The sequence below is a fragment of the Strix aluco genome, chromosome 10 (genome assembly GCF_031877795.1).
Source record: "Strix aluco isolate bStrAlu1 chromosome 10, bStrAlu1.hap1, whole genome shotgun sequence".
NCBI lineage: Eukaryota > Metazoa > Chordata > Aves > Strigiformes > Strigidae > Strix > Strix aluco.
The window spans coordinates 7541726-7663621 of NC_133940.1; the positions used below are offsets into that span (position 1 = coordinate 7541726).

Here is a 121896-nt window from a genome sequence, read left to right on the forward strand (position 1 = left end):
GAACAGAGAGCATCAGTATCATAACTAAACATCTATATGTGTAAGATAAAACTTGTAGTTAAATTTTTGCATTTTAATCAGTTGTATTTATTCATGAATACAGCTCGTATATACATATATCTATTTATAACATAGCAAACAAATGCTGTTTTCTTCCTTTCTTTTTAGTGAGATACCTATAAACAAGTTACTTTTGACATGCACGTGTTATAGCAGATGGCAAGTATTATTAGCCCTACACTTCTAACAGTAATAGAAAGGATAAAAAGTCATATGTACATCAAACTGTGTTTTATTTTGAATGTAAAGTTAATGAAAAACTTAGTAAAATTAATCTGTTATGCTTTTTGAGCAGTGGAAAATATTATCTTCCTTCCAGTTGTGAAGAACACAGAGCTATTGGGTTCTGCATTGTTAAAATGAATGTAGAAGAAGTGCAGTGAATTAAACAAAATAACACTATATCTGAAATCAGGACAACAGCCCAAAAAGTGCAGGTAGCTGCCTTGAACTCACTGTTAAAGAAAACTCATTGTTAAAAACAGAAATGCGTAAGATTGCCCATAAGTTCTGGAAAGATCATGGTTTTTTAAAAAATAGTCTGCTAATACAGCTTTTTAATATCTAGGGCTACTGGAGGCATTAGAATAATCTTTCTACTTGGCATTTTATTAATGTAAAAGCTCCTGGAGGGATAAAAATGTTTTGAAGTGGGGTTCTATTTTCTTAAAATGTAAGTCTGGCTGATAGGTCTAGAGGAATCTCTTCTCATATTCTATATAAAACATACCCCAGAATTTCACTAAAAGATTCTTGAATTAATGTGAGGTTAATATTGTTCACTGCAATACAGTACTTCTTTTTAAAAGAGATGAAATAGGCTGAAATTTAAGCAATTAAGGCCTTTTCTTTTTTTTTTTTTTTTAAGAGGAATGACCACTTTCTCATCCTTAGGTTTTTAATATGTCATAGACATTATGGATAATATTCTTAGATACTTAATTCTCATTCTGTTTACCACAAGATGAACCATAGATAACTTCACTTAAATATTTGGATTTCTACCAGGGATATCAAATTCATTTGCAGTTATCACTTGTAGGTCCCTAGTATCTTGAAACATGTGAGACAGGGTCCAAAACAATAACCGTGTTCACCCAGTGCTGGGACCAGAGCTGATATGTCAGTACAAAACTGCTCTATTCTAGGTAAATTTGCCAGTTTGGACTGCCACAAACTTCTTCACACGTACGTTTATGTGGGAAACATGGTCTGTATGAACCTTTCCCAAGGACTAGAGTTAATGCATAAACCAGACATTTGCCAGTGACTGACTGTACTCTCTGCTGGTTACCAAAATTAGATCTGGCGAGACGTCTGCAGTGCCTAAAGTTTGGATTTCACTTCACGAGCTTCTCTACTCTCAGCCACCTTGAGGATTTTACACAGAAAGCCAGTCGGGACATACTGACACTTGCATCTGGCTATGAAGGTGATGAGGAGGCATTGGTGATGGAAGTGGAAGATAGCCCAGAGCAGGCTCCTGATGCCCAGAGACATGGGGATACTGCTCCAGGTACCAAAATGAATCTACCGTAAGATTTCATTGACACTTGTAAATCTCCAGCAGTGCAGTGTAATCTGGTTCAGTGTGTTCCTTTCCCAAACAGCAAAAGGAAAGTTTGGTAAAAACAATCTATGACATAATAACATTTCTGAAGACTGGTAACATTAAAGGTCTTTGTATTTTTATTGGCTCAACAAACAAAAGACTGAGTTTCATGGGAGCTCTGGGTTATCAGTCCAAAGCTGAGTTAAAATAGAAGTGATTTGGAGCTGTTACCATCTGTTGAGTGTGTGGTGGCTTGTGCTACATGAGTTAATACATTTTAGCAGACAGATGGGCAGAAATGTGCCGGCCTTAGTCATTCAGCACCCTTGTTAGCAATCTGAATAGAGAGATCAGGAACATGGGAGACATAGGAGTGAATTTCTTTCTAATTCCATGACAAAGTCCCCTGCTTTGAGCTCTTGGCCTTTCTCAAGGATGTTTCTACAACTGCTTCCTCTGTTACATATATTGTGTGGTTAGGAAAAGCATTGTTCTTTCCAGGTGCTGTCAATCTTGGTGCTTTCTCTTTCTCTAAAATAATTTTTTTTTAAAAATCCAAACCATATTTCTGTTCATGCCTTCAGGTGTTAAAACCCACACAAATTTTTTTCATGGACTGAATGTCACAGCAGTTAAATAATGATGATATGAAAGAACACTGCCATATCAACTATGATTTAACTCTCTCTCTTTTCCCTCTTTCCTCCTACCCAACACAGCTTTCTGTGTCTAAAGTCACTGATTCTCCTACAGTGTAAAAAAAGCAAACTGTACTGACAAGGAATTTAATGGAGAACTGCACTGAAAATTAATATATTTCTTGTAAAGACTGCTTCATTGTAAGGAACATTATCTATCTTACTTCGAGGTCAGAAAAAATCCCTTTCCTATACTAGATAGTTTAATGAAAAGGAACTGTTTTAAGCAAGAAAAGAGGAAAAGGGAATAGAGCCCTGCACAGGGATTAAGGAGGCACCAGCGCAGTTTTGTAGTTAACCTCAGCTTTTGTGTGCTCCTTCCTTCCCTGTGCATCAGTTTCCCCACCTACAATTGGCGATCGTTAATCCACACAAGCCATCATCACGTTCCCAGAGCCAATCCCATATCTTTTGGGTTTCCAAACGCCTCTTTCTTATCGATTACTTGTATTTCATCATGCCTCAAATTAGACAGTAAGATTTTGGAGCAAGGAGATTACCTTTTAATCTTCAAAACATTTACTACATTTTCAGAAATATATATATAGTTTCATAAAAAGTTCTACATCAGAGAAATGTCAAGGTTGTGAAATCAGTCACTCGAGATTACAAAATGCCAACATAAAAGATTCACATGCCCTTTGCATACCCATATTTTTTTAATCAAGTCCAGCTTTTCTGGATCCTGTATCTGTACTTTAATAAAGACCAGAAAATGTGATCTCTTCCTGAAATCCTCCTTCATTGCTCGTCTTGAAAGTGTGTATAGTAGGTGTACCAAAAAGCAAACACGATAAGAGTAATTGAAGGCTTCAGCACTATGCATAAAACAAGGACACAGCTTCGATAGTTCCTTACAAAATTTTCACACAGAAATTGGCTCTGTATTTCTTACCAATGCAACTCTGAGTGCAGTGCAATCAGAAGAAAATATGCCACATAACCAATGTACCAGACCTTACAACGGGAGCTACAGAATCTTTTAATGTATCTAAAATAAAAGATTTTTCATTTTAATTTTGAGATTAATATATTTTACTGAATGACCAGCATAAATAATGCATAAAACATCTCTTGTCTACAAGTTCCACAAGGTGGTACAAAATAATCTGTAAATTTTAAAACTGACATAAGACCCTGGGCTAATGGTGTTAAAGTCTCTCTGGGAGGTGGGCAACAGAAAGCAGAAGATGAGGATGAACCTTAGTAGAACAGCATGCAGGGTTGGTTTAATAGCTCTAAAAGGTGCATAGCTTTATAGTGAATACTGGTTTAGACTCTGGTGAGACTCTAACTCTGCATGTGTTCAAGACAGTACAACATGATATAGCACTCACGCAGGTGACAGATGAACTTACGCCCCATCATGGTCCTCAGAGCTCATGAACTAATCACCTTTCATCTGAAATCTAAAGCAAAAGCAGAAACTTATTATGCTCTTTAATCTCAATAGTACTTGTCTCTAAGGAAAAGCTTTAGCCCGTAAAGCTCAAGCCAGATTCCACTCTGAGTAATTATATTCTGCCTACAGTAATTATGTTCCCTTTTCAGTTTCACATGGAACTAATGTCCACCCACTTGCTACAATGAACTATTTATTGCTGTGCAATTGCTGTGAGTATCTGAAGAGTTGCTGGAGTGGGAGAGGTAACCTGGGACCAGAGACAGCTGCCATGCACGGTGTCTGCATGGTGGCAAACCATTCCCTGCCAGCTGACCCAGTCTGTGTGGTGGCAGGACACGCTGCTGACGGACGGGTTATAGTACCTGAGCCTGCAGTAAGCCTTCCTTGGAGATAATTCAACATATCTATATCTCACTAAGTGCTGTGGGATCCTACAGAAAGAAAGGGAGTATGTACAAATTGTAATGAGGTCAGCAGTAACTCATTAAATGTAGCAGCAGACTCCTTTGTTGTACAGAGCAGTAAGACACACAGCACTAAATACACAGAAAGCTTGCAAATACCCCAAAATGGCAGTGCCTTCTCCGTTCTTCCTGTGGGTTTCCATTGTCATTAGAGGCTTAGACCAGCAGCAATTCAAGTTAATGAATGTTTTCCATGGAATTCAGCAGTTATCAGGGCAACCTTAAGCACTGTCATTCTGCCTCATGAATTTAGTATAGTCCAGAAAAGGCTCAGCTGAAGCATTGCATCAACATGAAATTCAGAAAGTGCATTAAACAAAAGCCCTAAAAGGATGCTACCATTCTGCTTCAGCTGTGGAAGCTGAATGACTGGACAGTCCAAGTATGGGTTAATAGAACTGCATGTGCAACAAGCAACACTTCTGTCTTCCACAAAGAAAAAATACCACTTGTTCTGCAGACATTTTCTGAGTAAGGAGGTTTTAAAATTTCATAAAGGAAGAAAAGAAATCTTTCACTCAGAAAATGATCAGGTACCTGTAATAAGGACTCCCTAAATATCACTTTGTAAAATGCAGCAGCGACTGGCCTGTTGCAAAGTAATCTATGAGCTCCTTCCAGTGCTTTCCTGAACAGCATTTGGACACAAATCATGTAGAGGATCTGCGTTTTAAGGACACACCGAATGCATTGGCTCACTCACTATTACTTCTAACTCAGTAACTCTGTCCTCCTCCTTTTCATGTTCCTCAACAGATGATGTCAATTCTCTCATAGATTTCTATCTTGCTTTTAAAACTCTTATTGTTGCTTAGAGTCCTGTCTACCTAACTACTAGTTACTCATAAAAAAATGCTGTGTGCTATCTTTCACTAAGCAGTGGAATTTTTTTGTTTATTCTTGAAAAATACTATAGGACTTTGCCTAAAATTATGTAAATAAATATATGTGGCAACCTTGAATTTAATCATCATCTGTCTGTAGCTGATTTTCTACAATTAAAATAGTTTCCTTTCTCTCTTCATTACGTCCAGTTAACTGTATCTGGCCAACTGTAATATTCTGTTTTCTTCCTCTTTTTTCAGTGCTTGCTGCAAGCTGAGGCCATTTTGAGTATTCAGCGTGTAAACAGCCTGATCAAATTCAGTGGGGCCCAAGTATTGAGACATAACCCTAGGGCTTAGCACCTCCTTGATTTGAGTGTTCTTCCTGTATGTATTTAATACATCAACAAAGGTTTTCATTAGCTTTTGTCCCAAGATATTTTTGCTGCTAATGAACGCAGTCTACATCTGTCTATTGTGCTGATGGGATCTAAGAATAAAATCTAATTTTAGTAGTACAAGATAACAAGAGACAGAAATCAGCCAAAGCTGAATAAGAAGCTGAGTAGTAGATATGAGTTAAAAAAAATGGATTAAAAAAAGAGAATTACATGAATCAGATCTATTTGTTATTTCAGCAGCTGTGTCCAATTTACCACCATGAATAATAAATCAATTGCAAAAACTAAACAGTCAAGGATTTTTATTACATAGAACCTATCACAAGTTACTGAATATTATTCTGTTACAATTAATAGCCCTTATAAGACATTCTGAAGTCCCTCTATAGACATTGCCCATTTTGGCTTCATAGGAGCAGAGGAATTGAAAATAATGCTTATATAATGGTAATGCATTATATCAATACATAGATGAATACATTTATATAAACCATGGCCAATCTTCTAAAGGAAGGAAATATCTTTTTTATTTTCGGTGCACAGTAGGGTCCATCCTAGCAAACTTCATATACGAAGCAGTTCCATGTTACCCGGAGTCCCCCAAGCCAGGGTAACAATCTTTGCTGCCTCTTCCCCCACAGCCACCCCTCAGCAGCTGGGACTGCCCTCTCGCTGGTGCCCACGCATCTCTGTGCGTGGCTGAATGTGCGCTGAACATTCCACAGGTGAAATGATCTGACTGAAAACAAACAAGCTACTTGGGGAAAGTGTCGAAAAACCATTCCCCAGATCCTCTTTAGCACACAGCCTCACAGCCAGGTGAGTCAGTCGGGTTGAGGAGGTGGTAGGAAATAAGCAACAATTTCTTTAACCAGCTCTGCCCTAAATGATTCACAACATGGAGGTGCAGGCAGGGCCTTTCCTAAACCTTCACACATCCCCCCCTGCCCACTGTGTGCTCTGCTGCCTGTCCTGCATTTGTCATGGGGCCACATCCTGATGAAAATCCACCATCTGATCAAACTGGGAAATGAGAGCAGACCATGATAAAGGAGAGTGTGTCTGATTTGACAAATTGTTTTCTTTCTGCTGGGAAAGAATGGTATTCTTTGAGAAATATGAATCATAACAAATTAACACAAACCCTTGTTTGGTCTGCTTTTCAAACTGAGGGCTTCAACACATAAACAAGTCGTTGCAGAGGAACAACACAGCACAAGTGAGCTGCAAAGCAGCAACTCTCCATTTATTGTGAGGCATGAACGCTGGTTTATTCTTCTTCCCTCATTTTTATCCTTTCGAACTTCTTCATCTAAATCACCAGCTGACTTCTTCCCCTTCTCCTGTTTCTGGTCCCACTTCCTTTTCAAGGCTGTTAACACTCAGAGTAGCTGATCTGCTCTTCTGTCTTGCAGCAGGACTCTAATCTTGGCTGCTGGGCCACGTTACTGCTGGCCTTTTAAATGACATGCTGCTCTGGGGCTATGTGGGAAAAATTCACATCTCCCATGGTTAACTTTCACAATAGTTAAGAGCCTGAATTAAACTGGTCCATTTGCTACTGTAAGTTTTGCATATGCCTTTAACTAGCACTGCTTATAGATTCTTGTGATGTGACAGTAGCAGGCAGGGAGGTGATCTGTTTTTCTACTTCTTTAAGGGGATTTAAATGAAGCTTTTTGGCCACAGGCACCAATGGTATGGGATTTATAGGAGCCTCCTCATTTCCCAGCTCTGTGTCTCTCCAGGCTCTGTGGCCTGAGCCCCAAAGATGAGTCTCAGTGAGCATAAGCTGATGGACACTCATCAGCTAATAGAATCTGAAGGCAGAGTATACATGTACTCCTGAAATACATTGTGAATATAATCACCATATAAGCCTCTTACAGCTTTCAACATCTGTTCTGTTGACTGACATTTTCCCTAATGCTGTATGTTTCACGAATAAATCCCTGAGTAGGTTATTAATGTAGAAGTGTAAGTGATGTCTTTTAATGCTGATTGTGTACTTTAAAAGGGTGCTTATATGAAGGAATTTTATTTTGTATTTTAAGACCACTTGTTGGCCAAGACTATTTTGTGGTTTTCCCTTACCTGAACACACTAGGCCATCCATTTTATTGTTCATTTCCTGACCTCAGTCATTTTTACTACTGTAGAGTGCTTCCAAGAAAAATCCTGACCTCACTGAGCACACAGAAAAATTATATTGATTCTAGCATGGCCAGGGTTTCAGGCTTGATCTCTGGATTATTTGTGAGATAACTGTTTTACAGTCAGTAATTGGATAAGCATCCACATGGGACAAGCATTAGCCACATTAGTTATGTTTGCAATCCATATTAATTCTTAGAGAAGAGTCAAGATATCAATAAAAAAATAACCTGTTTGTGAAAAAGGAGCTAAGTACACAATTCAGAAAAATCTCTTCCTATCAGAAGATTTTTCTTTACTGATTATTTACATTTAGGGACTGCTCCCAATGCATACAGGCCTTCTTATAGGACATTTTTCTGGCTCACCTTTTTTCACTGGCCCTTTAAATTCTATAATGTTCAGAGAAGAGATTCTTCTAAAGCAGCTATTTTGCAACTCGTTTCTGCTCTCCATTTCTGCCAGCAGGTAGGACATTTCTTCCAGCATCTTTCCTTCCTTTTTCTACTGCTGAATGTTACCAAAAGTGTCTTTCCACATAGCTGCATATTGAAGTATGTAACATAAAATTTATGTTTAAAGTTATGAGACAAAAAGGATTGTTTATCTTATGTATTAAATTCATAAAACTTTTCACTGAAGGTGTTATTATAAGAAAGGTTTCCCAGCTGAAGTCTGTCAGTCTAACAGAACAAGCAAGATGAAGTAAACACCTTAAATAACAGATTTTGTTTTGTGCCCTTTCCCAAAGCCTTGGCCCTCTGGTTCAATCGCTGGACCTTTGTGTTTCACACCATTTCAGCTGCTTCCCATCTCTGTGAATGCTATGGCACACATGCCTAGAGGACTTAAAACAAATTGGTGTCTGCCTGTCTTTGAGTAGCAGCTGTTTGAAGAGATGTAAGATAATTTTATCAAAGAAATGGATCTAGCATGTATTCACCCACAGGTTTATAGCAAACAGCAACTGCAGCCCAGATCCCAAAGGACTGAATGAATCTGGTCTTAGGAAAACTCTGGCCTTTCCTGGAGAGCTGAGGAGAGTCAGAGGGGGCTGGTTTGAGCAGGCTGTTCCTGCCGGGCAGGCTGGGACAGGCCGGCTGCCTCCTCTGCTCCCTCCCCTTCCCACTGGGATAAACGTGGAAACTGAGTAACAGGCCTGGAAAGGAAGAGAGATTTGCCTCTTCCATTAGCAGCTCAGGCATTTGATAGACTGTCTCACGCTTTTACAACAAACAGTACCCTCTTCCTAGATGTGTTTGGCCAAATTCCCGATACTTTTATTTCCATCTCTCTAGCATTGTCCATTTACAACAGCAGGAGTTTAGGGTTGTGCCCAATTTCTATTGAGCAACTTTATAAAGGATTGTGGTACTTTAAAATTTTTCTGCCAGGCCTGGTGTATGACTCAGCATAGCACAAAACAACTCGCATCCTTAGCTACCACTGCTGTCCTTAGAGATAAAAGCAATCACTACCAGTAGGAGGTGTTTTTTCCCTGACAGCATCAGCAATGTATTTATGCAGGAATTCTATATAAGCTCTATCCAGTATTCACAAAACTGGAGAATCTTTAGGGTCACAAACGTGAGCTTTCTTCACAGCTAGGGAGCTACAAAATAACCTTTAAAAATAAGAGCATAAATGTTAACAGTTTGACCATAACCCCATATTCTCAGACGCTGAAGCTGGGAGTACAACATCAAATATTATGAGCTTCACGATAAAATCACAAGACTTGGCAACAGTGGAACTGTGGCACCCCATTAAAACGTAGCATTTTATAATCGGGCATCTGCCATTCTTAAATATCCCACCCCTAGGCCCTGAACACTTAAACCCCAGTGGCACCCCACAGACACGAAGGGGCCTCTGCCCAGGCACGGTAGCCTGCCTGCACGGGTCACGCTATGTGAGCACGGTAATTCTGGGGTAGGAGGTTAATTTAAACTAGCTTGGACAGAGGCTGTGCCAGCACTGCCACTGTATGGACTAGCCAGCATATGTCAACTCAAGACAATACTGGTCACTGAGCCACAAGGCCAGCTGCTCTGCATTCAGCACATCATCTATTTTACAAGGATTAACAGCCCAGGATTACTAGAATGGCTGTTTGTAGATAGGTATGTACTCACTAAATTGCAGCTCAAATAAAATTGCTGTTAACATTTGGCTTCCTAGCTTGTGTGTTTGTCAAAAAGCATCTTCATTAGATGATCTAAAAGCAAAACCAGAGTCTACAGAAATGAGGAATTTGATGATCCGGTGAAATTTTAAGAGATAAGGAGATAGAAATTAACCTATTTTTAGTAACAGAAACTGTTCTTTATGTGTGTTTAAAAAGCTGTAAGTACTTTATCTCAAGAAGTCTTTTTATTTGCTTTTTATTCTTCGGCAATTTTCACAACAGAGAAACGTAAGATTTGAAACTGCGTGCATGTGCATATAGCAGATCAGATGCTCAGCTGGTACAAATCCCTGACATCAGTGGAGCTCTGCTGATACACCCCAGCTAAACGTCTGCTCTGGTACGTCTCCAGGCCGTTCATGTGAGGAGGCTGCTTTTCACTATTTGACCACAAATGCCTACAGTTGCCTAGTGATGGCCTCCAAGTGCAGGAGTCAGTGCCACCTCAGCTGCTCAAGTCCCTTCTGTTAAGCCTTTCGTTAGTACAACGATGGTCAGACTATTACAGTGTTTGAGGCAAGAGTTCAGTGGGATTTTAACTGGTTTAAACACTTGCAGACAGAGAAGAGGGGTAAAATAATGTTGTGTGTTCTCTGAGTTGGCAGCCACTTGGGGTTTAAGAAGAATCTTTTCCTCCAAAACAGTTTGTTCTGTAAGATATTTTATCATGAGGTTTCCCTGACATACATGGTAGTGGCCACCTCTGAAGGAAGAATAACGAACTCACTAGACCTTCAGGTATGATCTAATAGGACAATTCTGGTATTTCCATCAAATACTGACCCATGTAGAGCATGAAATGTGAACAGTTACCTCTCTTCTGGTCATTTATTCTTACTAATGGATCCTAGGAATAATGAATACTCTAGCTCCTGTTTATAATAGATAAATGTTCTACAATAATGCCTCTCACCAAGAAAACATAATTTTAACTATGTAAGAGATTAAAAATAACTCGAGAAATATTGTGACAGATGGCACCGCTCATGCTGCCTTAACATTTGGGCATGTTCTGTTTAATGTTTCTTTCATTCTCCTGATTCAGAACAGAAAATCCAATTAAATTAAGCATGTTGTAACATTTCTGACATTTTTTTTTCTCGTTTTGTTCCTTCTTCTGCTGATGAAACCAGTGTGAATTTAATGCCCAGTTTAGATGACAAATAGGAGGCCAGGGAAGTAATGTACTATGAGTAGACATAATAAAGGTTTTTTCTGCCACGCTGTGAACTGCTGCAGAGGGGGCAGCATGTACTTCAGGCTCTGTGTTTTTTCAGTCCTCTACCTCTTGAGGAAATGCAGTGAGTTGTGTTAAATTTGTGCTGATTTTCCTTAGGAAATATGGCTAAGTTTTCTGAGGGGGGAAAGAGCTACACGACACTGAATTTACATAGCATTTTCCTGTGACTTTCCCCATTTTGGAGGTCTTATATCTGCCTTTTTGGAAAGTGCAGGGGAGATGATAGCCCAGTCCCAAATTTCTGAGTTAAGCACAAAGAAGTCAGATAAAAAGGGAGACCCAGGTGTACCATCAGTAGACGTTTTGACCATGTCTGTCACAGGATTCTAGTTGATGTGAGGTTTCATTGCTTCCACCAGCTTTAAAATATTGCCTTTCCCCTTTCCTTTATTCAACCCAATTCTAAGTTTCTGTTGGAAAAAGGAGAACATATCACAAAGCTCCATTTCAGTGTGCTATAGCTCTTGTTGTTGATGGGTCTAGACAGAGAGTGTTACCCTCTCGGAAACGTCTCTGTTTCACAGGAGTGAGGCTACACCAGATAAGCACCAAAGGTTGGCAGGACACAACGGCCACCACTGGTCTGCCTTTGGCCACTGCTCAGGCATGAGCTGGGGGCCAACAACCCAAAGCAACTCTTACGGCTCTTTGGAGAAACTCATCCTCTCAGTCTTTTTACCAAATTAATTCCTATTTCAAGGTGTTTTAACTATTCTAGAACTGTACCGGAACCATCCTCTGGCAGTGCCTAGCTCTCTCTTAGATACCTACATTTTAGATCACATTTGAGATCTACAAACATACTCAAGATAAGCGGGGCCAACCTGGCAGCGATTAAGGAAAACTCTGGTCCTGCTCTTTCTCATTCTGAAGAATGTTCTTTCCTATACATTTTATATAGGTTCTTTCCTAAAGTTTTTGTAAAGGGAATGGAGGAATCTGAGTTCTTCTGACTCGGACTCACAGGCTAGCAGCAGACAAGACTGCAGGTGGGAACCCTATATAAGGGTCATTATATATTGCATTTTACTTCCATATGTCAGTTCTACCAAACCAGCTTTTCCATGGGCATGATCATGTAATTCTTCCTCATGCCATTGAACTCTCACTCCTTTGAACTAATCCCACAGGTGTCTAGAGGGCTACTAAAGGGAGTTAATGCTGTCTCTAGTTGCTGCCTTAATGCTTTTAAGTGAAAACCACCTCTCTGCTGAAAAGGGAATTTCTCACTGTGGTTCAGTCTGGTTGTGTAAAGCAGTCACTTGCTGCCTGCACCTTTTTCATATGGAGAAATTAAGAAAAATCTACACACACAACACAGCAAGGGTCTGTAATTAGTGCCATTCCTGAGAGGCCCATGATCTGGCAGTGCACAACTTCTCTCACATATTTGAGTCCTCCAGGATCAGCCTGAGGAAACAGGCAATTAAAGGCTCTATGACCCAGCTGCAGTTTTCGTTGTGTGATGATCAGAGACTCACCCCAAGGCAACAGCTGCAATTTCTAGCAAAGTTTGCTGCTATAAAGTAACATCTGAAGACACTTTGGTCATTTCAATCATTTTTAAATGTTTTCTCTCTACTGCTCCCAGAGGAGACTGAAATTTCATTCTGTTGCTTGAAGAAGAGAAAAAATATGCAATAAATCATTTCCACTGGGAAGAAATAATCCTACATTTATAACTTCAGCTTTGGTCCCTAAATGTGTCCAGCTCACTTTTAAAGAAAATAGTACTCAGCATGAGTGAATCTCTTCTGATTGCTATTAAAACAAATGCAACTGAAGGCTTTGTAACCATATGAAAACTAAATTCAAATTGTATTGTAACTGGGCCATCCTCAACCCTTATGCTTTTGCTAGGTGCATTTGTGTATGTATTCCTTAATAGACTGATAGCAGCACACTTCAGAAAACCCCTCTCACAACTTGCAACAACCAAAAGAAGGAGGGGAGCTAGGCTTAAAAGTGTTTTCTTTTGCTATTGCTATTGCAGAAATTCTTTATTCTCCAGACTTCCAAGACATTTGTGTGACATCTCCATGCAGCATATTCTGTTTTATTGTATCAAATCAAATGAAAAGGCAACCTGCAGAAATCTAAAATATATGGTCCCCCTCATATAAATATAAAATTATTTCAAATGGGTACGAGCTGCTTTCATCCCCCTATCCCTCTATGCATTTTTAATGTTTGCATTTTTCTTCCTTAGATTGCTTTTGGAGGAAGAGGTAACTTATTTTCAAGATTATATAGCTGATTTGCTTGTGGGTTTGTCTGTCTGTTGCATGGGTGCCTTTCCTGGTGGTTTGGCAGGACTGGGTTTCTGTAGTATGAGAGGCTAATGATTTTTTTTATAATGTTCACAAAGGAAGAGTGATGCATGAGTCACAAAAGAAGAGACAGGCACAAAAGACCGTGGAGCTATGGGGTATCTCATAAAAGTCTAGGGAAGTAAGAAATCCTGTCTTGCTGCAGAGAAACTGCAGAGAATCATAGAATCATAGATTCTTTTGGCTGCCAGGGCACAACGTTGACTCATATGCAACTCACCATTAACCCAAACCCCCAAGGTTTGCAAGGGGAAGACAGGAAACAATCTCTGCCCTGAACTAGAGAGGACTCCTCACCACTGTACCTCTAGATAGACCAAATTCCTCTCTCCCATGCAGGCAGAGCTGTAGCCAGAAGAGCTTCTGCCACTGCTCCGCATATGAATTTTCAATTAACAGTACATCAGAGAGAATCCTCAGCTGGGCTGCAAAGCTGAAGCCCCTGCTTATCAGTGCTGCTTCTCTGAGCCCTGGCTGTCCGTTGGCAGCCGCTCTCTCCCTCGCACGCAGGGAGTAATCTCTGGGCAAGGGCAGGTGCTTCGTTCTGAGGTTCGGACAGCACCTGAGGCACGGAGGATGGCAGCTGGCAAACTTGTAATAGCCCCCATTCTCCCAAAGGTTTTTCAGTTTGCTATACTATTGATAGTAGCTGAAAATATTTTCTTACTGCATTTGTGTGTTAGTTCTTTATCCTCTTCTGCAGCTCTGGCTTCAGAAGCAATGATGTTATGATCAGTACCCTAACACCTCTTTGAATAATTACCTTTCTGAGAAGTGTGGCTTTAGGGGAACAGCCGTGTCTCACTCAGTCACTCACATATTTTCCTCAATGAGAGCTTCAGTCTGAGAGAGTATTTTGCATAAGCAGAATTAACCAGCTTGGTCCTGCTCTTGTGGTCATGGGGAACTAAGCTCTTGCATGGATTTCATGCAACGTACAAAAGCTTCACAATGAAAAGAACAATAAAAGAGAGCACGTGGCTAAAAATTCCTGAAAGAAGCAAATGTTATAGTAAATCAGCAGTAGTACCTTCCACTAACTACTGTGCATTCTGTCAATCGTTATTTCCTCCAAGCAAAAAAGCAGACTACTTCTTGTCTGAGGCTGGTTTGCTTTTAGGAGACTATTATATTTTTCAACCATATTTCCCAATTGTTTTATGTGCCAAACAAGTCGGCATCAATGATGTCAACCCCCCACAAAGGAGCTCTAGATTTCTGCAAAATGCCAAAGATTTTCTGGCAACCAAAATTAATCAGGTATGGGGGACTTGGAGGAAAGGTTATTTTCACCGAAGACCCAGTCAGGTGCATATCCCTCCTTTCTTTTAATGGTATTTATACCTTTATGGTTGCTGAGATGTTTTGAAACATAAGGTTTAATTATTACAGATACTTATGCATTGCACACCTCTATGATAAACAATTGTCAAAGCCGTCAGCTTCTGCTGCCAATTTATTTGAAATAAAATCATCAGGTGAAATACACATTCACATATCTGAGTAATTGTCTCTTTGAAAAGGGTTCTTCAAAAAATAGTTGTCAGATTCTTAGTGAATCTTATTGTTTACTCTGGGCTACAACATCTGAAGTTAGATTTTGTCTCTGCTGTCACAGTGATTGAAGTCAAAACATCCTGTTCTATCTTTTGTTTGTGTACTGCAATCTGCTCCACAAACCTGTGCGACTTGAAACACAGCTAGAAACTGATTTATATATGTGCTCCCTGGCATAATTCTCTTTCTCTAAAATGGACTATACCAGTAATCTTACCTGACAGAAAAAAAGCTAACATCAGGTTTGTAAACAAATGCTCAAAAAACAGGAGGAAATACTTATCTATAAAACAAAAATCTGTAGAAAATTTGCCAGCTAGCACTTCAACCATTATGATGGTGGTTCTGCAAGAAAGCCTCTCAAATTGCAGTCAGAGCTTATGTTTGGGAAATAAATCATCATGCAGTCAGTTAGGGAGGAGAACTGCATTTCACTAGCACCTCTGCCTTGGCTGGCACACAGTGTACCGTGACAGCTTTCTGAGGGGGGAGTGAGGAAGCTCAGCCTCCGTGGGTAACTGGAGCAAGGATTAGAGCTCAAGTGTGCCGCAACGTCCTGCACAGCGGTCCCGAACTGCCCCCTGACACTCACGCAATCCCTGGGGGGAGCCTCGGGCATTCCCCAGGGGAACATTTCCCTGGGGATGTGGCTGGCGCTGGCCTCTCCCTGTACCTTACTGGGGACCTCGGAGCTACTCCTCAGGGGCAGCTTAGTCTTACCATTGACTCAGCTGGGAAACCAAGAACTTTGGTATTCCAAAGTGACTACATCTACAGAGATAAATTCACTGTCCTTTTAATATAAAATTAAATAGCCAATTATAATTTGACCTGCTTACTTTTTAACGCATGAAGGAGCTGGAAGAGCAGTCTGCTGTAAAAAAGCAGTAGAAGAACTGTCAAACAAAGCAGAGGTTTCTGTGCTGATAACCAGATTCCTTCAAGCTGCACCCAGAGCGCTCCCACTTGGCAGAGGCACTAAGAGGATCTGATCCTGCTAAGTGTCGATCAGAAGGGGAATGAGGAGTGTGGCTGGCCAGATCCTGTCCTTGGACCTACCGAAGGGATGTTCATTCACCTAATTTTTCTCTCCCACACTTTCTCTCTCACCTGCAGGTGACTGATGTCCTCGTTCCCACTTCAAATAAGAGTGTTAGTAATCTGATGTCACCCTGCAGATCGGTTTTCAGGTGTATGGGATGGTAAATGAAGGACTTATTTTAAAGGGGGAAAAAAACATACATGTTCTTCTCCATCTGATTGCTTGTCACTACTAGAACTAGAGCGCTGTTTTCACAGTGGAGCTTGCAGTATCTCTGTAGCTATCTGCACACATAGCTGCCACATCTGCAGGTATGTACGAGATTTCTTACCTCCTTTTGAAGTCTCCAGACTCCCAGCTGTTATACAGACTGATATTCATGGCTGTTTATTTGGACAACAGTTTATGGACAGACATCCAAACACATGGCAGCCATGCACTTGTTACACAGCTTCTGCCTCTATCTTATTATAACAGCAACAGGCTTTTGTGCTGGTTTTATGTGGCAGGGTTTTGGTAGCAGGGAAGGGGGCTACAATGGTGGCCCCCTATGAGAAGCTTCTTGAAGCTCCCCTGGCTCCAAGTCAGACCCGCCTCTGGCCAAGGCTGAGCCAATTAGTGATGCTGGCTGCACCTCTGTGACAACATATTTAAGAAGGGGAACCTGAGAGCTGGGGACATTGAGGAGGCGTTACTGTGTGAACACCGAGGTCAGTGGAAGGAAGGAGGAGGAAGAGGGGAGGTGTGTCAGAGCACGGAGCCCCCCTGTATCCCGTGGTGAGATGGCAGGGCTGCCCCCCTGCTGCCATGGAGGTACAGGAGGAGCAGAGATTCACCTGCAGCCTGGGGAGGACCCCACACTGGAGCAGGCGGCTGTGCTAGGCCGGGACTCTGTGGGAAGAAGTCGTCCCTGCTGTTGTAGTTTGGCACTGGGAGGACTGTAACAAGTGGAGGTGACCCACACTGGAGCATCTCGAGAAGATGCATCCCATGGAAGGGCTCACGGCGGAGGGAGTTTGTGGAGGACTGTCTCCCTGAGAGGAACACCCTGTGGAGCAGGAGGAAGAATGCAGCAGAGTGCTTCACCCACCTTGGAGGAAGAAGTGGTGGACCGACTGCACCCCCCATCCCCTGCCCCTGCGTGTCTGCGGGAGGAGGTAGAGAAATCAGGAAAAAAAACTGAGACCGGGAAGAAGGGAGGGGTGGGGGGAGGTTGTATTAAGATACGGTAACGCTTCTCACTGTCCCATTCTCTCTGTTAAGTGTTGGTTTCCTTAGTGTTTGAATTAAAGTGATGTTCTTGTTTTTCTTCCCCTAACAATTCTGTCTTTTTTTGCCTGTGACCGTTTAAATGGGCAAGAGACACCCCTCATCCTCATCTCCATTCCTTGAGCCTTCTTGTTTAATTTTTCTCCTTCCCAGTGCTGGGTGGGAAGGAGTGAGTGAACGGCTGCAAGCTGCTCAGTTGCCCTCTGGGCCTAAACCGTGACAGCTCCGCAAGTGGGGACCATTTTATTAACTCCAGTTCCTGCACCTTAGGAAGTCTTACCTATCAAATACAAATTGGGGGGATAGGAGAGGGACAGGCAAGGGTCACATATAGGCAATTAAGATAAATGATGACCTGGGAAAATTATAAACCCAGGCAAGTATGTAAAAGGAGTATTTATGTACAAGACTGAACATCTGATTTGAACGTGGTGTGCAAATTCCTGACAAGAAAATAATACTTGTCTGTAAAATGCTATTCCCAAGGAAATTAGAGGCTGTATTATTTGGGCAAGGATTACTCACTGTTTTCTTTAAAAGGAACAAGATTGGAACCAGGATTCTGCTACAATATATTCTTCTTGGGAGCACAAGTTCCAGTGGGAAATGTTGTCTTTCATAACATTGGTAATTTAGGGATGATATAAGTCTTCACTATGCCGCAACAAGTAAGAGTTCAGAGAGCGGAGTGAAAGTTGTATGTCATATTGGTGTATAGCTACTTCTCATCTCAGTCTTTGTTCCTGGTTTAACATTTGTATGAAAGCCCACTGTTAACTCATTCAGCCTTTTGGCCTCATAAGAATCTATGTTTCTTGTTAAAATGCTACTACATTTTCTTTCAAGCCTGATCATTCTCTGGTTTATTGTGCTCAGCCTTCTGTGATGAGTTCGTCCTCTTTAGCACAATGTGTAACCAGCAATTTTAATGTATAAAGATCACTTCGGCTGACTTACCATTTGAGTGAATAAAAGCTTTGTTCTTGTGTCTGGGAACTTTTTTAAAAGCTTATGTGCATGTCTAAATGTTTCCAGTATCATAGCATTTTGGTTTTATGTTCCATGCAATGATTTTAATTGGAGTAGGCTTTATGTTCAATTTTAAAATTATGGTGTTGGAGGATAATAACATCGACGTTATCATTTCACTATCTAGCTTAATTTCTTAAAAATAATGAGCTCAAATTTTTGTAACGAGATCTCACATTGAGTATCCTTACACTGAGCAGATATGTTAGTCAGATTTGATGAAAGGGAAACCATTAATAAAACTGAACAAGGGACACTGTGCTAAGCTAAAACTACATCCAGATAGTATTCCTGACATTTCAAAAGCCATTTCCACCACATTACTTAGTTCCTACTTCACAGAGTAGGTGACAAAGATGGCCCCTGGCTTGCACAACTGTTCACACAGCGGATGCTAGTCATGGATGCAGAAGGAGGGAAGAACAGGCCAAAATTTTCAGCTGCTTCAAAGGAGTCTGTGCTGCAGGTCCCCAAGAGTTCACAAGATGTCTCTGCAGCAATATCAGTGCCATAATATAGGAAACACAGAAATCCACAATATAACTAATCCAATATCATTTGCACAAACTATTATTTGATTCTAAGCTGTAAAAAAGAAAATCTTCTCATCTCCACATGGTTCCTTGATTCCTATTAACACGTAAAAATGTTAATTATCTGGAGTGTCTAGATATCATGTGCAAATCTAACACTTTGAGATCAGCATATGTTGAATAAAATTGCTTTAGAGTTAAGTGAAGACTGCTGAGAGCTAGAAGACCCTCAGACAAAGAAGATGGCTGCAAATAGGAAAGACCTCCATTTTATTCTTGCCCGCTGTGCATAGGACAAAATGTAATGGACTTAAACTCTTATAGAGAAGAATTAAGTTGAACATAAGGAAATGTTGTAATGGTAAGAATATTAAGAATGGGATTAGACTGTAAGGTTGTAGCCTTACCATCATTTCAGGTTTTGAAGAACAACTTAGAATGACAAATTATTCTTGACAATTCTTTAGGTATAATTCATTCTGCCTCAGGGAGAAGAGATTGACTCAATGACTTCTCAAGGTCCCTTCTAGAGTTAGTTTTTATGATCTTATGATATCACAGCTTCAGATCTCTAGAGTTTCTTTCAAATTTAGAAAATGTCTATATTTGAAAGTGCTCATCAGAAAAAAGACCAGTATGTAAGTTTTTTGGGGGAAAGGCTTTATCAGCTCCATACAGCAACTAGAACCAGAAAGTTCTGGCAGAAACTTTGCTTCTATTGTATTGAGAGCATAAATAATCATGTGAAATATGAGGAAAGGAATGGAAAGAACTCCATTACACAAATTCCATTCCATTACAAACCACACATGATTTTGGGCAGGGTAGCAAATGCTCTGAAAATTATCTGGTCCTGAAGGAATATATGGCATGAGACCAAGTTATCTGATAGTGAGACATTCTTTCAAATATCTGATTAGTCTCCAGCACCACATTTTTCAAAATTTCTTGTCCATTTCTAGTCCAGAACTATTTTGAATTTTCACTTATTGAAACTTCCAAATAAAAGAACTTTTGCCAGAATAGTATTTAGAATACCATTCATCTTTGCAGTAAATAGTTCAAGTATTTATTTTCTCTTTGCATTTAGAAGGAGAAAAATTATTTCCTCATACATTTCTCTTCTCTTTTTCTTATTTTGGTAGTTAGGAAAGTAATAGCACCAGGTGGCTTTTAAAAAAAAATCATGTCATTAAAATTTTCAGGTAAATCACTTTCAAATGTTTTTTGTAAAGTACTGTTTCCCTCTTCTACTTGTTTTATTTATTCTGATAGCATTTTTAGTAGTTATTTTCAGTAATATATGCTTCCTCTTTTCTTAAAAGAAGTACACACTTATGCTGGTGTTTGGGGGAGTGAAAATATCACCTCGGGAATGTCTTTAGTATAGTTTGGGGAATCAAACAAAAAACCTCATTGGTTTGTCTACAAGCCCATGGGCCACAGTAGCTCTGTGCATCTGACAACTTCAGAGTTTTCCCCACCAGCTTTGGACAAAGGAAAAAATACCTCTTGGAACACCTCTAAATAGAGCTTGAAGAAATCAGTTCTCAAAAATAGGTTATTTCATAATGGAAGATGACAGAATTTGTGGCCATCAGGCAAGTGATATAAACTCCACTATAGTCAAAGAGATTCTTTCCTTGGCTGGAATGATGTAAACGAGACCCAAAGTCATCAAGCACCACATGCAGGCTCCTCTAACAGATAGTTTGGGCAGAGCGTTTCTAAAACAAAGAAGTCCCTTAGATTTTGCAGTTCATATTTTGATCTTTATCCAACAGTTACTAGCGAATAATTGTTTCTGGTGTTAAATGGATGTTTCTGAAAACATGCCTCTACACACTACCTTGGCAACAAAACACTGTCTTGGGTAATGCCCAGCTACCCACATTTGGGTCACTGGATAACACCCAAATATCACTCAGAACCCCAAATCTTCTTCTAAGGCTTATATCAAAACTCACGTCATCACGAACTCTAACACATCTCATTAAAAACCACTGAGTTGTTACAATTTGCAGTGTATGAATCTCTGCTGGACACTTCATAAAGTAAAAGAATGGGCACTATCTCAGCTTCTATCCGGGAACATTATGGCGAGGGAACATGTTCTAATTTCCACTCAGTATAAAACTCTCACCCCGCACTAACTATTGCTTCAGACAGTGCACTAGAAGTTGGCAGAGCTCAGATCACTCAATGGAGTGCATTTTTGTAGAAGGGTTATTGCTGACAACACAAGAACAATAAATTAGAGTCAGGAATAAAAGAAGACATTAAGGCCCCCTTGGCACCATCTTAAAAGAATTTAATATTCTGAGATATTTCACTCTCTACTGTATCTACATGCCATTTTCTAATTCAGACAAAGCAATATCTAGAAAACAAACGAGGTGTAATTTTCATGCTCATTATGCTAGATGCATTTATCCCTTTGTCATATTTATTTTTATATTGTGCCTTTAAAATATAAAAAGACAATAATATTAAAACACACAAATTAAATTTTAACATTGTTTTGCCTTCTGCATTCCTTCTAGTTTGCATAATAATTCCCAGTTGACATTTCATCCTGTCTTCTCAGTTATATTCCCAGATGACAGAGTTATTTATTCCCTTGGTCAGACCCTGGGGGTTTCTTTTCAATCCTTGCTCAACAAATCCTTGAATGAAATGTGCGGGTGTTCTGAGCAAGGGCAGGAAGAGAAATTAGAAGGTCTAATATTGTTTCATTTGTGATTGTGTAAATCAGGGGCAACAGAAATTAAGTTAAGGAATTCCCCAATTTTACAGCGATGTATGTGACAGTAAAGAATTGGATTGATCCGTAGCATTGACACAATATCATGTGACATTGACCAATCATTTTTCATTGCTGCTATATTTTTCTGAAGCAAATTAAATTATAGATTAAACCCCCCAACCAGTTCTTGAATCAGAATACAGTTACAGCCATTTTAATAACATGTTTCATAAAGGGACCCAAGTTGAAAATGTTGTAATTTATTTATCAATGTTCTTTAATATTTCAGGCAGTTCATATGATCATTTTTATTTATTTATGGATTTGAGGATTTATTAAATATGCCCATCATCCTTTCTGGATGAGTCTACAAAACTGACATCACAAGGAACTTAAACTGTACTGATGTATCTCACTACCAAATCTTCTTTCCCAATCTGTCCCAGTAATACACCCACCCTGTAGTGCCCCTCTGCAGTCACAGCGTTCAGATCCTGGCTGGGAGCAGGGAAAGCAAATTTCATACACCTAGGACTCAGAAAACTGCAATCTCTTGAATTACATTTCCCAAATGATCTAACAGTGGCAAACAGGAGGATGGGGAAATGCCTACGCTAGCTGGAACTTTATATCATCTTGGGTCTAACAGGCTAAGAAAAACACAGGGAATTGATCCACATCCACAATGATGCTGAAAAAGTGCTGAGCCTGAGACAGGGACCTGGCTTATATCCTGCTTACATCTAAGAATAATCCTTGGCTTCATCTCATAAAGGACAAAAATAATGCAAGAGTTTATGTCAGTATATTCGCTGTTTATCCCATAATCTTTTTTCTCAAAAAGTGGTATCAAATCCTGAATCTACCAATTTCCCTGTTTAGACGGACTGGCGCTGCATCTGCTGTGACAACTGCAAGTTTTGCTACTATTTTCCTGAATATGGTTCTTTAGAGACATATGCTGAAAAATCAGTAGTCATAGAAATTAGGCTAATTAGACTAGATTAAAATTACACTCACAGAATTATTGCTGAGCCAAAGATTGATGCAAATTTCTATTTCTGTTTTTTATATGCCCCATCTCAGCATCATGCCAATTTTTACATCTGTTCATGTTAAGACAGCAAGACTATTAACACCTCTTTCACTTATTCTGAAAATAATCTACTTGAGACACAGCCTAATCCACAGCAGGACCAGAGCAAGCCATGATGAGGAACCCCACACGATGTCAAAGGTTCAGATGAGCAGAGCCAAATGAGCAGAGCCCATGACACGTCCCATATTATAGTTATCCTCATGTTTCATAGCAGTTTGAAATAGTCCATAAGACAGCTGGCAGGGATGATATCGGGACTTGCTCATCTAACTAGTGAGCTACAAACAGATGTTGTGCATGAAATAGGAACCACTGCCATTGATACATCTCACATGCCAGACAGTGGGGCAAAGTGACTCAGCCTGACGTGAAGAGGAAATTGTGTGTGACACGTCCTTCATTTCAATGAGTAACATGTCACTTCTGGCCCAACTTTTCATCTGAAACATCAAATGCTATTTGACAGGACATACATGTGGTTTCTGGGGTAGTGAAAGTCTTCTTATATATAGATACACACACCAAGTATAATGAGAGGCACAGTGACTATGCAGCAGGAAAACAGGATTTCTGCACTTAAATATATTATTGGAATGCCTTGTCAGGATTTTAGATTATTCTTTGTTTTATTACACTATGTTGGACTAACATTTCTTATAAATACTGTCCGCAAGCACCATTCATATTCTAGAAGGGTAACTGCCAACATTCAATTCTTTCTTACAAATCATTAGTTTGCTTCCAACAGTGGTTGTTTTGAACTGACTGGGCTGAAAGCATTGTTCTACATTGATGGGCGCGTAAGAGATAATGAGAAACTGTGAGAAGTGAGGAGAGACAGTGAATTGTGCAGGTATATGGCTGTGACAACACAAGATTTGGAAGTCTCCCCTGCTGCTTGGTCAGATGCTTCTGAACAACGGTGCTTGCTCATGTATCTGGTTACACAGTGACAGCTTTCTTTTCCAAACTCGAGACTGAATCTGAGAGGAAATTGGCATTTTACAGTAATGACAAAACCATAGAGCTCAGAGACAGCTGGCAGTATTTCATAAGTTCCTTTCACAACATAATTTCTCCAGGTAAACAAGTGCTTTAGTCACCATAAGCAAAGTTATAATGACGTGAAGGAGAATAGATTCCCCGTGTAATCATGCATGGGTATAGATGGGCCCATCCTTTCACTCCGAACTTGAGAGTCTGTAAGATCCTTTGATAAGATGTGTACAGGACTGTGAAACAGGCTGACAACCAGTGAGCAAGATAAGGAGCTCAGTGCACTAGAATGTAGCAGCACTGTACACAGCTCCTTGCAGACAGCATCTAGCTCAGTGCTGGATGTTTTGGAAGTTTACCTCTGAACACTTCCAAGTGAAAACAAATATTACTTTCTTTAAATTGTAGGCAATGTTCTAACCTCATACAGAGAATTTAATCTTAGTAACCTTGCCTGTGTGATAGATTTCTTCATTCCGTTAAGACCACTAGAGACAGTAAAGAAAAAGGAATTACCCCAAAACCTCTACCCAGCACAGCCCTGGGTCTGAAATACAGACAGTCATCCAGCAAAGTACTTCGTCATGTGCTGAAATTCAAATAATTAAGAGCCCACTCATGGGCTTGGTAATTTTCTGTTGTTTACACAAAGCTTTGTGGGCTTTGCTAGACTTTTTGTGAATAAAAACCAAGCTCTTTAAAAGGTGCAATTCCTCCTAGCTTCTCAAATTAGAGGTTAGGAGAGAACAGAATGATTTCAATTGGTAAGGATGAACATCTTGGCCAAGAGTAAGTTGCAAAATACCCACCCACCTCCTTGTTGCTCACTTACGGATATAAAAGGCCTACAATAAACAGAGAAATCTGGGAACGGAGGTCTCATGGCAGTGTAGCACCTCAAATAGTTTTTACTCAATAACTAAAATTTTTCCTTGATGTTTTGAATTATCAGATATTCCCAAAGCATATGCAGTAGAGAGCAAAGCAGGTTTACAATGCTAACAGGAATTTTATTAGTAGCAACACTGACAGTATGCATGTAGGCAGAAACCCAGTGGGTACCAAAAATCGGGTGAGGTTTTTTGTTGAATCAGTCATGCTCCAATGTTCATCAAGGTTTTATTTCTGATATTCAAGTTTGCAAGTCCTGGCCCAGCTGCCAGGATTTGGGGCTTTAGTCCAGGTATAAGAAAGTGATGGATATCGACTGCATTAAACCTATGAGTTGACTGAAGAGACCTTGTAGGCTCTGCTAACATGTTCAGCGACTGCACTAACTCCTGAGTTTCAATGTTCTGCTCTTCTGTAGTTTACACCCAGCCCCAGCTGTTGCATCTCTCCACGGGCAAGTGCTCCACAGCTGCTCTAACCATGTTCTTGTTGTAAGCTCCATCTGAGAGGAGATATATGGCTCCAGGACAGACAACCCAGTTGTGTGGGCCAACCCTAGTGTTGGCTGCTAGGATCTCTGCTACTGATGATCCCCAAATCAGACAGGTTTTGTGGCCACTAGCAAAAAATAGCAGGGAAACTTGGAACAAGATAACTTTCAGTCAGAAAGTGCAAGACCCAGAAACTGTGTATCATTTTCAAATCACCAGGAGTCAGTGTTTCAGAAAAAATTCTTTGAAGGTTTTCTGGTTCATGGGGAACTAAAAACATCAACATTGCAATCTGATACCAAATCTAATTCTAAAAAATGTAAACACTCAATGAGTCAGAAATCAAACCCATCAGACAGCTCTCCAGTTTTAACTTGCTCACTGCCAGTTACAGAATCTGGACTTGTGAATAGTCATGTTACTGCCTCCATATCATTCAGAAATAAAGACATCACTACCATGCAGACAGGTCATTAAGTCACACAAGTCTCCTTTGCTTTCTGCGTTTATTTACAAAGTAAAGAAATGTTTGAAATAATGAGACGTGGAGTCTTATGGACATACACTCCATCATACACTTGATTGCAGCTTCTTAGACACCAAAATCAATGTGTTTTGAAACATCCATGCAATGGGGGCATTAACGGCTGTTTATGTTGATTCTCTGGTGTCTAATAATAATCATACTGCAGACTTTCCTTTTGTTTCCCCAATTCTGTGTCCCAGCTTTTCTACTTAGTCCTCTACTTTGAAAAAAACCTGTGGCAATATGATTATATGGACCTGTACCCCTCTGCCAAATTTAGCTGAAATTTTCTCATCGGTTAAAAAAACTACTGGGAGGGAGAGGAAACACAAACAGATACATGGATGGCCCAGTTGCTTAAGTCTTCTTTCCTCCTGATGATAAGCTTTAGAACTTGTGATATACCAGACCTTTGCTGACCAATATGCCATGGGACTAGGTCTAAGTGCTTGAAGCATGATAATGTATTCCTCTAAAATCTTACAAGTGAAGTCAATGTTCCAGAGCACTTTCCCAAATAGGAAAGTAGTCTGTGAAATATGTTAAGAACATGTGCCCCTTGAAATTTAACTGTAGCTTTTAAAAAGAGATAGTCCAGAAAAATGAAGGATAAATACAGTAAGAAGTGCAGAACAGGAACCATTTGCCAATTGGAAATAGCACAAAGGGAGCATCAGCCTATGCCAGTCTGTCTGGGTCACTGCTTCCTGCAGTGAAATACAGCAGCTATGTACATCTGTCACCATTTATAGAACATATTAAACTACAAAATAGTCTTGAGGTAGTGTATAATGATTTCCCTCCCCTGTTAAAATTGGCTTTGAACAGCTGTCATACAGTTATTAAAACATCTTATAAGCAACAGATTAGAAATTACCCATGCACAGAAATAATTCTGCAAGTTGAGAAATTATTTTCTCTTTCTGAATTAGCAATGAAATGTTAAAACTTCTCAGCACTGTAACAGTTCACTGGTTTTGGCTGGGGTGGAGTTAATTTTCTTCATAGCAGCTTGTAAGGTGCTATGTTTTGTATTTGTGACCAAAACAGTGTTGATAACACACCAATGTTTTGGCTATTGCTGAACAGCATCAAGGCCTTTTCTGTTTCTCACACTGCCCTGCCAGCAAGTAAGCTGGGGGTGTGCAAGAAGCTGGGAGAGGACACAGCAGGGACAGCTGACCCCAACTGACCAAAGGGATATTCCATATCACACGATGTGCTCAGCAATAAAAGATGGGGGAGGGAGGAAGAAGGGAGAACATTCCGAGTTACAGTGTTTGTCTTCCCAAGTTACACGTGAAGGAGCCCTGCTTTCCTGGAAAGGGCTAAACACCTGCCTGCCCATGGGAAGTAGTGAATAAATTCCTTATTTTGCTTTGCTTGCACGTGCAGCTTTCCCTTTACCTATTAAACTGTTTTTATCTTCGCCCACAAGTTTTGTCACTTTTGCCCTTCCAAGTTCTCTCCCCCGGCCCATTGCGGAGGGAGTGAGTGAGCAGCTATGTGGGCTGAGCTTCCCACTGGCTGGGTTAACCCACAACAAGCAGTTTTTTGCCCATTCACCTTGCTGAATTGACTCAACAGCATGTTTTCAGCTGTCTTAGAAACAGTTGATTGATTATATTGGACGAATAAATGAAAGAGCTGGAATATGTAAGCAGTCCTTGAAAGAGGCTGGACTGTTTCACCTAATTCCTCTACATGTTAAGTCAGATCCATGTAAATTCAGAAACCATGCCTCATAATGCCTTCAGTCACTGGTGGCTGATGCTTCTATTTTGCTTATACTAATGAAATATCCCACAATGTTAATAAATGCATCCAGTTAATAAAATACACAAAGATATGTCTTCAAGACAGACAGGTGAAAAGGTTACTCTGCCTGCATTTGATTGCCCAGCAGTAAGTACTGCTCATTAGGGGAAGAGATGTAGTATAGTATATTAAGAAAGCAATATATATGCTCTGATGAAAAAGATCAGACAGACTTGTTGAAAATCACTTTAAACAGACAGGGGCTCATGTCATGCTGGGTTCCTAAATCCTACTGAATGTTCTAGACATCAAACAAAAGCAAAGACTTGAGCTGTCCTTTGAATTTTTTTTTTTTTTTTTAATGTGGCCTCCTTTAGTAATTCTACATCGGACATGACTCCAACCCTTTAGGTCGTGGCAGTGGGAGAGTGGCTGGTGAGTCCCACGGCTGCTCTGTGCAGTCTGCTGCTCCTTCTGAGTGGCAGAACTGGAGGCAACTCAGGGAACAAGAGAGTCATGGATTTGGGAGGAGAAGTGGTCTCAGGAACTGGAGCATTGTCTACACATACAGCTCAGTCTTTGAGCTCTGCTGCAGTTCTAAATAGACATGGAAGCTAAATACAGACTTTTCCATACATCTTTCCCTCTGACACTTCTTGTTGCCTGAGATCTACTCCATCTGCTATGAAACCCTGTGGAGAACAACCTCCACCCCCAGGTCTCTAGTCAGCTAAACTAGCACTGCCAACTCCCTGGTGGAGCAGGGCACCAAATGTGGGGAGGGCAGTGCTAAAAGGCACAAATGCCAAAGTTTGGGGATCCAGTAAACAGAGAAATCACACAGGCCCTGTAGGGAAATGTGACAGAAGCCAGGCTGGAATCTGGTCAGTCCTATTAGAGTTCCTTCCAGACCCTTTTCAGCAACCACTCTTGCTCTGCTTCCAGGATGTGTTTACTTCGTAGCCATTTATTAGGTGGGTTTTCTGGTTTTTATCCAATCACAAATACTTCCTGAATACGATAGAAAATTGTCAGATTGCACTTAGCTGGAAAAAAAGATGCAAGTGAAACTTTGCTGGATTGTCCCCAGACTCACCGCATAAAGCCCTCAGTGATTCGATAGCTTTCCTGTCAGCAGTCTGGGGAAGCACTCAAGAGTACCTCCTGTTATAGTAGTTATAGTAGTTTCAAGCTTACCTTTGGGCAGAAGCCTTCTTTATAATTTTTGCCTTCTCTTTTTATTTGTACTTGCCAAAATGCCTCTGATATTGTTACCGAGACTTGACAGTGCTCCCTAAGGGCAGGAGCTAATACAGTCATAGTTCTTTTACACTGGGTGAACGGCCAATTGTTCACACTAGAGATTTTTTTAACCCTCACTAATAACAGCCAAAAGCATTGAAAAAAGAAAAAAGCACTTGAAAGCTTGTCATTTTCTGCCAAATACTTTACACAGAAAAATAGATTTTGTTAATACCAGTTTTCCCAAGTGTGTCAATTACCTGAAAACACCAGTTATTTTAAATGCTACAAGTGAATGTAAGAGAGAAATAAACAGTGAAACTGCCAAATCTAAAATTGAGAAATCTTACTATAACTTATGGATAGCTCAGCCAGTCCCTAATGCTTGAGCCTAGGGAAGCAACATCTGGACACCAGCACTTGCACTGCACTTGTTCATGACTGTTCCCAGCTTGATCCCAGCCCTGAAAGCACTCACTGCAGGGGGCTGTTCAGATAAGTCCTGTTGGGCACTATGTAAGAGTTTGCATAAACAGAGGCTGGTGCTTAACAAGTACTTTAATTTGGCAAGTTGGATACTGGAAAAAGGGAAGCCTTCATCTCCCATTGAGCATGGCTGATTCTCATCACATCCGATGAATTCCCACCAATTTGGACCTAGTTCCTCTGGCACTATTTTTTGCAAAGGTTCAGATCAAGGCTTGGACTCTATTCTCTTCCCAGTCAAGACATAACAAAGCCACCACTGACCCCTATGATGACTGTACACACTACCACCATAAATCACTATCTCCTTGAAGAATTCTTTAACAGCTACTCGCAACAGCAAGGACAAAGGTTGCCAAAGGTCAACATGCTAAGCCCTTGCATCAGTTTACTTTGGTTTTACTTCGCATATGAGGTCCAACACAAAGCGTCAGTAACCTGAAATGAGACCTGCCTCCAACACGGGTAAGTACTCTACAGGCACACTTCTGTAACAGAAGTCAGTCTGATACTGTAAGTGTAATGAAAGAAGAATATGGCTCCCCCAGGGAGTTCTCATGTAGGCAACAAGACTAACTTCCTTACAACAGCCAAAACTTGCTTACTTTTTGACTTCTGTAATTCAATTTAATTAATAAAGCAAGTAGGATTAGTGCCTTGGTATTACAAAGCAGACCTTGTATTTCATTGACATATGCCTGTAACAGCAGCCACAAAGCATCTGCCAGTTATTAGACATTCTCCTGGATCTCTCATCACAAAACTGGCATACCTCAGAGAAGGATAAAGCTAATGATCAGCATAGTATGCATTTATGAGACACAAAGCCTACTGCTTTTCTTTTTAACCAAGAAGATATTTTCATTATTCATTTTAAATGTTACAGATTGAATCAGTTCATTTCTGGATAAAAATTCAATCTAACCCACAGTCTAAGCAGCGTGACTTTCTCAGACTGATAAAGACAGTGGAGCTCTGGAGCCTTCTATGGTGAGGATTCCACAGCCTTTAAAGATCAAAAGTTTGTTGCTTAGCCACAGGTCGTTAATCTAAGCCTTCAGGCTATAGGATGAAACAGCCCAGCAAACTGATTTGCTGTGGTTCTGTGATGGGCTTGTTTGAACCACGCTGGTGCCCAGCCATTGCAGTTCTAAGGAGTGGCACAAGGCCAACCTGCTTCCTGCATCTGAAGATCAAGTTTCCATTCACAGTTTAGGGGGTGTGGTGTCAGCTGTTAATACCCACACTTAAATTTACTCTTTGGGATTCATAGCAATTCCACGTTTTCATTTGTTCAGCATTTCATCTTAATGTGCCTCATTATTAGCTTTTATTACAGTGGGCTGTTAAGCAGGTATGATAGCATGGGATAGAAAAGCTCACATTTTAGGCAAGTACAGTTTGTCCAACATGCTGAAATTTGCTTTCAGTTTCCTGGTTTTGACAAGTGTATGTCAAGTCCAGGCTCTGGATGGCATTTGGCTCTTGCACAGAGATTGCAGTACTAATTACATACTGATACAGAACATGTAGTACATGCAGCACTCTGTTTATGCTATTAGGAAATATAAAGCAAAAACACCTACATATGTTACACGCAAAAGTAAAACTATCAATCATAGGCAGGTCTCCTGCTGAATATTTATGGAGAGCAATTTGGCTTTCTAAACTCTTTTACATTAGTAATAACAGGGTCAATAACTTTCCTATGTATATTCAGCATAAGCAAAATGCTTTCCTAAGAAGAGGACCAACAAAACCTTGTGTAGGCTGCTCAAATCCTGTGTAAAACCTCGTTTCAGGAATTACGAGCTGAGAGGAGTAGGTGTTATACTGAGCCTCTGCAAAGGGTGAGCATAGCTGCAGGGATGTCTGTGCAACGCTGAGAGCATTTGTTGCAGCCTGTGCAGGCACACTTGAGCATCATCTCGTCTCCCTCGATGTATACCTGTGACAATGAAGTCATGGAAACAGCGGCTTCAGTGCCCGCTAGATGAGGCAGATGGGCACTGGGTACTTATCCTGGCAGCTATATCAGACGATAAAGGCTGTGCTGCTGGGCCTTGCCTGCTTGCTTCTCAGCAGACTAGCTGCAGTGACACGTGCACGGGAGCTGTAATCATCTCTTTGGTTGTGGTATAACTTGTGGTGATGTGCTGTGCCTTTGTCCTGGACATGGGGTATTCTATGGCTCTACCCAGCCACAGGTGTGGGAAACGGCTCATTTTCAGTGCCATGACAAGAAAGCAAGAACTGACGCACTGGCCCATATCCCCCTCTTGAATCAGATCACCTACTCATGGGAGGAGCTTCTGTCACATGGTCCAATATAGTCTGTATAATATTAAACAATTCTTGTGATCTAGGTACCATCTTGCAGCTGTATTCTCAGAGGAGACAGAGTGTAGAAATAATGTAGTCACTCTGAGTTCTCACTAGCTCTTATACCGCAAAGGACCAAGCATTCTGCTTGTTCAGCTTGTATGTAAGGAAAAAGGCAGAATGCTGGCATTTCAGTCTCATGGAACTGAAGATTCTTACACAGCTCAAAGCTCGGTGGTATAACTTATGCTCCAGAAGAAATACCTCTTGTATTCTTCTACCCAGTATAGGGGAGAAATGGAGAACTAGGGTAATAAATACACTATTTCATAGTGACCTATCATTATTCTTCAGGTTCTTATAGTCTACACTGGCGAGCAATAGCCTCCTACTTCATGCAAGTTTATTGTGGAGGAAGGAATAGTGGTGGTCACCATCCTCTCTTGCATCCTTCATGCCAAACGCTAAGGCCATACAGAAAATTCAAACAGGTTAATCCTCCCCCCATCCTCTTTTTCACAACAAAATTGTTGTTGTGAATCATACATCAGTTTATGATGGGATCATACATCAATTTATGAATTGAATTATAGGATAGGATTGCCCACGATGACAAGGGACTGGATTTGATAAGCGAATAAGCCTATTCCACTCTTTGCTTACTTTTCTGCTCAATGATTTAGCCCAGGCACTGTCTGGTCTGAATTCCATGGGATTTCTCCACGTACGCCATTTACGTGAGAAGCAGTATATACTGAATGAAAGGTTCATTAAACATCGGAACTTCCTGGCCTTTTCTTTGCCTTCACCCTTTCCCTTTGATAGCTGAATGTGCTGCTTTTCTTAATGAAACCAAAGTGCCCTGGCAGGAGGGAGGCACAACACAAGCACGTGCCCTGAATACGGAGAGTTGTGAGTGCAGCTCTGGCACCGCATCTCATTCCCGACCCTCAGCACCTCTGCCACGGGCACGTCTGCAGGGCTCATCAGGGCAAACTTAGCATGCATAACAAACACCTGTACCATGGTGCAACCAGGCAAAAATTACCTACTGAGGGGAAAATCTTAGAGCAATAAGCTCCTGTCCTTAATTGGAATGGGAGGACATGAGTCTTACACAAGAAAATGTTAATAGTCTGTGTCGCTCTGGTCTTTCCCTCTTCAGCCTCTCTTCCTGTCTCTTAAACCTGATGATACCTGTTTATACATGCTCAGTGAACCCAGCAGCCTCACCCAGTCTGCTTTAGATGCATTTCTTGGCTGAGGTGAGCCACGTAAATGAAGCTCTGTGTGTATATCTAGGGGAATCTGAAGGCTGATTTTAAATTGAAGCTACGGTACAAGGATAAAATGACAATGTAAAATCTTGTGTTCTGTCTGCTTTAGAATGGAGCTCTCACGTATCTACTGAAGCATTTCGCTTTAGCGCTTTCAAATGAAGAAATTCTGCATCATAGACTGGGAATTTATGACTATGCACACCCATACACCCCCCCACCCCCCCAGTATTTCAACCAATAATAAAAGCTTCTTATTCCTAAAAGAGCTATCAAAAGTCACAAAACTAAATGGGATATTCAGACCAGCATCAGCTAAAGCATTCTGTTTCTCCTCTTCCCCGGCACCTCTTTCACACTGTGCTTAATAATGTGATACTTTCATGAAAGTTTTCCTGTAGTTGTAAGAGGGACAAAAATATTAAAACATAACTAAAGAACCCTTGGATCCTCATCATTTACTGTGATATCATAATAGTGATTTTTTTACATGCAATTCTTAATCTATTGTATTTTAGAAATGGTTCCTTGATGCTGTTACGGCACCTTTGTAAATTTAATGGATTCACTGTGAATTATTAAGCTTGAACATTATAAATACTTTTTTCAAAGATTGCTTCTCGTTGGTGCTTTAATAATTTTAAAACACAATGACAAATATAAAGCTGAACTTAATATCTTATGTCATCTCTTCATAAAATAATGCTTTTGCCTAACAGCATTAACACTGTCCAAGATGAGTCTGTTCTGCCAGCCTACCTGCAAGAGCTGAGCCAGTCTAATTGTTCTGGCACATCAGAACATTTTACACTGATGTTGGGAAGTTTTACTACCCATGTATTATGTTCTGCTACAGCTTTTTGGCACATCCTCTGATTTTAAGTGGAGTAATAAGCTTTTAACACTAACACTGAAGCAATATAAGCTGTGTTTTCAAAGCTTGTGTTCTGGGCCATATCTACAAGCTGGGGTGCAGCATGATACAATTTGCATTTCTCTGAATGTCAGGGGCTGCTGCACGGGACAAAGGATTCAGTCCCAGATAGGAGGAGACTTGGAGATGCTGCTTGGATCCTGCAGGCGTTGTCACTACCAGAATCAGCCCAACTCCCAGCCGGTTTCATGCTGCTGAGCAGTCTTGCATTGGCTGGTCCTGACATTTCCAAGGGACAGGAGCTTGCCATCCTCTTCCTTCTCTGCCTGCATGAATCTACCACCACTAGGAATCCAGCTGCACAAGACCTTCTATGCAAATGAAATAGTATTGCTGCTGGAACCACCATAAAAAGGAAATTAGTGGAACTTCTATTGTTAGTTTCCTTTAAAAGGCTCATAAAATGTAGGCTTTTTAGTGAAATTACAGAAAGATGTAACCTGTCTTTTCAACCATTCTCAACCACTGTCAAAATCAGCAGAGCACAGAGGACGCTTTCTGATTTGGTACACGTGTGTGAACTCTCTCAGTGTGGGTTACAGGTTGGCATGTTAAGCAGTGACTGCCCATGACCACCTTGAGTGCTGTAATCACCACATCTGGTTAGAGAGCAGAACCTTTATCTTTCCTGCCTCCTTTTTTAAACCTCTGGCTCTGCTTTCTTTTCTTATGATAGTGAACACTGTAGGAGTCTGGGCCGCGCTGGGAGAAAGTTAGTGCAGACAGAAGAATGCAAGGACGAAGACAAGGCCAGCAAAATAAGGCTGGCAAAAACACACAAGACAGCAGATAAGTGAGAAACATCTGTGGTCAGCAAAAGCACACAAGTCTGAGCAAAACAGGGTATGAGATAAGGGAGTTTTGGCAAGTTTTGGGCTTTACGTGCTAATTGCATTTAACCAATGCAAATGCTTGTAGAGGCGCGTAAACAGCGCGTGTAGATGACCTGTAGCCTATTAGAAGATAGATGAGTGCGTGTACGGAACTTAGTAGAGTATAAATGTAACCAGAAAAGGAATAGAAAAAAAACCTAGAACAATAACTATAATAAAAAGATGGACGACCTGATCATCACATTGGTGTTGCGTCGTTTCTGTTCCCGCACGGAGAAATAAGGACCCCGGCTAATGGTGACTCTGACAGAACACCAAGATTTTTTTCATGCGAATCAAAACAGTTGTTTTGATTAGACAAAAGCAATGCTTTTCATTTCGGGTCAGTTCACTGTTCTGAAAATTACTTCTCATTTTTCAGTTAAGCCACCAAACTAAAATGAAGTATTCACACAGTTCTCATAAATACCTCACTGATGTGCTAGAAGGCTTACTTAAATAGTATTTGTGAAGCCACCTGAGAACTACAGAAATGCTGACTAAGATGTATTTACATCCACTTCTCCTTTTTCTACATCCCACTTCATTCATAGGGGTATGTCTGCCTTGTCACTTCCCTGGCACTAAATTTTGCACTGAAGAACACTAAGGCAACTGTCTCTTTATGTTTCCTTGTATCGAGCTCTGGTTATTAAGGCTGATGTAATGCAAAAGAAAGTGCAACACAACACCAATAAAAATTCCTATTATAAACAAGCTTAAATGTTACAAATTCAGCATCCATTTGTATATTTGCCTGTTCATCTCAAAAGCTTGAGTCCCAGATCTTTGGATATAAAAACTTTGCCTACATAGGTTCAGTTTTAAACTAACAAACTTGCAAACCTTCCCACTTCCAGCAAAGCTAAAGGTCCCTGGGCATTGGCCGGTGTTTCAGTACGCTTTCAGTAAGGTTCAAAGGTAGAAATAAACTTCCTACAAAAATGTGCCAGATAAAGGCAATGATTTTAAAAATGCTAATCCAGCAGTGGGGACCATATTTGTACTGGCCAGGTGTTGAAGACAGAATTTCCCAGAATTTTCACAGAATCATCTAGGTTGGAAAGGACCTTGAAGATCATCCAGTCCAACCGTTAACGTAGCACTGACAGATCCCAACTACACCAGATCCCCAAGTGCTGTGTCAACCCGCCTCTTGAACACCTCCAGGGATGGGGACTCCACCACCTCCCTGGGCAGCCCATTCCAATGCCCAACAACCCCTTCTGTAAAGAAATACTTCCTAATATCTAGTCTAAACCTTCCCTGGCACAACTTGAGGCCATTACCTCTTGTCCTATCGCTTGTTACTTGATTGAAGAGACTCATCCCCAGCTCTCTGCACCCTCCATTCAGGTAGTTGTAGAGGGCAATGAGGTCTCCCCTCAGCCTCCTCTTCTCCAGACTAAACAACCCCAGTTCCCTCAGCCGCTCCTCGTACAACATGTGCTCCAGACCCTTCACCAGCTTTGTTGCCCTTCTCTGGACACACTCGAGTCATTCAATGGCCTTTTTGTTGTGAGGGGCCCAAAACTGAACACAGTCATCGAGGTGCGGCCTCACCAGTGCCAAGTACCAAGACTTCTGTGTTTGCAACATGGTCTCCAGCAGAAGACACTCAGATGGTTCCTAGCTGAATTTTTCTCAGCATTGCACCACTTCTTGTCCACAGAGATACATGGTGCTCTACTGTGTGAAACTTCCTAATGGTTTGGTTGCACAATTGTCTGTAAAGTATGTATATGAACATTTTAGCAGTGTCATATATTGTTTAAAATTCTGTACAGTATAAGTATTATCTAAAAGTATTTCTTTTCAAAGCCTGGATGAACCTCCCTGTCCATCCCTGTGGACAAGGTACTGGCTGAAATTCAACACAGCACTGTCCTATCACTACATCTAAAATTCCACTGCAGTTTTATATACTTTTTGGCTCTTGAGACATAAAATCTGTAAATGAAAAGCAATGATTTGCTGCTGCTCTTTCATGTTGCTAGGAAATAGATGCTGCTCTGTGATGCCACGGCAGCGCAGCACGGGTGTCCTAGTGAGGTCTGAGAATTTTCCCTTGGGATTCTCAGTCCGTTGGTCACTGCCTTTCAGCTGGCTGGCAGGGCACTCTCTAGCTGCTAGGGTTCAGCTGAAAAATTTACTCAAACTGAGAAAAAGAATTTAAAATGGAGCTTTCCTCATCAGAAACTTCATGTGATTCTGTTCTGGCCAAGGGAGTTGATTTGTCAGGCTCGACTTCTCTCCATCCAGCATGTGACAAAAGAGCAGCTTGTGACGCTGCCTCTGGACCTCCAGTCGAAGAAAGGTCTTCACAAACCTTGACTCGGCAGCCCTGAGAAAGCGAGTGTCTGAACCCATCTGAGGAGAACTCTAGCAGAGGGGATGCCTCTACACACCTCAGCTTTCTGAAGCAGCTCTGGAACATCATTGAAAGCAATCGGCTTGAGTCCATTTGGTGGGGTGACAGCAGAAAGTGTGGAGTGATTCCTGAATTGTTCAAAGTACTAGCAAGGAGAGGACATCTGAGAATTTTGGAAAGTGAGAGCATAAGAAGCTTCACTTATCTCCTCCACCTGTACGGATTCACCAGAAAGCTGGGGGATTTTCCAAAATTGGGCTTGTGCAGTGACTTGCTAGCAGAAGAGACAGCTCGGGAGGTATGTTGGATCTTCTACGTGCAATCTAACTCTCAGAATATTCTAATGGGACACATTTCTGTTCCAATGAAATAAGCCTTCCCTACACAGGAGATGAGGAGGATGGTAGTAAATGTTCAGATTATTGGTTTTTTCTCAGCTCATGTTCAGAAGTTTTTGAGGTAGCAATTCTGAGTACTAGAAATGCTGATAAAATATACGTTGGTTAATTCCAATTACTTTGACCACATAAAATGAAAAGATATTCTCACTTTATTGGGATTATTTATTTTTGGTATTTGCTCTGTGTCTTGCTGTACCAGATGCCAGTTTTCTTGTGGCATTTGCTGAAGGCTGAGAAGGTACATGTCACAGAATCACAGAATCATCTAGGTTGGAAAAGACCTTGAAGATCATCTAGTCCAACCATTGACCTAACACTGACAGTTCCCAACTACACCATATCCCTCAGCGCTATGTCGACCCTCGGCATCATATAGTTACCTACATGTTCATTCCACGTTAAAGTTGCTGAAAAGTAATGGTATTTGGGTTTCTAAATCTGTGTTTATGCATTTGCAAACCCTGTGCTGCTTTGCTATCAAGTGGCAAAACCACAGGGCTGGTTACTGCCTAACAGGGCTGTACCGCAGCATTTCATTCAGCCTGAACTTCAGGTTTAGAACGGCCCTGATAGTCCCTTTTCACATCCACATTTCTCTTTTGCAACTAAAATTCTTAGTCCGTGTATCTTTGTGGTTTCCAGTCTCAGGGTGGTGACAACTAACTCTTTTCTTTTGCATTTTTCAGTTTCTCTTCTACTACAACCCAAATCTTAGAAGAAACTTTCTGCATCCATTAATGAAGCGTAAGCAATGCTTTGGCCCAAAAAATCAAACACCAGCAGGATTTTCACCACAGATTATTTGCATGCACGCCGCTGGAAAAGGAAAGCAGCCCTTATGTGGGAAACTACAGGGAGCAGCGGGCAGGGAGCAGCTCAGGCCTCTGCCCCCCTCCTTCTGGCCTCCACCCCAGCGGGTGCCCGGGGGCCACTGCTGCCGCTTCCCCAGATCAGGCCATGCCCCCCATTCCCGTCCCACCGGGGCTGGCACCTCCCGCCTCTCCAGCTGCCATGGCCAGGCCAAGGCCACCTCCAGGCCAAACCCGGCCCTGCCGCCCTGCCCGACTCGCACTGGTGGTGCCAAGAATGGCTGTGCAGGCACTGGCCTCAGACCCCAGCCCGGGGTGTGCCAGGGACCTGCCATGGCTCTTCCAGAAGTTGTGTAGTCCAAGGGAATAGTCTCTCCTACCTGTTCCAATAAAATACCTGAATACAAAGCCTCTGCCACTTGCCCTGTCCTGATTTTACAGTGGAATCCCACTCAGGCCCTACATGAAAGCACGGCAAGAGGCCAAAATCAAGGGAGATTGAGTCCGTTTCATTGAAGAGAAGGTGTGGGCTTGCTAACCAGCAAACAGAAATGGAAAGGGATTTAGAATTTATACTGTCGTATCAATTGTCTAGAAAAAAATCACTCCAGCTCCAGGGTCCTTTGCTGATGAGCAATCCTTGAAATAAAATATTGAGCACTGAAACCATTTCCTTCATTTTCCTAATGAATTCAAGAGTGAAAGTATCGAGGTCAGTAATGGGATTAGGTTCCAACTGAATTTAGAGAGGAATCAAACTATTAGGTTTTGTACTTTTGACATATTGGGAAAAGATACCCTTTTAGAATAGGAAGTGACATGGAGTTTCACCTAGGAATAAATAGCACTAAAGCATTATTCCTGTTTCATGTGGGCAACGGGTTCAAGATGATCACGTGAGCTGTATACACTGCAATCACTCATCAATTCTGCTTCACAGTGGGGGTCTGTAATGCCAAATTTTTGCATCTGTTTGCTTTGGAATGGCTTGTATCTAGCTTTTTCCTAGAAACACCTGATTAATGTCAGTTTAGGACCAAAATTTATTCAATCTTCTCTCAGACAAAAGTCTTGCTGGCCTCCAGGAGACTGTCATTGGCATCGGGTGTGCAGCGCTGCTCCCTTGTTGTGTGATAAAGAGCCATGCTTTTCATTCACAGTAAAATGTAATAAAATGAAAAGTCTCTAAACAAATCCAAAAGTATTTTGAAGATCAGAGGAGAGTAGGATTAAATTTTGTGCCATGAACAGTGTGTCAGTATCCAGCTGCATGCTTTACAGGTTTGGATACACAGGAGACTACCGCAGACAACTTCAATGGTATGAAATAAAATGATGGGCTGATGAGTCAGGCTCAAAGAGCTAGAGTAAAGGGGGTTACATCAGGTGGGTGGCCAGTCACCAGTGCGGTTCCTCAGGGCTCCCTTTTAGGGCCAGTGCTCTTTAATGTTTTTATAACTTATTTGGATGCAGGAGGTGAGTGTACATTAAATCTGCTGATGATACTGAACTAGGAGGAGCTCTGGACTCCCTCAAGGGCAGAGAGGCCTTACAGAGAAATCTGGATAGACTGGAGAGCTGGGCAATCACCAACCGTATGAAATTTAACAAGAGCAAGTGCCAGATTCTGCATCTGGGAGGGGGTAATCCTGGTTATACATACAAATTGGGGGATGAGGGGCTGGAGAGCAGCCCCACAGAAAGAGATCTGTGGGTTTGGATTGATGGCAAGTTGAATATGAGTCAACAGCATGCCCTGGCAGCCAAAAGGGCCAACTGTGTCCTGTGGTGCACACAGCCAGAGCAGTCAATGGAGGTGATTGTCCCACCCTATGCTGCACTGGTGAGGCTCCACCTTGAGTACTGTGTGCAGTTTTGGGTACCTCAATATAAGAAGAGCATCAAATTATTAAAGTGTGTCCAGAGGAGAGTGACGAGATGGTGAAAGGTCTTGAGGGAAAGACTTACAAGGAGTGGCTGAGGTCACTTGGTTTGTTCAGCTTGGAGAAGAGAAGGCTGAGGGGTGACCTCATCACAGTCTACAACTTCCCCAAGGAGGGCAGTGGAGGAGGAGCTGCTGATCTTCTCTCTCTGGTGACCAGCGACAGGACATGAGGAAATGGAATGAAGCTGCATCAGGGGAAGGTCAGATGGGACATTAGGAAAAGGTTCTCACTGAGAGGGTGGTCGGTCCCTGGAACAGGCTCCCCAGGGAGGTGGTTACAGCACCAAACCTGTCAGAGTCAAGGAGTGTCTGGACAACACTCCTCGTCACATGGTTTAATTTTAGGGAGTCCTGCGAGGAAGAGGGAGTTGTTATGGGTCCCTTCCAACTTGAGATATTCTATGACTCTTTAAGATGACCTTGAATCAAGAAGTGTGACATGTATCTCAATTTTATAGGCAATTTAAAGACTAGTGGGTAAGTGCAGAATTGTTCATTAATTCCACAGTGATGCAAACTCCAACCACGGGGTGGTAATGCCTGTGCCACAGCCATGGGGGCACTAAAAGATTTTAACGGCCCTGCCCAGCCTAACCTGTGGCTTCCACTCACATGGCCCAGGAGCCCTGTTTAAGCTTGGTTCTGGGCCTGCAGTCCTAGCTGGAGTTCTACTGGAAGAGAGCTGGTCTCCAGCACAGCTGGGTCTGGCATTCCCAGCTTCAGACCTGCTCCTGATCTGCACACTGACTTTGTAGTGTGAGCTCCGGTCTGCTTGGCCATCAGAGACTCGTCTGCTGCTCTGGACTCTGGGCTCACCTGGCCACGCTCTCTGGGTCAGCCTCTCTCAGGTACTGTGGGGTGGTGCTGGTGAGGCCCCTGCCCTGCCAGCCCTGTTATCCTCCAGCTCCCCAGCCTGCATGGAGCCATCAGCCTTGCCCTGACACCTTTTTAGAAGGTATTTGTACCATTGCATGGTTTGGTTTTGTTTCATGTCAATAAGAGACTGATGTTTAGCCTTTTTCCCCTACTAATTCATGGATGGCCAAATTTACTACCTCCACTTTGGATGGATGGAAATTGTGTCTTCTGTACCTGTTTTGGTACAAAATCCCAGCTTTTTTCAGCTCAAAAGGCAAGTTAGGGGTGCAGCTGAAGCACTAGTTTGGGGATGAAAAGGACACATGAAGTGATCTGCTTCTTATCTCTGAGTTGGTAAACTGTTGTAAGAAAAGAAAATACATCGGTTTATCTGTGACTGGCAAAGCTGCCCTTTCCTGTCCTGCAGCAAGTTGGCTACAGCCATCCAGGCCCATGACAGCTCTCGCCTGGATTATTTTTCTTTATTTGTGCCAGAGTAAGAAGCTCAGTCATATCAGCTTTGATGAGGATAAGAGATGGCAGACAGTTATGAGGTAGGACAGGCCAAGGGGAGCCTATTATGTCAGTACTCTGCAGTTTCCTCTGATGACTTACAGTCAGCTCTACAACAGGGTTTTGATGCTGTTCTTCACAGGGTAAATGTGTGGGGCATTTAAAAATCATCTCCTTACAGAAAACCCCAGGAAATGATGTGGGCATCCTGCATGCTGCAGCCCCGAGAACTGTCCTGAGTCTAGGAAAAGTGCAGCCTTCCCAAGCTCGGAGACAGCTTCTCTCCTAAACAAGGAGAGCCTAATATATAAGGTTGTGTTGATTTGGGAAAACCTGGTGGTTCTTTTTCCTCTGAAAACAAATCAGTTCTGCCACTTATTTTTTCCAGTTATTTAGAACTCTTCCTCGTTTTTATCAAGTTACTAGAAAACAAATTTTCCTGTGCCTTCAGCAAGGCACACGCAAAAAAAATGTATTGCAAAAGACAGGGGGGAAAATTGTTCTGTCTTGTTTGTGAGCCTCTTACCCCAGATATTGGTGTTTTTTTCATAAAACTTTTCACCCTATTAAAAGCTATTTTCAAAGTTTTGATGATAAAATGTTCGTGCACTTTGTTCAACAGTAAATTTCACAGTATCTCCTACCATCTGCTTCACTGCAAAAGATTTTCCCCCTATGAAGACTAAATATATAAACACAGAAATGCAGATTTCATGTCAGCAAGTTCTTCTCCAGAGATTAGGAACTATTTGCATGAGCAGGGACTGTTAGCTTGATTGTATCTTAATATTGAACAGTCCCTAAACTGCTGGTTAAATAAAGCCAGACAAGATACAGATAGACTGATTTTTATTTATATAGTGTATATAATTAAGATAATACAGAATCTGAAGGAACTGTAAGAATACAAATCTATGTAAATAAAGAAATCAGATCTATGCAAATAACTGATTTGAGGCATGATGAAAGGAGTTTCTGGTTAAATTAAATGAACAGTTTGACCTGACAGATCTTGTTCTGGAGGGTTTTAACACTTTCTTAAACTTTCGTGTATGAATCAACTTTTTTAAACAAAATACAAACCCCAAAACTTTAGTGATCTGCCAGTATTTTCATCCAAAACTCTTTCGAGTTGATCTGAATTTTATTTTTCCTTTTCTTCCTCCTTAAATACCATTTACTTGTTCTGGCACCTAACTTATTTACTGGAAAACAACTCGCTGCAGGAATGAGAGGTGGAATATTGTGAGCTCACTGACTCTTGCTCTAACCAAAAAGACTGAGGACTTGCACTCTAACATGCACATGAGCCCGGAGCAGTGCAGAAAGTGCAGGGCAGGGAAGATGTGATTTAGTCCCAAACAGAAGTCTAGCTGACATGGACACACAATTATTTGGAGGAAGGCAAGTGTTGTCTTACCTGATGCTCAGTGACAGTTGCAGAACAGCCTTGTAATATTTTCCATGGTCTAAAACCTGACCAAGTGCAGCTCATGTACTCTGAGCAAAAGAGAATAGTTTCAAAAGTGACCCATCGTGCTACACGCTTCACCTGGGTCTCAAGAACCTTCTGTCTGCTCAGTGCCCGAGAGCAAGTAGGAGACTTATTTAAGTCAGTTACATGAAAACTTGGACTTTAGGCCTCGGTCTAGCAACACATCTACAATTGCTGAACTCTATTCCTGCAGCTAATTGTCTTGATTGTTTTGGGATTGCTCAAGGTTGTAAAGTCAAGGATGTGTTTGTAGAACCGCACAAGCTGCATTGGCAGGAGAGGAAGACATGAAGCCTGATCTTTTTACCTATGAAACTACTCAGAAATCATGCATGCTTGATGGAATATGTGGTACTTAAAATGCAAGTGCTGTATTGAACTCTGTTTCTCCGGAGGAAAATAACTTCTCAGTCTGAGACACTTGCCATATGAATAGCTGCTACTGATGACTTACCACAGAGGTAGACAACTCAAATCTCTTGATCTGAGAGTATTCCAACTTTGATATATCCACATATACCAGGGATATGAGACAGTCATCATGGGGAAAGTTAATAAAATGTATTAGTCCATCTTTTAGGAAGCCCTAAGGAATGGTTAGTGCGTGAAAGCTTGTCTGCTGTTTCTGATTTAACAGTTGATTACCCATGTTTGGAAACTTTCACAGGTTTGCTGCCATAATATGCTACATCAAGTTGTTGATTTTCAATACCCTTAAAAGCAGAACTCACAGCACAATTATTTGGCTTGAGTTGATCTGGTAGTAAGTAGAAGTGGTAATAACTCTAATACAGCCCACCCTCAGCATTGCACCGCTGCTGTTCTGACTTTGCACCGTGTTGCTTGATCTCTCACCGAGGTTGTGGAGCACAGTGCCTTGCCCTTCGGGCAAACTCAAACTGGGAAATCCAGTTAACCTGGCCACTGAGGCTTTCTGTAGTGGTGCTGCAGTCCTTCAGAAACCTGGGCAATCATGCTAACAGAATTATTTGACTGGCACATGTTTGGGATGAGAATAGAGTTTCATTCTACACAAAGTCTCTTCCTCGTGCTCCAGAAACAGGCTGGTCACACAGGGAGCCAGAGCAAGAAACATCCTTCCTCTGCCTCCACCGTGATAGCTAAATGGCTTATGGGGTAGAGATCTGCATCTGTCATTGCTGAAGGACTGGCAAGAGACTTACTGAATGCAGTATGTATCGTAGTATGATTAACACTGTTCCTAACAAGCATGTAGAAAGGAATAAAATACTGAATAGCTCATCCTGTCTGCCACAGCCTTCCCAACCCAAACGTTTCCACAGGTGAAGAAGGAGCTGCTTATGAGCATGTAGAGCAGCTGAAGAAGTGTGGTTTCTGCTAATGAAACCTGGCTCTGAAGAGGAGTAATGGTTGGAACACTAAATACTAAACTGCGAAATATTTCTCATTCTATGCAGGTACTCCACAAAAAACATAATAGTACTTTTCAGTGAAAGAAGAGACGGTGGATTAAGAAAAAGACGATAAGGAATGAAAGAAGTAAATAACAATATTCCAGTATTGACCTTCTGCAGACAAAGATAAGCATCAAAGGGTTTTCAGTGTTTTCTATGGGCTGTTTTAAAAACACTAAATGCATGTTTATACCAATGTTGGGAATAAGCACAAGGTATTGTTTTACAATGAATCATGATCAGAAAATAACTGAATCTGAGAGGCTTGTGAACACTGCTATTTGAAATATAAAGAAACACTGATATGTTTTCACCAGACGTTATCAGCTTTATTGCAGAAGTGATGAACTTGCTATGGAGCAAAGGGAGATTTTTCATTTCCAGGAGAAAAGCATCTTTAATTTATAGCAGTGTTTCTCAAAATGGTCACAGATTTTTCCCAGGGTAAAATCCACGTGCTTCCATGGGAATTCTTCAGCATTTCTGTGGTCTTGTGTGTGACTTTAGAATTATGTTCACTCTTCTGCTTTTTTGAGAGAACAGTAATCACTGATCTAGACTTATTAATACTCGCTTGCATTCATTCTGTTTTCACGGTACCTTTTTCCTACTACCACAACCACTCTATTTGAATTCTGCTATGCAACAATGTTTTTTACTTTGGCAGGAGGATCACTGAGGACCAAAATGAAAAATCAGAGCATTGGGTCATACAGATTCCCCTATCTTTCATTCCTGTTCTAACAATCTTGTTTCCTGTGCTATTTAATTGCTTCCCTGTGGTGTTCTGCACCAATCAAATCTTCCTATAGAATTAATTTTAAAGTACATGAGGGCTGATCCCTGAACTGAGCTCCTGTTGCACCACTGAATCATGCACGACATTAATTTATACAAACTGAATTAGTTGTGTTTGGGATTGGGGGAGGGAACAGCAAACAATCAATGTATTTCATCCTTGCTAGGAGCCTGAATTGCTCCATTTATGAGGGCTAATTCCATATAGTGATTTTTCCGAATGCGACCATTACTAGCTCTTTCACATAACAAAAAAGAAGAGGAAAGATCATATGGTGATCATTAGCTCTTCTCAAAGTAAAATGCCTGTATGAAAGGCGTTTGTGGAGGTGTTGCCATCTGTAGCTAAACAAATGCAGGTAGCTAGGGTGCCAGGTAATGTGAAGTTCAGGCATGGCAAAATGCTGTAGTAAACTGAGAAACTGAATTTCAAACTGGGAACTGATAGTTGCTGTTGTAACACTTCCTAATGCACGAAGTTATAGTCCAAAACAACATGTACTTGAAACCATAAAGGAAACGTCACACTAGAAGCAGTGCCCAACAGAATTTTTGGAGAAAACAAGGACTAGGATCTGGGGTAAAATAAGATGCCTTCAAGGGGACCCAGGCTCAACTGAAGACAGACCATGGAAAAAGAAAATTGATTCCTAAAAGCCATTCTTACAGGAATGCAGGAAAGATGCATTTTGTTGCTTTTGCAAGCTGTTTGCCATTCCAGTGGTGTTTCTCTTAATAATGCCCTTTTAAAGTACATTGCAGAGAGTTACAACAGGAACTCAAAATCCAGAAAGTTTAAAGCCTAAGGAGACATGAGCTTGAGAGGGTACAGGTAATACCTCCCTAAACAAAATCTGCTTTTTCAGCCAAAATGTTGAAACTTTGTTTGACTGCTCAATTTGCCTCTGATTTTCAGGGGGAAGAGCAAACCTAACTTGTATTGTGATGCCTACCTGGGCTTCTGTTTACAGATCAGACCTGCACATAGCAGAAATAATTGGAAGGCTTTTAGTGGGGTTATATTTGCTTTTTTGCCACTTAACAGTTCACAGGTAGAGCACTACAGACACTAAGACTTGCTCTCTGATACCCCAAGCTACATCCATCTTCCATGGCTCCTGGTGCAATGGCCCGAATCACCCCACTGCAGTATAAGGGCTAACAGCAACCCAGAGACTATGTCAAGCCCTAGTGTTTTCAGACAGAAGGTACTGGATAACCCAACCCCGTAGAAAGATCACAAAACCAAGTATTTTTTTCCAGCATGGAGCTGCTAGATGTTTCTACCACAGGTACATTAATCACTTCAGGTCCTTGCCTAACCAAGGCTCTTCTGTATGAGTCTTGTTTAGTCTTGTTCTTATTATCCAGGTTGCTTGATCAAGGCCTGTTATGATAGTCTACCTTTTTCCCATAGCTTCTCTTAGCTTCTTACCAGCTTTCAAAATGATCATCAAAATGTCAGCTGACTACCAGCCTTTAAGCCTCAACCGGGCCAAGGTGGGCAGCCACAGCTGGGGGTGGGTCATCCTCTCCCTGACAGACAGGTCTCTCCAGACTCCAGGTGGGCTACTGCCTGATTATTTTATTTCCACCCTGTAACTGGTGTTGTTTTTCATTGTACTCTTACTCGCTGAGCACACTGTACCTGTCTCTGTGGACAAAAATTACTCCTTATTTTCAGTCTGAATGTCTGTTTTCATTAATAATGAAGTGAAAGTGTACTTACATGTATAAGATTTCTCAGCAATATCTTGGTGATTACGAAAGTAACAAGACTTTTCAGTATGTGCCAATAGCTACACATCATACACTAGAGATGCTAAAAGCACAGAGCTAACACAGTCCATGGACTAGGCTGGTCTAAGTGAGGAACCTATAACCCAGCACAGAGAAAAGGCAGTTTGAAAGGTTAGGCACCGGTTGCACAACACGGGTTAAATTCTGCTGGTTGCCTCAGAATCGCTCTTCGACACACCTAGTCCCCATCTACAGATGCTCTTTAGCTTATCTATGCTGAGAATTCAGATTCAAAACTCAGTGGTATCAGGTAGATTCAGATTAATTTAGTTTTTTATTGACAAACAGTAAATATATTGAAATTGAGCAACGTGATCTCAGGTTTGCTTGGTTTCAGTTTGCCCTGAGCAGCACGGTCTGACCTTACCACTGACCCTGCTTTCAGCAAGAAGTTGGACTAGATGAGTTCCAGAGATCCCTTCCAACCTGAAATACCTTGTGATTCTATGATACTGGGGTTTGAGGGATCGAAATTATTTCTGAATTCTAATTAAACTTGGTAAATAATTCTTGCCAGAAAATGGACAAAAGCATTTTCCACTTCATGTTAATATCACATTTTCAAAGCTATATATTTGAAAAACTTTAATTACTTCACTCACATTTTCTAAATGAAAGTTTTCATTACAAAACACGGTTCTTCATTTAAAACTGAACCAAAATTAGAGGAAGATACTAGGGGAAGAATCTGGAAGTTAAGAAGCCCTGAAGGGCATTGGACAGAACTAAATACATATATAATGAATTCCCAAGAATATTTGAATTTTCAGACTAATTTTGCCATATTTGTCCTTTTTCTCAGTTTGAATTCTATAACTATATATATAATAAATTTTAACTGCCAGCAAGGCAGACTTCTCATTGCTAGTCATAAATAGTGAACTATAAACAAAGGCCTTTGCCACAGTTACAGTTGCTGTAAGCTTTGCTGCCAGCTTGCTCAGGGCTTCTTCCAGACCCCATCCTTGTCCTGTAGCCTGGCTGTGCCATGCGAAGCTGTTAGCAGTGTCCCCTGGTGCATGGGTGCTTCACTGCGGGGGGGTCTACTGGAGCGAGCTTTGCAAATTGCTGCAGCAGTTTGATAAGGAAAGCTTTGCCTCTGCTAGAGAAAAAGAGAAATGTAGAGCCAGGGATGAGATTTTAAAAAAAAAACCCAAGTGTTTCATCCAAGCTAGGTCCCTGAGTGTGTTTTAAGATATCTTGATACTGGTTGTATGCGTGCAGACCTCTGAAGCAGGTGCTGAGAAAGGTAAAGGACCATGCAAACCTGCCTTGGAGGTGGATTATCAGTTCACATGTAGCTCTTCTGCTTTCAAGCTGAGATGTTACACCTACCCAGCAATAGGCTACATCGCATGGACTAACAGATTCAAACCAATGCGAGTTTAGGATCTATGTCCTGCCTTCAAAGATCCCCAGGTCCCTGCTGGTTTTCCTTGTGAATCCAACTTCAGTGTGTTTACTGATTAGATCTGGTTTTATCCTAACTTATTTGATTTAATAGTGCTTTTCCATTGCCAACGTGCATCTTGGTGCACTCTCCGATCTACAGATTTTTCCTTTTTTCCCTATTTGCATGTTTTCTCACTGGAGTTGAGGAATTTCTTTAGGGCTTTGCTCTGTTGCTTTGAGTAAGATATTTACTTGTTGTCACAGTAGCAGCCTGAAACCAGCAACTTTTCTCTCTCAGGCTGCTGAGGGAGAATGTAAAGGAAGCCCTTGTGACATGACAGAAGCAGCAAGATACTATTTTCTGTTTAAAATCTTAGGAAGCGCTACTGATCATGTTTTGAATGAAGCATAGATTTCTCTTCCTAACTTCAAAAAGCAATTCTTAACTACATATCAACCCTGGAACTTTTTTTCCTCAGTCAGTCTGAGGTTAGCAGCAAACAAAAAAAAAAGTGACAGTTGTATAAACCCTTATACAACCTAATTTCCCTCTAACCACACAACTTGCTTTCTGTTTTGTTGTTCCAAAGCATCTAAATTACTTTTTTTGAGACTTCTAATGAATTCACCCTGGGCCTTAAAATTCAGCCTTAAATAGTAGGATTTTAAGAAAACTAGAAGGATTCAAGTGACAGAAAAGATGAAGCCTTTACTGCAGATTTCTTGAAGCAAAAAATACAGTTCCCAATTCAATAGAGCTCCTCAGCTTTGAGCATGAGTGCACTCATGACTAGCACATACATAAGAAAGGATAATTATTGTCACTGATGTATGTGCTCATGGGCTTAAGGTCCATAGCATACTTGAATCTTTTCCTTAATAATGGGAGGAAAACCTGTAAGTTACACAGATATTCTTAGATCCTTTTTGGTGCTTTGAAGATATAAAGTGTCAGAGGAACTGTTACTGTGTCTTACTGCTTATGAATTATCACAAGAACAGAAGAGTGCAGGTTACTTGGAAAAAGATGGGAAAATACTTCAAATAATGTCCTAAATAGGTACCATTAAAGCTAGCTTTTGGCTTTCTATCTTGTGAAGCTGGATGCTAATCACACAAGCAGGTGTAAATCTTTAGTAACTTCTCTGAAACCTGCTAAAACTATTTATCCTGGTATGGTTTAGAAAAAACTGTTTCTTGAAGTATGCATTTTTCTTTCTTTCACCTGAGGAAGTTTTTCACCTACACGTAGAAAGGTGCTACTTTATTCTGGAAAGAAAAATCTGTTTTTTATTTGAAGATCTCTTTGGCAGAAGAGAAACTCAGTTGTAGAGTTGCTCTGGGATCCTGTGGGAAATAAAGGAACAGTGTATGCTGAAAGGGGGCGGGGGGGGAGGAAAGGAAATATCTTCATATATGTGTCACTATATTATTCTGATCGATAGAGGCATTTCACAGTGTAATGCAACACAATTTATTCTAGGTGGGATAGCACCCCCATGAGGCGCAATCTTGAACTGATAGATGTCAAAACTGGGAGGGGATGAGCACAGACGGGAACCTGCTTGTTTCTGGCACGTGTTTATATAAAAATCAATTTGCTGCGAATAATAGTGGCTTTGGAAGCATCGTGGAGAGAAGTGTGCAATAAAAGACGAAACAGTGCAGTGATTTCGGGTGCTCTCTTCACACATGCGCGTAGTCACGTTAGGAGATTACAGTTCATGTAAATAACTGTTGTAATGAATATAAGGATTAATGCTATTAAACTAAGAGTCTTTCTGAATTCTAGGGGTGTCTGAATATCAAAGCCTGCTGGTATTAGGACGGGAATTAGGAAGAGGTTCTTTTCAACGATCACTTAGCCCTTCAGTGAATAATCAGTAAGAAGCAACGCACAGTGTTTAAAATTAATAGCTTTAGTTCTCTTTTCTTGGAGAAGACTAAAAGCCAGCAGGAAATTCAGGATGATATGAAATTTGTATGCATAAAACCATGGACATAAAGGCTGGATAAATGTCCTTAGCTTGGATCACTCTGAAGTCCACAATGCCCCTACCGCCTTGGAAAACAGAGCTGCGTGTTTGTAACATTCAGTGTGGTAGTCAATCAGTTAAGACCTATTTAACTTTATATTTCTGAATACATTGCTACTTTCTGCCTTCTAGGGCATGCGCAGCATTTCATGCAGTAGAAGATATTTTGGATTTGCAGATAAGCAAGCCGTTTAGTGCCTGAAATGTCTCTGCATTATAGGTCAATAGGAACTCTTTAGTCAGCTTTTTCCCTTCTCTGTGTACAGAGAAAATTTCAAAACATGTCACTCAGCCCCAGAAACAAGCTGATGCTCTGACTAGTTATTTTTAAATTTGGGTCTTCACAAACAGAATATCTAACAGACTTCTTAATTTGTTATGCCACTCACTGGCTTCAAATCTGCAGCACCATTTAGCAACAAGACCAGCTTTGCTGTCGCTCTTGCTACCTGCTATGTTGTACTACTCTACTACCTGCAACCTGCACTACTTGATGACAGCCTGTATGTTTTAACTAGAAGCAGCTTCAATTATAGTTTAAACAAACTCAGTTTATTTTGGTATAGTGGATTACAATCCTTATAGTGCATGCATTTTGCTACCTACCACATAGGAGCTGAGGAGTTCTTAAGTTTGTGTAACACACTAATTTGATTCCACACAAACATGAAGTCCTACATCTCTAATACAGGGTGGAAAGGTCTTACTGCTACATGGTGAAATAGTAACAGTAGAGTTCTAGCCCTTACTTCCCACTATATTTCTTGGGTTACCTGTGATAAATTCTCTGTTATGCTCAAAAGTGGCCCCTTCAGTCTTGGACTGCTCAAATTAACATGCCTGTACTGTAATCTTTGAGACACTACCAATAATTATCTGAAGTTGGAGCCTGAGGTGTTGAAAGCACCTTAAAACTTTGACTCCACGTGCCTCAAACTTGGCTTCAGTATTGGTTACAAATTTCAAGACATAGACATTAGCCGACCAATGTTTCTGTCTACTTATGTCCTTCTGTTCAGAAATCACTGAATACTGTCTTAGTGAATGCTGACAACTATGCAGAAAGCATTAAGGCGGTTTGTAGTTTCTGTTGGTTTTCATTTGTCTTTTCTGATGAAATATCCTGCTTCTACTCAATGTTTTCCACAAGTACCATACACAGCTTCAAGGTCTCTTCACGCATGCCTTGCTCTGTGAAAGACTTTATGTTCTACAACTGTGAAAAGTGATAAATAGGTTTTCTATTATCTGCCTCCTTTAGCAGCTCCTTTTTTTCCACTTTCTATTTAATTTAAGAGTCTTACTCAGACTCAGAACTCCTTCTTTTCATGTTATGACACAAATTTGACAAATGTCAAAATTGTGTAACTTACACCGCTTATGCCTTATACCCTTTCTCTAAAAAACATTTTGTCTACTCGTATTGTCAACATTTTGGAGCAAGGACAAACCTATTACTTGAACTGTACCATGCCAACCACATGAGCTCTCACTCTAGGCTCTATCCAATGCAGTAATGCAGAAAATGTAGTGAGAGGAAACTGCAGTGAAAGTTACTGAGAAGCTTCTAGAAATTTCTAGACAACTGAAAGAACAAAAGAGAAAATAAAGGCAATATATTTGCAGGTAAAGTTCAAAGAAGTCTGAAATAGATTTCTTTAAGAGAAAAGTAAAAAAGGAATGGTAGACCAAAGAAAGCAGCAGAAATGAAGAACCTGATAAAGAGATCAAGGGAAGTCAGTATTTTAAACTTGACATATTTGCTGAAAATGTCATATTCTTGCAGATATTCTAGACTCAGTCCAGTGCTGATTATTTCTTTGATTCTTCTGATTATTTTATTTCTTTGGCTCTTACATTCTTCCTACCAAGCAGGGCTTGTTGTTTTATCATGAGGTCGCCTTTCTCTCTCCTAAGCCGCTACCTCAACCATGCACTCAGAAAATCAGGTTGGTAACTGGCGCAATAAAACAGATTTTGGTGTTACCAGCACAGTAAAGGACCACCACCCATACCATATAAGTCTTTTCCAGCCCAGTCTCCTACGTACTTCACAGGAATGACAGCAGACTCAAACCTTCACGCAGCATCAAATAGATCAACCAATACTGCCCTTAAAACAAAAGAGTCTCAGATGTGGATGCAGTCTGCAAAGTGAAATCTCAAACTTCATGGCGCTTCAAAGTACCTGCAATGCAAACTGAGGATAAAAAGGAAGGAATCATGATTATTTTTTCTAATGGCAAAATCTAAACACAAGTAGTCTAAAAAAGTTAAGCTTTTTCAGTTATGCTAAACCCCAACAATACAGGCTGACTGCGACAATGCTATTAATATAACCATTCTTATTAGCACATTTTTACCACAGGAAACAAGATGTTATTGTTTCTAATCTCTAACATATTGAATAATATTTTCAATAAGATAATTCCAAACACATTTCCTCTTGTAGCTATTTTATTACATTTCCTACAGATAATGCTTATAAAATTATCTCACTTATTGTTATTGCTATAGCCTCTGGTTCAGGAGCCGAACTCTAATTCTGTTTAACATTTCTTAGTCCTAGCAGGGATAAAAACCTTCCTGTGTTTAGCCTCTATTATCAAAGCTCACAGTGGAAAGTGACCAAAAAATCCATAAATTAATCCAACTTCTAAAAAAATCCCCAAAACTCCAAGCATCAATCACCCCTAGCCTATCAAAGGGGACAAAATATCTTCATCATTGCTTCTAAAGAAGTTACAATTATTCTGTTTCATGTGAGTGAAAGATTAGAAGGCTCATGCCATATTTTAGGGAAAAAAGGAAAAATAAATTGAATAATCACTTGTTAATGACAGGCTTTCACACCAAGATAGGAAAACCAATCTTTCTGCACTATGGAGCATCTGAAACTATGGTGTGATAAGGGAAAAAGGGAACTAATGTAAGCTGTTCTGTTTTATGGTACTCACCAAAAAGAACATTTAATCCTGTTTTCTAGTTGGAAAAGCTCTTCTTTTTGGCTTCACACAAGAATAGCTGATCATGCAAGCAGTTCTAGGAGATAGAAAACAACTGTAACAAAATACAAATTCCCCAGAAAACCATTTGATAGTCTTCTGTATAGTAACTGGAGAGTTAAAAATGAGTGTCCGTTATTCTTTCATTAAGACTGTCATCTGATAAGTGCTCATTATTCAAGAGACAAAGAATAGTGGTTAGGAACCAAGGCTTCATGTTTTGACAGACACACTGCTGTATTTACTGCTGTATTGGATAAAATCTTACTGGTGATTAATTTGGCATAATTCAAGTAAAGTTTTTGGGGAGCTGAGATTTTTATTAATATATATCTCACTAACAATAGCTATTGAAGAACACCATACTGATTTTCTTCTATCTGTATAGATTCAGATTCCCCCCCCAAAAATTTTTAACCCCCCCCAACAGGCTGGGTTCTGTTCTTTTATGTGGTAAAGTTTGAGTATTTTTTTACCTGTTTTCTCAGAGTCTAGTTTTCATTGAAATCATTGGGAAATTTGCCTTCATGTCTGTAGAAACCAAGTAAGATCTTTAATTGTTGAGAGCCTTGAATGGCTTGTACAGCATGTGCTTCAGGCTCTAAGAGAGATGGGAAATATCTCTTACCGGTGGACAGACCAAGAAGCATGCTACTCCCCTCACTGTTTACTTAAGACTGAAAACAGACTTGAAAAGAGATACCTCAGTTGTAGTTCCTTAGTTGTCTTCCTAATGCCGTAAATAATTTTTATTTGAACATTTCATCCTCACTTTTCTCCTCAGAGAATTCTTGCTCTGTTCTGATGCATAATTTTGTTATCTACAGGGGTCCATACAGCCTCTCAATCACCTTTTCCTCATTAAATAGTATCTCTGAATGACTTATTTTAACCACTCTTTTTCATGTTGGAAGTTGTCAAAGCTAAAATCAAATCAAGTGAACACATCAGCAATAGCTAATTACTATATAACCAAGCATTGCTGAGATTTGCTAGTCCTGTTTCATGCATGGAGCATTGCTGGGTCTACCCTGCTCCTATTCAGGTGACAAAACTGTTCTTGACTTTAATAGAAATCATTCTTACTTGATATTTGTCTTACTAAAGTGCTTAATTAAGATTGCTGGCCTATTATGATAGACCTCAGAGATAAAGGAGAAAGATGCTGTATCATATAGCCGGCCCACACCCTCCCTGTCCTCCATCAGAATCACACTTGGTGGCTTTTCCTCCTGTCCTCCTGCACGCTTTTGCAGGACTGAGGGCAGGGAGGTGGAAACAGGCTCTATGCCATTGCTCTTTTCAGTGTGTATGTTGGTTTTTTCAGTTCATACAGCTTCACCATCAACACACTACTCACTCATGAATCTGCTTGCTCACCAGTAAGTAGTTCTCTTCATATCCAGATCTCATTTTCATCTGCTTTAGTGACATCTCCTTGGCCTTTCATCCTCTCCAGAGCAGGAGTTCATAGTTTTTCTTTGTTTTCTCTACAAAACTCTTATTATCATTTTGAGAATAGAGTCATCTTCTCCAACGCTTTAGTCCAGAGGTTGAGATTTATTTATTTGTTGTCCAATCAATAACAAATAGTTGAGAAATTACCTGATGAGCAATATTGTTTCATATCCTCTCAAGTAACCACAGTCCTGCTGTTCTTCCTCAGGCTGTTGTAAAAAGCATAATGGGTTTCCAATGGGCCTAAGGCTTTGAGGAGCTTTATTTTCTTCTCTTTCATGAGTGACACAACTAAAACCATTGATAGCCTTTACAGCTTGCCATAAAAACATTTCTCTTCATATGAATTGGTACAATTTGTGTTTATACCATTTGGAAGCTACTTTACATGAAACTGCCACACTACTTCATTAAGACAAATACCCTCAGGGTTTAAGATGCCTATCATCATCATGTCATGTAAGAACAATTGGTCTCCTGTGATTCTGACTGATAACGCTTGTCTCTTCCTGGGAAATGTTAGACAGTCATTTCAGAGACATTTTCCTTCTATTCAGAGATGATTTTTCTCAGCTGTCGGTTAACTGTGTCTTCCACTATTTTATTCCTCCATGTTCATCAGCTACCTTTTGGCAATACCTGACATGCCTATAAAGCCTCTATGGCAGAACCTGTGTCCACATTGCAACCTTTCTGTGGTATAGTTTCCAACTCAGAGATCTGCTACAATGCACTCTGTAGCAGGTGAGCTTTAACAAGGCACTGAAAGAGTCAATGAAGAAGAAAAATGTTTTCTCCTAAGCTTTATTTTTAACCACAGATGTGGCATTTTAATATTTAATGAATACTGGCGACATTGACATCACTTCTTGTTCCATCAAATACCATGAATATCTGAACATGCTTCAAATGCAGAATTACTGCACCATTACAGAATCACAGAATAACTTAGGCTGAAGGCACATCTGAGGGTCATGCAGTGCAACTCCATTCGTAGCTGGGCAACTTAGATCCTGAAGACCGAGGTGGTAGATGACAGGAGGAATCGACCTCACTGAAACCAGCAGCGAAGCTCCTGGGTACTTCTGTTCAGCACAGCACTTCACCAAAATGAATCGTATCACAGGACCTCAGTATTTGTGGTACGGTTTAGTTTGTGATACAGAGTGAGAAAAAAACTTGTGAATCCTAGTGATGACTTTTTGCATGTCACCAACCCAAGCTGTCGTTTTGCATGCAGAGTAGGTGATGCCAAGTAGCCTACGCTCTCAGGCAACCAACAGAAAAACAGCCACCTGCAACTGGCGCAGAGGCACAACGTCTCTGCAAGAATAACCATGTCTTTCACTCACTGAAATCTGTAACTTTCCTTCCACAGCTGAAACATCTCTTCCACCAACTCCCAGATTCGGCGATGTCTGTTGTTCCAAGAGATTCAGAGAGCAGTCATAAAATAAATTTGCACTTCGTTTTTTCATCTCTTCTGAAAAATGTTACATGTACAAAAGGAAAAATGATGCATTGAGTGAATGACACCTCTTTAAAATGCAAATCAATAATCATGACTGACATCAAAACACTGGAGTTCTGCCAAATCTTTTATAAAGGTGTGAATTGCTAATCTAACAGTACAGGACTAGATGTTTTGACAATAATGTTAACAAAAGCAGAAGATGTATAAAGTGAAGAGACAAATGAGTTTTGCTAAAGCATATGGTAATCACAAGCTAAAAGATCTCAAAATCGTCTATTTAGTCTCATGATTTTTTTTTTTTTTTTTTTGGATTTGGGGTGGGTGGGGGAACAGACACCATGTTGTGTTCATGGTGTTGACTCCCTGTCACACAAGTTGTGACGCAAGAGCCTTTCAAGCTGTATTTTCAAAAACAGAACACACATTTGCAGGCTTCTGCCTACAGTAGAATATGTAAATATAGGAAAAAATAGCAGTGAAATTAATTTATATTTTCTTATTGGTGAATATATGACATAAATTTGGGGCTGAATTCCCTTCAGGTACAATACCATCATTTATAAAGAAATCAAATTAAATTTGGTCCAGCAGTGCTTCTGCTTGCTCTCTGGTATTTTCCATAGTGGCAGAGAAAAGACCAGTCAATGGAGTCAAACACCTTATTGGTATTTACACAAACAAGAATGTGGCTTCCTACTAACATGATGATATATCTGCAAGAGATTTATGGTAGTGTTTCAGGTGCTTTCCTATTGAAAAAGTATTGATTAGTACTATATAATCTATCTAGATGTCTTTGTGAATAAAAGCAGACTGATTTTTGTAGTAATGATTTATCTAAACTCAAGCTTATTCAACTCTAAGCTCAAAGATATGTCATCAATATTTTCATACCCAGATTAAGAGATTTCAGGAAAATGTTCTCCATGACACTTTTTAGTAAAAGTAGGTCATACTGGGTTTAAGAATATCTAAGCATTGCTTGTGCTGAACACAGGTCTAGAGCCTTTGATTGTTACATGAGCTGAAGTGATTGTACAACTTGATGCAGAATGGTAGGAATATTGATGCTAATTAATTGCCATTTAGCTTTGTTGGCATTGTAAGTAGAATATTGCCTTCTTTTGTAGTATCAATATGTGTCTTACTTTATGTGGAACTATATTTGGTTGACCCATCATAACCTATTTGCACTTCTTGTTTTTTCTAAAAGGTAATGGGAAAATGTCCTGGGTTTGTCTATGTATAAAGCCAGGGCCTTAGCTTTATATCATATGCTTTTATAATCCAGATTCACCTCTTCTGTGGTTAAAATTAGACCATTCTAAAGGGTTGCTGAAGCTAATTTTTACATATATATTTATTCATCTAAGTGTCCTGATCTAAAATTTTCTGAATACTAAGTAGATTCTCTTTCTAAAGTTATGACCTTAATTTTTCTGTTGTTTTGTAAATACAGACTTTTCTAACTTGCCATTAAAAGGTAGTTTAAAAGTTTTGAGTGAGCTTCGATTCTTTGGTTGATACTCCTTTTTTTTTGAGATTAAAGGGGATGTTCCTTTAGCAGCCTTCCATTTAATATCATGATGGTTTTGCCGAAAATCTCATTTGATTTGGTTCAGCAATACATTACTGAAGTGGAGCTTTTTAAAGCGTGAAGAGTACAGCACCAAAGTCCTTCCTGTAGAATGAGAACATTTAGTTGACTTTTCATTATAGTCCAAGAGAGCACAAGCTCACTCTCCAGTTTCAGTACATATGATTTTTTTTTTAAAGTCTGTGAAAATGAAAAAGCTGAAAGGGATGGGACCATTAAAGTAGAATGAGTATAGTTTAGTTAAAGGATTCATAAGGGAACTCCAGGATTCAACACATGTACTGCATAAGTGTTTCATAGTCCTCTGAGTGGAGGAAAGTAATGGAAGAACAATCTAGATCATGGTATATGAGACAGTTCTCAAAATTAAAATACATTTAGAAATACTAAAAAATAATCCTTTATAAGTGTTTAAATTTACTACTAACAAAAATAATAACAAAAGGCATTATATATTTTTAGTGTTCAGTTTGGTTCAAATATGGTTCCTAGGTATATGTGAAATATTATTAGTCCTAACATAGTCTGTAGTCAGTGTTCAAGGAGCTAATATCATGTTTCCTTTCAAAATTACAGTGAAAAGTACAAGCTATCTTAAAGCATAATTAAATATATGGTACACATCAGTATTCTGAAGACAAATTTGTACCATCTCGTTTTCCACACAAGACAAATTGTCTTTGGGGGTCCTCTTGTGGTAAGACTTAATTATTGCACTTAAAATCTTTGTGGTGCTCAGGCAACCTTTAAACTGATCTGTCTTCAAACATTGTTTTCTGCAGTTTGTGAAGCTACAGAAATACAAGTTAATATTAAGTCATTTTTGACACCCACAGGAAAAAAAAGAAAGGTAAAAGTACAGCTATGTCAAAAGTGTCCAGGATACCTATAAATGGTATGTCAAAGAGTGTTTTTCAAACTAGTAAAGGATAAAATGTTAGCTATTGAGACAAAAATGTCAGCTATGTTAGCTGAAAATAAAAAAGAAAAACAGAAAGCAGGACTAAAAGACTATTATTACAGGCTGATTGCTTCCTTTGCTTTTTATTTTTTTATCACCATTCACCTGTCGCCACAGTATAAGATCACAGCATCATTTTCTGTAACATTTTAGTGGAAAAGTACAAATCTTTTCAGTTATATATGCTTGTAATAGGAAGTTAAATATCACAGTCTGTCAGGATTATGACATTGTATATAGTACTTCCATAGCACTCCCCATCAGGGTCAATACAAATAATGTTAAGGCCATATAAATGTACTAGCATATATGGTTTTGAAATATAGACCTATTGCTGCCTGACATCACTGGGAATTCTGCTATGGATTGGGAAGAGTCTTGTGATATTTTCAGATTAATCTCAGCAAAAACTGGGTATGTTCAAAAGAGGCAGTAATCAACCTTCATAAACCTCTGTACTAGCTTCAGTACTGGAGCATCCTGCTCGTACACACAACAAAACAAATGCACTGCTAAAATCACTACCTGGTGATCACTCTGTTGGTTTATCATGGGTGCCAGAAAAACACGCTTGCATTCTGTGTTGCAGAATTAGATGTGAAATATTCTAGAAATGTCTATCTATTGTACAAATAACTATGTTCTAGATTGACTAGAAATGACCCTGTAAACTCACAAGTTCCATCTTTGACACTGATGCTGATGAATACTGCCCTTTAACAAATACACAGGAGCTGGTTGAAAATTCAGTAAAGGCTCATAACGTGGAATTCATCTAACTAAGAGTAGATGTCTACAGTGTAGCTCTCTTCATCTGAATTGTTATCTAAGGTTCTGCTTACGGCCACCAAAATGTAGGGCTGTACTTGCCACGCTCTCAAGATGATCAAGTGACTCACAGCTATTTTGATGCCAGTAACTTTTGGATGTGATTCCTAATTCTATGAACCAAAGCCATCCCTGGTGAGTTAACTCCTAATGCACCAATCTTTTCTTTTCTAAATGGCAACATTAATGCCTATACTCATGAAGGTCACAGAATATTAAGGTTTATAGACTCCAGAGATATAAACTATTATTTAAGTACTATATGTTCATACTAAAACAGACTTAACTGAAATGAGGACTACTGTATGTATTACCATAGGGTATTCGTACATAGCCATCCAGCATGCATACTGTAGGGCAGCATCTGTACATTTATGGTTACAAAAGCTGTCCAACCACATGAAAAGAATAGAACATTTCTCTTGCATTGCATTCTAGCCAGTTGTATTGCAAGTTTTCTGTAATTTTCTTCCGTTTCAATTCACTCATTTTCAAGACCCACATAACCCAGGGAATCTTTTCACTTTCACCTCAAATGTGATTTGGTTAATGATTAATAAAAAAAATAGCTGAATAAACTAACATGCAGTTTTACACATGAATGTGTCGTCTATTAACACGGATTGTTTATAATACCAACATACTTCCGCAGATGAAATAACATGCAGGCTTAATATACCAATAAATGCATTTGTGGGGTTACAGGAGAAACAGATAGAAACTCATGAGTGGGAGATGAAACTGAATTAAGCAGCAAAGCACTACATGGTATGTTTTCAAATTCACTACTGATATTCAAAAAGAAAAAAGGAAATGTGTTACTAAGAGTTGTAGATCAACAACAGGATATACAGATACCGCTCTGGAAGAATACAGAAATTACTATTAATTTTAAATGAGACCCATTATTCCAACAAATAACATGACATGGAGCAAATAAGAAAGAGATTACCCACCAAGACAATTACTTCACGGGTGAGTTGAATGACAATGACAGTCTTTTGGATGACCAAACTCAGCTAGAGCTTGATAGTGAGTAGGTAGTATTTCTACAATATTTTTCGAATATTATATTTTTGTAAGTTACAAAGTTTAATGACCTTCTGAAGTTTAGATTCCAGTGTTTATTGCTTTGACTTTTCTCTGTGAAACTGGGAAGCTTCTGTACTGCAGGCACAAAGTAGACCTAAATCCCTCAGGCTTCCTTCCATATTCGGGTCAGGAAGATACAGTATACTGCAGAAACTGAAAACCACTAGTGGAAACATGTATCTACACTAAAGTAGAATCTGTGACAAAATGAACCTTGGATGCCTATTCTGAATTTACTATACCGAAAACTATACATTTGGAGGAGAAGGTGGAGTAATGACTTACAAAAGAAACAAAGAAAGAGTCAAGTTTAATCAGTCAGCTTAAGTAACTACGATAGAAAATCAACAGAGACTAGTTGGCTCTTCTCACTAATATATTTTTTCAAGATCAAAGAAGGTTACCCACCAGTGTAATACTGGTGTATGTAATTAAGGATTTTGGGGTTTACTCATTTTACAACTAAGGATTTTGTCTTTTTGTAATGGTTGTACTTTCATTCCCTCTCCATGTGAACACTACATTTTAGAGTATTTTATTAGGACTCCCAGGTAAAGTTCACATTAACTATTCAAAAAAATTGAATGAACAGGCACAGCATAATCTGACTTCTTGTACACACAGAGTAACACTTGCAAATCTTCCCTGGTTTAGTTCAGCTTCTCTTCACAAGTTCCGGGAATACCTGCTGTTCTACACCCTGATTTCGACCTATGTCATTTCAGGGTATCACGTTAGTCAAGGACAAGCTAATAAAACTGCAATACTTTGGTTATATTCAACCTTCAGCTATTATTGATTAATCATAAAGCAACCTTGTCTAAGAAGATTTTCATCTTTATATCTCTATTGATTGTAACTGCTTCTTCCAACTGCTGACCTGGTTATTATAACATCACCATTTCAGCTAGATTACTGAAAGGCACTTATTGACACTACATTGTAAACTGAGAAAAGAGCATCTGACCACCTTCAAACCAGTGTGACAGTCTCCTGCCCTCTGAAACTTTTGGCTACAGCTATAAACTGACAAGACAACAATCTGAACTGTTTGGTCTAATTGAAATAACTCAAAATCCTATGTGTCTCAGATAAACGCAAAGTCTTTTTTTCACAGTATCAAATACAGTGCTTGAAATAAGATACAGATATTGTGACTACCTGGTTTAGATGGAAATACAGAAGTCTAAATATCACCTTATGCTGAAAACTGTAGGGTAGGGGAAAAGAAGTCATCCAGGAGAGGCTCCTGTCTGAAGTGATGCACAAAGAAAGCCAGCAGATAAAAATTTGAAAGGTTGAATTAAAATCTCTATGAACCTTGGCAAGACTAAGCTGAAGCCCAAAATGGGTATGTAAATAAGGAGAATTGTATAAAATTCCATTAAGAGGTTTTGATAGTTAATCGGACTACCATTTTTTAAAAAGAATGTTTCATGAATAACTTATTTGTAGTCCCTGACCAAGCCTTAAGGTAAATGGCACAAGGTGGGAAAAATACTCAGTTGTTCCTGTCACTCTTACCCCAGTGTCTATATGAAGGGTCTTTCACAAATCCATGAGCAATTCATGATGCTGGGAAAGGCTCTGATTGTTGCTATTGTTCTGACAGGCTGGTGTTGATGGCTACATTTTAAATGCTTAACTCTTTCAGTGCACTGCATCAAGGCTGGCATTTCCTGGTGGAGATCAATAGACAAAGAAACGGAACACCTAAGATACAAATCCTAGGGAAATATTAGCTAAACTGGGACCGATGATCAAGGACACAGGACTCTGATATGTCCTGAGGAGTGCCATTTATGTTAGCTTTCTGCCCTTCAACCGTCCTAAGGGGGAAAAGATGGGAAGAGACCTTTTTCTTATATTCTCTACAAATATTTATGAAAGTATTGGAGTAAATCCATTCGTGAATAAAAGTCAAAGTTGTTCTTTTTTTTAAAAAAAAAAATATTTTGATGATGAGAAGAGGTATTCCAAAAGCAGAGTGCCTGAAATACCTTCCAGTTAGTAGAGCAGCCTGCAAACACCAAGTAGTGTAGCTCTGAGTAAGAAATAGAAGCACTGAGCATCTGTAGGACCAAACCCAAGACCTGGAACAGGTGCACTGAGATTGTTGGGGAATATGAAAGAGGAGGATAGAGGGGTGGGGAATTTTGGTTGAATGATAATCCCATAGCCACTGCATAGTGTAACTGAACACTAGGATTATATATAAGAAGTGAAGTCTAACATTTGAATGAAATAACAATATACCTTTAATATTAAAAGACTTTAATGGAATTACTGAGATGTATTTTTATAGTGTCACTGCATTTGAAATAGACCCTTAAAAGGTTCTAGTTTAATTCTACCTAAGAGCTAGTTACTTAATTTGTAAACACATTTCAGAAGGGATGGACAGTTCAGTCTGAGGATAATTCAAAGTAAAATAGCAAAATCAGTAAGTAATTTGGAAAAAAGAGAGGAAAGGTTGAGAGTCAATCAACAGAAAAACTAGAGTGCGCTCTGGAAATATGTACATTCTCTCGCTATGCAGACAAGGATTAGAACATTCACTAGTTAGGAAAAAATAAAAATGCTGCATTTAAGCAATGGCAAGGAAAATTTCAGTTAAGCATTAGGGAAGATTATACAGTACAGCAGCTTTTAGCTTAGGGAAAGTGGTGAAATCATCACTGGAAGCCAGAGCTCAATTAGACACCTTTATATTCTGTCTGCTCAGAGGTAATCTGCCTGCATGACAGCAACCTATTTTATTAACAAGAGAATAATTATGGCAAACAATGAGTGCAAATAAACCCCAAACAGCTAAGTTTGTTTTAGAGCTGGGCATCATCTCTCCTGGCAGATTGTTGAAATTTTGAGTTGAAGCATTTATACAGTTTCTAGGTTTTTAAAAAGTATTTCTAACATGAACAAGCCAGAAGAGAGGTCTATTTCACCTAAATTTCTTTCTGGAGACTCTGTAAGATCTAATTTCCGATGTGTTTTTATTCATACAGAAACCTTGTGTCATTGCTCCGCATCTGTAAATTTTTCCTCCTTCAGTCCTCTTGGATTCTCTGCCACCCCCAAGCAAGTCAGTCCTGTGGCTGCCTGTTTAATGAGCACAGCAGGCTGTCAAACTGAATCATTAGATTGGATTGACCCTTCATCACACTCAAGAATTTGCTGAAAAGAGTATCCAAATCTAATGAAAAGAGAATCAAACACCTTCCCTTCAAGGTACATTACACAGCAATCATACTCCTAAATTTACTTTGATACTGAGAACGGGTACAATAAACACCACAGTAAGCAGGCGAACACATAGTATACAGGGATTGCTACAGGCAACTCTCAATCTCTCGCACATTAAAAAAATAAACAGAAATGAAAAGTTTTGGTGGCTAACAAGAAATACCGTACACCCTTTCATAGCTTAAATGTAAAATGCAGCATATCAGGAAACACCAATTTGCAAGGTTTGAAACACAATAATGTAAAAAACAAGAGGAGAAATGAAATCATAAACTGATTTCAAGTTTGGAAAAATCATCAGTAGGTGCAGAATTTCACCCCATGAATCACACACTTATTCAGAGAAAACACCATGGTAATACATTGGAATTGTGATTTCTGAGGGTAACTCTAGAACTATTTTTTTCCTCTTTTATTCTTTGTAGTTAGTAGGAAAAAAAAACCCACATAGGAAGCTCATGTTAATGCTTGTGCAGGTCTAACGAAAGGCTGAACAAGCAGCTTTCGTGCCGGTGCACTTCCAGTCATAAATGCTCCATCCCTTAAAATATTCACCACCAGGTTCAACGGTGAACTATATGCACAGTATCACACCTTGCTGTCAGGGAAGTTGAAACGTCTGAATGTTTAAATGAAGCTAAAATAATAGTATGTGTTACATGGTGAACTTGTTAGTTGAACCAAGCTGAACTCTCGCATGGGGAGGTAGAGGGACTAGCACACCAGCCCCCCTGTCTGTTCATCTCGCACTACAACCCTGACGAGGTTTTGGTCTTCAGCATAACCGCAACAGCCAGACCACTCGTTAGCGCAATTAAAAACTGCCACAATTCACATTTCACTCTTCACTCTTGAGCGCAACCGGGGGGGAAGCGGAGACCACCGCACGGCTGAGCCTACTTCCCGCTGCCGGGCAGCCCCCCCCTCCTTCGCAGCGGCCCTGGGAGGCTTCCCCGCGTCCCCACAGGCCCAGGCCTCCTCCTCCCCCGGCCCATCCCCTCTCCCATCGCCGCAAGAGCCGCTACCGGCCCCGTTTGTCACCCAGGGCCCCCAGCACCGCCAGGCCGGGCCTCCCCCCACCCCGGGCGGGCCGAGGGGAGAGACGCGGCCCGCGGCCACACCCCCCCTCAGCGGCCTGGCGGTGCAGCACGCATTCTGATTGGCCAGCGGGGCAGTCACTCAGGCGCGCGCGAGGCGAGGAGGCGGGCTCTCAGCCGCCACTGCCGGGTTCCGTCGCCCCTTGCCGCGGCGGTTGGGCGCGCGCGTGCGCGCGTGCGTGAGTGGGCGGGGCGCGGGGCGGCGCGCGGCCCGGCCGTTAGGCGGTGGGCGAGCGGCGTGTGCTGGCGGGGGCCCGCTCCCCCGCCCCGCCTCCCCCGCCGCGGCCCGTCACGTGACGCGGCCTTAGCGTTTACATTCGAAACGGGCGCCCCCGCGCCCCCCCCCGCGCGCTCCCCCCCACCCCCGCGCACCGCCCGCGGTGACCGTTTCGGTTTCATTTCCGGGCGGCTGAGGGCGAGGAGCGGCGGCGCGGAGCCTCCCCGCAGTGCCCCCCCGTCCCCCCCCGCCGCGGCTCTCCCCTCCGCCCCTCGCACGGCCCCACCCCCTCGGGCTCGCAGTGAACCGAGATTCCCCTTCCCCTCCCCCGCCCGGCACACACACCCCTCCGCCTCTTCCCCCTCCTGCGCCGAGAGAGAGAGAAAGGGAAGGGAAGGGAAGGGAGGCGGCGCCGGGCCTGGGTCTCCCGCACCGAGCCGCCGCGGCACAACATGGAGGAGCTGGTGGTGGAGGTGCGGGGCTCCAACGGGGCCTTCTACAAGGTACCGGGTGCTCGCGGCTGGGTCGGGCTGGGCCTCAGGGGAGGGAGTGGGGCCTGGGACGGGAGGAGGAGGAGGCGGCGGCGGTGGCGGCTCCTCCTCCTCCTCCCCGCTCTGAGGGAAAGCGGAGGCCCCGGGGCAGGAAGGAGAGGAGGAGGAGGAGGAGGAGGAAGAGTGGGGCAGGGGTGGAGGCCGTGGCGGGTCCCTCTGGGTGTCTGGGGAGAGGGAGCCGAGCCCCAGGGGCAAGAGGAGCCGGGGGCCGCCCCAGGGCTGAGGGAACTCAAGGCCTGGTGAGGAGGGAGAGAGGGAAGGCGAGAGAGGGCCCCGGCGTCCGAGGAGGCCTTGGGCCTTCCCCCTATTGTGGGAAGGGGCGGCCCTCGCGCTGCCGGTGTGGGAGAGGAGGCGAGGAGAGCCCTGGGCCGCCTTCTCCTTGGCCCTGGAGCGAGGATCAGGGCTGGGGATGGGGCATTAATTGCTAAATCCTCAGCTTTCGTTGCTACTTAAGGAAAGTCTGTCTCGCTCTCTAGGTTTCCAGGAGAGCTGCACTGCTAGTGCACGGTGTTTAAGGCGGGGGAGGGGGGGGGGGGGCTTGTTAAATATACGTTCATGATAAAATGCTGTCGTGGATTCCTGCTGTTAATGCCATGGCAGGGGACACTGCCTACTGATATTAAAGAGAGCATTGGTTGACCAAATATGTATGTGCTGAGTTGCTAAATACATTTAATTATCAAATGTACTTCTTACTGAAACTACTTAGTGGCATTCCACGTTTGTTTCCAAGCTCCTGTGCTGGTGCTGAATAAAGCCATCGCTGAGGCTTGAACATATATGCTGAATGCTTAATATTTTCATTGATACTGTCTAGTATTGCTGTGGCTTTGGTGAGTTGAGTTGTATTAATCAGCATATTAATAGGGTATAATTTGTGGGTTTACCCTCTTCACAGAAAAATAAAATTTGGACACATTGGTTTTGGGCCTACTATCATTGACATGTTATCAACACATGAGAAAGTCATGTATCAGTTTCTGCAAGTCTACCATCGTTTAAATGTTCCTAGTACTTTAAAAATTGGGCCTAGTTATTGTGCGACATCCAATATTTATGTTAGCAATGAAGGAACAGGTAGAATTTCACACTCTGATGTTTGTGTGGGTAGGGCATGTTGATATCCAAATGATACAGTTCCAACAGCTCAGAGTGTTTCTAAGAAAAAAGATCTCTTAAAAGCTTATTTTTAAAATGTGATAATTCCTTATCCTGAAAAATAATATTTTTTTTAAAAAAAAGTATGTATGAAGCAAGTCTGTAAATATGGTAAATAAGCATCCTGTGGGTTTGCAGTGTTGTAGCCAAAGTCCTAGATCTGTATATTGCTTCCTGGAATTAAGTTATTTAGCACTTTCAAAAATCAGTTTTATGTTTTTAAAGATACAGTATTCACTCAGAAAGAAACAGAAGGCATAAGAGAACTTTTATGAGGCTTTAATCAAATTATATGAGAGTATGTACACAATCATGCAAAATAGATGATGATAAAAATGTCATTGTGCATTCTTAGTGACAAATATTGTCAAAGAAACCTGGGAGAATTGAAAGCTGCTGTAACTTTTCTTGGTTACATTCAGTTTTGACGACATGGATACCTGTACCCCTTTTTTGTCTGTAATATACAACATTTCTGGTTGTAGTTTAGGTGAAAATTTCCTTTGAGCATATGTTTATGTGAGCTTCTTCATTAATCATGATTTAATGTATCCAAGTTATAACACAGACATTGTCTCCAAGTTGCATATTATGTTTGCATTTTAACTTTTAGGAACTTAAACATAGGAACTTTTTTGTCTCAATCTCTAACCAAGAGGACTTTGTTAATTTATCTAAGGGGACAAATGGGGCACACAGATTTTTTTGGTCTTCACTTGTATTACCTCTCTAGGTGGAGCATCACACTTTAGATAAATGCAGCAACTTTTTCTTTTAAACTAAAAAAGTTTTAAAAACCAACCAACCAAAAAACCCTCATGCAGCTATGTTCAACGTAAACCAGGAGTTTTCCTCTAGCCTGTATTACTTGAATTTGAGGTACAATTTTTTCTTTCATCATAATGTCTGACTATCACTCTGTTACTAAGTAATTTAGCTTAAATGTTTTCTTGTGAGTTTTATGCCCTTCTTGGAGAGGGAGAATTTGGTTATAAAATGAATTGGTTGACCCAATGTAACAAGAAGTGTGTGATGTCAAGTGCAAATTTAATTGCAAGATGATTTTTTTTTTTCCTTTAAAAAGTTTCTTTAAGCAACCTCCTGGGAAATGTTTTACAACAGTAACACTGCAAACAAATCAAAAGCAAAACAATTGTTTAATTCAATCTCATGGTTTACTGATAACTTGTGGTAGTTTCTTTGGCTTTGGATCATTCTGAAGATCTTCATCAGAATATGTAAATGTTTTGGAAAAATACTCCTGTATCTTGCTATTAAGACTTGGAGGGAGGAATATGAGGCTGCTAGGGTCATGAAGGGACTGAGCGCACAGGTAGGCCCCTAACTGCCACTTCAGGTTTTCATATCCTTGTAGCTCTCCTTGAGGACCTTATAAATTCAAGTCCCTAAGCACTTAGTTTCATTTCTGAATCTACCCAGCAGCATCTTGATCTTGACAGTACAAAACTGGTGCCTAATTGTCACCTAAGCCCTACTGAGAGTAATAAACCAGTCTGCTCTGCTTGTATTACCTGTGGGACTCCATCCAGAATGCGTTCCCGAGATACATCTAGAGGGATCATGTTCCACACAAACCATAGGAGATGGTTTGAGGATGCATTCATACTCAACTGCAAGATTTGAATTAAAATTTCATACTGGTCAGGTGCACTACGTTTCACAGAGTACTGGCGTGTGTTGGTGTGACTGCTGTAGTGGAGACTGAGTCTTTCTGAATGGTATTAAAATAGCACTTGTGAATACTTCATACTTTCATGAATTTTTTCTCCTTGGCTAAGATGAATTATTCCATGGAAAGTGCAGTCAATGAACATGATTCAGGGATCATTGACAACCTGGAGATGCTTAGTCATGACTTGGTATGTTGCTGGGCCCAGAATCCTTGGAAAGAAAGGATTAGATTCTGTTATTTATTTTAAGAAGACTTGTCCAACAGGCCACCAGAACTGTGAATCCTAAGGAGAGGGAACTGCCTCTTTGCAGCTCACAGCTAAGTAACTGAATCTTGAAGATGTGTGTTATTGGGGCATATCTTTTCACGTCTTTTCTTGTATAGGTGTAGTAAACCAGGTTTTGAAGTTCTTATCACATTCTCATAGGACTAATAGACAGTCCTTTGTCTAATCTTTCCGGGACTAGCTTTAGATGTTATTTCCCTCTAAAAGGGGACATGCTGGATGCCTTTCCAGCATGGGATTGATTTTTCTTCTCCAGTTTGGGAGTGATTCTCTCTTGTATCCTCTGCAAAGATGGAAAGCATCCTGTTTATGGGGCAGATAGTTTTGGAATGATGTTTGCTGTTAACATCTATATGTTGTCTGTAACCAATTTTTGCCACTTATGGCTCTATAACCTTGTTAAAAATCTTCCACTTTTTATCCCAGTAGTTTCAGCACTTTGCCATTGTTTTATTGGTTTTATAGATACTTTACATTTTTTTGTTGAAGCTACAATTGACAAAATCATTCATCTTTCTTAGTTCTTTATTACTTCATGTCTCACTAACAACTGTTCCTTTGGCCTCCTGTTACATTCTGTATCAATTTTTTCTTTCACTGTTCCATATAGACATGCCATCAACAACTATCTCCAGTCTCTTTGTACAAGCCTGCCTACTCAGTCCTTCTGAGGGTGATAGCCTGTACCCTTTTCCCTTGTTCAGTTGCCATTTCTGTGATTATTCTTGCCCTATTCTGTTTCTATGGCCTGGCTTTCTCAGACTTGATTAGCGTGTCAGTTCCCTTTTAACTTTCTGCTTCCAACAGGTATGAAATGTAACAACTGTTACGCAAACAGTAGATGCACATTTGTGTCAACATAGCATTTTTTTTAAAATCTTAAAAAGCATATTTTCCCTACTTTCACTCCTTACAGTTAATTTTCCTTTATTAAAATGGTTGACAATGCTCACATGTGATGATGTGAGCAGACTTTAAAAAAAGCAACAAAACTTCATGGCAGCTGGAGCTTTTATTTGTTCCTTTGAAGTGTCTGTCATTCCATTTAGCACAAAAATAACAAATATACTGATGTTTCCAATAATTCTTACTTTGTATCAAATAATTTGTAAAACCTAGACTGTCTTAAGCATATAACCCTTCTTAGAATGTGAACACTCATGTGCTTGAGAAATGCCATGACATGTCAATGTTGGATTGTAAACTTTTTAAATGAATTATGTCTGAAGCAAGGAGAGAAATGTTCATGGCTTACGTGACTGAAAGTCAAATGTGGTGTAGAAAACTTAGCACATTTGATTTTCACACACATACATCAGAGAGCAAGAATCAACCTTAGCCATTATGTTCACAGAAGTAAAAGCAAACCTTTTTCACTGATTCTGATTTCTTTTTGTGTACTCTTATTTGGTATCTCTACCATTAGTGATAACCCAGCTGCTGTAGTCTTTCACCGTCCTGTTCCCTCGTTTTGCTTCCACCTAGTTTCACTGTGTTCTTGATACTTTTCATCTATGTGTTCTCATTCATCACAGCCAGTGTTCTGTCCCTTCTTGGGTGTGCATTTCAAACTTGCATATATGGACCTTTATGTTTCAATTTGCATGCCCAACTTAGACTATTTCAAAAAAGACTGATGAATGGTTATTGTACTTTTCATAATACTTTGTGTGAAATCAGTGCCTCTTCTCTGCCTTTACTGACGTCTGGAACTGGCTTGTCCTGTGTCTGAACTTTGCTTATGGTGTTAAACGTCTCATTTCTTTTTAGCATGGCATATAATTTTACACATATCACAGAATAAAGAAAACCAAACAGTTCTGATAAGCTTTAATTTTGGTTTTCCAAAGGCATTAATGGTTAAGTATTAATTTTTTTAATGAAAACTTAGAAATGTTTCAAAACATTTCTATTTGTGCTTAGAAGTGTACAAATACATAGTGCTGTAGAGTCCAAATACATTTTACTTACAGATCTGTTTAAATATTTATACCAGAGGAAAATTGGTATAATGCTATGATACAGACTATGGAGAACTCCTGTGATAAGTACCTCTGACATTTTTCTGTGTCACAAGAAACTGAAGAACAAGGAAAGCCACCTTTCTATGGGTAGATGGGATTAGACAACCAAATATTTAGGCCATTTATATATTTTTGTCATAATTGTTTTTTAAGTGTGAATCTCAAATGGAGGTAGGCAGAAGTGTTTTATATATTGCATGTTTGAAATTAGGTATTTGGCATATTAGGTATATAAGGCATTGTTCACTTTGTAATTAATTAAAAATTCATCACAATGAATTTTTGTGATTTTGCAAGGCTGGAAATTAAAAAGCAGACAACAGTGATGACATGAACTTCTTTGGCCAGGCTGCAGTGAAAGCCAGGCATTCCATCTGTTTCTGTGGTTGAGTCTTCTGAACTTGGTATAAACTAAAGAAATTATGTCAGTTTTATAATTTTCACCAGCAATGTCTGTATTGAAGTTACCTGTGTATGGTCAACAGTTACCCTGAATGTTCCTGGTTCGGGTTCCTTCGGGTCTCTGAGTAGGGACCAAAGCAGTGTTGAAGACCTGTTTAAGGAGAGCCTAGCTCAATACTACGTCAGCTAGCTGTGTCCCAAGTTTTACTTTTTCCAGATGGCAAAAGTACTAGAATGTTTAAAGGTCTTAGGCTAGTCTTCAACTTCATAACTTACATTTATCTGTGTCACCATCTGGTTTACTTATTAATGGTAGGTTTTAGCATTATTACCACTAGTTAGGTATATTGCTGTAGTCACTGGGATTCTACTCAGATGACTTGGATGTTAGGAGGTTTCAGATCTGAATGAGTTATAGTCTTGCTCTTTGCTTGTGTGCTTGTGTATTTTTCTGTAATTTTTACAGAGCGCTCTTTAGACCATCTTTTGGTGTTTGCATCACCATAGGGGGGATAACTTCCTCTCCAAAAGCATCTTTCATAGCAGAAGTGATTTTTTTTTACTCTTTTATGAATATGAGAAAATTAAGTATCAACAAATTCTTTCTCAGGGCATTGTCTTGTGTTACTCTTACCTGTTTTCCTCAAGGTGTTGTTGGTGTCATTTCTGTTGGATTTACTTTATAAAATAATCTCTACTTTTGCATTCTCAAGTGTTAATAACACTAAGTCCTATTCTTTTCCATTTGGTAGCGTGAAGGAGTCATACCAAATACTTGGTAGTCATTACAGTATTTTTCAGGTATAAAAGGCATCCATTTCTGCTACATCTGTAAGAATAGGTACTTCAGAGTTACATGTGACAAATGTTGGAAGCAATGTGGGTGGAGCCTTTGAAGGTGATGTGTGTAATGTTGCGAAGTGAGTCAGGACTACCATAGTATTTGTCAAGTGCATGTCCAGTTCTGGAATTTTTTTACAGAAGACACAGCAATGTGAAACATTAGATCTGTATCTGGAATGATTAACTGGGAGTTCTGTTGCCTCTTTATGTAAATAGCCTTTCTGTACTGCTATCAACATGATCCTGAGATGTGGTCTTAAATCTGTTTTGTATCAAGTCATTAAAAAATATAACTATGCTTGTAATCCCCTTGGAAGAAATATCTTGGAATTTTGAAATATGTAATTATGTAAATACTATTAGAGACTGTTTTAAATCTCCTTTGGATGCTAGCAATAATTAAGTTCCTGGTAACCTTATTCTTACAGTATTGAGAGGTGAGGAAGGTATAAAACCATTTTTTGCTGTTCTCATTGTGGCTTTGCTTTGATTTCTATTCAAGGTGGCATCAGTTATTTTCAGATTAACTAGCATCGCACTGTTTTCTTGTACCGAATGTTTCTGATTGTGCACATGTACTGCTTAATTTTAGTTATAACCAGTTCTCGGACCTCTGTATCAGTCATCAGGTATTGCTCTTCTTTGTTACTGAGATACTTCTGCAACTCAGGAAATACTTTGAAGTACTTTTTATAAAGGAAAAATATCACAAGAATTGTTTAAAACCATTTAGGTTCCATGTGAGAAAAACTCTTACCTTCGTGTAAGAGATGAGCTGTTCTTGTCTTGGAAACTTGAAATGCGAGGACAATAAAATGTTCCACAGTTCATTAACTAATTCTTCTTCAGAAGTGGCAGTTACTACTAAATTATTTTCAATTTACTGAGAACTTTTTTATCTACTAAGATGGATCTCCATTGGTACAACAAACTTTTTTGCTCAGTCTTGCTCATGGGCTTTCATCTACCTACCTTGCAAGGACATACAATATATAGACAAATATTAGTGGACTACTCAGCACTTCACCAATGTTTATCCATTTCAGACATTCATAGAGATTTTTTTTGTAAAAAGGAAACAACCCCCCCCCCAATCTTTTCATCCCTAGTTGCCCCATGACCTCCATCATTTGAGGCTATGAAAAATATTTTCATTGGTTCTTTGAGTATTGACCTTGCTGTTCTGTAGATGGAGGGGGACGTTTGGGCTCAAAGCTGAAAACTGATCCGACATCAGCCAGTTGAGTATGTAAGGCAGGAAAAGCCCTCTTGGTGCTCTGTACTTGGCTTTGTACAACTGCTACCCATCCCAGAAGAAAAGTGAAGGAAGGCTGCAGGGCATTTATCTTAAGTTTGAGCACTAGGGAAGTTAAGTGTGATGAAGTAAATAAGGGGAAAACTGTGCTGAAATAATATAGATGAGTTTTGCTAGTGAGATATTCATACTTGCCTTGAGGTAAAAGAGAGGAGAGAGGATTTTTTTTTTTGAGGAGTACTGATGTGGTTTAATTAATACACCTGTCAAAAGACAAAGTGTGAGTATAAAATCAAACACTTTAAACTTTTGTTATAAAACTATTCAGAATAACATCTCCCATTACTTCTAAAAAGTAGGAAGAATGGATGCATAGCTTGGGCATTCTGTCGGTCTATCAGTACACTGGCAGTCCTGACCCCAAGGAGGTTATCAGCTTTCAGTATGCGTTTTATACAAGTCTATTGCAAAATTTAAAAGTCTGACTTGAAAGCATACTTAAATTTTGAGTTTCGTCAATATCTGTGAAAGGAAGGCATTGTACAGGTTTAAAATTATTTTTTAAAATATCCCTAAGCATATCATAATTATACCTCTTTTTCTACCCAGGCATTTGTAAAGGATGTGCATGAAGATTCTATAACAGTTGCATTTGAAAACAAGTAAGTGTATTGCTGTTATACCTACAAATGATAGAGTATCAGCCTTGCATTTGATTAACCTAAATATAACTTAATAATATAGAGTAGCATCTTTTAGATGCTCTAAGCTTGCTGCTGGCATGTTTTAGAATTATGGTTGATAGTTACCGTGTTGTGACATTTCTATATAAATGCTTTTAATTCTTTAAATATTTTTAAGTACAAAACTATTGGAAGATAAGCATGTTGTTGAATTTATATGATGACAACCCATGTTTGCATGAGTCAGCAGTGGTACCATGATTGCCTCTTTCTCATGTGAATGTCTTATTTTAGATTTAGCAGATTACATTATTAAAAAATTTGGTTTATAGATGAGTTATAAGTACCAGTTTTTTAAGCTAGAAATGAAGTGATGATCCTTTTCTATCATTTAAGGACATAAAAAGTTAACCTTCCATTATACCATTTAGTTCAGGTATCATTTCCATCAGGAAGGAAATAAAGCACTACTATATACTTTTTCCTGTATATCTTTGTTATGGCATCATCTGTTGTATTCTGGAAATTGTTTTCTAGTTTTTTAAAAAATAGTCTTTTCTTGTCATGCACATTTTATCCAGTCTCTATTAAAGAAACTTGAAATTAAAACTATTCACACTGAATCTCGATCAAGTTTTCAGAATTTATAGTAGAACCAGAGAAGAAGAAGAAACAGGCATGTTTTGAAGGAAGTGTGCAACTGTGTTATGAAATGTTTTTTAACCTGTGTTTCTAATGCTGGGGTTAAAACCTTTAACTGTAAATAGAATAAAAACTGCTGGAAGATTTCAAAACAGTGCAGGTAGCATCAGGGATTAATTTAAGATGCTTAATGGTCACTTAGGTGTGTTCTTATATACATTGGATCACATTACCTTTAATACATATATGCACAAAAGCTCCACAAAATTTGAAAATGTAAAATTAATGGATTGAAAGTGTTTCTGATATCTATTTACAAAGAAGGTGAGAATGTTTAGGCCATTCACTGTATTTTATTTGTAGCTGGCAACCAGAGAGACAAATACCATTCCATGATGTGAGGTTTCCGCCACCTGCAGGCTATAATAAAGATATAAATGAAAGTGATGAAGTAGAGGTATGTATGCTCCACTAACAATGTTTGTTCTGAGAAGTGAGAGAAGACAGGGTGAAAAATGTCAGCCAAGCCAGTGGAAGGTTTGCTTCCATGTTATATGCCATCACCTTTTTTGATTCCAAGTACTACATAAAGCACGATGTCAAGCATGTCATCAAAAAGAGATTTTAACAGTTGTAAACCATACAGCTGTATTGGAGTTCCATGTACTATGACCTGCATACTGGTTTACAGACATGATTGGTGTTTCTTGGATTATAGAACAGTTCTTTATCAGAACTGAATTAACCTAGAAATAGGTGCTGGATTGTACCTCTTCAGTTGTAGGATCTGTATTACTGAAACTTCAAGCTGGAAGAGATAATTTGCATTATATGTGTGTGTACATAAAATATAAAAATGTATATGTGCATGTAAATACTTACATATATGTAGAGAGACTGGTTTTACTATAGCACATGCCTAAAAGTTCCTTGTTTTATAAATTTTTTTTATATAATTACTTTTAAAAAAGAACTTTCAAGATTTACATTTTGCCTGCATGCTATTTAAGTTTATTTTGATTTGAAAGAGAAGAAAATGGCAAAACTTCTTTGGTGTGGATGTGGCTGGATCATATGTGTGCTAAAGAAGTGTAGATATGTGTTCTCTCCCTTCCACCCACTGGTAGGAACTCATTAGACCTACACACAATTAGAAATACTATTGATTAAATATTAGCAGATGTAAAAGGCTCAATTACCTCTCTTCTGACTGTATGGAAGACTGAAGCAACTAATGCCAGTATACTGGGTACTTTTTTTTTAATCTATCTGTACAATCTTATATGCATCACTTTATATCCTACCTGTATTTGCAATAGCTGTTACATGCTTGCTGTGTAGTGCTTAGAGACTTTAGGTACCAATATATTTTGCTGATTTTGTCCCTATAGCAGAGTTCCTGATCATAATCATTACTGTCCGTTTTTGTGATGTCTTTGGAGAATGCTACAGATATGTAATGTATATGTATTTTGTTTAGGTTTATTCCAGGGCAAATGAAAAAGAACCCTGCTGTTGGTGGTTGGCTAAAGTGAGAATGATAAAGGGTGAGGTAGGAATATGCATATATATATATACATTTTTTATATTTATTTATACTTTATTTTTCTTATGTTGTTTTTTATATTGATGTGCACAGTGTTTTTAACTTGTCCCTCTTCATTTTCAAAGAGTTTCTTGATTAGGACTGTGGCAATTACCGTTAACCTCAACCTGAAAAGTTAAAATTTTACTTGTACAGTTAACAAAAGCACCTTTCACTTAATAGCATAATGCTCACTCTTGTCATAAAATGTGTAGCTTGGATGATTTTATTATTTTTATATCAGTTCTACGTAATAGAATATGCAGCCTGTGATGCTACATACAACGAAATTGTCACAATTGAGCGTTTGAGATCTGTGAACCCCAATAAACCCGCAACGAAAGATACTTTTCATAAAATCAAACTGGCAGTTCCGGAAGATTTAAGGCAAATGTAAGTACAAGCATTTCTTTATAACTTGTTTTAAAATGTGGGTAACTTATTGATTCTGAAACAAGAAGGAATAAAAATGCTTTTTACTGCTCTAAATTAACTTTTAAAGTTATCATATAAGAATGTAGAAAATACAAATGTGGATGTGCTCATACTTCAGAAAAGATGACTTTTGAAATGCAGTTTAATCCTGGAGGAGGAAATAATTTCTTCAAGGATTTAAGGTTTGTGTGCAGTATAGATTAAGATTTTTATTCTTACAGCTGTTAAGTGATGTGCACTGATTAATATGAATCCATTCTTTGTCAACTTTATTGATAATTTTCAAGTGGTCACTCTTTCATTGATAAGAGTATTTGACACTGTGCAAGTTGGTATTTAATGGTAAAAGAAAACTCTGCCTTATATTGTAGGGCATAAGGCGTTTTGATGATGGCTGAGTGAACAGTTGTGTAATAATCAAACCTCCTGTAGTATAATACAGAAACAGCTAGTTTTGTCCTAGAACACGGACATGTCATTCTCATGTAAATATAACTCTAAAACTCAGATTAAAACTGAGTCCTCTTTCCTAGCTTCAGATCACTTCTGCTTTTTTGTTAGATGTTATTGCCTCAATAAGCTATCAATTTAGGAATAAGCTATAAATTCAAATTAAACTAAGAATTTCTGAAGTTAATGTTATAGTACACAAGTTCACTAAGTAGCAGGTGGACAGAAGACACATGGAGAAGCAAAATACAGCATGAGATGAGCATAAGGTCATTAGAATGCTCCAGTGGTTACAGTCAAGTCACCCATCATACTGGTTATTGTAACGATTATAGCTTTTTAATGTGGTATTGCTTAACTGCTTTGTCCTTTCTGAAATACTCCTAGTCCTACTCATGTGAAGACAAGGAAAAATGAGTAAAATAAATGATGTCAACAGAATAAAGTAACACCTGCATTAAAAAGGAGGACTTGGATATATTTATTTAGATTCTTTGTATTAAGAAATCAGTCTTTTTGGCTCTGAACCATAAATGCAGCAGTTACTGTTTTTAACTTTGTAGTGGTTTTATTTCTAGGTGTGCCAAAGAATCTGCACATAAAGACTTCAAAAAGGCAGTTGGAGCTTTTTCTGTAACATATGATTCTGAAAACCACCAGCTTATTATTTTGGTAAGTACAAATGTCTAACCATACCATTGGCAGTGGTTTGTTTTAAAAGTTCGTGTGTAAACCATTGTGTTTTCTTTATTAATAATTTAGTCAATCAATGATGTAACAACAAAGCGGGCAAATATGCTGATTGATATGCACTTTCGAAGTCTTCGTACCAAGTTATCCCTGATACTGAGAAATGAAGAAGCTAGCAAACAGCTGGAGGTATGTTGGTTGTTTTTCCCTGAAGTAATTTGAGTTTAAAAAAAAAAAACCAAACCCAAAAACCAACCTCTTGCATTTCTTGGGTGGTAGAACTTGGCATTGGGGTGAAAGTCATTATTATGTACCGATGCTATTCTTGGTGTTAAAAAGAGGCAGATGGAGATGTAACCCAACAAAGTAGTTACAGTTAAAGAGCCTGTTCTTGCAAAGACTCATTTTTATCTAATCCCATTTTATTCAGCAGGATTTTGTGTGGGATTAAATACAAATATATATATACACACACATATTTCTTTCATAGTTTGAAGCATAAAATAATTAGCCATTGTTGCACAAATAGTGCCACATATTTGATAGCTTTGAATTACTGTTTTTAAAAATAGATGGGAGTGAATATGGCATGATACTGAGATGGACTAGAACTTGCAAAACAACACAGTGAAAATGAGAAATGGAAGGGGTGAGACTGATGTTGATAGGATGTATGAAGGGATGGGTTTGCCTATAGATAAAATGTTAGGAAATCATCTTACAGCAGATACAGCTTCTGATATTCCTGTGACTGGAGAGTGGGTGTTGACTGGCAAGAAGCTTGACTCATACTTGTCCATGGGAGAAGAAGAGGAAAAAAAAAAGAGTAGGCTAGAAAATCAGGGGATCTTTATACAGTAGAATTAACATTTCTTCATGGGTTTTCTCCTATCTACAAATCAGAAAAAATAGCAACATTTCTGAAAAATTCTTTTAGATTCACTGTCAAGAACTGGAAGTACCCCTCAAACTATTGTAGTTCAGTTTTACATAGGCGTATACCAGCTCTGTTACTTTAGAACCAGGTTTCATTCTCCCTCACCCCAAGGGTTAAATCTGTTTGGCTGTAGTTTGCAGTGGGATGTGGTGTAGTAGTTCAGGCCTCTTGTATCCAGTAGGTGTACTCACTGTTAAAAGAAGTTCTCTCTTCTGTTCTCTTCTTGGTCTCTTGATTTCTGTATTTCAGAGCTGTAATCCAAGTTTGTTTGGGTCTTGATTTTTCTCAAGACCAAGAAAGGACCAGTTTCTTATTGGTGTTCCTTCTTGAGTACCCCACTGTAGCTCTTCAGTAATCCATTCTTCTCTGTCTTCCTCCAGAACTGACAATTGTGTGGGCAGTTTACCTCTTGAAGTGCAAAGTATTATTTTGGAGGTGGGAAGAACAACAGCCTCTCTAGAGCTAATTCTCTTTACATGCCCCCACAAATGCATGCACCAACAGCTGTTGTCATTGATTCCTTTCCCAAACTAATCTTGCATTCTTGCTGTTGTAAGGCTGAACGTTTTTGCTTCTGTGAAGGACTTGAGAACTTGGTTTGGTTCTCACTAGAAGGTCTTTAGTTACTACCTGAGCAGTACTTAAGTGAAGGTCCTGAGATAAATATATATGGTTGTAATTTGCATGACAAAAGTTGGCTGGTGTCTTTCATGCTGGCATTTGTTTCCTGTACTTCAGGAATCAACTTCAACCAAACCCAAAAAGAAAAGCTTCAGATAGTAAAGATCATATTAATGATTTCTGCTGAGACACTGACATACAAACGGACTACACGTGTTCATCTGCAGAAGAAATATTTAGTGAATGCTTTGGGCTTTACTGCATTAACAGTTCACTTTTTTTCCATCAGATAAACTCTTTTCTGTGTCTTATACTCTCTGAACTTTAAATGTCTGCCACTTTTTACCTTCTAGCAGTTTTACCATTCCTGCTCTGAGCCATAATCACTAGACCAGCTTCTCTTTTTGGTTGTTTTTTTCTTTCCATTTGTTGTACCTTCTTTCTTTTCTGCATATTAGCTTCTTGACTTGCATGGCTCTACTTCTCAAATGTGGCTTTTAGAGCATCAAATAAAATAACCAATTATTTTTTGTTTGTGTTCTTTTCCAGTAGTTGTGGCTTAGTTGTTATTTTGACATACTAAAAAGCCTTTTACAAGTGTACTTTTGTATTCTGGTTTGTATTTTATTCTATCTAAATGCAATTCAGTCATGACCTCTAAGTAGGTCTTAATACATTATTTGCATAGTTGTTTCTTACTAATTTATTGTAGGGATGTAGAATACAGAATTTCCTGTGTTTAAATAAAATACATCTTGTATATGTAATTTACGCAAAAGTTAATGATATTTTAGTACAAGCAATATAACTACAGTTTGACTGTCATAGCCAAGGTCCCCAGTGTTGATGTAGCTTCATCTTTTCTACATATTAGAGATAGTTGTGTTAACATCTGATCATTGACTTGATCATCCTGTTCTCTATTCTCATGTGGCAGTCCATAACAGATGTCAACTAGTAAATCAGCATTTGGATTATCTGTTAGAATGTGCATCTGTAAGCATTTAAAATAATGTTTGCTTTCTGAGTTGTCTGTAATCTAGTTAATAAAGTGCTTGATAGAGCTCTCTGAGTATATGAAGTATTTCATCACACTTGGATCTACTGTAGCTGCTGCTCTGTGATTTAGCACAGACAGGATCTTTATCAACAGCTTTAAGCAGGAGCAGGTCAGATAACAGTAGCAGTTTAGCTGGGACAGAGCAGGGCTTACCGTGGGCACTTTCTTGATGTTTTCTCAAACTCCGTAGGGTCTCGTGTTCCTGATGTTAAACTGCTAATTTAAAGTGTGCTTGTGTGTGTCTTCACAGTAGTTAGAGCTTTGATTGCGATGCCGAAACATGTATAGGATTACGTATCTTGGCTCTGGAAAGATAATATACAGCTTTATCTTCCTTCTTCCTTGCAAAACACTCTTTTCGTTTTACTTAATAGATTATCACAGTTGGAAATTCTCTTATCTTGCCTCAATGCATTAAACTTTCCTGTGTTCTGTTATGCTCAGATGCTTGTGGGTAGTGTCCACGTTTTTATGTAGGAATTTTACTCACTAGGGTATATAATGACTTTTTTACACATTTTATATTTGCTCTTCTCTGTAGGTTTAAGTACTATAACTTCCTTTAAATATATGACAGCTTCATTATCATAAACAATATAGATTTTGTTCTGTATGTTTATATCTTACTGATTTCTCTCCATATGTTTCTTTTAGTTCTCAGGGTGACCAAACTTAGTGATCTTCCTGCTTCATATAGCACAAGCATCCTGTAAGGAAACTGTGTTCTGAAAGTATGAAGAGGCTGTGTAGGAGAAACTTACCAGTCATTGTTTTAGTCTTTTTAAACATGTGGTTTTGTTTTGGAAAAAAAATGTGTGCACTTATCTTTAACAGGTTCTGAACTGTATGCAATTCAGTATTTCCCAAGTGTTCTTCCTTGCACTCAGGAGGTTTGTTCATGCTAATAATCTGAGCCACTTGGGACTGACAGAGGCTGTTCATATCAATGCAGGATTGTATGGGTGTTGATGTAATTTAGGTTTCCTGCGTGTTTGAGTATTTCCAGCACCACCCAACGCCACAGTGTGCTACAAGATACTTCTCAAAAGCTTTCTTCTGTTCCCAGCTCCCTTCTGCATGCTTGCTGTGTAGCGGAAGCTTTGTACAAATAAGAAAATACTGAAACTGTGTTTTACATGTGGGCATGTATATGCATACTTGTGCATCAAGTCAGAGCTGACTAACATATTTCTCTTGGAAGCTCAGGACTGCTTTAGGAAATTGCTTACTATGGTCATTGGAGTTATAGTTTGGTTTTTTCCCCCATTTCGTATATTTTTTGCGAGTTTTATCCAGGTTTCTAGCAATACTTTTTCCAGTTATTTTGAAAATCCTCTTCTAGATGCAAAAGTTGGTTGTTTTTTTTCTGGTTTTTCTTTCTTTCTTGGTATCTTATTTGATATAGGAGATCCTCATTAAGATTCTGTAAGCCATTTTGCGTTGTTTGGTTACACCATAGCAGTTGCATGCAAAGGTGATGAGAGTTGCAAAACAGTAACCAGGTGTTTCATTCAAGAGTGAGCCTCAAATGTGTGATTGAAAGTCGTTTTGTGTAATAGTATAGTCTTTAGTCATTGTTACTGCCCTGCTGAAGCAAGGAATTCTGTCTTGATAGCATGTGACAATCTCAAGTTCTCAGATTCACATTTCTACCAAGACAAAAGGGTCATTCCTGGATGAAATTCTTAACATACTTGTTCTCTAAATTCAAGCAATGTGTTGAAGTTATACCTTAGTTTTGTGTTGTCTTGCATAGGCATGGATTCTTCATTTTATTAAGTGCAGTAGATATCCATAGTTGCTGTTTTCTGTATAAATTTTGTGTCCAGTAATTGAGTTATTGCTGTTTCCCTCACCTGTTAAAATGAATGCAGTTTTTTGTCTTGGAAATCATAGGGTTTGCTTTAATAATCAACACAACTCCTATTTGACCAAGTTGCACAAATGCTGTCTTACATAGTAACACTTGATAGTTGTAGATATTCAGTGGTAATTCAAAACAGAGGTATCAACACAGCTAGTGGCTAGTCTTATGTTAGTATTTAAAAGGTGACATTAGGACTTCTGAATAAGACTCTTCAGTGTTTTTGAAGTGAAAATGAATGTGTTAAAAGGACTGATTAAAATAAAAAGGATAAGTACCCAATTAAGGAATTGGCTCTAAATTTATCTCTGTTTCTCTCCTTGGTATACTAAAAATCAAGGTAAGCTAACATTATATTTTTCTCCAGAGTTCTAGACAACTTGCATCACGATTTCATGAACAGTTTGTTGTACGTGAAGACCTAATGGGTTTGGCCATTGGCACTCACGGTGCTAATATTCAGCAAGCCAGAAAAGTCCCTGGTGTGACTGCTATTGATCTTGATGAAGATACTTGCACATTCCATATTTATGGAGAGGTAAGTTCTCTTCTTTAGCCTTTAAAAAACCAACCGACCAACCAACACGGAAAAAATGTGGGAAAATGGATCTTGTTTCTCATGCATGTGTCTGTTTCAGGATCAAGATGCAGTGAAAAAGGCAAGAAGTTACCTTGAATTTGCTGAAGATGTCATACAAGTCCCAAGAAATTTAGTAGGTATGTCAATTCTGAAGGCTAACTGCAATAGTAAGGAAAAATGCCTTCCAGGAACTGTTTTTTACTTTCAGAAGGGTGGCAGGGTAAAAGGCTGAAGTTCTCTTTGTGGTACAAAGTTTTGGGGTTTGGGACTTCTTTGATTGGTTTTCCAGCTCCATGCAGAATTTTTACAGACATGTTGACCTTCAGTACACTGTAAGAAATTACCTCCTGGTTGGCAGTTCAGGGGTATCTTAAACTAGAAGCAAGTACAGATGTTTAAATACAAAGTCGAATAGCTTCTGGACTGAGCCAAAGAAGTGACTTCTGCCAGACATGTCCAGAGATTAGTGTGGCTATCAACAGATGAATCTGAAGTCTCATATTTTCCTGTATATTTTAAATTATTTCTTCAACTTGTATTTGTCTTTTTTCCTGTCCTTTTACATCTGAAATACAGTTTGTTTAGAAGCAGCACGGGGGGATGAACTGAATCTGTAGTGATTAGGCAAATACCGTAAAGACAATCTTAATAGATTTCCATTATCAAACACCCTGAAAAAAGTCCTCAAGTGTGCATGCAGCCCTTGTGCATGGGGGGAGATGTTTTAATGAGCTTTTGATGCTACAAAGCAACATAAAAATACAGTAGATAAGAAAAGAACAGGGGAAAATACTATGCAGTATGACATACCTCTAAACCAAATACTTTTAATAGGTTGTCAAGCAGTGTATGAAAGCTGGTGTTGAAGCAGTGTGAAATTCTGCAATGGGACAAGTATTTACAAATGTGGCACCTCATCTCTGGAATTGATTTAAAAACAGTAGTTTCCCTTCTCCACTCCCTCCTGATTCTACTGATGATAAGTAAAAATGATAAGCTGCCATCATTATTTCAACTTGAGGTTTTAATTTCTTTGTTTCTGTTTTTTGTTTAGAACTTTGCAATTATTTCTGTTTTGGCAGTTTTTCATTTCTATTCTGCTTCTTGGCCTGGATCCTTTAGAATATAAAATTGGGTGAACCATATGTTATATCCCAAATAAGCTATGTTTGATAATTTGCTTTTCTAAAGTTCTAATAATTTTCCAAAAAATGAAATAATTTGCTTTAAAAAGGCAGAAGGCTTTTTGCTTTTACTACATTCTTGATATGCAGAATTTTTTTTCTAAAGAAAATGCAAACATCTGGCTTTTTCTACTTAATTATTCTTTAAAAAATTTCAAAGCAAGCAAAACCAGAACAAGAAAAAAACCCACCCAAGATGTTGCTTTTTTTAAAGGCTATATGGAAATTTTTAAGCTGAAACATAGATTAAAAATATATGCATGTAATCCTTAGTTATTTTTAAAGATTTTTATGTATGTTGCCGAATTCTAACTAAAACCAAATAACTTAAAAAGAGATATTTCTTTCATTTGGACAACCAATGTAAGGTTCGTTCTTTTTTCTTTTTTTTCTGTTTGTTTGGTTTACTTGAGATTTTTAAATCACTACCGAGTCTTTTTTACGTTTATTAGTAAGCTGTTAAATTTCCAGTGATGTGTAATGGAGTAAAGTGTTCAGAAGAAGCTTTTGACTCTCAGAACAGTCTTTGTTATCAAGGAAGAACTTATTGGCCATCTTTTGTCATGTTTTTTACAATCATATAGCAGTTAAAAATTCATGGTAGAAAAATTGAAACACAGAAATGAAAATTTATTTAGCTTTGAACAATAGGAACAGTGTTCCATGTAATTAAAAGTAGGTTTTAATTTGCTCTTCATGGATTAATTTTATCGGCAAAACAATAGCTGTCATGGACTCGGTATTATTTGCCTTTATTTCAGTGGTATGCCTGGGAAAAAGATTATTCTGTAAGTTTTCCAGCAGTTTTCTGTAAAAAAAAAAAAACCCAAACCAAAAAAAACCCCCCCAAAAAAACCCAACCCAAAAACAAAAAAAAAACACCCAAAAAAAACCCCCAACCCAAAAACAAAAAAAACCCAACCCCAAAAAAACCCACCAAAAATCCAAACAAAAAAAACCCCAAAAAAACCCAAAGAAAAACAAACACCCACCCCAAACAAAAACAAACAAAAAAAAACCAAAACAAACCCAACCCCAACAACAGCAAAACTTTGTTACATGCAGAAAGCATCTTTTACATTACTCTTTCAAGCTTTTCTTCAATGCTATGATTGGAGGATTTAGCCTTTCCTCATTACCTCCCAAGCAGCTCAGTTTTCCTCTCAATTTTCAGACCCCAGGTTATTTTGCTGAGGCTGGGGAGAACTAAAGTTTTCATTTTCATTGTCTCAAATCGGGATGCCTGGTTCCTAAGACAAGTGTATGCATTACTGGCATTAGAGTATGATTTATTTCCATTTTTATCTTTGACTTTTTAATGAATTTGAAAACAGTTTATAATATCTCTAAAAAAGCTCAGTTTCAGAGAAAAGAATTTTACATCTGGCTCAAATGGTATCTTCAGTAGTATCAGAAGACTTCATCAGCTACAATTTTTTGTGAATGAACTAAGAGTTTTGCTTTGTTCTCTGCCTAAAAGGTAGTTACAGGGATGTTATGACACTTTAAAAGGGTGTTTTGGTTTTGTTTTAAATGCATCCAGCAATGTTTATTTGTAAATCACTGACTTTATTTTACACCTGCCAAAGTAAAGCCAAATAAGCATGCAAGATACTGAATATTTCTGTAATTGAGATGTGTAATTTCAAATAATTTTATACAGAGGTAAGGCATTTGTGATTGAATTTCCTTTGTTCTCTTACAGAAGCTTTAAAAAAGAAGGAAGCTATACTCAGTAACAAACTTTCATAATAAAGTACCTCTCTTCCTGCATGCTGCAGTGGTTGCTTTGGAACATTACCAAAGTTAACACCCCAAGCTTACTTGGACATTTTAGTTCATGGCTCGTTAACTAAATCTTTGTTGTGGAGTATTAAGTCATTTAAGTTCTTGCACTGGTACTAAATACTCTTGTTTAATTAAAGTATAATAATACTCTCAGGTTTGGGGGAAAACACTAAAAGTGGAATGTTCTGTATGTTCTTTCTGTAGGAAAAGTAATAGGAAAAAATGGAAAACTGATTCAGGAGATAGTGGACAAATCTGGTGTTGTAAGAGTGAGAATTGAGGCTGAAAATGACAAAAATATTCCACAAGAAGAGGTATGTTTTCAGTTAATGTGATTTCTGTGTGTGTTAATTGGTGGTTATATTTTACCCAGTGATAAATTCTTCCTTGTGTTTTCATAGTGGTAAAATAAAGTTTTGATTAATATGTGTTTTTCTGATAGTATCTATATTTCCCTTTTAATGCTGAGGAGCATTTTCTTATAAACTTGGCTTGTTATCTGTGTTTGAAAAATGCCTTGTGAAATTTTTTGGTGATGCACCTTAGAGATTCTATTTTATTCCTGTTTGAAGCAGTGACACTGATTCCTACCACTTGCTAAGCTGTAAGTCAGTACATGTGAAACTCACTGTTTTCATTCATTAATTTGCTTTGAGTTTGATCTCTTAGGATTTTATCTGGTTTAAATTTTTATCAGTAATTTCTTACATTGTAAGGAAAAGCTTGTGCTTTATGTGTAAACCTCTCTTTTTTTAAAATACTACCTAAATGCACAGTAGCCTGTAATTGTAACCTAAAGAAAAAACAAGCATGAACAATGTGAAACTCCAGGTTTGCACTGAAAGCAATCAGCCTTGTAAAGGGCCTTAATGAAGTCTTGAACTTTGTAATTTGAGGTGCTTTTATGTGGGGCTGTGTTGAGGGGAAAGGTTGCAAGTTTTCGAGGAAAGCTTCAGGCATGAAGCTTTTAACATCTCAATGCAAAAAGATTCCCTGCAACTTCAAATGTGAAATGTGCTTGTAGAAAACTGAACTGTCTCTAATTTACCTGGAAATCTAAATATATACCAGGTAAGGAACCTTTGCTACTTTGAATAAGATATGAAATGCGTTTCTGGAACCCTTGTGTTCTTGCTTGAGTAGTGATTTCATCTATTGTATTATCACTGTAAAACTACTAAAGACCCACAATCCAATTTTTATCTTTCTGTAAATGGTGGCTAAGCAATTATGTCAGGTGTTTTTTACTACTTTACTAGTTTTACATATATCTGAAAAGGTAAAATAGTCAATGTTTAGGTTTAAAGGATTCACTGCTATGTCATATTTCCATTTCTAATGGTAAATTCTTGCAGCATAATTCTTGAACTAGCTTAATAAGTAAGAGAGTGCTATTATTGCTGCAGGCTAAAATTTTCAACATTTTTAATGTTGGCCTACAGAACGATAGAAGGGTAAAAGAGTAGTCATGGCTGCAATTAGTATGTCAAGTTTTCTTTTTTTCTTCTGGCTTGTAAAAGCTTATTTGTTGATATTCTTCAATCCAAAATGCAGCTTTAAAGATTAACTTTAAAGCTTTTTTTACCTGCCAAGCTCTGCATTCATACTTCTGTGTTACTTAATGACATTGCTAACACTGGCATTGCTTTTGCTGCTTCACGTGTTAGTTGTGTCATACCAGGAGCAACACAGAAACCTGAGGTGCTATCTTGGCAGGTAGGAGTTAGTTCTTGTAAGTTTATTTGCATTTCGCATTTGAAATAAATGTGTGTTAATCTTCCTGTGTGTGAACTTGGATATTACAGCCCTTCTTTTTGTAAAGAACAGTTATTCAGTTTCACATTTTAATACAGCATTGGGTTCTTTTTCTTATGACTGAGATGTTAGAATACTGCCTGTAAATTTCAGTTGCAATTTCATAACTCCTGTAATTTTATAACAGGATCTTTAGGTTTTTTATCTTTTTTAAAATGTTTGTTATAGTAGTATATATTATTTTTATCTCTAAATTTCCTGTGTGCATAGGTCTGCTCAGTATTCACAACTGAAACTAAGTTGAAGATTGGTACTTTTGTTTTGAAGGTAGAAATAAAGTTCAATAAATAAGCACTTTGATGCTTTTGTATGGCTAAAATTGCTTGACATCGTTACCAGCTCATGTTCTTAATAGTTGGCTTTGCTATACCTAAAATCCACTGCTAAAAGCAACAACAAGCCGTTTCCTTAAATGTCTTTTTAAGTCAGTTGTCTTGTGATCTTTTAATAATAGATACTATGTGCTAGTTAATGCCAGTTTAGTAGAAATTTCATTGTTCTTTATCAGGTTGTATTAAATATTTATGAAACTTAAAATACCCCAGATAATAAAACATTTCAGTCAGTGATGCCTGTGGCTAAAGGATTTCTTAGCATTAGGTTTCTTAGCATTAGAGGATTGTGTAATTTTTTTCCTTGTATTTAATGGAAATGTGTAAGAACTAACAAAAGTTGTTTGTGTGTAAAAGAAAAAAAAAAAAAGAAGAAAAAAACCCAAAAAGCAGAGACATGTTATAGACTTGCCAGTTAGGGAACCTCAGCATGTATTAAACCTGTGCCTGTATTTTTAAGACATTTGTGTCTCAAATCACTTCACTTCTGAAAAAATCCCCTCCCTTGGAATGCAGTCTGTAAAGGGTATTTGTACAGTGAAAATTAAAGGTGTCTTTAGAGGTCATGATGAGATACCAAAAATAAAATTTAAATTAATTCAGTAGGTGTAGCCAGGTTCTGGGTCTGCAATAGCAGAGGTTTCAGCAGCTGAGTGTTTATCAGACTTCCAGGCTGACTTCTGTAGTCCACAGTGAAGCTTACACTGCCATGGTGAGGCTGCAGCTGGTACAAGAGTCAAGTAGTTTAAAGGTACCTCATCGGATCCGCGTGGGCTGCGATCACACCTCTGAAATGCTGCCTGGGCCTATTTTAGTGTCAGGAGTTCTAGTGTGGAAATTATCCTTGCATCTGCTAAAATTTAGCTGTTTTCAGCACTCAGGGGGGCCCTTTTAGGTAGATTTCTTAGCCTGCCTTGGCCGCCTAGGTTAGTCTTTAGATATTTTATCTCCAAGTATGATAATTTCATGCATTAGAATTTCCGGCTTTACATATTTCAGGTATTGAATCACTTAAACAAAATGCTTGAAAGGTAAAAGAAATGTAAGTTAGCAATCATTACCTGAAGTACTATTTCTTGAATATGTTTTTGTTTGCCTTCTACAAATTGAGAACTCCTTGTTTTAAGACATGGTGTTAATTTGATTTACTTTTTTGAAAAATCAAAGGTTTCTTTATTGACACGTAACTTAAAAGTACCTCATGTGAGAGAGTAGATGTGTGATCAGCAAAGGTGGTATTAATTTTGAAGGGAGGAAACCTGAAGTGTTTTGAATTTACTCTTTTAACTTGTTCATAAAAAAAAAAAATTGTTGGCATTGTGATGCATACAGTCTAAACTTTCTTAGTAAAAAAAAGCTCTACATAAAGGGAATTGATCTACGTGTTCTAGTCAACATCAAAATTTAAATACACTGTTGTCTCATTTTTTTAAATTATGCTTATCTGTGTTGTAAAAATTGTTTTCAAGTTTTACAGTGATATGTTTCATTCTCTTCAGTAGCTGATGCTTAATCAGTAACCATAGGACTACTGTTATTGTGTTTTAGGGAATGGTACCATTTGTGTTTGTGGGAACCAAGGATAGCATCACTAATGCAACTGTTCTTCTGGATTATCATCTTAATTATTTAAAGGTGAGGAAAACAATGTTGCTTGACCACTGAAATTTTGCTAGCAATACTTAAGATGGTAACAATAAGGTGATGATCAAAATGTGTTTGGGCCCCAAAGGCTGTTGAAAAATTTGTATTATAACAGGGTTTCAGTCTAAAAAGACTTCTTGTAAAAGCCATGTTTTATTGAAGAATCATTTATCTGAAGGATAGTGTGGAAAATCAATTTTCCTCAGAATGCAGAACACAAAGGAATGAGAAAAAATTTTTTTAAAAATCTATCTCAAAAAATGCTGACAACTTTGTGTACAAGGAATAGTCAGTCCCTCACGCAACTGCAAAGCAAGCAACGTTCTATGCAGAGATCTTGTATACAGTGGGCATTTTACTTTAAAACCCTAAACTTCTTTTTCTGTAGTTAATTGACATTTCATACTTGAGGATGTTCTGTGGGCGATTCAGCTTTGAGTTGTGTTTGCCTCTTGGCTCTGTAAGTTCTCCAGCAGTCTGCAGTGCTGGTTGTCTTTTGTATAGGGAGCAAAAAATGTTCTGCATTATTGCTTATAGTTACTTCTGCTGATGGTTATTATGGCCAGGTGCTCAGTCTTTGATGGCAGGGCCAGATGCTAACAGTAGGGACTGCTTTGAGTTCATTTAATTAAATATATTCTTGCATCTCTTGAAACCTCCAGACCATTCAGAATTTGCTGCATATTCAGTCTGTGAAGTAGCTGTCACTGAACCTTCTAGAACGCTAAAATTTCTGTATAGCTAAAAGAAACTTTTCAGTACAGGTATGAGAGGAGTTAGAAGAAGAAACAACTTTTGTTCCCTTACCTACTCAATAGCTATACCTTGTAATCCTGCTTGTGGAGCACTTGGATTTATCCATGGTTTGGAGCAGAGATACAGCAGCTCTGCAGCTGTTGGGTAGTAGAGGCAGAGAAAGGACCACATGAAAACTAGTACTAAAAATCAAGCTTCTTTCTTGCATGCTCACTGTTATTTCAGAAGATATATCTGGTTTTACTTTGGCCACCTTAAATAGGTATTTGTATGTGAGTTGGTATTTGAATGGGTACTGCCATGTGGAAGGTGCTTAACAGCCCAGTAATTTTTTTTTAGATTCTTCAGTTCATTGTCAATTAGGGTCACTATCTCTTAGTACTGTCCTTCTAACCCTTCTGAACGGAAGGGCACATAGAACAGCGTTCATCAATCTGTATAACAGCTAGAGGATAGATTCTTACCTTGGAGGTTTTGATCTTAGCCTTCTCATCCCGTTTAACGTACACACAAAATGTCATCTTAGTGGCCTGTTGCCTTATGGTTCAGTTCCAGAATAATGGCCTCCAGTTCTCCAACAAGAAGTGGAACTGACTCGTTCTTTTAAGATTTTCTGTGTTTCTGTGCCTCCAGGCAAAGTTTAATAAGGAAACTTACTGTAAAAGATACCCAATAGGGCATCAACATCAAATGTTCTATATGAACTCAAAGTAGTGAATTTCTCTATAAAAGAAGAAAGCAGGCTTGCCTGGAGTGACTGTTATGTAGTGAGGTTTCAGGATCCTGAGAGGAAGGAGAAATACTAATACCAGGATCACAGCCCCAGACTGCAGGCAAGTGGACTTTGGCCTGTTCAGGGTTTTGCTTGAAAGAATCCCGTGGGATGCATTCATGGAAAGAAAACACATCCAGGAGAGCTGGCTGATATTGCCTTCTCCAAGCTCAAGAATAGTCCCAACTTGATATGCAGGCAGTCACACAAAAATAGCAGGAGGCCTGCATGGATGAACAAGGAGCTTCTGGCAAAACTGAAACATAAAAAGGAGTCATATAAGGGGTGGAAGTAAGGACAGGTGATGCAGGAGGAATATGAAGACGTGACATGAGTGTGCAGGGGTGAGTTTGGGAAAGCTGAAATCTATCTAGAGTTGAAAATGGCAAGGCATGTGAAGGGCAACAAGAAGGGCTTCTTACAGGTATATTGGCAGCAAAAGGAACACTACAGAAAATGCAGGCCTGCAGCTGAATGGAGTAGGGAACTTGATCACAAAGTGCAAGGATGAGGTGCTGAATGTCATCTTCACTTTGTTTTTTTTCATCAATAAGATACATCCTAAGGGATACCAGACCCCTGAAACCAGTGGGAGAGTCTGGAGCGATGAAGGCTGATACTTCCTAAGGGAAGATTGAGTTAGGAAACATCTGAAAATAAAAAAGGGACATACACATATCAGCAGGACCTGATGGGATGCATCCCTGAGTGCCAAGGCATCTTGTCAAAGTCCTGGGTGACCTACAGAGATCCCTTCCAATATTACACTGAAACTTCCATAAACAGCTTTTTCCCTGAATTTTTTTTTTTGAAAAAAAGGTGGTTGCAACTTTTTGATGATAGCTAGACAACATCTCAAACTGACAAAAGTACTTTTCCCCATTATAATGAAGTAGAATTTAACAGCAGTGTAACCTCTAGTCCTTTTTATGAAACCGTACTATTACATCATAATTGTTTAATAACTTGGATATTTGTCACATGCAGCAGTATAAGAAGCCTGTGTTGGAGTCTAAAAGGTTTAAATTATGCTATAAATGGGTGATATTATTGTGTTCAAAAATAAAGAAGTGTTCATTTCTCTGTTTAAAGAATGTTTAACTTCCTTAAGGATAAAGATCTCAGATTTAATACTGAAGAATAGTCAAGTGTATCTCCAAAAAACAGTTGATCTGAGTGCTTTTTCTTGATGCATCTATTTAAACAAACCTAAACTTGCCAACTGTGCCACAGGGAGAACTGTATTGGTAACAGATTTGAACATTCATAAGTGGTTTTTGGGTAAACAAATTATTCTCAAAGCTGAGTTACTATTCCAGTATTAAATAGATTATTAGCTACAATACTTAAGCATTCTTCCTTTCTGAGAACTGCATGTCTCTACATTCAGATGATTAAATAGTGGTTACATATGACTTGCTATGCTTGTGTTTGTGTAGGAAGTGGACCAGCTGCGTTTGGAAAGATTGCAAATTGATGAGCAGCTTCGACAGATTGGAGCTACTTCTAGGCCACCACCAAATCGTACAGATAAGGAAAAAGGGTACATGACTGATGATGGTCCAGGACTCGGACGTGGTAGTCGACCTTACAGAAACAGAGGGCATAGCAGGCGTGGTCCAGGCTATGCTTCAGGTAGGTAACTAGAAGTACACTTATTTTAAAGAGTGACCTATTGGTCTTTTGATTTCTTGAAAAAGACTGGACTTGGAAACAGCTGTTAAAACAGAAATTCATTTAACACTGAATATTAGTATTTGAAGATTACATAGAGCTTTATGCTGTAGAAAATCTTTGAAGTAAAATGTAGTGCTATGTAATTTAAACTTATTTCCATGCAGTTCCTGTCTCTTACAGCATGCTTATGTCTTCTACATTATGAACTCTTTAGGGCAAGCTTTGTTATTTTTATCTATATTTTGAAAAATTCCTAATAATAAAGCTTCAGTTTTCATTTGAGCCTGTAAGAGACTATTTTAATATAAACACTTATAGGTGAAAATACTGCGTAGCTAAATTTGCAGAAAAGCTGTCTTCCTCATTGAATTGAATTTCTGTGTTTTCACTAGAAGAGCATAGTCACCAAAATATAATGTACCTCTTAAAAACTGTGTGTAATTCATTAATGAATAGTTTTCAGGTTTGTGCTTCTTCAGAGCAATCTCTTACTTTATTATCCATAACGCAGGTCAGCTGGTGTTTGTCCTTACTGAAAGGCCTGTAGTAGGAGCTTGATAAGACAGTCTTAGCTTATATTCTACATAATACAAAATTAATGTTTTTCTGCTGAAGCCCTTTTACTATTTTTAGAAGATGTGAGCTCACCTGGCTAGTAAGAGGGCTACGGGGAAAAATTGGGGAAAAGAACCAGCTTTTATCAGTGAAGGTGATCTGTTAACTGGAAAAACTGTAATGGCCAGTTATTTTGGATTTGGTACATTTCTAGCATTCTGACTTTTTTCTCTGCTGTGTGTGTTACAGACTCTTTCATGATGGAGTTTTTTTCTTTTCATAGAGGAGTTGCAGTGGTGAGGGGAGACGGGACAGGTTATGTTCTGAACTTCCAGTTTTAGGAATAGAAAGTCTAGTCTATTAGACTTCCTAAGTTTTACTAGACTGATTACATTTGCATAGTAGATTCAATAATATGTTGATAGGCTGATAGCACGGAGTAACTATAAACGTGTGGTGCACTTAAATAATTAACCTTAAACAGACGTCTAACTTTTATGTCTGTCTTGACTTTTTTGAAGAAGTTTTATACATGTTTCTGTATTATGTACATTATAGAGGTTGGGAGACAAAAAAAATCCCACAACTGTTTATTAACGCAAAAAAACAAAAGAAAATTTTGAAAGATACACTTTTTTCATTCTATTATAGTATTTTCATGCTACGCTACACTGGCATGTTTGGATTCTTTTTTTTATCCTCCTGATAGGAACTAATTCTGAAGCATCAAATGCTTCTGAAACAGAATCTGATCACAGAGATGAACTTAGTGATTGGTCAGCAGCCCCAGCAGAAGAGGAGCGAGACAACTACCTTCGTAGAGGAGATGGGCGAAGACGTGGAGGCGGCGCAAGAGGACAAGGAGGGAGGGGTCGTGGAGGATTCAAAGGTAAATGTAGGCTTAATTTTGAGAAAGAGGTCAGTGTTGGAATTTTTAAGCAAACTCACTTCTGTCAGCCTCTTGTTTTATCATCTTCTCCAGCATCCTAGCCATCCTGGTGGCTCTCCTGAATTCTCTCCACTTTGTCAAACTCCTGAGTATTTTGTTTCAGGTCTGTTGCATGTTGAGCAGAGGGGAATAATCCCTTCTTCTGACCTGCTGGCCACACTCCTACTAACACAGCCCATTATTCAGTCGGCTGTCATTGCTACAAGAGCACACTCATGTCTTACTCAAGTTGTTGTCCGCCAGGACAGCTCCTTTTGTGTGGAGCTGCGGCACAGTCAGTCCACAGGGTGTGCTACTGCATGGAGTTATCCTGCTGAAGCTGTGGGACTTGAGATTCATCTTTAAAGCTAGTGAGTTTTCTGACAGCCCATTCCTTCAGCTTGTTGAGGTCCTTGTGATTAGCAGCCCTGACCCTCCAGTGTATCAAACTGCTGCCCACAGTTTGGTGTCATCTGCAGAATTGCTGTGGAGGCATCCATGCCAGTGCCTCTTCGTACATTATATAAAGCCTCTTCGCTATATAAATCAATTAGGATAGCATTCTCAATCATTTGCTTTCCTAGTGTGCATCTTGACTCAAGTTTGTGGGCTGTGCCATCACACGTGGAGGTCAAGGGATCAAGTTCTAGTTTGTTAGTGGATATAGCAAAATCCTTTATAATCCTATTCATTCATCTGTCTGTATTCCCATCTTCTTATATTTGTTTTTCATGCACCAGGATTATATAAGGTTGTTAATTCTTCTTGCAGGAAATGATGAACAGTCACGAACAGATAACCGTCAGCGTAACTCAAGAGATGCAAAAGGGAGAACAGCAGATGGATCTCTTGAGGTAATTTTTCTTTTATTGGAAGTCTGCACTGTTTAAAATTACATTGTGTCATACACTGACTTTAGAGTTCAAAACTGCAAGCGACACAGTAGCCTTGTGTTTCCTTATTTCCTAATTCCCTAATTAGATCTACGAGAGTTCTGTGTCATTTTGTAACATATGCAGGAATCTCAATATATCAAGTTGTGTTAAGACGCAACTTCATAATGTTAGCTTAGCTCTACGTTTGGTTGGAACTCTGATCACGAGTCCCACGGATTTACTAACTGGCTTGATTTCAGTGTTTGTTCTTACTAGGTTTTTGATTTTAGCTTTTCTTTTTTGCTGCGTTGTGTATTGTTATCTGTCGCCTATGTGCCTGAGGGAGGAGAATCCTTAACGCTTTATAGAGAGAGAGAGTGTTGTAGCCAGAATCTACAGAGTAACAGAAACTACCTTCACCACTAAATGAAACATTTACAATTGAAGGCTATGCAATCTAGAAAGTAAGTTAAAAATGCACATCAAGAAACTCTTCAAGTCATATATTGAAATATTCTATAACCTTAAATATTTTATAGCCTTTTATAAGATATTTCTACATTATTTTCAAATACGTTTTGTTGCATAAAGTTATTCAGTCTATTTTATAGATATATGTGAAGTTTCCCCACATGGAAACCATTCTTTCTTCAAATGGTAACATGCAAACCTTTTACCATATATTACCACATAGGATGAGTTATGTTGGGAGGAAGAAATAATTAGCAGCTGGAAGCTGCTGCCTTCTGTGTGGCACTACCAGGAGTCATGCTTCCAGTGGGAGAATGAGATGACTCTTGGTTTGGTTTTAGAAAGCCTGTTTAAGAAAGGAGGGGGAAAAAATGGAACAAGTGACCAAATGCTTAGTTTTTCCAGTGGGAGTGCTGAACTTGAAGGTTTAGTACCTGAATACACATCTGAAATGCAAACAATTAACATGTAAAAAAAAAAAACTTTTATGGCCACAGAACTTCTGTAGTTAATCTAATCAACTTACAAAGTTTGAAGTGGAGAACTGTGGTGCTGAAAAAGAAACTAAGGCACTAAACAAGTCATGATTTTTTTTTTCCTGTTGCTCTCAGATTTGGATGAGATGATATTCTATATGAAAATAAGTACTTGCATATTGTTGAAACCTGACTGATCAAGTTGTAAACATTTTTTAATTTTTTAGACTTATCCCCTTTACAGACATAAAAATCTTGCTTTTGAAATGCTTTTTTAAGGGTTTTTTTTTATGACCACTTAAAAAGGCCACAGAAGCCCTTTTGGTGGATTAAAAGAAACTTTGCAAATTCAGAAGGTGGCTGAGTAGATTTTTTTTTTTTTGAGTGTTAGTATCATTTCATGGCAGCTTTTCTATGTTGGTTTTTTTTTTTTCCAAAATGTTTGTATGTTACAAGTAGGAAGTTGAATTACTGAAAGTGAAATGATGTTTCAAAGTGCCATCTGCTCTTAGTTCTTCAACTTTCTCTTGCAAAAGGAGAACAATTTTTTTACCTTCCAAGGCTAGGTAGACCGGGAGGTTGGTTGTTTTTATTTTAAGTCACAAGTATGTGGCATTTTTGAACTGAAAAGAATTCACACACTCCGTTTCAGCTGGGCATGTTTAACAAAGCCATAAGGGTATGGCACTATTTGTGTCTTCTGACTATTTAATAAATAGTGCTCCTCCCAGGCCGCTAAGGTAGCGAATACGTAAGGGGTGGATGAAAGGAAGAGAATGCTTTATATAACTCTGACTTGTTCCAGATCAGAATTGACTGCAATAATGAAAGGAGTGTCCACACTAAAACATTACAGAATACCTCCAGTGAAGGTAGTCGGCTGCGCACGGGTAAAGAACGTAATCAGAAGAAAGAGAAAACGGACAGCGCAGATGGTCAACAGCCGCTGGTGAATGGAGTACCCTAAACTGCATAATTCTAAAGTCATATTTCCTATACTGTTTCAGTAATTCCTATTCCATGTTAGAGAAACTTGTTAGGCCAAAGACAAATAGTAGGCAAGATGGCGCAGGGCATGAAATGAACATATGTTCTCTGTTAGCCTTTTTTAACATCAACAGTATGCAGTTGTTTTCAGAATAAGAAGTTATTCAAATATTTGCATAAAAATACCTGAATTTCCGAAAATCGCTTTCAAGTACATATTGCAGTTCAAACAATGAGAGATTCTTTTTTGTTTGTTTTAAAAATACTGAGCTGTGCATTGGTAAACTTTCTGTTCAGTTGTACCATTTTAACACATCGGGTCAAATTCACTGCTCAATTTCAATTTTCAGAATAAATAGTGTTTGCAGTAATCAAATTGGCTTCTGTTTTCAATCTAACTTACAAGTTCTTCATGAAATGCTATGTCGTTTTATGTCCTGTGTCAGTTCACATTCTGGTCCACCTTTTTCAATATTTTAGTGGACCCTGAAATATGTGTGATGTAACAGTTGTCATTTTCATTAGCAAAAAAGTTGTATGATCTGTGCCTTTTTTATATCTTGGCAGGTAGGAATATTATATTTGGATGCAGAAATCAGGGAAGATGAGTTGGTAACACTAAATGTAAAATATATGTAGCAATCCTTGTCAGACGTTAGTACTTTATAGACAAGTGCATGCTTTCCATAATTTTTTCCTTACATAAACATTGAGTTAGGCAGTTATAAGAATAGGAAATTTATTTTGCACTGAAGATTTGGCAAATAGTGTTATTGAAAAAGGGGTGTAATTTTTTTCTTTGTAGGCAGTACAGAAGCTTTTTTTTTTAAAAAAAAAAATTAAAAAAAAAAAACTTTCCATTGAGGAAAACTAAAAAACTCATTGTTACTGAGGGAACAAGTGTAACGTGTTCACAAGCTAGTAATGTGTGCCTGCTATTTGGCCAGATGACCAGTTCAAAGCGCTGATGTTTTTCATCCTCCCAAAATTTTTTGACTTGCTTATTTTAATTCGGGGTCTATCTCAGGAGAGGTAGGAAGAAAATCACCATGTGTAATGCCCTGGAAAGTACAGATTGTAGTAGTTGGAGATACTGGAGGTAGAACAAAAATTCATATTTGGAGGTACAAGGTCTGAATTACCAGCCAACCTGAAGGTGTCGCAGAATCTGATCCAAAGTACAGTTGTACACCAGGGAAGGGTGGGAAGTGGTGGGAGGAGCTGTGCTTTCGTTTATTTCTGATCACACATTAAACTTACTGGGCAAAACTGTATAAGGACCTTCATTTTAATCCATTTTTATTCAGATTACTCCAGAAGGAGAGCCACTGTTTATGTACAGAGTTGTACAAACTTGACCTTGCCTCTGATGTATTTTGTGAGTTTTGTTTCTTTGCTTTTTTCATTCTTTTTTTCCTTGCATACAGGTGAGCATACTAAAAACGGCAACGAACTGCACATGATTTAACAAATATAAAAATGTCTTAAAAAGTATTGCCAAACATTAATGTTGATTTCTAGTTATTTATTTTGGGAATGTATAGTATTTGAAAACAGAAATTGGTACCTTGCACACATCATCTGTAAGCTGTTTGGTTTAAAATACTGTAGATAATTAACCAAGGTAGACTGACCTTGTAATGTAACTGCTCTTGGGCAATATTCTCTGTACATATTAGCTACAACAGATTGGATTTTATGTTGACATTTGTTTGGTTATAGTGCAATATATTTTGTATGCAAGCAGTTTCAATAAAGTTTGATCTTCCTCTGCTAACTGATGTTGATGCAATCCTTATAAATGATTGCTTTTAAAAATCTCAACTTACAAAATGTAGAGATAAAGTATTTCTTTGTTTAGACTTTAGCTGTAGCCATTGTTTATTTACACGTTTTAGAAGACTTCTAAAATATTACCGGTTTTCAAAAATATGGCACATAATGCTCAAGAAAACACAATCTCATAATGAAATGGTACAGTACCTGTTGAGTTGTCACACTACATGCACTGTATTTCTCGCATTCAGTGGTTGAGTTCACTAAGGTGCTAACTAGGTTAAATGTGAAATTACTAAACTACAGTCTGACTAATTAGCTGCATTCCATTTTCAAGTGCATTTTGGGGTTATGACCTTTTTCAGTATTTGTGTGCTTAACATGTATCCCTTTCAATTCAAATTCCAGTGTTTTTAAATGTTATTAAATTTCAACAAATTAAACTGTGAATCTAAATGTACAATTTTACTTTGAAAAGTCATGTTGTTACAAAACTTGAAAGTGCAACGAATGTCTGATGCTTGAGTCCAGGTCCGTCCTATTGGTAACTTACAAAGTATGGTCTAATGAATTAAAATTATTTTTAAAATAAAGTTCTTTAAAAAGAGTGAGAGGTATTTGTGAATGATGACAAAGTCTAAATTCAGTAGGGTTAAGCTTAAACTATGAATTAACAAATGCTTATGAAAACAGAAAGTTTCTGTTTCTTTACTAAATGCATTTTTGTTAATGATGGTGGGAAGTCAAGATTTTCGAAGTTGGTATAAAACCTTATCAAAGAAAAGTCCTTTTATACAGCTTTTTTGAAGCATAGATAAAAATCTCTGAGCGTTCATGAGTTCAAGAAGCAAATAGGTTTAGTTTCTTGAACACAGAAATCATTTAAGTTACTTATAGATGAGCTTTTTCAGCTCTTTGTGTCTCTAAAATCAAACATTGTGTACCATGCTTCCTTTCAACAATCCAGAAACAAAATTAAGTACTGCATGATACTGAGCGTAGACTCTGTGTTCTTCATAGGAGCACTTACTGTGAAAGATAACTTATTTTCCTGAACTGCAGTATGTTTCTCTGCAGAACCCTTCAGTATTGAATATTAAAAGGGAATAGATTAATTAGCTCCCAGGGAGTATTCCTGAGTCACCTCAGGAGCTCGTAGTGCTGGGGAATGGTGTTCTGTGTTACATTGTAATGGTGTTCTCCAAGAGGAAAGGTGGGTCTCAAGTTTTTCATCCTGTCTATTGTTAAAGATTTTGTCTGTTTCCAGAAACAGCAAGACTTGCAGTGGAATACCTGTATTGAGGGGTGGGAGGAGATGTTGGTACTGGTTCTGGTGGCAACTTCAAACAATTTTTTAAAAAGTGACAAGGCTTAGCTTGATGTAGTTTTGGTGGTAGTTTGTTCATTGTCCACTTGAACTTTAACAGTACTTAAGTTTTCATCCTAAAAGACACTAGTCAAGGAGCCTTCCAGCTGTATTTATCCATGAAAATCAGGGTGACTAGAAGAACAACTTTTAATACCTTAACAGTCTAAGACAGCTTTTATCTTTATTATGAAAAGTGAGGTTAGTCCTTCCGAGTTAAGTGTTCTGAGTAGGTTCCAGTTTGTTCCGCAGGGTCCTCTTTGCCAGAGTTTCACGAGGCTTCAGCACAGTGTAGCTTTCCCATCGCATTTTTTTTATGCTGTTTTCAGCAGTGGCAGGGTTAGATTTACTACAACAGCTTTTTACTCTTCAGCAGTGTGAGTCTCTTATAGCAGCCTGTGGATCTTTTCCCTGCATCAGGGGATGGGTCTTTTTTTCTACTTCAGTTTTTTTAGATGTATCTCACATCTACCACTCCTGCTTTCGTGATTATGAAGATCATCCATCTTGAGCAAGTAGTGATGGAGATAATTAATAATGAATATTAATTAGTTGCCACTATTACTTTTTTATGTTTAAAAATTTCTTTACAGTAGGCTTCAAAGTAGTAATTTTTGTGTGCTTTGAGTGCTGTATGGAAGTGGATAATAAAAAGAGCAACAGAGATGATTGTTTTGTATTTCTGCTGAGGGTTCAACAGGACAAGACTTTTCAATTTTTGCACTGAATATAAGAAACCGGTTTCCAATAAAAGCAGTTAATTTAAAGCAAAAAAAAAAATAATCCCATGGGTGTAGTCTGTACAAATGACTAGGACCTTGACTGTTGCAGAAATGGTATAGCAAACAATTGGGGTGGTTTGGGGTATTGGATGTGCTTTTTTGGCTAGTGGACTCAGGGTGAGCCTTAGGTGTCGACTACAGTTGCAGCAAGGAGAGTCAGCAGTCCTAAATTTAATAAAAAGAAAATCACTGAAGTGGTCAATTTAAAATGTGGGGTCAATGTTCTTGGATTCTTAGCAGTCTGACAAGTCCCATATTTGTGCATCAGAAACTCATCACGCTATCTGCACTGTTCCATGAGAGAAGTCAACATGGAAAATCTTAATTGCATGTGAAATCATGTGCTTCAGGAAATGAAGAATGTTTTTTCGGTATTAGACATGTCTAAGTATCTCCTCCGCTATTGAGAGTGGCTGTGTCTAGTCTGTGTATAGAGTGAAACAATGGAATTGATACTGTACATCGTTGCTTATATTAGCAAGCTAATGCTGCATACAAATTAGGTAAAAAGAGTCACCCTTTAAACTCATTACTCAATTAACTGAAATAAAAAACCCACAACATTTGCATGTGAATATACAACTTTTTTCAAGATCACTTACCTGTTCAGATGGCTGTTGTAGCATATGTTTTTTTCTAAAACATAACAAACAGCTTTAGGCAGCTCAGCTCTGGAGAACTGCTGATTTGGGGCCATCTGCATTTACCTCAGGTTTCTGTATTTTTTTAAAACACTGTTCCTAGTTTATTCAAAGAGCCTTTCCTTAATAAAAGGAGTGGAAATGTTGAAAAGATTTGTGTCAGATTTTTGCTTCAAGTGTGCATATGTTTGAACCTGTGGGATGATCCTGTTACCTAATTAATTCACATTTAATGGATTATTGGGAAGCTCTAATTTAAGCACTCTGGCCAAACTTTGTTTTGAGTATATTTTGATGTCCTGAGGTATCTGTTACCTGGTCTGCCCAACTAGGTGGTGGTTCTGTGTTGCACACTGAAGTGTGATTGGTAATAGCATAAACTTGGTTTTAACTTGGTGAATTAGAAGACTAAGAGGCTTTACAACAGTCTTTGGGGGAGCTGATTTTTTTCAGACTGTGTATACGGCTTTTTTCTGGCTCCTCTGTTGATGCAGTTTGATCACATCTGTACATCTGTTTACTCTGTGATGCGTCATAGTAACGGAGTCCATGGTGATGAGCGTTGACTCCCCGTTGTCGTGCGTAACAAGCCCGTAGTTGCAGTAACCTGTTTAGCTGTAGCCTTCCTCTTCCGACAGCAGCAGACAAGACGCCAAAGCAAGTATGTAATGGGGAAAACTGGAATTGTCTCTATCTCCCTTGTTTTCCTTCTCCCAGGAAGTGTTTTCCTCTTCCCAATTTGTCCTGGATGGCATTAGATTTTAATAGGTATCTTGGGAAACATGATTCCTATCCTCTCAAGAAATAGTTTCACATTTAACTGCCAAAGCAAAGTTTCTCTGTGGGACAGAAGGTGTTTTTATGTTACTCTACAGAACAGGTACCTTCTAGCCACAGGAAGGCTTTGCTCGTTTAGCAGCAGGAGGGCAGAGAGAACAGCCCCTTCAAAGGCCAATACCTGTGTGAAATGCAGTCTTTCTTTTCCCTGTATAGCACTTCAGAAAATGGGGTTCTCCTCCCTTACCAATACTAACAAAATAATCTGAGGCTGAAGCTGCTCTAGTATATGTGGTAATAAGTGAAAAAGACCTTTTTTAGGGTATCAACAGGAGCAGCAGGCAAAGTGAAATATAGCATCTGACAAAGCAATATTCAGGGATTGGCTGGAGGTAGGAAACCTAGCTTAAACCTGATGTTAAATCACTATGAATGACTTGGGGATTTCTAAAAGTATTTTTATCCATAATAATAATTTTGAACCACCTTTTTGAAATGTTTTTATCAAAAGCATCTCTCACACTCTGATTTTGAAAAGATTGGAGAGTTCAATGAACTAAACTAGAATTCAGTAGTAAGCTCCTAACAGCTTTTAGTTCTTCAGTCCTGATCCTGCTCGTTAAACCTGGATTAAAATTTTTAGCTAAAAATTATCTTTTTAAGGTGTCAGGTGTCCAGCTCTGGGACTCTTCAGAAAGATCATTTTTTTGGCTAGTCTCTGTTAAAAAGAGGCCTCCCTTTAAGCTCTCTTTAAGTGAGTAATTTCTTCAGAATCACTTACTGCAAAAAAAATTTCACTGTGTTTGGCCCTCTCCTTACTCCAAAAAACGGCAGTCCTGCTCTGTGCAGCAACCTGCTGGCATGTTTGTTCTAATCCATAAATATGAAATTAAGATCAATTTTTTTTTTTTGTGCATAAACACATACCTGTTATTACTGTTGGTTTTATTGCAGTAATGCTGCTAATTGGCACCCGTCTAGCGTGGAACTGTGTGGTACTGGTACTGCTTTGTAGCGTCAGTTCAAGTGAGTATTGGAAGGAGAAAAGCATTTTTACAGAAACAGCAAGTACTTTTACTAGCAAGAAGTTAAGTTTACAATTTTGTTGTCTTGGTAATGATTGAAAAATACTGAAAAATATTGCAAACAGATAATTGCTCCAGATGGGATTGATCAGTCCTGACACTTAAATACAGCAGAATATGTTTTTTCCGCCAACTATAGTTCCCATTTCCCTCTGTGCATCTGTATGTGGAACACATGCTGCTTGTTTTATCCCTGGCAGTGTATCTTGCTTTTATTTCACCTTTAATTATAGATTCTTCTTTTTTTCCCCCACTTTGACTTTTTATTTTTCCCGTGTACAGTTAATGGTGGTTTTATAATCTGTTGAGATTTGATGTATTTGCTTACTACAGCAGGTGGCTCAAAACAGTTAGCAAAGATTTTTGGCTGATAACTTGCACTCACACCAGAAGTTCAATTTGGTCACCTGACATGTCTAAAGGATCAGCCCACATGTTAAGCATGATTTGATCCAATGCATTGAGAAACCAAGCTGCAGAGACTTACCTTTACAGATCCTGGTGAATTGTCAGCTGTCGGTTGCTGCAAGTGTCATTGTAAAAGGCAGCTGCAATATCTGGATGAGGAAGTCATTCTGTCTTAAAAAAAAGGCAAAAACATTTTTCCAGGGTGTGTATGTGCATGAGCTCTAACGTAGATGTAAATGTGATTCATAAGTATGTGATGCAGCTTGTATTGCTCGGCAGTGCCCATTAGATGTATGTATATGGCTTGTGTCTCTAAACTCTCATATGAGGGTAATGTGTAGGACAGCCATGGCCATGTTTTTGGATGATTCTTACCAAACGTTGGATACCTCATCTCATGAACTTCCTCTGAAATCATTATAAAATCTTTTGAATTTTCTGTTCTTCTGTCTTGATTATCGGTGGGGAGGGGGACCATGACATAACTATTAGCATGAACTTTTCTGGTCACATTTCTGTTATACCTTGGTTTCAGATTCTCTATTTTGACATATGTTCAGTTCTCCCTACTCTGATGCTTCTTTTTCCCAAGGGTTTTTTGTGTGGCACAGAAGTTGTGCCCCAGGACAAATAGAGAATTTATACTCCTGCTGCTGCTGGCTGAAGAATCATCCAAAAGACTAAAATTGTTCAATACCTTAGTTTTTGGTTAGGCTGTGATCTCACTTCTGTTCACAAGGAACTATAAAACCATGAAACAGCTTTCAATAAATTCCATCACTGAAAGCTGTTAAAGTTGTGCTGGTGTAATTTTCTCATATGGAGGGAAAACAGGCAAGTAAATAGGAATACTGGGTTTCTTTTTTTTTCCCTCATTGTGGAGTGGTTGATTGCCAGTGGAGTCCCACTGTGATCTGCACTTTGGGTTTAATGAAAAAGAGATGTAGTGAGGCAGCAAGGTTTACTGATGCCACATTTTTTGGGGTAACATAAATGAAAAGTGATTGGGAAGTCCCAGATCCACAAATCACTAGGGTTTGGGAAAATACTCCTGTACTTCTATATTCAGGGATGTTTTACTCTTCTACATGACTGCTGTAGGCCACTGTCTGAAACATGATTTTGGATAGATGTATGTTTGGTTGTATCTGATAAAGCTGCCTTTCAGCACGTTTCTGTGTTTCAGTTGGGGTCTGATCTTTCTCTAAAACAAAGGCTGAAAGTCCTGCTTGCATACATAAGAGAAATACCACTAGAGATATGAGTTTTCATGTAACCTGGACCTTATAGGTGAACAGTAGGGCTTTTTATCTTGACAATTTCCACCTGAATGGATTCTTTAATTTAAATTTCACAGCTTTAGTTCTTTACTTATTGTGGTTCATGAAGCAATTGGAAGAAATATAAGTGAATACAACAGAAAGATGTCTATGCTTAACCTTGCTAGCCATCGGTAGTTGCAATTCATAATGACTATAAATGCCTTCATAATGAAAGATAATGAGTATGAAAATGTCATTGCATTTAATTACAGATATTTTGATGGTAATGAGCTAATCATTATGAGCTTTCAGGTTTTGCACCACCAACTCAGCATGTTTTAGAAAAAAGTGAAGTGGCACCCAGCAAACTTAACATGAAGCTGAAAGATGCGTATGAATCTGTCTTAAGCTTCTTCAGGCCAGTGAGTAAGTGTCACTTCATCACTGCAGCATTGTTTTTCTTCCCTTTCCCCTTCTGCCTCACTTCCAGGCCACCCTCCCACCCCTACCCTTCAGCATTTAGAGTATTTAAAACTCTTAGTCTGATACTGTACAACTCACTAGATCTCTTCAAAATGCTATTTTAAAATGCCCCTTTGGAGCAATCATAAATTTGCTTCCACTGCATTGCGACCCGCTTCAAAACCTTTCATTGTCAGTGATGTGATTGATGGTGCTAGAAATGCTGGACAGTTTGGCATGGGATCCACCTTGCCTAGCTTTGTTGTATCTGATTGGAACAGTTTTCTAGTTTTCCCACGTACACATAGGATGAAAAGAACAATTTGGCACATCCTAAGTGAGGAAGGATTTTGCCCCACAGTAGTGTCTTTGCCACTTCTACTGGCCAGGGAAGGCCCCAGGGCCATTAGCTTAGACCGAGCCACTCACTGGACTGCTGATGTTAGATGACAAGAACTACGTAATTTCATAAAATTATTGAGAAGGAAATTGCAATGCTAATTTGCTAACGTCAATAAGATAGATAATATCTATGAATACAGAAAGGACTTGGCATGTACAAAAATTGCAAGCCCGGTTTCATAACTGGATCACGGACAAACAGAAAGGAGAAGCAGGAATGCCACTTTTCACTTACGGTAATGCAGAAACATACTGACAGTGTACTTCCACTGCTATTACTGCCACCTAGCCCTAAGTAAGCACAGAGGTCTCATAAAGTACCCAATCCTCCATTTAATAAACTGAACTTGGCTGCCAGTAATGTCTATGATAAACATGAGACTGACAGTGCAGCCAATCTTGGGAGTGGTGTTGGAACCAAATGATGCTTTTCAGCTGCTGTGAAAGTGTCACGTTAGGGATGTGATACCAAATTTTACAGGAATTAAATATATAGACATCTGCTGTTCATAACTATTTTATATATTTAAGTCCTTCCCACAGAGGATCTCATAATTATCAATAGATGTGTTATCAAATAGCAAATTATAGAAATTACTTAAATACTTTGTTCAATAACTGGATATCTTGGAAGTTTGTTCCTATCAGCTGATTTTCAGCTGCTTGTAGAAACATGCAATTAATGCCGAACAGAGTTGGCTAGTTACAATATATTCTATGCTGGAACCCTCAAAAAAATTTAAAAAAAAAATTGTCTCAAATTTCTGGTTTCATTTTTTTAATTAGAAACAGTCCAGTCCAAAAATTTAGTTTGTCTTTCCCACTTTACAAACCGAAGTACAAAAAGGTGGCACAGTGGTGGTTAGATTTGGTTTTGTAAATGTTTCTTACTGAAACAAAGCAAATTACTTAAGATTTTGTATGACATGATTTTAGCTTTTTTTGTTAATTTTAATATAAAGATCGATTAGTTTTCAGGAAACAACTTACGTGAAAGTCAATGATACTGTTTTCTGGCAGACTTACCCTATCAAAACATACTAGGGACACCAAAATGATAACTTCCCTCTACTTGAGCATTGCTCCTGGAATAGAGATCTTACATATTATTTCTTTTTTTTTTAAAGCGTGCCATCACAGAGATGAACAAACCTTAATTCCTTGTCATGTAGGAGATGGCCTTAACACAACTGAATGCTTGGAAAATAAATGTTGTCCTTCCAAAAGCAGTCATGAACCGAAATGTTACATGCCATTTAAAGACAGTAAGTATATTCTGTAGGTTACTTCCTCAGCCAAATGCTGCTTCTGGTCAGACAATGTGATTTTCATTTCTGTTTCTTCCTTTAGTTTCTCAGGTCACTCTCCTCAAAGTAAGTGTAAGCTTGCATTTATTTCTGCATATATATTAATACAGAAAACAATTCATTGATAAAGAATTGACTGGACATCTTGTCAACCGCAGCACAAGCAGAGCAAGTGATGTGATACAAATAAATGTAGTCACGTATATTAGTACAAAGAATGGAGTGAAGGCTTTATTTGTGGAAAGGGAGGGTTAATCCAAAATCCTAGTGACTCTGTGAAAGTATTGTGAAGAACAGTTGAAGGAGATGGATGTATTTAATGTGGTGAAGAGGAGGCTAATTGGTTATTTAATAACTATTGAAGCCTGTTTAGAAGAGCAGTTACTAAGATGAGGGAGCCACAAATTATTCTGTGTAGAACCAGAGGGCGTAACAAGTGGGAATTGCCACTAATTGATGCTTGGGAAATTTAGCTTGGACATTAGGGGGGGAAAATTCTTTAGGAAAGCAGCACGGCTCTAGAGCAAGTCATCAGAAAGGTGGTGGAGTCACCATCCTTGGCAGTTTTGGAGACTTGGACAAAGACACAGCTTACTTGATTTCATGTTGGTGGTAGCCTTGCTTCAGGAAGAAGTTTGGTCTACGTGATCTGCAGAAGTCTCTTAAAACCAAAATTTGTGTCGTTCTGTGTTCTCAAATTCAACCTTAACATAATAATCTACCTTCCTTTTTTTCTTTAAGCAAAGACTAGGTGTGCATGATTGTTTTTTTTTCTCTCATATGAAAGAATGCAGTAAACTATTTTTGTATGTCCTACCTTTGCACATAGCTCTGTGGAAATCTCTGCTTTACTGAAAGTGTTGTATCAAATCTTAATATTTGTCGTAAATCTTTGCTTTGTAGAAACAGTTGTTGCTTTTCACAGTGAAGTTGCTTCAAAAAACTGAAAAATGCAAAAAACTTAGAGGCTTTTTAGTAGACACAGAGTTATTGGGTGAGGAAGGGACCTCTCAAGAACATACAGTCCAATTCTCCCTGCTCAAGCAGGGTCAGCCACAACAGGTTTCCCAGGGCTGTGTCCAGTCAAGTTTTGAATATGTCCAAGGACAGAGGCTCCACAACTTCTCTGGGCAACCTGTTCCAGTGTTCACAGTTTTTACAAAAAAACCCAAAAAATCCCCAAAAAAACAACAAAAAGAAACCCAACCAAAAAACCCCAAACCAAACTAGTGTAAAATTCTTACATTCAGATGGAAATTTATGTCCTTTGCCTTATGTCCTGACACGAGATATGTATCTCGTGACATTGTTCTTGACAGAAAACCAAGATATTAGAGTGATATTTGGAGGTTCATCATAAACTTAAATAGGAACAGAGCCAAATATTACCACTTTTTTTCTATCACAACAATTCCTGTTATATTGTATCCTTTTTTTCCACCAAAAGTTAAATGGGAAGAGTTCTCAGACACAGGCAATCTTGCCAAATGTGCATGTTAAGTTAGTAAAAAGAAACCATACTCTAGAACTTGATGGTTTAGGTCTTCCTGATACAATTCAGCATACCTCCATTGATTTCAGAGATGATATCCAGTTTTCAGGAAAAGCTGACTTAATGCCGATATGAAACCCCAAGGGAATACTTGTAAGCTAACATGAATTCACTTTCTGCTTGCTTGTGCTTGCTCAGAAGCAAGCAGAGGTCAGGATCAAACTTTGAAATTTTTCTTGTAGTTGAGCAGCTCCACATTCTGGGGCTAGGGCAGCTGTAATTACTACTAGTTGGGTAACTTTTGGTAGGAGAAAGTGCCACTCAGCGTGAGGCCATCAGAATCTGTTTGTTAGTTAGGGGCCTGCACAAATAAAATGTTTTAATAATATTCATTCCCCACTTGAGCCCTTTCATTATGTATAAAAGACACTTCGCTATAGCAAGAAGAAAATCTGTGCAGTGAAAATTCTGCTCATTTTTAGGACACATACTCAAGCAAATGTTAAAATTAAATATGCTTGTCCAACTGTGACTGCTTGATTCCTCATTCCAGTTAAGCTTTTATTGTTTGGACATAAATATCAAGGGCTGACTATTTTACAGAATTATTTGTTCATAGATTAATTATCTACTTGAATGCTCCTGGATGTACAACATATGTCCAAAGAAAATACAAACACTTACTGCCCCGGGAGCACATGCTGTTTGCCTTATAGCAATCTGTTGACAAAATAGAAGCACTTAGCAGATATTAGATTCATGGCACTTACATTTCTGTAAGATGGTCCCAGGCTGTGTACTTGAATGGTTCTTATCTGGGAGTTTTGTCTTGAATTTCACTAGGAATAAAATGAGGCTTTAAGAAAATGTTGCAAAAGTTGTGAACTGAAATATATAAATAGCATTCATTTGCATGATTTTGTCTCCATTCATAGAGAAGCTTCTAGAGGACTTTGAGTTCCGCCCCCCTCCGTGTCCTGGGCTCACTCAAACCCCAGATGCTTCTAAAACTAACTAAACACTTGGGCTATGAGAACTCAGGTCAAATTTGAGACTTGATCTTTCTCATTTGAGCTCTTTTCTAACACCTACTCTTTTCCATTGTGTTGCTGGCTGAGATACATACAAGTCTGTCTTAGAGGCTAATCTCTGTCATCTACACCTCAATATGCATCTCGGAATGATTCATAACTAATGCAAACTTCTGCTGACTCTACAGATCTGCAACTGACATTTCGAGTGCTTGTCCTCGTGGCAGGAGGATTTTTGATTTTGGGGTGTCTACCATTCTGTTGCTGTGCCTTTTTGCAGAGAAGGTAAGCATTAGAGCATGACCAGGTCAAATTTGTGAGGTACTACTTCTAAACGTAGAAAATATGGACAACTGACATGTTTGAAGTCAGTGAGGGGAGAAAAATCTGGGGGAAAAGGCAAGAAACTCATGTGCAAACATGAAAAATGAATCTTATTTTGAAGCTACATAAAACAGAGTCAATCTGGCTTAAGGAAAAAAAGTTTGTTAATGCCCCAGTACTCTTTCTAAAGACTCAGTTATAAAGGACTTGGATTTAATCTTATTTCCCTTGCTTGGGAAGTTGTATGTAAAGCACAAAGGCACACTGCCTGCAGCTTAGGGAAGAAGTCTGCACATAAAGGCCCAAATGGGGCTTGAGCAGTGTGGTGCCTGAACTTGAGTTCAGCTCCTCAGGAAGCAGATTCTCTCCTGGGCCCATATGCTGAGATATGGAAGACCAGACTTTTGGTGCCTTGACTCTCTAGTCAGCATCCCCCACTTTCTGCCCCTGCTCCCACCAAAGGCTGGTATATCCATATATGTTAAAGGAACTTGGTTTCCATTCTCTTTGGCAGGAAAGCAAGACCAACAGCTGCCAATTGCAAGTCAAAAACATGGCAAATGAGACTTAAGAGCAAATCAAGCTATCGGGCAGCTTGCAACACTACACATAGTCCATCCTGTTTAACCCAGAACAGGTTTATAGGACGGTGTCCGAGTGCAAAGAAAACTCAGAACAACAGTAAAAAAGAAAAGGAAAGTTTTGAGGAAAAGTTAATTTCACTTTGTCACATAAGTTTAAAGAGAAACAAGTGAGAAAACTTCCTGCCACTTGCTTTAGCTCTCAGAAATCACAGGGAGAAGGGAGACAGAAATGGTTTTTACCACTGCCTTCAAAAGCACCTCTACAAAAGAGTGACGTTGCCTGCGGTAAACAATTGGCTGCTGCACAGGAAATGACATGTGCGAGCAGGAATGAATTAACTGAAAGATAATAGGGAAGAAAGGAACGAGAACAAGCGGTTTGTAAAGAACAAAAAGTAGAAATGTTTCTGTGTGGGATAGACCTAGAGTTGTGCAGTAAGACACAGAAGAACCCAAAGTAGTAGGCCTGAATAGAGTAAGAGAGATGGGCCGGGGGTGTGCTTGGGAGAAAACCAAATTAATTATCTGTAATGCTTCTAATGTGCAATGAGATTTTTTTTTAAAGTCTAGGGCACATTAGAGCTTGTGAGTGCTATTCAAGCAGTTTAGCATTTGATATTGTGAAGAGTTTTGGCACGTGTGTATGTTCTTATGATGGGAAAATGTAAGCTCCACAACATCAAAATCATTAAACTAAGATAGAATGTATTAATGTAGCTGTGCTTTATTTTTCTAAGGTGGTAGTTCATATTGAATGGGTAATGCTATAGCTTGGTTAATATGACAGAATTGTCTTTTTTGTGAAGATTTTTTTTTTTTCCCCAAGTGTTAAACTTTTGCTTTACTAAGATATTAGTAGTCTGTGTGGGATCGTATACATGCACATACACACACACGTAGACTTTACTAATGTGGCTGCTTAGCAGATGGCTATTTGCTATGGAGTTCCACATTTAGACAAAACCTGCTGTGAAAATCTCCACATTACATCTTACACTGTGCTCAACAGCTGATGTTCAGCATACAGATAGCTGCACTGAGTCATCAGTGACTCTGAAAACAGAAGGCAAAGAATTAACATGAAATTATCATAAATTTTCTGGAAAATGAATTAATATGTGTTCGTTTTGAGAGAATTCACATTAATGTTTAAATGATCATTTCTGTGTTTTTTCATAGCCAGTGAAACTAGGAATATTGCTGTTCTGCTATGACTTGTTTTTTGCTTTGTTTTTTAATGCAGTGATTAACCAGATGCTAAATGGTTTTAATTTCCAACATCATATATTTGAGTTCTTGGAAAGGAGCAATTCTATAACATAGTAACTTTGAGTTTTACCGCTTTTAGAGACAGTTGACGGAGGATATGGCTTTGAAAAGCATTCCTTTACTGAACCTAAAACCTTCACTCTGGATGGAAATTCTTTTGTTTTCAACGTTGTATAGTCATTGGTGAGAGGGCCCTATGTACAATGCCAAAACTGTACTGCAGTGGACATGCACAAAAGTGATATTGTTCTCTAAAGTTATCAAAAAATAAAAAGGCTTGTGCTGAAGAAATTTGGGATAATCGATTATTTCCACTGGCCTCTTTTAAAGCAAAATCCAAGGTTTCCCATAGGAGTCTGTATTCATATTTTTAAAAAAAAAAAAAAAAAGGTGGGAGACAGACACCAAACCTGGGTGACTGGCCCTGGAAAACTTTTGCAGGGTCTTGTGCTATGTGGCTAGGGGTGGCTGTTTGTCAAGGGATGCCCAAGACTAGGACAGCAGAGGTAATTCCATAATGTGACCAGACTATGAACGTGTAGGAACATGGAGTTCCTGTAAAATTGATAGCTGAGTACTCCTCCCCTTGCCACACTTGATCAGCACTAGTAATTTCCCGAGTCAGTGAGGCTTTGTTACTCCCATATCCCCACTGATGAACTCTGTATTTGCCTCCTTCCAATGGTATTTTTCATGCAGGAAGCAGAATCTATGTGTGCCAGTGCCCTGGTAATTGTCACTTTCTCTTGTGTGCTGTCAACATAGTGTATCTCTTCTTGAGCTGTGTTCTCTGACACTTTTGCTATGTCCATAACTGTGCTATCCTATCTTATTTCTCTCAGTTTTGTTAGTCTTCATTAACAACCACATGCAGTGATGGGTAGGTTAAGACACTAAAGGTTAAGAAACTGCAGGTGCACTTAACTAGTGCTACATTTGAATAATGTTGTGCAGATTTTATAAATAGAGTAAGAATTAGAAAAGTCTTAATTTCATTCTGCTGAATTCCTAGTACAGTGGTGGGAATCAGGCCATAGAATTTGGTTGACTAGTTACTGGGGAAATTTCTGGTCATGGTTGCATTGTATGAATCAGAAGGTGAGCTGAAATTTATGAAGAAAATATAAGAGATGGGAAAAACTTATTGAAATGCTTTTCTTAGCCTTAATCTGTCTGTGTTCTAGTGATGAAATCTTGTGATGGCCCCTGAAATTAACTGTAGCTTTGTAGCTTTTTTTTCACTGGAACTAGTATTTCATGGCTAAAGTCTTAGGTGATCTTCTCTAAATCCTTTCTTCGGAAGTCAACCAATTTCAGCTGTTATTTTAATATGTTGCAGTCAATGCTTCAATCCTTTACGAAGGGCGAACAAGAAAATAAAGAAAATTGTGAGAAAGAAAAGAGAACATAGTGATGACGTTTATGACCATTTACTGAATTGACTTAAGAAAGACTCTAAGGACCATAAGAACAAAAAGAAAGGTAAACTAACCTTGGAGTATTCTTTTGTTCTTTCAGTTTAGGATCATTATCTTATATTGGTTCTGTATAGAATACTAAACATATGCAGCACTAAACGTCTGTTGTGTCCCAGTCCAGTAAACTTTGTCAGGGATCACCTTCAGGTGATCATGGATCACCTTCAGTTTCTGTTGTGGGAGAAGTAATGAGTCTGCAAGAACTTGATTGCTGTCCTGGGATGCTAAATGACAGCAGAGCAAGCCGTGGACAATATTACAGTCCTAGGTTTAAGTCCTCTGCCATTTCAGTGTTCCTTATCCCATGTGCAAACTGTGTTGCATGAGAAAGTGGAAAAGCAAAGTAAGGTTTTGCTGCTTTCAGGAGATGCAGATCCATTTCCAGGCACTGAGAAATCCATCCTTCTGTACAGATAGGGATATTTTACAGCTGACATGGTCACGTAGCTCCATGTCTTGGCATTCTTTCTCAATGCTGAAGAGCAGTTGACTGCTGAAATAAATGTAATATGAGAGTGAAATGCTATTTACTCCACAAACTGTAGCCTACTAAAGGTGACGATGAAATAAAAAATGAGGTCATTAGACAAAAAGGAAATATTTCAGGGAGAGTATTGATTTGTCAAAAATGTAAAGATGTCCCTAAATGTAGTTATACTGATGTTTAGTTTTCCTTGTTTGTGTTTTGTTTTTTTTTTTTTTTTCTTCCCCTTTGCTGTAGAGGAACATCCACCTGATCCGGAAGATCTCAAGCAGAAGGAGACCAGGATTACCTGAATATGCCCTAGAAAATGAGATGTTTTGCTTTAGTATCAAAGTAATACAGTGTTGTCAACCCTTGATAAATCTATTGATTTTGCAATAGAATGTCTTCATTTCTAGTTCTTTATGCTCATTCTGTATCTCCTATATGAAAAAGCTAGTAACACTGAAAGTCAAAACTGCTTGTGGCAGCTCCTGAATAATAACTCCAGTCTTCTCATATTAATATAGCATCCCTGTGTAGGGATATAAAGATACTGGTTACGTGCCCATCTCACTTTAGAGGTCAGTCTTAGAATATTACCTGGATTAAGAAGAGAGTGTTGTAATGCATTAAACTGGTAGCAAGTGGCAAGCTGACTCTGTTTCAGTACTGGATGGTGCCATAGCACAGTAGTGCTACTCTTACTGGGGAGGATGGCGAACTCCCTACAAGGCTGCAGAGGACTGGGGAAATCTGTTGTTGGGCAGTTGCTTTAAAGATGCTTCATAAAAATACAAAGTACTTGAGGAAACTGTGGGTAGTGTTTTCTCTGGCGTTGTTTCTCTCTGCAGTATATCACTGCACCACAGAATCACTTTCTGTGATCTTTGGATGACCTGCCTCCCAAGGTAGGTGATTTCATAATGCAATTTCACTCTGTTTCGCTGTAGTCTATCAAAAATAAAACAAACAAACATCTAACAGTTTTCAGCAGCTAAGTGCAAAGTGAGAGTGAGGAGCTAAAAGAATGTCAATAGAAATCAGTATCACCCATAATTAATGCAATCACTGGTCATTTTCTTTTGGGGCTGTGAAGTCCATGTAGAAGAATTTCCAAGAGCTACAACTAGGAGGACTGGAACTTTGCTCCTAAACTGGAGAATAAATATTATGAGTGGTACTTAGAAACTGTGTACTTTCAGGATTCCCCATTTTTCTTAATTTCATTAGTCCTAAAAAAGGCATCACTTAAAATCCAAGTGTAATAGGAGCATGGACACGTGTAATAGGAATATGCACACGGGCAATCTCATGAAATTGCCGAAGTACTTACTGATGGTCAGACATAACTATGTGCAGGAGCTTTAAAGCCTGATTTTGCAACCGTTGCAAGTAGCATTGTATTACAGATGAGTTGGTTATAATTTTGTAAGCAAAAGTATTATGATATTTTTGATGTGGAGCAGCAGAATGATGGAGACTGAATAGGGCTCTGTTTGCCTTCCAAATCTGATGTGTATTTGCTGTTTCTTGATATTATTTTTATGACTAGTGAAGTATGTATGTAGACATTTTGACAAAGATAAAACCAGCTTCCTGCTACATGAATTTAGGGGCACTGTCACAGCTGAAATGTGTGTGTGACAGACCACATAGATCCTCATGGCTGATGGCGATTATGGAGAGAGAGCTGTGCTCTGGAGAAAGTTAGGCTTTCATATGCTGCTTCATGATTTTGATTTGAAGGGTAATAAATTCCTTCTGTTTCCGTGTCATTGACAGCCCAACTGCTTTGAATGTCACATAACATTCTAACAAAGGGATACATACTGTTAAAACAACTGTATTTAACAGTAAGCAATCAATGCATCTGCAGTAACCGTACCTGGCAGCCCCAGAACAAGATGAGCGTAAGCAAAATATATGCACTGTAAGAGGAGGAGCTGAGATGAAAAAGAGACAGCAAGGGTTATATTCCCCTGAGTGGGACAGTGGTCAAGAGCACAGTGCATGGATTTGGGCCCTGCCCCTTTTCCATGTAGCAGCTTTGTTGTAAAGATGTTCTAAAAAGCTGGAAGTTTTGCTTTTCAGTTGGAGAAGACAGAAGCTCTGGTTTTAAATTTTAATTTCTATAGTAGCCTGACAGTTCATTGAATCAATAGCTGTCAAGCATGGATATTGCACAAATAACTGCTATCTGTGCCTAAAACGTCATAATGGCTGTTTCATTATTATTGAAGGTCAAGATTATCACCTTAGGGTCAAATCACAGATATTCATTCACAGGCCTGTGTGTGATGCTAACTGTATTTTTGTCACATAAATGTGGATGTTTTGATCAGCTGATTGGCTGCTTATTTCCACTAGTAAATACTTAGATCCCTTTGAGAATAATTGTTTGTTTGTTTGTTTTTGTACTCCTGAACCTTAGCATACTACAGAACAATTTCAGCACGGGGTTACCCCAGACCTGCTTGTAACATGTCTTTTCCCCAGAGTCTAAACTGCTGGTGTGTATCTTATATACCAAGCTGAATGTTGCTGAGTCAAACTCAATTTTCCTTTCTTCTTTCTATCCCTTCAAAGATCTCGATTAGGGCCCAGATCAGCTAGAAGGCGGCACAGGGATTCTTATAGGGCTCTTTACAGTGCCTTTGTGGCTAGTGAAAGCATCTGCTCAGGGCTGGGTGCAGTTCCCAAGTCTGCAGAGCAGACCTTCCACCTTCCAGGCCCAGGGAAAGGGAGAGACACCTTCGGTACTAAAACCAGAGACCACAAGATGGTGCTGCAGGAAAACATTTTTCCCTCGATGGTTTTGGTTTCTGGAGAGCTTTATTGATTTCTACCTTTTACAATGTGGTTCATCAAGTCACAAAAAGGCAGATAGTGTACAATAGAGCAATGGTCACTCAGTAAAAAAGACAACATAATACAGCATATGATGACAAGGCTTTAGAAGACTTACAAGATATACAAACCATTGCTTGTGGCTTTAGATCTGCTCTCGCTCCTATTGAACTGATACAGAGTGAAACAAAAGAGCTCTCAGTGAAACATCCCTCTTTATCTTCACAAAGATTAAATAAGTACAAGGCTAAACAACCTGCCCCAACGCACAATAGCTGTGTGTCCGAGGGTGGTTGCTGCTACCCTGGAGACAGGAGCTATGACAGGGCTTCAACAGTAGTACAGCTCTTTCATCACATCACCCGGAGCCTGCACCGTGTCTAATGGCAAAGGGTTTCTCTCACTTTCTGGTTCCTCTCAAACCTAACCTACACCTTTAACCACATTCTGAAGATGAAGAGAAAGAGTCGAGATGATTTTTGGAAAGGTTTAAAACAACAGGAAATGGGTGCATTACACTGCAGGCAATTGTAGCAATATCTGGTACTTCTCTCCATCTGACCTTTAGAAAGCTTTCAAAGTCATGAGGATTGAACTTAAAAAATAAATAGAATGGAATGAAATCCAAGCTTCTCAGACTTATAGCGAGAGAACAGATTTGAACCACAAAGCTCAAAAATCCGAAGCCAAATAAAAATTTGTGTTTAAGCAAAATTCCTGTAACTGGGGAACTCGTCTCATATCTTTGAAGGCTTGAGGTTCAGTTCTGAGGCCTATTTTACCTAGCTGAGATTTGTGCAATGCCAGGTAGTGCAGATATAGGAGGAGAATGTACTTCATTGCTCAACAAATGTTTTCCCTTGTCTCCATGTAAGAGATGTAATTTTGAAATGTTATGGTTCTTCTGATCCTTTGCCGACCTAGGCTTGGATGCACAGCTAAAATGAAGTGCAAAGGTCTCCCTGGAAAAAGTGTTTCATGTTCTCCTGCAAGGTCCCAGTGGAGCAATTGGTTCTGTCCGGCTCAGTTTTTCTTCTCATCTTTGTGCTCCAAAACGTATTTGTTCTCGCAACACACTGGAAAAAAACAAAACATGGTTTCTGCCAGATGAAAGTGAAAACCTGTCCACAGCTGTACTATTCTAGCCACCTAAGTTTCATTGTACTGCTTCCAAGTCCCTTCACAAAAGGTATGTTTCTTACTGCACTGCTTCACAGAATCACAGAATCATCTAGATTGGAAAGGACCTTGAAGATCATCCAGTCCAACCATTAACCCAGCACTGACAGTTCCCAACTCCACCAGATCCCTCAGCGCTATGTCAGCCCGACTCTTCTACCCCTCCAGAGATGGGGACTCCACCACCTCCCTGGGCAGCCCATTCCAATGGCCAACAACCCGTTCTGTAAAGAAATACTTCCTAATATCCAGTCTAAACCTTCCCTGGCACAACTTGAGGCCATTCCCTCTTGTTTCTGCTTCCTTGCAGAATCCACTATCCTACATGTATCTCCCATCCAAGTGGATAAATCTTTGAGTGTGTGTGTGTTCCATTCTGTGTACACGTAAGTGGAAGAGAGCTTCATTCTGCAAGAGCTGTTTCTCTGTAGCACCAACCGCCATCGCTATCCTGCTCGCCTTGTGGGTTTGGTTGTGGCAGCTGACATTCAGGCAATGTGGGAAGGATGATGGCAATTCTGCAGAGAGCTGCCCTCTAAAAGAGAGTGTGGCTACAGATGTGATGGACCTGCAGCATCCTTGTTGTGGTTTAAACCTGGCAGCAACCAAGTACCACCCTACCCTGCCCAGGGGCTGGGGGAGTGAATTGGGGGGTAAAGATAAGGAGACTTGTAGGTTGAGATAAAACCAGTTCAATAATTGAAATAAAATAACAACAATAGAATATACAAACAGGTAATGCACAATATCATTGCTCACCACCTGCCCAATCCGTTCCCAGCTAGCAAACCCAGAGAACAGATCCCAAAACCTCAATGCCAGAAGTGAGACCCCCCCTGCCATCCCAGCTGACCCTTCTCTAAATGCTGAGCAGGACGTTACATAATATGGAATATTCCATTGGCCAGTTTGGGTCCGGTGCTCCGGCTCTGCTTCCTCCCAGCTTCTTGTGCACCTGCACACAGGCAGGACATGGGGAGTTGAAAAGTCCTTGATCTCTTAGCAACAACTGAAAACATCAGTGTATTATCAGCATTCTTCTCATACCTCATCCCATACTGAATCCAAAACACAGCACTATTCCAGCTACTAAGAAGAAAAATCAACTCCATCCCAGCTGAAACCAGGACAATCTTATCTCCCTGATTTTCAAGTATGTGATTTTTCAGTCTGTAAGGCTGTAGATCATTGGCTGAGTTAAAGTTAAATGACTAAAACAACTTTCCTTTAGAAAAGGAATTTTCTGATGCATCTGCTTGGCCTGCCATTTAGCACTGCACTCTTGCCCAACCTCCCAAGTTTTTTACTGACACTCCAAGCTTTTACCATTTTCTTGTTCAGGTACTTGATCCAGCACTAACATGCATCATCAAAATGTGGGATGGAGGAACTAAGCCCACAAAAAGGACAGATAACATCCTGTGCTTGGGCCTCATTGCACAGCTAGGATATCGGGGGAGATAATACACAGATATAAAGTGTTCTCGCATACATTTCCTAATAGGAAAGCCCTGCCTCAGTTAAATGGACCAGGTAGGTAGCAGAATTACTGAAAAGCAATTTCTTCAATTAAACATTATGAATTGCACTAGCTAAGCATATAAGAATTGTTGTTGGCTATGTGATGCATCTTTTACCATCATCTTCGAGGAAGGGCAGGAAAAAGTTCATTCCCATTCCTAACATTGGGTGCACTGTTAGCTGATATTTCAAGTTATATTCTCAGATACCAAACTGATAACTTCAAAGAATGACAGAGCTTGGTGTGAAGGAGAGGGAGCTCTTATGGGCTGGATGAACAACTAACAGAAGCAAGGAAACCTAAGAGCCTGGGGAAAAGCTGTTATTGGTATGGTGTCGACCAGTTATTTTGATGATACGATAGGTGACCAAGATCTAGCTTTTGAATAGCAGATAAGCATGGCAAATTACTGTTATGGTCCTCCTTATTCATAACAGTCCTACAATGCTATAAAATGACTATGGTTAAACCGTGAAACATCTGGGATTGGAACACAACTAAAGAGCAGGCTGTGCAAGCTGGAAAGGGAGAGAAGGAAGATCATGGGAGAAATGACCTTGTGAAAAATGATGTGGAACGTTTTACCAGGATGCAACAGAATCTTATTCCTATTTGACCTTTGCAATTTATTTTTGTTAGCGTGATCACATATAAAAGTCTGTCACAGCAACTGCTACAAGCATTTATATTATTCTTTTATCAAGAAGGTTGCTTGTTTTTTTTTTTTTCTTAAAAAAATCATAATTACAATTAATCGTAACTCATCAGTGCAGCTATCTAGGAAGCAAAAGGTTAACAGCAAATTCTGTTTTACTGGTTAAAGATGCTACTCTAGCAGCATTTGCTCAAATGGTTGTTTTACACATGCAGTGGCATCATCCAGTTTAAATCCTGCTGTGTTTCTTTGCCAACAACTGCTAGTGAACATTTGCCCACCTTCCCTGCTGCTGAGTAGTATCAGGATTAGATGCAGGGAGGCGAGCAGGCTTACAACTTCATCTGTTGGCACCACAGGAATGCAGGAGCAGAACAGCATGGCAATAGGGAAAACTTTCAAAATCATCAATTTTAAGGTCTTACCTCAAAATGGCTATTTCCTGGCTGGGGGGAAGGGTATCTTTCCCCAAATGTGCAAGGAAAAAGAAAAAAGCAGCAAGAATAAAACCTTTCTCAAATAAAGACATGATGGGCATTTATTTATTATCCAACCTAGCAGGCAGGTGGATGTCTGCAAAACTGTACTGGGAAGTAGATTTTGACATGGGAGGAGTGCCTGTCAAGAAAACACTGGTCTTATCTGGCTCTGTTGGGAATAAAAATTTGGGGAGCTTTAGTACATCTTGGACTTTTTAAAGATGATGGATAGCTTGCAGCAACAGGCATTTTCCTCCCCTCACCAAAGGAAGCCACTTTTCCCTCAGTACTTAGCAAAAGTCTCTTTGAATGACATGATTATAGAGAACCACATTCTGAGCAAAGAGACTGATAGAGACAGACGGATGGGTTTTCTGAGAATTTGTATTAGCTTTTGCCTGCACTTAAGAACAGCTGAAATCTACTTCCTGAACTCCATACATTTCTTATCCGCAAAGTTATGTGCCTATATCTGACCTTCTCAACCACTTGTATGTACTTACAGGGCAGAGGAGAGGGAATGTAATGTGCTAAAGGGCCAAAAGACAGGAAAGGAAAAGGTGGCATGGCTCCTCCCATTGAGTTTGTGTGCTGCAAGCTCTCAATATGCTGGTTAGATCTAAACGTGTTGCTACAATGGATGAGCTGGGCTGCACCCCCTTTCCCAGCAGAGCTTTCTCAGCTGGCTGGCAGAAGACAGTTGAGCTGGGAAGTGGGGGTAGCAAGCAGATATTACTTTTTAACTATAAATGTAGCATTAACGGTTCCTCATAGGTTTTTCAAGTAGCTGAGTACGGAGTTAAACCTCCCACCCTGTCTTTTCTCATTGTTTGTCCTCTGTAAACACATGGCAAGCATCTCCGTTATTAACTTTGAATTTGAGTCCCCTGTGATTTGTCTGATGATAACGATGCCTGTTCTTCATAGCTGCTTTAGTATTTCACCTCCCATCCTCAAACAATGCTCAGCTATGGCACCAAACAATCAGCTTAAATTGCACGTTGGCAACTACAAAGTAATTGAGATTTTTTTCAAATTAAAATAGATTGTGACAAACTAGGCTGACAGCTC

At 39.1% G+C, this 121896-nt stretch overlaps 2 protein-coding genes and 1 long non-coding RNA gene across 8 annotated transcripts; 2 read left to right on the forward strand and 1 right to left on the reverse strand.

Moving 5' to 3' along the window:
- Window positions 1–51686: 51686 nt before the first annotated feature.
- On the reverse strand, window positions 51687–55139 carry LOC141927723 (uncharacterized). 2 transcript variants are annotated; one of them, XR_012624564.1, is made up of 3 exons: window positions 54626–55139; window positions 53198–53282; window positions 51687–52440 (listed from the first exon to the last, which is right to left on the reverse strand). It is a non-coding gene; the product is annotated as an uncharacterized LOC141927723 (long non-coding RNA). The 2 variants fall into 2 exon arrangements; XR_012624565.1 differs by lacking the exon at window positions 54626–55139 and adding an exon at window positions 53722–53846.
- A 10299-nt stretch (window positions 55140–65438) lies between these two features.
- On the forward strand, window positions 65439–99008 carry FMR1 (fragile X messenger ribonucleoprotein 1). Of its 5 annotated transcripts, XM_074835135.1 has the most exons (16): window positions 65439–65715; window positions 74034–74086; window positions 75113–75206; window positions 76230–76301; window positions 76579–76727; window positions 77798–77891; window positions 77982–78098; window positions 82759–82929; window positions 83030–83108; window positions 86148–86257; window positions 89639–89725; window positions 92702–92897; window positions 94204–94383; window positions 95194–95276; window positions 95640–95761; window positions 97050–97188. In XM_074835135.1, exons 1-15 carry the CDS (start codon window positions 65665–65667, stop codon window positions 95721–95723), a joined length of 1620 nt encoding a protein of 539 aa, XP_074691236.1. In that variant the 5' UTR covers window positions 65439–65664; the 3' UTR covers window positions 95724–95761; window positions 97050–97188. The 5 variants fall into 5 exon arrangements, with proteins under 5 accessions (XP_074691236.1, XP_074691237.1, XP_074691235.1 ...); XM_074835136.1 differs by lacking the exon at window positions 97050–97188 and having other exon boundaries at window positions 65441–65715; window positions 95588–95701; XM_074835134.1 differs by lacking the exon at window positions 95640–95761 and having other exon boundaries at window positions 65442–65715; window positions 97101–99008.
- Window positions 99009–102449: 3441 nt separating this feature from the next.
- On the forward strand, window positions 102450–114527 carry FMR1NB (FMR1 neighbor). The gene is made up of 7 exons (XM_074834984.1): window positions 102450–102457; window positions 103528–103599; window positions 105641–105754; window positions 107320–107457; window positions 110211–110307; window positions 113539–113681; window positions 114399–114527. Exons 2-6 carry the CDS (start codon window positions 103530–103532, stop codon window positions 113639–113641), a joined length of 522 nt encoding a protein of 173 aa, XP_074691085.1. The 5' UTR covers window positions 102450–102457; window positions 103528–103529; the 3' UTR covers window positions 113642–113681; window positions 114399–114527.
- Window positions 114528–121896: the final 7369 nt, after the last annotated feature.

What these genes read in the sequence shown, in the direction of transcription:
- FMR1 (XM_074835133.1), top strand. Translation starts at nt 65,665, where the DNA reads ATGGAGGAGCTGGTGGTGGAGGTGCGGGGCTCCAACGGGGCCTTCTAC. An exon ending in AGTCCCAAGAAATTTAGTAG is followed by an intron (nt 83,109 to 86,147) that starts GTATGTCAATTC and finishes TTCTTTCTGTAG; the next exon opens with GAAAAGTAATAGGAAAAAAT. An exon ending in ATCATCTTAATTATTTAAAG is followed by an intron (nt 89,726 to 92,701) that starts GTGAGGAAAACA and finishes GTGTTTGTGTAG; the next exon opens with GAAGTGGACCAGCTGCGTTT.
- FMR1NB (XM_074834984.1), top strand. Translation starts at nt 103,530, where the DNA reads ATGCTGCTAATTGGCACCCGTCTAGCGTGGAACTGTGTGGTACTGGTA. An exon ending in GCTTTGTAGCGTCAGTTCAA is followed by an intron (nt 103,600 to 105,640) that starts GTGAGTATTGGA and finishes ATGAGCTTTCAG; the next exon opens with GTTTTGCACCACCAACTCAG. An exon ending in AAGCTTCTTCAGGCCAGTGA is followed by an intron (nt 105,755 to 107,319) that starts GTAAGTGTCACT and finishes TTTTTTTTAAAG; the next exon opens with CGTGCCATCACAGAGATGAA.